This window comes from Argopecten irradians, chromosome 6 (assembly GCF_041381155.1).
Source record: "Argopecten irradians isolate NY chromosome 6, Ai_NY, whole genome shotgun sequence".
NCBI classification, from domain to species: Eukaryota; Metazoa; Mollusca; class Bivalvia; order Pectinida; family Pectinidae; genus Argopecten; species Argopecten irradians.
The window spans coordinates 21,058,559-21,202,737 of NC_091139.1; the positions used below are offsets into that span (position 1 = coordinate 21,058,559).

Genomic DNA, 144,179 nt, shown 5'->3' on the forward strand with positions numbered 1-144,179 from the left:
ATTCAAATTAGACAAATGGAACTTGAACATGAAATGAAACTAAGACAAATGGAAATAGAGAAGGAAATGAAAGAGATGGAGTTAAGAGAAAAAGAAAAAGACAAAGAAAGAGAATTAAAAGAAAAAGAGATCGAGAGAGATCATATGTTAGAACTAGAGAAGCAGAAAATTCAAGCTGAAACAGAACTTAGAATGAAAGAATTAGAGCTAGCTTCTCAAGACAGTTCAAGTAATCTAACTTTTAGGGGTTTACAAGGAAACAGAGGTTTTGATGTCAGTAGAAACATTAGGTTAGTTCCTCCTTTTCAAGAGAAAGAAGTTGACAAGTATTTTCTGCATTTTGAGAAAATAGCTGATAGTATGAAATGGCCTGAAGATAAGCTTACAATGCTTCTTCAGAGTGTCTTGATTGGTAAAGCTAGAGACATTTATTCTTCTTTATCTGTAGATGAGATTTCAAATTACCAAGTAGTCAAGAAAGCTATTTTGAAAGCTTATGAGTTAGTTCCTGAGGCTTACCGCCAGAAATTTCGAAACTCGAGAAAGAGAGATGAACAAACTCATGTAGAATTTGCCAGAGAAAAAGAACAATTATTTAATAGGTGGTGTGATTCTAAAGAAATTGATGCCGATTTCGGTAAATTGAGGCAATTATTGTTGATAGAGGAGTTTAAACGTTGTGTCCACACAAACAAAAAAACTCATTTAGATGAGAGAAAAGTTGAAACACTTAGTGAAGCAGCTACAATGGCTGATGATTACGCTCTCACCCACAAAGGCTCATTTGTTAAAAACAGTTCTCAAGACAAAAACAGTACCACAGGTACTAGTAAATTTGGTCAGCCTAGGAACCCAACCTTTAGTGGCCCTTCCAACGACAAACCTAAATTAGGTGATAAAACTAAGTCTGCTTCTAAAACAGATGATAGGGTAGGTGTGGGGTCTCCTTCTGGTCCTGTTTGTAATTACTGCAAGAAAGTAGGGCATATTATGTCTGAATGTTATTCTCTCCAGCGTAAGGAGCAAAGGCGTAAACAGTCAGTTCCTTCTGTGTTAGCTATGTCAAAGCCTAGTCAGAAACTTAGTGATATTGTGGAAGATTCTAAAGTGTCTGTTGAAATTAAGAGCTCAGAGTCTGATAGTATCTTGAAGAAGTACTCTCCCTTCATTTCTGAAGGTTTTGTTTCACTTACTAGTGATATTACCAACTTGAAACCTGTGAAGATTTTGCGAGATACTGGGGCTTCTCATTCTTTGATATTAGATGGCGTAGTGCCTTTGTCTGAGGAGACCTCATGTGGTAGTAGTGTGTTTTGCTTCAAGGTGTAGAGTTAGGTTTTGTTAATGTGCCTCTCCATTGTGTGTATTTAAAGTCAGACTTGGTTACTGGGCCTGTCACCATTGGTGTTAGACCGGAACTTCCCATAGAGGGCGTGTCGCTCATTTTAGGCAATGACTTGGCTGGAGAGAAAGTTAGGGTAGATCCCTTAGTGTCCAGTATTCCAGATAAAACAGGTGATGCTGAGACTATTCAACAGGAATTTCCTGGTATTTTCCCTTCTTGTGCTGTAACTCGATCAATGGGTAAGAAGGTTTCTGATGTTGCAGTAGTTGAGGATCATTATAGTCCAGGGTTAGGTGACACTTTCTTGGCTCATGATATAGAGGATGTCGGGAGCAAGTGTGATCTTTTGAGCAATCCTGTAGACTTTGATAGTGATAGAGTTGTTCCTAACAAGGGTACTTCTTTGTCTGACATGATGAGTAAATCGTCTTTGTCTAGAGAGGAGCTTATAGTAGAACAGGAGAAAGATCCTGAAATCTCCTTATTGTGTAATCGGGCTTTGAGTGAGGAAGAGGCTGAGAAAGTCCCGGTTTGTTACTTCCGTCAGTCAGGTGTGTTGATGCGCAAGTGGCGCCCCCCTGATGTGTCTCCCGAGGAAGACTGGAAGGTTGTCAATCAAATAGTTGTCCCACCGAGGTATAGGCAAGATATTCTAAGTTTGTCTCATGATGTACCTATGGCAGGGCATTTAGGTGTGACCAAGACTTATAACAGGATCTTAGATCACTTCTTTTGGCCCAAGTTGAAACGGGATGTGGCTGATTTTTGTAGGTCTTGTCATACTTGTCAGGTGGTAGGGAAACCTAATCAGAAAATCCCTGTTGCACCTTTGCACCCCATTCCAGCATTTGAGGAACCATTTAGTAGAGTCATTATAGACTGTGTAGGTCCTCTACCCAAAACTAAGTCTGGGAATGAGTATCTTTTAACTATTATGTGTGCTTCCACACGCTTTCCTGAAGCCATTCCACTCAGGAATATTAAAGCCCCTAACATAGTCAAGGCTTTGGTTAAATTCTTTACATTGGTTGGTCTTCCCAAAAGCTGTCCAATCGGACCAAGGTTCGAATTTCATGTCTGGTATTTTTCAACAAGTCATCTACCAGCTCCAGATCAAGCAGTATAAGTCTAGTGCTTATCATCCAGAGTCTCAGGGTGCTTTAGAACGTTTTCATCAGACATTGAAGAATATGATGAGATCTTATTGTTTTGAAAACAAAAGAGATTGGGACGAAGGTATACACATGTTGTTGTTTGGCGTTAGAGAATCTGTACAAGAATCTCTTGGCTTTAGTCCCTTTGAACTTGTGTTTGGACATACTGTACGTGGTCCTTTAAAAATTTTGAAAGACAAAATTTTGGACGAAGATTCTAAAGTGAATCTCTTAGAGTATGTGTAACTTTAAGCAAAGGTTGACAAGGGCATGTGAATTGGCAAAAGAAAATTTGGCCCTTACTCAAACCAAAATGAAAACATGGTATGATAAAGATGCCCGAGCAAGACGTTTTGATCCAGGTGACAAAATTTTGGCTTTATTACCAATACCGAGTCAGCCTTTGCAAGCTAGATATTTTGGACCTTATGTTGTTGAGAAAAAGGTCGATGATGTTAACTACATTGTTCAAACTCCAGGGAGGCGCAAGAAAACTCAATTATGTCATGTTAATATGCTTAAGAAATATGTAGATAGAGAAGAGAGCAAGACCTCTCAACCTATTGCTACTTTGGCCTCTGTACCATCACAAAGTGAAAGTACAGCTGATAATTTGTAAATTAGACTTAGATGGTGGTGTACAAGATGTAGGTTTAGACTGTGGTCTTAAGTTACGGAACTCAGATGTGCTCGCGAACTTGGACAAGAAACTATGTCATCTATCGAAAAGGAACGCAATGAATTTAAAGATTTGATACTTGAGTATAAACATTTGTTTTCCCGGATACACCAGGCAAAACAGATGCTATCTATCACGACGTGGATGTAGGCGATGCGCCACCTGTCAAGCAACATCCTTACCGTGTCAATCCTTTGAAAGAAAAACACTTAAAGAAAGAAATTCAATACATGTTTGGACAATGATATTATTGAACCAAGCAAAAGTGAATGGAGCTCTCCATGTGTTCTGGTACCAAAGCCAGACAAGACATACCGGTTCTGTACTGACTTCAGAAAAGTAAACTCTGTCAGTAAAACAGACTCTTATCCAATTCCAAGGATTGACTCGTAGTATTGACAAAGTTGGCAAAGCCAAGTACGTAAGCAAGTTTGACCTGTTGAAAGGATATTGGCAGGTGCCATTAACAGAAAGAGCTAAAGAAGTGTCGGCATTTGTAACCTCGCAAGGTTTGTCAGTACATGCCATTGGTATGAAGAATGCCCCGACAACATTTCAACGTCTTCTTAACAGAGTGATATCAGACCTGGAAGGCTGCGATGGATACAATGATGACGTCATCAACTATCACGACACGTGGGAAGACCATCTACGCGGATTCGCGAATTCTTTCGAGAGACTCACTAGCCATGAAATTGACTGTAAACTTATTGAAATGTGAATTTTGTCATGCAACTGTTGAATTTTTTAGGCCATGTTTGTAGGACAAGGGCAGGTTAAACCTGTTCAGGCCAAAGTAGAATCAATTATAGATTTTTCCAGCTCCAGGAGGCAAGAGAGAGGCTGATGAGATTTCTTGGGTATGGCTGGATACTACAGAAAATTTTTGTCAAAATTTCTCTGTTATAGCAGCTCCACTTACTGCTTTGTTAAAGAAAAAATGTCAAATTTGTTTGGTCAGACGAATTTAAGTCTGCATTTGAGAAATTGAAAAGCCATACTATCAAACTCACCAGTTCTGACTGCTCCAGATTTTAATAAACAGTTTAAAAAAAAAAACTGGTTTGTTGACGCCAGTGATGTAGGTGTTGGGTGCTGTTTGGATGCAAGAAGGTACTGAACAAATTGACCATTCCAATTTGTTATTTCTCGAAAAAGTTTGACAAACACCAGAGAAATTATTCCACCATTGAGAAAGAATTTTTAGCGTTTTGATTTTGGCCTTGAACCAATTTGATGTGTATCTCTGCACTACAGTTGTGCCTGTGTTGGTCTTCACCGACCACAACCCCTTTGACATTCATTGGGAAAATGAAAAACAAAAACCAAAGAATTCTCAGGTGAGTTTTGACTTTGCAAGAATACAATCTTGACATCAAACATATCAAAGGGAAAGACAATAGTCTAGCTGATGCTTTATCAAGGATTTAAATATTACTTGATATGTCAAGAAAGTTTCCTTTTCAAGAAAACTTTCTTTTCTTTAAGGAGGGGTGTGTTATGTATGACACTAAATACATGTAGTTATGAGATAAGGGAGATAACTCCTATAGCTTTTTTTATCAATACATCCTATAAAGGTCATATCATTAGTCTAGGTTATAGAACTTTCTAGAATATAATCATGTATAAACAAATGTGTTTGTAAACATGTTGATTTTAAGTAGAGATCTAGAATGATCTATTTCCAGAAAGTTATGTGTGTTTATTTGTTTACTGCTTTTAGTTAGATATTTCTAGAAGTAGAAGGTTCTCCAATATTCTTGAATTAGGGTTAAGCTATATATACTCCAGCTGCCCAAGGCTAATCAGAACTGTAATGAGACCTGTAATGAGACATATCAAGAATCGTGCAGTGCCATATAAGATTCTATTGGGAGAGCTATTGTGACTTTATCTGTGGATTATTACAACACTTTGTGTGGATTTTTTCATATTGCCTGGAACTTTACAAATCATCTGTGGACATTCATTTTCCTCGTGGATTTTTGATTATTGTTAATTTGAAACCTGGAAGGATCAAGGATTATACCAGGACATTCTCATACAGATAAGTAACACTTTAAATCATCGTACTACTCTTGTACCACCACCAATTACTTTAGACATTGTAAACCATCTCTGTATAATATTGTATATATAATTAAATTGTGTTTTGAATTTAGCTGCTGGTTTCTCCTTTCTGTTATTCGTTAATGTAACACCAGGCACGAAAATTTTTAAACTAAGAGTCTACATATATATACATTATAGTATCAAGTGTATTAACTCGAGAAAAACGGACCTATTTTTTTAAACCGCGATTATTTTAATAAATAGGTTCTATACAACATTGACGGATATCTTACCTTAAAGAAAAATAATTTTTCTTTCCATTGAGTGCTTGATGAACAAAATTGGCCAAGTATTGATGAAGTTATGGCTTGATGAATAGGGAAATTTACGAAAAATATGCTAGGTACACAGCGAAGCGTTCCGAAGAACAACTGAACATGGAGGTGACGGTTAAAGTGAGCTACACGATGTTTAAATGGAGTTTCTACAAAGTACGGGTCATGACACTTCCAAAGGAGGTTGTTGATGAACACAGTTATGGATACTGTTTACCACCACAAGCGTAGATTTTGTGATATTGGCTTGGTTTTTGAGGTGCCCATTAGAGCCGACATGACATTGCGACCGGACAGGGAAATGTCTACCTAGCATATTTTTCGTAAATTTCCCGCTTCATCAAGCCATTACTTCGTCAATACTTGGCCAATTTTTTGTTCATCAAGCACTCAATGGAAAGATAAATTATTCCTCTTTAAGGTAAGATATCCGTCAATGTTGTATAGAACCTATTTTAATTAATCACGGTTTAAAAAAAATAGGTCCGTTTTTCTTGACCGCCGAGTTAATACCCTTGATACTATAATATATATAATGTATACTCTTAGTTTAAACAATTTTCGTGACAGGTCCCTGTGGTACCATATATGGAATGACCTACAAAGTTCCACTACGAAAGAAATATAATGTTACAAAGTTTTTAACATGAACTTTAAAAAGTTCTTTTTTGCTTAATTCTAAATAATACATACATTTGTTCAGTTTCTCCATGTTTATTCTTAGTTTGTTGGCTTTTTAAAAAATTAAGGTTCATGTAAAGGCTTTAAACAGTGATATTTTGCAAGCCTAAAACTCATTACTGTGCTGCAATTGAACAGAACTAATTTCATTAATTGTATGTATATACCCTGGCTAACTGTCAGTCTTACTGTTGATATGTAATTTGTGAAGCTGCTTGTAAAATTCAGTAAAATATGAGAAAAATGTATATTTCTGGAGAAGAAATAGAACCCGTGTGAATTGCATTGATGGAATCAAATAATCATGCCATCGTGTTCAGTTGTGAATATGCCAGGTACTCCAACGGTTTGTTTGGCAAAATCGGACCAGCAAATAGCGCAGGAGCCTATTGTAGTAAATGCAAACCCTTAGCTCTTTTTCACAGTTTTATTCTGAACAGTGGTTTTTACAGTGTTTTTCCAGTTATCACAGTTAGGTCAGATAACTGCCATTGTGGCTCTATGTAGTTAAAATCCAGTTATTTCCCAGTTACCATTCAATATACATTACTTTCACAGTTGTTTAGCAGTTATTTGCTTTATTATGCAAATGAGATTTTCCAGTTTTGTGACCTCACAGAAAACTGGTTAAAAACCGGTTTTGGAATGGCAGAAATTATCAGTACCAGTAGACCAGTTTATGATGTCATAAATAACTGTAAATAAACTGGTCTAGGAAGGAAGCATTGATGATATGAATAACTGGAAAATAACTGCTATACAAGAGACCCAGAGGGCCTGTATCGCTCACCTGGTTTTTTGTTAGTAATTATCACAAGAATCTGACAATTAGAAAAATAAGCAAAATTGACTCCCAAAGTTTAATTGTGAATCACAACCATACAATGATGCTATTGATACCATACAAATATGCTATCCAATACATAGGTTCAGAGACAAAGTAATTTATATGAAAATAGTAGCCTAATTGACCTTTTTGACCTCACATCTATTGCCGTTTAAGGCCCCGGGGGTCAGCCCTATCATTTGTACAATTTCAAATCCCAACCCTATAAGGATGCTACCATTGCATTATAAGTGCTCTTCCATTCTTAGTTGCAGAGAAGAAGTCGTTTATATGGAAATAGCTAAATTGACCCCTTTTGACCCCACCCTTCAGGCTCCCAGGGGGGTCAGCCCCATCATTTGCAAAATTTTGAATCCAAACCCTATAAGGATGTAACCATTGAATTATGAGCGCAATCCCATGTTAAGTTGCAGAGAAAAAGTCATTTATATGGAAATTGACCACTTTTGACCCCGCCCCTCAGGCCCCCGGGGGTCAGCCCTATCATTTGCACAATTTGGAATCCCCAGCCTATAAGGATGCTACCATTGCATTATGGGTGCTATACCATGCTTAGTTGCAGAGAAGAAGTCGTTTATATGGAAATAGCCAAATTGGCCCCTTTTGACCCCGCCCCTCAGGCCCCCGGGGGGTCAGCCCCATTATTTGTACAATTTTGAATCCCCACCCTATAAGGATGATATCATTGCATTATGGGTGCTATCCCATGCTTGGTTTCAGAGAAGAAGTCGTTTATATGGAAATAGCCAAATTGACCCCTTTTGACCCAGCCCCTCAGCCCCCCCCCCCGGGAGTCAGCCCCATCATTTGCACAATTTTGAATCTTCACCCTATAACGAAACTACAATTGCATTATGAGTGCTATCTCATGCTTAGTTTCAGAGAAGAAGTCGTTTATATGGAAATAGCCAAATTGACCCCATTTGACCCCGCCCCTCAGGCCCCCGGGGGGTCCAGCCCCTCAGGCCCCCGGGGGTCAGCCCCATCATTTGTACAATTTTGAATCCCCACCCTATAAGGATGCTACCATTGCATTATGGGTGCTATCCCATGCTTTGTTTCAGAGAAGTCGTTTATGTGGAAATTGCCAAATTGACCCCTTTTGACCCCGCCCCTCAGGCCCCCGGGGGGTTAGCCCTATCATTTGCACAATTTTGAATCCCCATCCTATAAGGATGCTACCATTGCATTATTGGTGCTATACCATACTTAGTTTCAGAGAAGAAGTTGTTTCTATGGAAATAGCCAAATTGGCCCCTTTTGACCTCGCCCCTCAAGCCCCCGGGGGGTCAGCCCCATTATTTGTACAATTTTGAATCCCCACCCTATAACGATACTACACTTGCATTATGAGTGCTATCTCATGCTTAGTTTCAGAGAAGAAGTCGTTCATATGGAAATAGCCAAATTGACCCCATTTGACCCCGCCCCTCAGGCCCCCGGGGGGGTCAGCCCCATCATTTGTACAATTTTGAATCCCCACCCTAAAATGATGCTACCATTGCATTATGGGTGCAATCCCATGCTCGGTTTCAGAGAAGAAGTCGTTTATATGGAAATAGCAAAATTGACCCCTTTTGACCCCGCCCCCCGGGGGGTCAGCCCCATCATTTGTACAATTTTCAGTTAGTAGCCCATAAGGATGCTACCAGTCAAATTTTGTTGAAATCCGACCAGCGGTTATGGAGAAGAAGTCGATTGTTGACGGACGCCGGACGACGGACGACGGACGACAGACGACGGACGCCGGACGCCGGACGCTGCGGTATCCCATAAGCTCACCTCGGTCCTTTGGACCAGGTGAGCTAAAAACCGGTGATTATAACCCAGGTGGTGAGAAGGGGGAGGGGAAGGAGGTTGGGGGAGGGAAAAAGAATGTGAGAAGTAACTGTAAACTATGCAGACCAACTTTGAGGTCCCAGGATTTAGTAAAATAGCTAGAGGGCATGGTGAACTAAAGAGATGCCTAACAACATTATATTTAAAAATTCAAATTAAAATTATTCCTTTAATAAGATACACAAAGCTATATATTGTATATCAATTTATAGCCTATAACTTTTTCTCATGTTATATACATTACTTTCTTATACAAATTTAAGATATGTTAGGGTCACATATTCAACCATGCATACCATATCATACAAACCCAGAAACAGTTTTAACAGAATCCATTGAAGTAAATCCCAGAGTGAAGGCTCCATCACCAAATATGTTACACATATACACTTTCAGTTGTTTCAAAATAAGCTAATTGCATTCCACATACTTATATTGAACAATTCATCCATAGAAATTCACTTCAAAATATCACAAAACAATAGATACAAATGTAGAACACTTTCATCATTTCCTGAAAACTTCAACAGTTGCAGTCAATTCCATTTTCTTTTCTTAATCAAATCAGCTTTTCTTGAACAATTTATGGATCTGTGCTCAGAAGAATATGTTGCAGATGAAGGCTGTCCCATATATCATGTACATGCAGCCACAGCAAACTAACATTCAAAATGAGAGGAAGTTGCTTTCCATTGGACAATGTATTCAGATTGAGGCTCAAATTTGCCCCCACTCCACCCCCTCCCATATCCCCCACTCCTTTCAATTTCTTCCTTTGGGCTTGACCCATGTCCTACTGTGGCTATGTACACAAGTACTGTTGATGGTAGCATTTGATAACTGGTAACAGAGAAGATATATCAGAAACGGTTATTTACAAGAACTGTTTCAGAATAAAACTGGTAAATAACTGGTATTTTGATACAGTGAAATTCCAGTTATCTAAAAACTGCATTTTGAATGGAAATTTTTCAGCAGTTAAAACAAGGTTTTCAGAAAACTGTCTTTTAACTGTACACACAAAACTGGTATGAAAAAATGTGAGGAAAGAAAACCGGAAAATGAATGGTAAATGAATGGAAACTGTATTTTAACTGGGATTTAACCGGCATATCACTGGTAAATTCACAGTTATTTTTGCTAAGGGAATGGCTGCTATAAATGGCGGATCACAAATATCGCATATAAGAAGCCATCTCAATTGATACAAATGTTCTTATAGACACCATAAGGTACTCTGAACATGACAAGAAGACTCTTCACGAAAAAAATAGTTCAACAGATCTGTTTGGGGCGAAAAATGCAAATTTCCGGAAAAAGCCTCAAAGTCCACATTTTAACTATTTTTTTCGTAGTCTTTTTGTCATGTTCAGGGTACCTTATAGTTTATATAAGAGCACTTGTATCAATTAAAATGTCTTCTTATATGCTATATTTGTGATCCGCCATTTGCATTTACAACAATAGGCTCCTGCGCTATTCGCTGGTCCGATTTTGCCAAACAAACTATTGGAGTACCTGGCATCGTGACTACTGAACACGATAGCATGCTTATTTGGTGCCATCAATGCAATTTACACGAGTTCTATTTCTTCTCCAGAAATATACATTTTTCTTTTATTTTACTGAAATTTACAAGCAGCTTCACCAATTACATATCCACAGTAAGACTGACAGTTAGCCAGGGTACATACCAACAATTAATGAAGTTAGTTTTGTTCAATTGCAGCACTGTAATGAGTTGTAGGCTTGCAAAATATCACTGGTTAAAGCCTATACATGAACCATAAACATATTTTACCTGTTGAGCGTTTCATTTCGTCACGATTTCCGGTAAATCAAACATGGTGGCGTATTTGTGCCTTGGATTTTACCACTAATAGTTGATGAAACATAATCGAAAGGTTTGTGAATTGAATATTGATCATAATTGTCAGAACAAGTTACATAAGGATATTACCCGAAAAATATAATATTTTTATCAGTCTCAAAGTGCCCGATGTGGATCACATTCGGGCTTGCAACGGGGTGGAATTCCTACCCTGCCGGCAACAGAGTGGAGGCAGGGTATGATTATTCGTTCTACAAGCTGGCATATTGGATTTTGACAGTTGAAGTTTGTAACCGCTATTTTTCATAAAGCACTTAAGATATGTCTCAAATTTCATATCCAGGTTCCCCTAGTTATGCATATTGCATTTTGTGACAGAACGGTGACCAAGATGGCCGTCAGGCCACCATCTTGTATTTTGATGTTTAAAGTTTGTTATCGCTATTTCTCAGAAAGTATTGAAGCGATGCCTCAAATTTTATTATATGTATTATGTTTGAAAAGCAGAAAGATCCATCTTTCCATTGTCAGACATAGATCATTCTTTGGTGGGCGCAAAGATACCTGTTCCATGTTAGTATAAAACCATCAACAAAGAAACCACTTTAACTTCAAGAGATACAATTTTTTGCGTAACTTTGGAAACAGAAAATCAAACTTTACACAAATAATTGTCAAAACGTATACATATAAATACAGAATTACCAATTAAAGTCCTTGATCACTAATTCATGTATACACCAAATAAATATAATGAAAATAACAATAAGAAGTGAAATATTGTATGTGTGAAAATAAAAGTGGTTTACAGTAGTGCATGACGTCATGGCTGTATACAATATCAACCACATTCAGAGTTAAAAGAGCACACCAACAAGTATCAAATTTTCAACAATTTAATAGGTTCCTTAGAGGAATCGTCATGTTACTTAAGAAATGTCATTGTCTTTTCAGTGTTCACATTATAGTGCTGTGCAATACACCACTGAAGGAGCACCATGCGTTTGTAGTTACTGACAGAACTACAGGCAATTGAATAGCCACTAGTACTGGTACTGGAACTGCCTAGTCGACATGTCCTGTCAAGTTTCATCAGCTACCAGCTCAGACCAGATGAGTCCTCTGGTTAGGTGACCCGATCTGTAGATTGGGTTCCTGTGGTTGGACGTTGATGGCTTCCAAGCCAGGGAACATTTGTTATCTGTAAATAACAAAATATAATGAAGGAATCCAGCAAAATCTACATATTGTGGTAACTTCAATGTCATTTATACACTCAATTTTATTAAAAATTAATAAATTTAATTTCATGAAACTTTCAATAATATATCAAGTCTATAAAATATATTGATTATTAAAGATAAATATTACAAACTAAAAGCATTAAGCAACTCATTGTCATTTTTGGGAGGTTATTTCATAGCATTCAATGTATGACACTATTTATGTTTTCAAAAAATTAAGCATGTGAAGTGAACAGGGAGGAGTTATAACTGATCTGTTTTCTGTATACTTAATCATTACCTACTACGTTACCTGTGGATGATCTCCCTTTTAAGAAAGCTTCCTGTAGCTTGTTTATTCCTGTTTTATGAAAGCTTCCTGGTTGTTATAGCTTGTTTAGGGGACCAGCTATTTTATCTGCTGCTCTTCATTGAAGCTTATTTCTTGATGTTTTTACATGTCTTGTAGGATTCAAACTTCCATTCATTTATTTTGTGGTATCATATTTCACAACAGTATTAACACATATTTTGGATGAAATTTACTTGCTATTCCTGATAAGAATCATGAAAGTATAGATAACCTACATCAGAAATTTTAAATTGTTAGGGTGTAAATCACTTTGTATTTTTGTTGTATATATTTTGGCCATTTTAAAGTCATCTTTCAGAGATTTTATTGTTATTTTAACATAAATAGTAATATCGAAGAATAACAATAAATTTTCATCCTGAACATTATGCAGACTAATTTATGCTGCTGTGAGCTTTATCAAAAACAACTTTTGGTGTAACATGGTTATTTGTAAAACCAATATATTTAAAGTATTTGAAACATAATTGATATGAATATGAATGTTTCGTCTTAACAGAAGTATTAAATATTTACTCAAATTTTCCTCTAATCATATGCAAATAAAGCTCAAGATTCTTTTTGCACTTTTTAACATTCATACCACCTTTCCTTTAAGTAGTGATCTTCATGTTTCATCAAACAAATACTTAATTCTCAGCTGGAAGTGACAGCAATCAGATATATAGAATATTATTTGTAGAACATGCAAAAATATTTATTATAACAAACATTTCAGTCGACCAAAGGTCTGATCAAAACTTACAACCAAATTTTGAAATCCAATGCCTCGGGTAACTTTCTGCGCTATATAAAGATTAGTATATAGTTTATGCTTGTCCTTAAGTCTTGCTCTATCTTTAGCTACCAGATCGCCGATGTTCAGGACAGTTAGTTCAGTGCTGGGGTAGAGACCAGATTTATTTACTTTAGGATCAATAAATTAGGATCTACATTTGCGTCCCGAGACATTGGATTTTTCATAAATGTTAATTGAAGTATAAATATTATTAAATATATAAATTAGACAAATTGAATTCAGTGTTCATTATTTTTCACTTTTTATTGTATTTTTAAATGTTCTTGTTTGGATGCAAAAAGACAACAATGATGTTTTTTCAACATAGACACGACAACAAGATTACATAGTGTTTTAATGATTTAACAGTGATTAAAATGCTACCATTAAAAGGTTTACCTACACAGCATACCCATGGTTCACAACATTCAACTTTTTAATTGAAAAGTTTATGTATTTAATCTGCATCGGACTTTAACCACAATGAAGGAACCTACAGTTTAAACTGTTGTTGGATTCTTAGATTTAAACACATTTACAGAACCTACTCTCTGGAAGGCCCGTTTATATGTCTTATATTTTATGTTACTACATGTAACAAATGTCCACGATAAGAGGTTTATGTCCAATGTATGGGGAATGATGGTACTGGCAGTACATGTACCTCAAGATGAGATGAAGGATGTCCTATGTACAAATGTCCACTACGAATAGATGATACAACCAAGGTCAACTGGCTTTGACCTTAGTAACCCCCTCCTCCACGGCCACCTCCATACGGATGCTGTCTGAATGCCCCTCGACTGCCTCTTGTGGATGGAGCTTTCATTTGAGTATTGGTTGATCCCCAGCCACCACCAGTCTCTCCTGTTAATAAAAATGACATTTTTGAGAAAACGCTTAAAAAATATAGAACTGGGAGGTATTATAATCCAAAATACGACTTGCCTAATGAAATTGGGTTTTTCCCCAAAAGACAATTTTAAAGCAGGCAGAAGATTGTCTGCTCTCTATCTAAACCCATTAAAAGAACAAATGTAATTTCATGAGAATTAATATCTAAATGATAGTTGTTTCAAAGACTGGAGACTGACAAAGACACCAAATGTCATGGTCAGCACTATGGTCTTGAGTTGATCTAGCCCACTCCGTCGGATGTGAACAAAGCCGGTCACTAGTATAACACTAGATCTAGGCAGAGTCAGACAGACATCCACGTCCACACATCTTTCAGACAGGCAAATAGAAAATTTGCAAGATAGGACAGTGCACACAAGTTTTGTTTTTCTTTTTTAATGTAGTCATTTCAAATAGATTCCAATGATTTGTCTTAGAAAGTGTCTTTATATGAATTGTGACTATCAAATACTTATGCTTTTACATTTTTTTTTCACATTTCAGAAATTTCAGTTGTCGAAGGTGCAAAAACTTCTGTAGCCTGGTAAAATAAACCACTATACAATTCTGTATAAACCGCACAAGTTGAAACTAATAAAGATTTTAAAGCAATTTGCACAATTCATATAAGCAGTAACGACTTCTAGTTTATACTTTACCAGGTCTTCGGAAATGTAAGGGCAAGTGGTAATTAGAGCATATTTACTCAAATGTAGTGTTGTGCTGTGTATCCAGCAATATGGTTATTGTTTTAAAGTTTTAGTATGTGTTATAGTGCATTTCATTGATCCCCAACCAAACCAATCAAACCAGAAATATCACTACATACCATATCCAGCTTGGTCATATTCTCCCTCTGCAAACGAGGAGAAGGAAATATTCAAGTCAAAAATAACACAGACACCAACCAAATGGAAAGGATCATTAGCCAATGAAGTCAGTGCTAAAGGTGCCTCAAATCTGTATCCAGTTGTCAAACAGATATTGAACATCTACTGAAGAGAGATGCTACCCAACCTAATTTTTATATGCTGTAAGCCATTTACCACTACACAAGGCTACTATCACAAGAGTCAGGGGTTTCATTATCAGACGCTATCCAGTACTTTTTGTCTGTTGAACCTGGCTGTGGCACCACCTGATTTGGGCTAAATTATGTTTGATAGCATAGAAAAGTATGCCCTGAAATTGCAATTGCATCGCCTCTCCTGAAAGATAATGAAACCCCTGAAGAGGTGTAAACAAGCTAAAGCACAACATTGAGTAAATCTGTAATTCACTCAATCCCAAGTTGTATTGATGATTGTGAAGCTTGCAAGAGATTGTAGAAAGCTGTATTATTGTAGGATAGAAATTTAGAGGTTTACCAAATTTGGTGAAAATTTTGTTTCTGTGATATTTATAAAATCAGAACTAATACCAGCCATCTAACTTGGATTCAAAACATAACCATATTGAATTGAGAAGACTCAGTAAAAAACAAGTAACAGATAAATAGGAGCTTAATGCCTGCTTCAGTTGAATGCCATCAAGCTAGAATGTTTCGCATACTTGAAAACCACATAACATACCCATAATTGACATTGATTTTAAAGTTTTTAAGTTAACTGTTGCAAATTTTACAATTTTATGTACACATGATGCCCCGGTCATTTTTCTGCTAATACAAGTGTACTAGTCTTAGATAAATACTTGTTATCATGCTCCATGTCTTGTTGGTCAAAATCTACCAGAGCATCTTATAAACCATTACTCTGCAATTCCAAATAATCAACATGTTTCATAATCATTGGCTAAATTCTTTAGATGCTAAACTCCATAATTACCAACCCAAGATATCTTTTAGAAACAAAACACCATTTGTTGACCGAAACATATTCGACCCAATAAGTGCATCATCCCTATAAGCACCCATTCCCTCTTTTCGGGCTTTAATTTCACATAATCAAATTAAATGTAGATTTCAAATATGAAAACTGTATTGGTGTTCTTAATATTTCTTTTGCAAATTGAGGTTAGTCCAAATTTATTTCTATGAAGCGCAATTTGATTTCCTTCAATTTTTAAAACATCCTGGGAGCTTATCGAGTCGAATACACTATATACATTGTGTCAGTCATAGACAACCAGTTTGGTAAAGTAAAGAAATAGAAAATTGTTCCTTTATTTTTTAAGGGAAACCAGAAAAGCTAAATTGTGCCAGTACCAAAGACAAAACAGAAATGCTGGCATCATTGGCCTATTACATACCATATCCAGCTTCTTCATATCCGCCTGCTGCACTTGATCCATGGCCATAGTCAAAATACTGAGTATCCCTACAAAATTACACAACAGTTTCAAATTAAAAGCTGATGTTTAAATGAATTCAAATTCAGAATCTTAGGTAAAAATAAATGTAATAATATATAATACTGCTTTAAAGATGCTCCACCGCTGACAGAGCATAAATAATATCCATCATTTGAACAAAAATTGGTGTTTAATCATGTATATATATGTCTAATTAACACAAAAAATTATATGAAATAATTCGATTTGCCTTTGGTGCATGTGCAATCAGTACTTCATTCTTTATAAGATATAGTGCCAAGGAATTTTTTCGGGAAGCAATTAATTATTTTTTTATATTTTTAACTCTAAGTAAAATTAGTAGCTCAAATTTTTCAACGGTGGTAATGATGTAAAGCAAGTAACTTTTGTAACTGAAGAAAAATACTAAATCGTCTGCTGATTTTGATAGAGAAAAAATAATATTTGTCAGCGGTGGAGCATTTTTAAGCATTATTGATTAAGTAAAAAGGCAAATAAAGGCAGGTCCTTGTATTTTTCAGAAAGGCAAAATTTTTGATACATACCCGCCTCCAAAGTTCTGATCGTATGTTTCTCTAGCATATGGATCTGAGTATTCTTCATAGCCCTAAAAATAATCAACACATAAATGTATAGTTATCAGTAAAAATAAAATTGAATCTTAGAAGTCTCATAATTTGATTTTTTTTTTTATCAAATTGACACATTGTATTTTCAAACTTAGATTAATACTAGGTCAATAGACATAACTTACCTGGTTTGAGTAATCGTTGTAATTTGTGTTTTGTGCTGGAGGAGGAGCTGGTCGTCCTCTCCCTGACGGGGCACCACGCGGGGTTCCTCTGGCAGCACCAATTGTTGAACCACCCCTTGGAGCACCCCTAAAGGTTTATAAATTGTGGTATAAAACACAAAAATTTGGTATACAAGCTAGCCATTCAAGACTGATTCTACTATCATTTTAAGGCCGCTGAACAGCCCCATTCCCCTTCTAGCAGCCCCATTTTTAAATTTAAATTGTCTGATTGTTCTTAAAATTCTCAACAGCTTGCCTGTGAGCTGTGACTTTCAACATAAAAAAGTCGTAAGATTATCCAGAAATTTCGGTTCTGTATTTTAGTCATGCCATTTCAAGCGTTTAGATGATGTGTAGCGCTTGAATGCAAACATCTATGTGATCAAAATATCAAACACGATGAGATGAAATAATTCGCATTGAAAACATAAAACAAGAAGCCCAAGGGCCTAAACGGTCAACTGACTACCTGACATTAGCCATATAGGAAATTAATTAGATCAAGTGTCATTCATTGAAATTAGGTCAAGGTCATTCATTTTCACAACTTTGGTAGCCCTTCATCCCAGCAGGCTACAGGCCAAATTGGAGTACTCTGAGCATTAGTTATAGAGAAGTCTCGTTCAAAGGTCCATTTGACCCCTGTGACCTTGAAAGTAGGACAAGGTCATTCATTTTCACAACAATGGTAGCTCCTCATCCCAGCATACTACAGGCCAAATATGAGTATTTAGGCCTTACGGTTATTGAGAAGAAGATGTTTGAATGAAAAGTTTACGCATGACACAACGACAGACGGTGCATGATGACTATAGGTCATCCTGACCCTTCGGATCAGATGACCTGAAAAGGCAAGTGGGATTTGTAAAAAATGATTTCATAAATTGATTTACAATGACGTTAACATAAATGAACTAGTTTACAACATAGACACATTCTTTTTTCCTAGAAACAACTGAACTTTCATCTGGCAGTCTGCGCATAGGTGGCAGTCTAAAGTCATATCAGTCACTTCGTTTATCACTTATTTTTGGCCATTTATTTGAAATAGTAAGTAAATAAAACAGTAATGACTTTGAGTCATGTAAATGATGATATTACTTAAAAAAAAATGCAAAATTTTCCCACAACTTTGCACTGAGCAATATGAACAGTTCGCCGGTTGTCGGCGTTCAAAGTGAAACTGAAGTCTGAATATCAAATAATATGACGATTTTCTTGGATACGCTAATGGATAAATAACTGATCCCAGACATGATACAGTCGTGTCTAAAATGATTATCAAAGTTAACAAATCAGTATTTCATTCAATTGCATGTTCTTAAAAGGTGAAAGCGATATTTCCCTGAATAGGAAAGCTGCTTACACTAGAAAAAAACAAAATACTTTTATGCCAATTTGTGATGGACAGAACACTTAGTAATTATTTTATGCTTCAGAAAAATGTAAGTTTCAATGTAAAAGTAATTTACCTGTGGGACACTGCTCTACCTGGAGGTGCAGCACGTCCTCCAGCCCCACCAGTGGGCCCACCACCGAGGATACCACCTCTTCCTGCCCCTCGAGGTCCTCCACGTCCCCTTCCACGAACGGGGCCACCACCAACACCACCACCTGGTGTTGGCTTCTCACCATTAAGGAACATCATCTCCTCCATCTGTTGTTGCGAGATTTCATCATTGTAATCCTGAAAGATAAGTGGTCAAATAATATTTCAATGTATCAAAATATGTATATTTTTTTTTCTCACCTACATATGATATCACCAGGTCATTATACAACAGATCCAATGCATTTTTTTCATTTTATGGTTTATTTTCTCAACAAAGATCAATTAGTTGTCATCGACTTGCTTTTATATATATGGCACTTCAATATTTAAAACCAATATTTTTTTCAGTTACAACTCACTTACTACTATGATGCAGAAGGATCTGTATTTTTTGGTGAAAATAAACTACAATTCATACTTACTGGTGTTAAGAATTTTTGCACCTCTGAAACTGCATGCGACAGTCTGGCATAACAATCAGACACCTCACTGTATACTTCTATGAGGAGATGTAGATCCTCATTCAAATGCGCGTATTTTCCACCTTCTTTCTTCATCTCTTCTTCCTACCAAAACAAGTGCCATAAGATATAGATATTATAACAGTACTATAGTCTTAACTGATCCAGAATATATTTACAAAGCTATTCAACACAAACAATTCGATGATGTATCAAAACTTATGTCAATACCAAAACATTCACATGATTTAAATTCAAACTGCAAAGAAATACTTCTAAAATTCAAGATATTAAAATATTGTTTTCTTCTTGAATCATCAAATCAAGTGATCATGATCATATGAGGCCTAGGTGACCCAAGTGGTTAAGATGTCCCGACATAGTACCACAAGTTATCCACCTCAAGATTCGAGAGTTTGAATCCAATGTGGGCAGCTGCCACGTATTGATCAATGGTCTGTGTTTCTCCAATTTCCCCCCACCTCTTTAACATGGCATGTCCTTAAATAACCCTGGCTGTTAATAGGACATTAAACTAGTCAAAGCCAATCAAAGTGACAAAAGATTTAGGCAAGTTGATACCTTGTTCTTGTCCCTCATGGAGCCTTTTCCTAAAATTGACATCTTTGTTCCAGTCTCTTCCTGCAACCGCTTCAGTGACATCCCTTTGGGTCCAAGAAGCTTCCCCACAAAGTTGAACTAAAATAGATTTGAACTTCATGTATATACTTTAAAAAAATAATTGAAATAACAATTAATGCTCATACCATGCGAGTATGTATTCCATCACATTTACGTTATCAATTTTTCTTATGACAGATTCACTGATCAAAGAATTTTTAGATATTTGTGTAGTCGGATGGAACAAAACAGTTACTTACCTTTGGAAAATCTTTCACAGGAATCTTCACCTTCAATGCTACACCTTGTGGTTTTGAATGGTGTGCCTCAACAGTTGGAACCTGTTTCTTGGCATTGCCTTGTTCAACCCTTTTGATCTCTAGAACAGAAGGAAACATCTCGTAGACAAAAACTGGTAATTCAATTATATTACTTAACATTTTAAATTTAAAAAATATCATCAATTATGTACTTTTGACATTAAAAAACAAACTTGTATTCCAATTTCCGTAAAATCTGGGCCTTCTTTTCATAAAAACAATACCAGTACTGCATGCATTAACCCCCCACCCAAACCAACCATTGTGTCAAAAAATATCAGGATTGGTAGATTTTTATCGTTAGGAAATGTTATCAGTTTCCGTTCCAACATTTGTGTAACATTTTGCATTGCGAATAAATCCATTTGCTATCATAGATTCGTAATTTTTCCTAACCTGCTCAATAACTTTGCATATTGCAGTGGCGCCGCTTTGAGGACACCAGGGAAAGGGGGGGGGGGGGGGGGGGCAACCGGCACGACGAAAATCACGATTGTTATCAGACAGTTCAAACATTTATGATAAAACACAATGGAGTGTTTCTTTATTCCTAATAAGATATTAATAAACAACACAAATATCAAATAGCATGAGCGCAACTGCGTTTATTTTCAGCTCACGAATTTTTCGCCGGCATGCATGCTTTCCGTAATGGCGTCCGCGAACAAAAGAAAGATTCTCGATGTTTAACTTACCATCGTTTAATAGTCTTGCTGCATGAGAGAGTGCACTTGCATCAACTTGTGATACTTCGGTTTTAAGTTCTTCTAAATATTTAGTACTTGCTGGTCCTAAACTTGCGGGTTGCTGTGCTTGCTGCATGGCCATTTGATTCATGCGTGGTTCCCTTTTGAATTCCATGTTGAAGGTGGTTTGTTGTACTCAAGTACCTGTTAATACACCTCCGCGAAGAAAAATAGTGCACCGTCTACTGAAATAGTATGCATAGTGTGTGGATTCATACAATTAATTGGTATTTTAATGAATAATATTATATAATTTTGAAATGTTTATCACTCTTCAAACTTAGATAGGAACATTATTTATAAAAAACGCGGAAGAATAAATTATGTAAATCAACCGGATTACAACAGCCTACTGAAAGACCATGTGCGACGGGCAGATAACTCTTGTCAGTCATGACGGATATGAGTCATTATCATAAAAAAATATCATAATAAGCTCTGAAATAGCAGTTATAATAAATAACGGGTTTTGAGTTTCAAGAAATTTTAAAAACTTTACTTTCAAGAGCCCCATGCATACTCAGTATGGTCATTGGTCATTGTGAGTATATAATATGGGGCCTACGGTATCTACTTAAATATGATGTCACAATTTAATATTACCACATTTACCACGGAAGAAAAGATATGCCTAGATATTTTTCAGGGATGTCACGGTTCATGTTTTTGCAGCTCAGTTCGGTTTCAATTTTTTATTGGTTTTCGATTTTTCGCTTTTTTTTGGTTTTCGATTTTTCGCTTTGCTTTAGAATTAAAGATGGTATATCACTTCAACACATGTTTTTTTTTCTATATCAAAATGTTACTTCTAAGTAAAAGCATAAGAGATGCTCCAACGCCGACAGAGCATAAATATGGCATACATCATTTGAACCGCCGACAGAGCATAAATGACATTCATCATTTGAACTATAATTGGTGTTTAATCGTAAATATATATGTCTATTTAACACCAAAACTATAATAAAATAATTTATTTTGCCTTTGGTGCAATGCGAAATCGGTATTTCATTGCATATAGGGTATAGTGACACGGATTTTTTTTCGGGATGCAATTAATTATTTCTTTATATTTTAACTTAGAAGCTCAAACTTTTCAATGGTGGCAATGGTGTAAAATAATTAAGTAAGTAACTTTTGTAACCGAAGAAAAATACTAAATCGTTTGGTCATGTTTTTGATGGTGAAAAAAATGCCATTTGTCAGCGGTGTAGCATCTTTTTAATATAATCAATTGCGTCCTGAAAAATAATCCACGTCTCTATATCCTATATAGATTGAAGTGCTAAAAGAATAATTATTTTATATCATTTTGTGTGTTAATTAGACATATAACACGATTAAACACCAATTTTTGTTCAAATATTGAGTATCATTTATGATCTGTCAGCAGTGGAACATCTTAAAAAAACATAATTGAACATTTACTTATCTTTTTAGCTCTTTCAGTACTATATTGACACATTAATCAATCACAGAGAGATATATGTCCTCGTATCCTTTATGATACATTATTTCGCCACTAAGACTTTTCCCGTATCCTTCATGACGCATTATCATGTGATGATTGACATGTGAAAATCGTAAGTTTTACCGCATATCAATACATCGGTATTATCTCAGAAAAGTGTTTCAAAGAAGTAATATGCCTTGGAATTATAATAAAGATAAACATTGTTACGTACCAGGTGCATGTTCAATAGTAAAATGGTTTAATTCACGGAATATTGGCCGACATCCTCGATACTCCAGGGGTTCCGATCACTTACGATCTCTACACACCTGGACTATCTCATAATGAAATTGAAGGCAGTTCAGCGGAAAACACCAATCACAGACCAGCAAAGATTTCCTTTGAAGACTACAGAGAGAGCGACGTCCAACTTCAAAGCCACACAGTCAACCACAGTGTACCGTTATACGGCTCTACCAGTTCTGTTCTGTTGCCTCCAGTTTTACTATGAGATAGTCAAGGGTTGTAGAGATCGTAAGTGATCGGAACCCCTGGAGTATCGAGGACACTCGGCAACACAATGGCGGTTTGATTTAGTTGTCGATATTCTGCGGGATTATTTCAAAAAAAAAAAAAAAAAAAAAAAAAAAAAAAGATACAATGAAATATCATCAACTATAAAATATCAAACAATAAGTGAAATATATCATTTAGATATTATGTATGTGCAAAAAATGTCCGCAGACAGCAAAAACGATCTTCTGAATGACTGAACTTGCAAACGTGTTACACATATATGTCGGTCAACAGGTGTATTTCTCGGGATTCTGACAAACAATTTCACCGTATTTTCAATGAAATAATCAGCAATACAGTTTAAACACCTAAATTACCTGTATTATAGGACAGCTATTTTTTATTGAACCGAACCGAACCGTACGGTTGAATTTTTCGGTTAACCGTGACACTCCTAATATTTTTATATTAAACCAGAAACTTATATACATGTTTCTGATTAAACAATAAATTGAAGTTGATTTTCTATCTAAATATAGATCTATCTAATAGCAGGGGAGACATTCTAGAAATGGCGCGCAACTACATATTAATTTACATCATCAAGAATGATTATAAAGCCGAATAAATTCATAATTGCTTTTATTTAGATGTAGATTTTCAAAGTTTTTTTTTTAGTTTGCCTAACTCCAGACCACAAATCGCCAACATTCATTGAACATTGACGGCTTGCTGGACCAAAAAGAAGAGCTTAAAATGTAGCTAGGAGTTAGTTTATCAAAAAGGCCTACATATATAGGTACAATTAAGGTTGTGGAAGACTAACATCCTAACGTGTATACTAGGAGGAAGACTACAATGACGGTATAAATCCACCAGTGTCCAGTTAATATTACTAATGATATCATATATTGTATTTGCCTTCCTCGATACTCCAGGGGTAGTGGCTTACTACTTGCCTTGATTAACGACCGCGGGGATCTGAGAATTAGTTACAGTTTATATCAATATGGACCCTCAAGAGTGTCCATAGACCATGTTCAGACGTTATGGTATAAATAAAAAATAATGATAAAATTCATATTCCACATAGTATTATATACACACACGATAGTGCAATGAAGATATACGTATTTTACCGACTTTTGATCTACCACTAAAACGTCCAAAAATAGTCAATGGACACTGTGGTGGGTTCATATTGATATATTTACATTTTCACTCAGTCCCACCACAGGTGTTCGTTTCTAATATAAATATAATACTAGGTCAAGCTTGACCCAGTATTGTACTTATACTTATATTAGCAACGAACACCTGTGGTCCCACCATGTAACCTTACCGAGCGCTGTTGGCAGTCATAAAGACTATGAGCTGAAATCGCTTATTATGACGTCAATAATCATTGTTACGTCACAATTCTCGTGCCAGCGATCACGGAAAACGGATGTTTAATTAAATGTCTGTTCCATCCTTGACGATAGCGAATGATTAATTCATTATGGTATGTCAACATAAAATTGTAACCACATGTAAATTTAAGCATTGAACCGTCTTTCAGTTGGCATTCATAGCCAAAATGAATGCCAACTGGACAGAGGCAAACTGTAAACTGTAACTAATTAACTCATATCCTTGGAATATCGAGGATGACCCGCAAGTTGCAAACAAATAATATAGTTATCTCAGTTTCTCATTAGTCCAACATCATTGGGAAGCCACAAAAGGCTTGTAAAGATGTATAGTGATATTTACAATAATGGTAAAGTATTTAAAGTGATTGCTTAAAATCCTTAATAGTATGTCCTAGGTTTATGTATAATATAATGTCTTTCCTAGGTTGATGGTGAAAATTTCGTGGCGTGGTTTTTCCAGTGCTTGTTTAGCCTATTTTTGAAAATTTTTAAACAACCACCTTAATTTATATGTTCCTGATCAATATCAGTAGGAGGGGTCACAGGGATCTGATAATTAGTTAGATTATTTAATCATGGACCCACCAGAGTGCCCTAAGACCATCCTTAGACGTTTGAGAGGTCTAAACGTCTAAAAATGGTCTTAGGGCACTCTGGTGGGCTCATGATTATATAACCTGTACATGTAACTACATGTAATTCTCAGATCTCTGTGGTAGGCCGGGTGCGTACTCGAATGCATTTATGTAAATGATATAGTCCAAATGTACATTTGTCGCTATAACTCCAGGATGGGGCTTATGAGCAAATGATCGACCCATATGCTAATGTTGCCGAGGTCCTTTAAATTGTCACCTATTTCTCAGGAATTTGTAATATTTCCCCCAAATGACGAGAATGTGACATGTCCTTCGGATTTTACGGTTGATTTTGCTGGATTGAATTTCATCCTTGCCAGGTCGTATTTTTCCTCCAGGACAGAACGTGTCTATATAGCTATCTCACCTGAACAAGGCACTGGCAGTTCTTTCTATTTACTGTAAAGGTTCTACGTTCTCATCGCAATTTGATCTTATTTCGTCCGTTGTCAGTATAAAATGAGCGGATGGAGTGTGCTGTCCAATGTCTATGGTGGTATGATTCAGTGATATAGCACTATAAAATGGACAAGAGTTTCCATTATTACAAAGACACATGAAACATTCACACACACAACATATTGCATACAGGAGAGGCAGTCTTTAATTTTTTTTGGTAAAATAGGTTTATACAACTTGTCAAGACAAAGGGCAATATTTTAATAAAGTTGTAAGCTTTGCGATTAAATTCCGAGACATCTGGAAACAGAATTTGTCCCTACGGTGATACCAATGTCAATTATTAGGAATGAATATTCCATTTCCCATTTTTGATTTTTGAAAGAAAATTATATGTATACTAATATGTGATTAAGTTAAGTTAAAGTTAAATGTTAGTGTTATTTCGGACTGAAGAAGGCCCTATAGTGGCTGAATATATATTCCATAGAAATGATTTTGATTTTACTTTGAATTTATTTTGGCCTTTTATGTCGGATTATTAATATACTAGCTTTATACCGTTTTTCCTCATTAAGTTAAAGTACTATCACAGATAACAAATATTGTTTAATTTTCACAGCTAATGAACTCTACCAATATGAAAACATTAATAACAAATTTATGTGAATTTATCAAATTTCTGTTTAAAAAGTTACATAATTTGTCCTTCTATTTTGCATTTATTAATGTTTCTCTATACAATGTAATTCTAAAAAGTCTGAATAAAGTTTGTATCGTCCTGACCTGGAGTAATTTCTAGTTTACATGACCTAGTTTGGATCATTAGCTAATAATTAGCAGCTGGAATGTTTTGCTGGGGGGATAGTCTGCAAAAATTTCATCAGCAAAATAACAAGTGATGTTTGATCTATATATTGACCCACAATGAAAACTGCCAACGGTGTTTTCAAGACCAAATTCAATTCCGATGTTGAGACACAATGATTACTCTTGCTGAAAACAAGAATCAAGTAAAAAAATTGCAGCACTTTTGAAATAAGTTTTACAAGGAATCGGGCTTGGAGCAACACATGATTACAAATTTTTCTGAGATCGATTATAAATTGTCAAATAAATAAAGACAAAGCCAATAGAAAAGATTTGCCTTTTTTATTCTCTTCTAGCATGTATGCAACAAACAGAATATTCAAAGATGCAAATTTAACTTTTTTGAGATAAGAAGAAAAAAACATGAAAAAAATGGGGGCCAGTTGATGGTTTTGGCAGGTGTTTCCCTCATTTGTACAGCTCAGCTACTATCATAGATATACACACAGGAGGCTTGTTATAGGGCTAGAAATGTCCGTCACAAGCTTTCATAGTGACCTCTGGGTCACCGACAGGTTCCAGGTGATTTACAGTGACCAATTTGAATTGAATTATTTTTAATATATCTCCAATTACTTGTCAGTGAGAAAATACAACATGACTTAAAATTAAAAGTCTAAACTTGGTCATGAGATGGACGTTTTCCAATGATTTAAGAGATATTTATCATTCCTACCATTGGTCGTGCTAAACATATGTATATTTCAAATAAGTTCACAGATAATATATAGATGTGTAAATTTAAATAAATGTCATTTTATCAATCAATGTAGAGTTGAAAAAAGTACAAAAGTAATGCCACATAAAATCCTTGTAACATAACTTCATGAATTATAATGTGATGAACTTTCTCCAACCTTCATTTAATGTATTATACCACTGTACTTGAAACATACCGATAGTTATTAAAACAATTGATAAACAGCATTTATATGATCAAATTCACATGTATACATATACAGCACCTTGGTTTTAACTGTGATGAAGTACAGCTACAATGTTAATGACATGTCCCTGAAGTGTTAAGTCATTAGTACTCAGTGGTGATGTGGTCCCTGTTACTCTTGACAGTTATCAGCCAATCACTTGGTCACACAATCAAAACAGCAGTAGAAAAGTCATATAATTTGGTTACAAAATACTCTGAATATGTTATACACTAAATGTGCTGACTAGTAAGTACATGACATTTTTCATAACTCCAGACACCACTCAAAAAGGATCCTAACTTGTCTCGGGGTACAACGAAAGTCATGTTGTATTTTATCAGTCTAAAATAGTGTCAGTCAAAACTTATTTTTTGTTCGAATTATTTTCTCTCACCTTATAATTCGACCATAAAAATAAAGTCTGACTAGCTCTCCTATCATATCTGTGTATATCTGATTCCGAAAATTTGCCAAAAGCTTTTAAAAGTACAATAGCCAACTATGGTACAGCAACACTACAAAAAGTATGGTGAATAGTTGTTATCTTGTGATTAAACAACACACAAGCTCATATAAGAAAAGCGATTCCAAACATCTGGACCAAAGTCATCATAGAACACTTCACAACAGCGATTGTAGCATGCTAGTATGCTACTCAGCTGTGCTTGGACCATGATAGTACTAGATGTCCAGGTCCCCGACAACAAAACCTTCAGCAGGGGAAGTTCCCAGAAGATTGGCAGTCTCGCGCATCTGGTGCCCTGCCTTCATCTGCGGTACAGACTTTATGGGCAGACTCTTGGCTTCTTTTGCCTCAGGATAAATGGCTCTCCTGTGAATAGGCGATACAAAAAAGGTTAGGCATAGTAGAGACAGAAATATTTCAATGAACTTCAGAATCCACTACTGAACTAAAAGTTACCTGATTATAGAAAGTTACAGGAATCCAAAGCAAAGAAAGTTAAAATTCAGAAGATTACAACAGCAATACTTCAGTAACAATACTATTAACCAGCTATTTTTAGCTGCTTCCTTATTTTGTGATTTCTATTTGAAAACAAGTTCACCGAAATTATTTTTCCAGTAATGAAAATGAAGTAGAACTTCCTTTCTTTTCAATTTAAGAAAAAGAATGATATGTAATTCGCTGAGAGACAAACTTTTGCAAATTTTCTTTTACTGTAGAGAAAGTAAATTGCATACAAAAGTTGGTTTACATTAATAAGATAGTATTGACACTCTTTTGTTAAATATTCCTTCATCAAATTTCTCTCAAGTTATCTTATGATTTAGTAAGATATTATCATGATTGAAAAACTTCAATGACACATTACTCACCACTTTTCACCAGAGCAGACGTAGAAGCGCTGTGGGGCAGGCATGCCATTGAATCCCGAGGCAGCTGCTAGGGTGTAAGCTCCCATATCGGGGAAGTAAAGCCAATTGCTGACCTGAAGCTCTGGTAGCTTCACCTCCTCCAGAATGCAGTCTAGACCGTCACAGGTGGGTCCCCATACACTGCTAGTGTAGGTGATGTCACAGTCAGTGTCCTGGTAATTAACAATTATAAAAGTTCTTACTGAAAGCTGAATCATATTTCTATATTATCTTCCCTAGTTTGAAACCAGAACCAGACATGTCATATAGTCAAAAGTTTTGATATTTCAGAGACAAGTGTATTTTTTTATCTGAAATCCTAAATTACACTTATTTATAACAAGAAATGCCAATTCATGCTATTTGGGTTTGGGCTTGATTAGTCTAACGTCCAATTAACTGCCAGAGTCATGTAAGGATGTTCCAGGTTTGTTGGTGGAGAAAACCACTGACCAGCAGTCGGTACCTGGCAACTGCCCGACATATGATTCGAACTTGTGACCCAGAGATGGAGAGTTTATGGTAATATGACAAGACATACTCGGCCACCATGGCCCCTCATGCCATCTGTTCAAATCTATTAAATATATAATGATTTATTTAGCTTCACAATGCCTGTCCCATCATATGAAATATGCTCACATCTCACTTTGTCTATGTTTGATCCCTGGAAATTCGTTCACATGTCATTTTGTCCGATAAAAGTACAAGAACAGATATATGCAATATGGCAATGTTCAAAAACAGAAATTGTAATGTTTGCATTAGGTACAGAATGTAGCTATAAATGCAATAGTGTATGCTGGTGGTGATAGAATGTGAATGAAGACGTTTATGTTAGAATACATACATTTGGTACACAGGCGGTGACAGTGGCATGGTCGTACAACAAACAGTTGAAGGAGCCATAAACACCATCATTGACATAGTACATGATAGACGGCTCCTCGTCAGCTGTTGGGTAGTCCATTGGCTCTGCATCTGTAACAATGTTTAGTTAACACATCTTAATAAGCACTACGGGGGGTGGAGGCGCAACGTCCTGGGTTATGGAAAATGTAGAAATTCTTGATGGAACCAGCCGTGGATTCAAAAGAATACAGAGGCCTCACTTGTAATCCAGGTAAATGTATAAAAGAGCGAGTCCAACACGGTAGTTCCTTCCAGTAAGCTGATTTTTTAATCAGATAGTTGTTGACATGTTTCGACTCAGAACTGAGGACAACTCGCTTAGAGTCGAAACATGTCAACAACTATCTGATTAAATAACCAGTTTACTGGAAGGAACTACCATGTTGGACTCGCTCTTTTATACATTTACCTCTTAATAAGATGAAAAGATTATTCTTATCAAGTTTGAAATATTATTTCTTTGATTTGATAATTATAAAATAGTTTTCCTTATTAAATTGCATCAATTCTCACGGGCAGTTAATTTTTCAATGTCTACTTGTATGTTGGTTTTTCTCATACACATAGTTTTCCCTTCATTATCCCAGTTTCTTTTCAAAATTTTTTTCTTCATCCTTCTCCCATTCATATTTCTAAATCATTATTAGGATGATCATTAATTTGTACCCGTTTTTATCTCCATAACATGTACTCACTATCTCCATGCTGGTCGCGGGCCACCACCCTCTTGGCAATGATATTGACAGACAGACTGAAAGCAGAGGCGACAAAGAAGCGACCTGGCTCTGCGATGATGTCCACTCCCTCCTCCTCTGGGAAGTACCTGTCCAGAGCTACATTAAGAATATCTGTGATCTGAAAACAAGACAGTGATTGTGAGGAATCTCTCTTTGGAACAACAGAAAACAAGACAGTGATCGTGAGAAATCTCTTTTTGGAACAACAAAAAACAAGACAGTGATTGTGAGAAATCTCTCTTTGGAACAATAGTTACGATCTTACATTGTATATATGGTAAATAATCTTGCTGAAATAATATTTGTATTTCTAAATAGTGAGATAGTATCTCATCATATAGACAATTATTATTTCAGACCTAAAAAGATTTGACATTAAAGGCCGTCCCTCAAACATCAAAGCTGGACAGGATGTACAACAGGACAGGATAGAAAGTAATGTGACAACCTAGATAGTATTTTTATTATGCCCCTATTTCATGCCAGAGACATAAAATGGAGTAGAAACCGTCAGCAAACAACTGATCTCTAACTCAACTAGTGTGTTTCAAACATGATATAAACCATACTAAATGTAGGTTAGGGTTCAAGATGTAGGAAATGGGCACCTTGACAGCAAATTAAGGAGATATAAATCCAAATATGTGAAATTGCTTTAGCAGACCTCACTCAAATATTATCAGGATCTTAACCTTAGGAATATTCTAAACTGTAACAAGTGCAACTTATTGTAGGGACATGGTTTACAAATTAACATTACAAATCCTTTTAGACAAAATATGTTCTAACATTGACTTTTGCATTTTGCTTAACTTGTCGATGCATATCGTGCAACTATAACTCAATCTACCTCCTCAAAGCTGATGGTAGCACTTTCTTGTCCTGGAAAACCTCCACCAATATCTAGCATCTTCATGTCAAAACCAAGGTCAAGGCCGTGGTCAAATACAGTACGAGCCTGCTCTACAGCTACTGCGAAGGCGTTAGCCTCCTCGCATCCACTTCCCACATGGAAGCTGCAATATATATGTTAATGTAAGCAACAGTCAGTATTGCTACTGTACAATAAAATCAAACACATTTTGTAGGATTTTCAGAAATTTCATGTACAAGTCTTTACTATGTCAGAAAATTACTGTACTGATAACATTTAATATAATTTACAGGGCTTATGCCTCTAAAATGTAGCCTGGGAGAAAACCACAAAACTTTATAACCACAAAAATATAAAAATATGTGAATTTACAGAAAAACAACTAATTAGTGGATTCAAACAAAAGATGGAAAAAATTAACAAATTCTTAAATATTGCTACCTTGTGGTGGACAAAATAAGAATATGATAATACTGTGAATCAATGTGTCAATAGAGAGTTTTCAGTGTTGTAACTAATGTATTGGGATCTGTTTAGAGACAATTGTTCTTAAGATCATAGGTTTAGGTTTGCTATTCGAATTTGCCCACACTTACCTAACTCCCATCACATTCAGGTTGTAGCCCTTGGCAGCCTCAAGGAGATGACGAGCCTTGTTGGGGTGACAACCAAACTTCATTCCCAGCTCACACTGGACCTTAAAGTTGGTTGGAGGCAAAATCCTTAACACCAGTCTGTAATATACATACAATTAACAATTAATGATGACTCAAATCTTCTGCACCAGTCTGTAAAATTACATAGAATTAAGAATTGAAATGACAAATCTGTCAAGAAACTGATTTCATATTCCAACCCTAAATAAAAAGGTAGGCAATTAAAATTGAGAAATTTTCAAAAGCAACGCAAAATTCTATTGGTTTTCTCCTCTAATCCACATTTCAAGCACATAGTTAGGATTTGCAAGAACACACCATACTCATCTGAAATACACAAGATGATGATGCTGAGTATATAGTATTACTTACTCTGCATCTGGATAGAGGGCCTTGATTTTAATCAATTCATCCTCATTGTCGAAGGTCATCAGGGACACTTGATTCTTGGCTGCATGTCTAATGAAAGACATCTGCTTGCAAGGGTTGGCATAAATGATGCGAGAGGGATGCACCCCTAGGTCCAGGACTTTCTGGATCTCAGCCTACAAGGTTTATAAAGGGTATTAAACAGCTATACAACTATACTTGAAATACCTAGGATCCGATGTTTTTGAAACTAATAGAAAAAGTATTTTTACGATTTAACATAAGCACATGATAAATGCAATGGAAAATTGACTTCAATAAAAATATTCAAATGAATAATATGCAAAAAAGATGAGTTGATGTTAAAGGTGTTACTTATTCACTTTAAGTAACAATGTTATCAATGATGCATTACTTTAATATTGATAGCTGAAATTTCTCTACTTCATATCCTGGGTCCCTGTGTATGTAATTTTAAGGGGATCTGTCTTCATATCCTGGGTCCCTGTGTATGTAATTTTAACCTTACCTTGCTAGCACAGTCAAAAGACAAGCCCAGGTCCACCATGAGCTTCAGAACAGCATGGTCATCGTTACACTTGACCGCTATTAACAAAAAATGCCATCACTATTATATATGGATACTTTTTACTAAGGTTCCACATATTGTCTAGTTTCTTATCTAAATATCCTTCAGAGGAATTAAAGAAATGATAAGGCTTCAAAATTTATTTGAACAAGGAACTTTAATATTAAGCCCAAGGGCAATAACTCTAACTTGAAACTGACATCCATCATATAGTATCTGTACAGTTAAAAGGCTCTCACCAAAATGTCAAAAGAGGGAGTTCTAGTCAAGGCTGAATAAAAATATCTAAGGAATGATAAGGTTTAAGTAAGACCTGTTAAGTGATATCCTATTAGTCTGTAGTAGGGCCTACTTACCATAGAAGGGGCGGACCCTAGGCAGCTGCCTGTTCCACTTGTTGTATTTGTCATAGATGTCGCCCAAGTCAGCCACAAAAAAGGCATCATCCTTCTTCTGTAAATGGTGGTTACAATTAAATAATCAGCAGAACACAACACCAGCTGATATCATTACTTTTTGCCATTACAATGTAGAGATGTAATAATGGGTTTTTTTAATATCCAATATATGTAAACATCAAATAAGAAATACAGATCAGAGCTCAGTTTTTCTACAAGTTTATCTCTGTGATGACAATAAACACAACAAAACACACATACATTTTGTAAATGAATATTTACACAAGTATATTATATGGTGGTTTTCATTTGCAGCAGGGGTATCATAAAACTAATTTAACTGATTAAGTAATTTCAATTTTTAAGCATTCATGCAATTCATCACCTCATTTATATATATAGAGTACTACAGTGCCTGCTGGTGATCATGATATTAAGTGCAGTCTCAGAAAGTCTATAAACAAATGTATATACCGGTACAAAGGAAGATTTTTTGTTTTGATAATCTACAAACTTAAACGTCTACAATTACAATCTGTATGACGTCACATTTACATAGACAGTATACTGTTAATCACATGGATTATATCAGCTGTTCATGATAACACCAGAAATACTAAGCCCTGTTTCACATCCATATATAGATATGGTACTTCATGACATTATGGACACATTATTTTATAATTTCGTTAACATTTATGATCATTTTTAAAATACTCAATTTGCATTTTTCGTGGGATGTTATGATTTTATTCCCTTGTCAATTAAATTTTCAATAATAGCCTGTAAAAACTAACAATTCTTAATACAGTTGACAAATTTTCTGCGGATTTAATTCTTATCTGTTATTTGATCTAGTGGACATGAGGCTAACCAACCAGAGCAAACAGTATTTTGTTGGGAGTTTAAATTTAGCCTTGTTGACCTGACCTTTATCGTGTATTGTTTATATTCCTTGTGTAATATACCAGTGTTAACCAGAATTAAGTAGGCCAGACTGATAGCAGATACAATGTGGCTTTGGCGACTAACCTTTGACAATTATAGATTACCAGCAGATGGATAAATAGTCCCATCGCTGGCATCACATCATAAAAGTTACACAGACCTACAGTTGTTGTGCCAACTGATGAATACAATTCTGTCTGAAATAATACTTCTTTGATTGCAGACAGATCACTATTATATTAAATCTATTTTTGTTCAATGTAATGGTTCTTCCATGGCTACATATAATAACATAACATTAAATGTCAAGGGTTTTGTTGTATTTTTTTTTTCTTTTTTTATTTCAAATCTTGATTTTGGAAGATAAATCCAGTTCTATATAGGTAAATTTTACGATAGAGTTTGAAGGGCATGGAATCAAAATTTGGAACTAAAGGAGTGACTATGCAACAACAACCCTGCCATTTAATTCTGTAAAATAACATTTAATTTTTTTGCCCAGTTATGAAGTCATGCTATAGTATACAACTTATAGTAAGTGATTAAACTTCATCAACATTAAAAGTTCTATATGAATATAATTTTGAAAGAAACCATAGTTTTTGAAAAAATATACAAGAATACAAAGGGATCAATTGCTTTTTGAAAAAAAGGGGACATAATCATTACATCCCATCAACATCAAGGTATTAAAAAGGAATACAGCAGAGAAAGTTACTCTCCTTGACAAATCATATTATACCCTTAAGTTTGGTTAATACCATAGGTTTTACTAACCTCATGCTGCTGAACAAGAATCTTCTCTTCTATAAGACTCTGTGTTGACCTCTCACAGGTCAACATCTCTACCATACAATTTTTTCCGATGTATTGTTTCATGTTGGACAACTATAGTAGACTAATGAATTAGATAAGATAGTAGTTAAGCTGTACAAACAATCTGAAACAAAAAAGGAAATACTTCCATCAGTTATGTTTGGGTACACATTTGGTTTATTTGCAAGTAAAATTTCTCGGTAATTAATAAGTACATTAATATTCTGAGTTTGACTATAACTAAGTATACTTGAATTTTCTTTCCGCTGTTTTAAACATGAAAGTTTGAGTTAATAGGGATAACAAACATGTAACCTATAAAGAAATGTTTTCTATGAAAGAACTGAGATATATAATCATAACATTAGCATCTAACTACAATGATGTATACACTACCTGGCCTACGGAAACACCTGCACTTAGCCGATACTAGCTGGGATCCCACGGTGGTTCTGCGTTGAAGTTAAACTTCTTCTTTAAACGACACAGGCCCTCAAAGCTTTCTATGTAGAACACCTCTGAGAAACCTCCCTGGAAAAACAAGACAAAAATATTTCACGAAAATGTTCATTTCCAGCTTTTCAGAAAATACTAATCATTTATTTATGATTTTCCGCAAATTACTGGGTATGTAGAAAACAAATTAAAATTGTAACAAATTGTTAGACAAGGAAAGTAATCACACAACTATGTGATATTGGAGTCCATCAAGAAGACTAAATCTACTGATTGTGTTTGCACTAAATTACATACACTTCATGTACATAGCCGAGTGAGGCCAATATATATATATATAATGTAAATTCAGTGGTATGGTATAATGAATAATTCATTACATGATTTAAATCTTTTTTCACAGAAACATCTGGGGTTGATGGTGTTGAAAGATAAACAAATTAAAAACACAGATTGTTTGGTGAATATGTTATGTCCATTACTTCCAAATTTATTTTTGAATTTGTGCAAGGTCTTCATTTCAGGTTGACTCAAAAGAATAAGTCGTACAGCTGTAGGAGTACTACATTTCCATTGGTCAAAGTTATTGTATGGTATAACAAAACATAAGGGATTAAAATTTATCGTGGGCTGAATTAAAGGTTTGGAATAGTGTTAATATTATCTGACCAAAACAATAAAACCAAAATGAAAACTAAATGCATTTGGTTGCAGATCCTGGTATTACCAGGTAGTTTTATTTGTTTATTGTCCTGTGAAACAACCAGAGTTTTATTTACAGGCAAGTCAGAACAGATGTCCCTTGTTACTTCCTCACTACCCAAGTCCAGACATAGTGTTTCTTACAGCCCCGATTAGCATGGTGCCCACCGCGTCGTTCCCTTTTTATCTGACGCCATACCGCTATCCCTTGATGCCCTGCCTATTCTGTCCCTACATAAACTAGGCAGTAGGGCATTGACTCGATAATACTCCAACCAACATCCCTGCAGGATTCATCATTGACTGTTCATCTGTTGTGTAACTCGGTACTGGCTAGCTATTTTTCAGAGGATTCTGTTATACAAATATGGTCGGTGATCATGAATTTATATTACTGATTATACTAGCTATATACAGATAGAACACTTGCCAGGTATATTATATATCAGTGTATATATGCAGTTGTTAATAAGTTCCTTGTTTTTTCATATTTCTATACTAACTTCTGTTTTAATTTCCTATAATTTAAGTTATTTCATGTATTTAGCTATAGGTTAATTAAAGGGACAATTCAGTCTAGATCTAAGAGAACATTAAAATTTGTATATATATATCAGAAAAAACCCAGTTCTAATGGAAATTACATCAGTTGGTTTTACTGTGATATGCCTGAAACGCCTATGGTGGTGACACGTGTGTGAAATATTCAAACTTGCTCGCTGTCCGCCATTACACGCTGTGGTCGAACTTCTTGTATGCCGAACCCTGTCCCTTGCTCGTAAAGTAATGCAACTTTTGGCTAGAACTGCTCAAATCGCTCTGACAGTAGTGTGTTTACCTTATTAGGTGAATTGTCTTGCCTAAAAATCATTTTATCACCTTCTCAGTGGTTATGTAGTTCATTTGTTTAACGTGCGTGACTTTGGCTCGGGTATGGGTACAGAGTTAATATTGTACCTGCTTAATCGTATTGATCAACGATTTGATATTTCAACGATATTAATTAAAATACTTAACAATGTTGTAGAATTTGTCAATGTTTTACGTTATATGTTTCAAAAGAAATGTAGAACAATACATTTATGCTATAGTTTGCTTATTGGTTATGTAAAAGAATTTGCCTGAGTGAATTGTCTCTTTAAACACACAAGACTGAACCAGTTGGTTACTGAGGGAAGTTCAGCACTACATATATCTGATGGGCTAAATGACTGTGATAATGTATTTTTCCAATTAATGGGGATTTTAAACACCATGACTTCAAGTACTGAAGCAGAAAAATTGAGCTGAAACATTTCAAAATCAACATTTTAACAACATGTCAGGAAGTAGGTCAATATTTAAAGTCCTTGAATTTTGGATTTTGTCTCTTTTAACACATGATGAAACTGGGCATCATAAGAGATTCTTTATCGCCGACGTCACATGTGGTATCAGCCGATATAGTGCACTGAGTGTAAAAGATTAAAATAGCCATTGACGCAACATGCAAAATCTGCCTACCACTTCCCTAACTTTTTATGGTGATCACTTTTAGTGGCATTGTAAGATTCAATCTCTTATTTTCATACGTAAATTCATATATTCGATAGTTGATATATGTCAAGGAAAACATGAAAATAAATTTTAGGCTTAGTAACTAACAAAGCAGTACCGTAGGTCTACTGTGACCCAACCGGGTTATATTAACATGTGCTCAGGGCATGTCAAGTTTTGTTTCACTGAACGACCCAAAATTGGTAATGAAATATTGTGATAACGTACCTGTACAGAACCTTCGGAACCGTGGGGTCTCGTTTCCTTTTCGGGAGGAATTTTGTCTGGTTATATTAGTTTCCTTACAGAAATAACTAAAATCCCCATATATGTTGACATGGACCCCGAGTTTATCCGTCTACGCTGTCGACCATGAACACGGATTATAACGGAAGAGAGTGCGTCGTCTGGAATATATCAATACACACCGCGGAATGATACAAGCGGCACTACTTGTATTTACACACGGGTTGTAATGTGTAACACGGAATTTTCTTCGGGTGCGGAAAAAACGTCTATGCGATTAAAGATGCTCCACCGCTGACAAAAGGTATTTTTTCATTATCAAAAACAGCAGCAGACGATTTAGTATTTTCATTCAGATGCAAAAGTTACTTACTTTACACCATTACCGCCATTGAAAAGTTTGAGCTTCTAATTTTACTTCAAGTTAAAAATATAAGAAATAATTAATAATTTGTATTTTTTGAAAGCTATCATGATATAAGGGGAATTTAGAGGTAGCTTCATGATAGGTAAAGGACTTGATTTTTTACAGTATGTTTTTACAGTTCACAATAAAAAATTATATATACAGTATACCAAAAAAAAAAAAAAAAAAAAAAAAAAATGACGAATATTCATTTTTTTCTTTGAGAGAGACCTATTATTCCATAGCATATTTGCCAATCCTCCCTATTTTGGAAAGAGATTCCCAATTTTGAACCCCGATTCTAGGCCATTTTATAGGGGGTTACTAAGTAGACTTTCTTGAGGTTAAAGATGCTCCATCGCCGACAGAGCATAAATGATATTCATCATTTGAACAATAATTGGTGTTTAATTGTGTGTATATATGCCTAATTAACACAAAAAATAACAGAACATGATTTATTTTACTTTTGGTGCATGCGCAATCATTACTTCATTCCATATAAGGTACAGTGCCACGGATTTTTTCGGGATGCAATTAATCATTTTTCATATATTTAACTTGAAGTAAAATTAGAAGCTCAAACTTTTCAATGGTGGAAATTGTGTAAGGTAAGTAACTTTTGTAACTGAAGAAAAATACTAAATCGTGTTCTCCTATTTTTCGACAGTGAAAAATTCCTATTTGTCAGCGGTGGAGCATCTTTAAAAGTTTAAATACGTAAAATCCTCAGTGGAATTTCACCTATTTACGCTCTCGCTTTTTTTTTTTTTTTTTTTTTTTTTTAATTTTTTTTACGTTGATTGACGTTTCCGAAACTTCAGCAAACTTTGAATCAGGGGCTAGGAATTAATGTTTTACAACATTAGACTTGGTATTTGGCAAGGTGATCCCTCATGTCAACATATTTTTTATTCATGCTTATACAAGAGGCTTTATTCTTTATTTCATATTCATTTATCATGATATCACATAGATTAGTTTGATCATTATTAAATTTCAAGAAAAAACTTAATTGTTGAAAGCATGAAAATTAACTAATGTTCTTCATTCAAGGTCGTACAAATAAAATGTACATATATTTTCAAAATTTTCAGTTAGGATCTTTTGACAACCGTACGACATTGTAACCGTTCAGACCAAATGTCGCTCAAAGTCTACAATTCCCCTCGAAACTCAGGGCATGACTGATCGAGCTGGACTTTGAAAAAAAAAATAAAAAAAATAAAAATAAATTGCTATATCCTAACCTAATTATTGTAGGTCAATTCTTATCATTTTCTGGGACATGTGAGCAGACCAAATGTAATTCTTGATAAAAAAACCCAAATAATGACTGCTTGTCACGATACTTGTTTGCTGGATGTTCGTAACCAAACTAATCAATAACATCTGTTACATCATCTACATTATCACGTTATTCATGTTGTTAAATACACTGTACTTCCTTTAAGTAAATATTATACAGAATATTTCATTACAGTAACTACTACTAGCTCTATATAGAATGTATTCCTAATTAGTATAACTACTACTAGCTCTATATAGAATGTATTCCTAATTGGCATTATTATATTAGTGTATATCCTCTCAAATTTTATTTTTCTATAAATATTAGATAGGATACATGCATTTACACTTAAGTGTTTTAAATCCTTATTAGAAATACCTATGTCCAATACATGTATTTATTATTTATCTCTGAAATAGGTAAATGTCATTTGTTGAACAAACTTGGTAGCCCTTCATCCATAAATGGTTGAAATCCATTCAAGGATTAATATAAGGAGGAGTCAGATTTTAAAGCCAAATTTCAGCAAAGCTCCCATTTTGGACCTCCGCCGTACTATCCCCATGGGTCTTACCTCTGTCCTTTAATATGATTGTCCTCACCTAAAGTTCCCCCTTCTGAATCAATTAAAACCCCTATAGACCAATTTTCATTGAGATCGGAGACTGAAACCTGAAAACAGGAAGTGGGCCAGCGGCCATCTTGGAATACCAAAATCTTTACGAAAATGTTTGTATGTTGTTCGGCATCAATTAAAACCACTATAGACCAATTTTCATTGAGATCGGAGACTGAAACCTGAAAACAGAAAGTGGACCAGCGGCCATATTAGAATACCAAAATCTTTACGAAAATGTTTGCATCAATTAAAACCCATATAGACCAGTTTTCATTGAGAATGGAGACCGAAACCTGAAAACAGGAAGTGGGCCAGCTAAAATTAAGAAAATTTGCCCTTTTGGGGCCCCACCACTCAGCCTCTAGGAGTCGGACCAGACTCATTTATATAAAATATGATTGTCCTTCCTCAATGGTGTTCCACACCAAATATGGACGAAATTCATCCCAGGATAAAGGAGGAGTAGGATTTTAAAGCTAGAATTAAGAAAATTTCCCCATTTGGGGCCCACCCTCAGCCCCTAGGGGTCGACCAGGCTCATTTATATAAAATATGATTGTCCTTCCCCAATGATGTCTCACACCTAATATGGATGAAATCCTTCCAAGGATGAAGGAGGAGTAGGATTTTAAAGCAAAAATTAAGATAATTTGCCCTTTTTGGGCCCATCCCTTAGCCCCTAGTGGTCGGACCAGGCTCATTTATATAAAATATGATTGTCCTTCCCCAATGATGTTTCACACCAAATATGGATGAAATCCATCTAAGGATGAAGGAGGAGTAGGATTTTAATGCTAAAATTAAGAAAATTTTCCCATTTGAGGCCCCACCCCTCAGCCCCTATGGGTCGGAACAGGCTCATTTATATAAAATATGATTGCCCTTCTCCAATGATGTTTTACACCAAATAAAGATGAAATCCATATAAGGATGAAGGAGGAGTAGGATTTTAAAGCTAGGATTAAGAAAATTTGCCCTTAAGGGGCCCCATCCCTCAGCCCCTAGGGGTTGGACCAGACTCATTTATGTAAAATATAATTGTCCTTCCCAAATGATGTTTCACACCAAATAAGGATGTCCATCCAAGGATGAAGGAGGAGTAGGATTTTAATGCTAAAATTCAGAAAATTTGCCCTTTTTGGGCCCCACCTCTCAGCCCCTAGTGGTCGGACAAGGCTCATTTACATAAAATATGATTGTCCTTCCCCAATGATGTTTCACACCAAATATGGATGAAATCCATCCAAGGATGAAGGAGGAGTAGGATTTAAAAGCTTAAATAAAGAAAATTTCCCCTTTTTGGGCCCCGCCTCTCGGCCCCTAGGGATCGGACCTATCTTATTTATATAATATATAATTGTCTTTTCCCAAGGATGTTTCACACCAAATATGGATGTAATTCACTCAAGTGTTTAGGAGGAGTAGGCTTTTGTACAAAGTTTTACGCACGACGGACGGCGGACGGTGCACGGCGCACGACGACGGACGAAACACGATGACAATAGGTCATCCTGACCTTCGGTCAGATGACCTAAAAATAGCACTTGTGAAACATCAAAGTCGTAAGTCGTAATTCCGTAAGTTTCCTACTAATGAGAAAACGTATAGGCCAATCTAAATACAGCAAAAACACTAGTCATTAAATGATATGTGTATTACATTGCGCACTATCACATTACATTGCGCACTATCACGATTCACGACAAAACTGAAAGCATTTTTCATTTACTTACAACAACCCTGAACGCCAAACCATTTTTTATTATATTACTTTTGGTTTTGCTGTATTTTAACTGGCCAATACATTGCTCAGAAGTGTTCATCAAATACGATATAAACACAAAAAATGGCGGCGAAAAGCACTAACTCAGTCCAGATACCTCTCGCGAGTCTAGTAACCTGTGTCAAAAAATTTATCGAACTCCCTTTAGATGTAACGTCATAATCACTTTTGACGTCGAGACGTAAAAATATATAAGGTAACGAGAGTTTCTTAATTCAATGACGTCGATATAATCTATTGTAATTTCATTATTATAGTCGGCAATATATATATGGCGGAAGACAGCAAGTTTGATACTGCGATCAACGGTGATTAACTGCACACTTCAGTTTATGGAGAACGCCCAAGAATGCCAGACAGGTAGTTGATGCAGCGATATTTACTATATACTACATGTAATGGATAAACTACTTTTGGAAAAAGAACATTTGCAAATATCATCCTGTTTATTGTAGTAAAGTCTTATTGAAGAGTTTCTGGCCTTGGGTAATATCACTTATTCGGGTGATAACTCACCGTATTCACCTGGAAATAGGTCGATAATTGAAAAAAAGCTCCAATAACATTAGGATATTCCAGATACAAGAATACCGTAAGTCAGGGACTACCAGTAAAGTTTAAATGTCTGCTTTGTCTAACGTGAGCACTTGCGTTGTATCAATTAATCTTATTGAAAGTATAGTGGTACTGGAATGAACCACCAGCAAGTTCTTGTGGAGATGACCAAGAGTACCAAAATGAGCCTACAACCCAACATGACCGCCCGACCCGAAATTATTAATAAGAATGTCGTTCCAGAGAGACAAAATCATCAAACCTTTTAGTGATGTTTTCTAGATACTGGTAGCCAGTCTACCACTAACGGTGAAGAAGACAAGATAGATGATGGTGGTGAAGGATAGGGTGGAAGTGGTATGCTATCAGTGCAGTATAGTAAGAATAGGTCCACATAGGACACAAAGACATTGTTTATACAACACGCACTAAGGTTTTTGTTAAAGCCATTTGCAACGATGAATGACTGTAAGTAAAGCCGTCAAGTGGAAAAAGATGCATTATGACACAATAGACGGAGAATGTTAGAAAGTCAAAACTGCTGGTATGTGAGCTCAGGGAGTAAAGACAACATCATATATACAAAGTTTCGAACTTTCTTCAAACGATTTTGACTGAAAAGTCGCCCCACTATAAACTGTCTAATGCTATACCTATCTTGAACTTGATATAAAAAACATTTACTAGGGATATTATATTGACAAACCACGAAATCGACTTTAATCTGGAAATAACGTGAAGATGAAGGAAATCTTGAGGGATTCAGATATAGTAAGTAGTAATATATCATAACACTTCAGAGTGAATGCGAATGTAGCATGTTTGAAATTTTACCAAAATATATTCATTTGCATGATCTTTATCAATGCATATTTTGTTCTTCAGTTTAATTATCGGTAATTTACATTTTTCTCTCCTTATGCCATCTTATATTTACTCATTTAAGGCCAGATTTCTGCTTTTCAAAAATACACTAAAATAAATCGGCCCATATCAGGAATTTTGTATGCCTAAATTTAGATGTATTCTACTTTTGCAAAAAAAAAAAAAAAAAAAAAAACACACACTCTGGAAAATAATTCAGTTGCTGTAAGTCAGAACTGTGGAACTGTCAGAAGGAGTGGAAATTTACCGCTAAGTTATTATATTCACATCCATTGCTAGTTATTTACATCAAGGATATTGTTATTGTTAATTAAATTATATATATTATATGATTTGGACATAGAGGCTTGCATCCTACGTCCATTATTTATCGTATTAAATCGTATTAAATAAATAGCCTTGTAATATTCAAAATATGGAACCTGCCATGTTTGTTTGGTCATAGAAACAAATGAAAATATTCAGATCCTTTGGGAAGCGTATTACCGAGATTCTATTGTGTTACTTGTAATATCACGATGAATACATTTCAGATGTTTTCAAACCACACACATTATAACATTCCTTTTTTAATTTGATTATGATTATTATTTATTATCACGTAAAGTTTGTAATATTTTTTTTAGTTTGGTTGTCAAACAGAACAGTAGCACACACCAATTTACATTTATCTATTGATAACGTTTGGTTCAAAAGGAAACAGATCTTTCGTTTAAATTGCTGTAAATCGGTAATATTAAAATCGAAGCGATTTATTCAAAGTTTGAGAAATGTTCCATATAGCATAGGTTGGTGTCCGAATAATTATATTCCTTGCATTCGGGTTAAAAACCCTATACATGATTTGTGTTGCTAATGAACGTTTGTGAAGAATCAAATCATTCATAAAAATGGATTATTATAGGTACATCCTGTCCCGAACTGAACTCTTCAATTATTTAAGAGTATTCCCGAATGTTAATAGTCATTTTACATGTTGTCCTCATTAATCCGTAATTTTCGACAAAAATAAACAAAATGACAATGAATAGGTGTGATTTTGTACACACACTAACAGTGACTATTCATAGATATTACTAAAGCAGGAGTAAATATAGTGAATTACCTGTGATATATGTATGTTGCTAATCATACGTCCGCTCCATCGAACACATACACACCAACTGATGAGAGAGTTTCGTCAGTGCTTTAAACAACTATTTTAGGCTGAGTTGACACTTTTCCACCTTTTTGGGGATTCCCCTGTATGTTATTTTTATAGAAAGACTTCACGTAGCCGAAATTAAAGAATGAAAGTAAACGTGTTTGTGAGGACATTAACTTTACGATAAGAAACCGTTCTCCTTACTGTATTCGAAAAGGCTAGCTAACTTGTTGAAATGATTTCCCTGATACAAGTAGTTGTAAATTTAAGATAAGGAAGCAGTTATTCTCTCGATTAAAAGACATGGTTAAAAATTGAAATAATATCACCTACCTATCAATCTAGTCCAACATATACGATTTGCTTTAGGCAGCTCTATACTTTTGGGAAAACCTCATGTCATTTTTTCTAAGAAGTCTTATTTCCTTGCATTTTTCATTCAGATTTCAAATATGTAAAGAAAACTTTTTTTCTTGAACTACTTTTTGAGATATTTAAGCTTGAAATATACCATCTGTGCTTTGCCGGCCGAAAATAGAAATATTGACAAAATTATGTTTTCAGAAATATTAGTCTCAGTCCTGTTGTTTTATTGCCCTAAATTTCTAACGATAGAACAAAATAGAAAACAATGGTGTTTTTACAAACGCTAACTTATTTTCTTTATTTCCCAGGAGCATTTTTATACGTAATAATTACATTTTGGCATATATTCGCCCCTAAAATCAACTAATAGGGAAAAAAAGGAAATGAAACATCATGTCACAATATTTGCATACAGGATATACCCAAGGTAGTGTATTTTTCAAATATCATATAAAAACATGTGGTCCTCGAACATGTTGAAATTAAACGAAAGGTGCGAAATATAACCTAACTTTTACACACTTAAAACAGGAAACGGGTTTCACGTGACAACGATGTTGTTTTATAATACTACCAAGTACCATCAAGGTATTGATAAGTAAAAATAAAACTTATCGGCGATAGTCTGGGGCCTAAACTGGGTCCTACTTTAATTTTCTAGTTCTTAAATGTACGTACAACTAGGTATACGTCCACTCCCTTCCACACATGCTGTTTTGTCAATGCTTAAACAATTACTTGTTATTTAAGAGCTATTTTTAACTTTTGGGGAACCCCTTTCATGTTTTAAAGTACGGACTTCAACATATTGAATCCAAACTCTTTGAATAATAATGATATAAAATAATAAACACCATTTAACACCTTGTGATATTGTCGGAACTTGCTATTATATATGAGATGACTTTTGTAAGCTGTTACCTTTGCGTTGACCAGGTGTTATTTCAAAACGAAGATGCAAAAAGGATACTGCATTTGAGCTCAAAGTCCTAGAAGATTTCTATAGCAGTACCTTTTCTCACTGGTGAAATCGGGTAGCACTCATATCCACACTAAAGTTTTCCAAGGATACATTTACAGCTCATGGTAATAGTGGACTTAGTTGATGATAAATTAAACATTTATCTTACATCATTCTGTTTGATGGCGTAACATATGCTATGACAGTCAGCGAGATATCTTATGACTATGTAACGACCAATTTGAAAGATATCTTATGACTATGTAACGACAAATTTGAAACAATTAATGCGGAGGCATGTTAACATAAGCAAAGTTAAAATATGCTGAATATATGTTTGTATTAGAAAAACATAACGGAGAAAGTCCGTGGCATATCCAAGCGAGAGAGAGAGAGAGAGAGAGAGAGAGAGAGAGAGAGAGAGAGAGAGAGAGAGAGAGAGAGAGAGAGAGATAATATGATATTGCTGCTTCATCATGTATCAAAACAGTAAAATAAGTAACAGTAGTTTTAGTATACATGTACTGTACTTCTCATTGTGTGAATTTCGATATAAATACATGTATTACATATTTAATGCTATATAAAATCTAGCATACATGCCTATTCTGTTCATGTTACACTTAATGTGTAAACTAACTGGCATAGATACAGTATGAATTAAAATACTATTAAAACAGTATGCGTACAAATGTGCTAAATGAAAGGATATATTAACATCATATTTGAGGTTTTTCCAATATGCCAATTCAAAATCAGTCGCGTAGCTTCATTACTCTTCTCGTAAGGTACTTTATTGTCTCGAAATAGAATATACTTGGTTTTTGGAAGGGCGTCATGGAAAGATGATCGAATGAATACATGTATATATATAAAACAGAGAGAATTTGCTTTCATAATTAGATGAACTTATTTTTACCAAAAAACGAACGATTCTAAAGACATATATCATTGTGAAACTGCAAATGCTAACGAAAGATTAAATTCTATCAATTTATATGTTGCTTAAAATATTTTGATGGTATATTAACTACAAAAAGCCAATTGCGAGTCAATTAATGACATGTATTTGTCAAAGTAGGATTTATACATACGGGGGATATGATAAATACAGACAAGTTACACGTCTTTAATAGGTAGAGCAACTGGCGTTTTTAAACGTCTTACTAACATTTTTGAGTTTATCGACATCACGATACAATTAATGTATGTAAGACTTTATAGTAATTACTACTTTGATGTCTTTTTTGAAAATGTGCCTTTCTTGTAATGTGCCTTTCTTGTAGGGATAAACAAAAATCATCATTTTTTTGCTTCAAAATATTCATTTAAATCACCAATGCGGCATATTTTTAACTATATCATATTTAGTTTTGTTGTTACTTGTTACTATATTTTTGCTAAAGAAAACAATGGTTTTGGAAATTATTTACAAAAAGTCATACTTATCACCAATTGGGAAGATAACAATGGTTTTGGAAATTATTTACAAAAAGTCATACTTATCACCAATTGGAAAGATATTGTTTTATCTTGTCGTGCATATTGTCAAAACGAGAAATATCGGCAGTGTCAAATAACTACGTATGATTCACAATTGCTCAAACTCAAGCACATATGCTTTTTATTTCACTTTCAACTTTATTTTACTCTTATCTCCAAAACTCTGCACTAGGAAAAAGTCAGTCATAGGAAAATTTTAACAGTGAAGATGCTTATTGTAGTGATTCCATTTCATAAACGTGTAATACAGAGTGCATAAAACAATGGACGGATTATATCACCCTTTTCTCAAGTAATTACTGGAAAATTCCATAAACAGTTAACTGTACAGGTGTCATCACAGATCCGGCTTCGGGTCACTGACGCTGCTTTCCTGGTTTCCGATGTTTGCCGGAACCATCTGGGGTTATGTTTGTTTGCCGAGAGGAAATCATACCACCACGGTAACCAACAGTACGTATCTAATTACAAGTCTTTAGAGAGAATCACTCGATTTTGTTATTCCATACAGTTGCCATATTTCATATTCATGATTTGATCATCTTATTCTTGTAGTTTTCATATGTGTCTACCATTTTGTCAAACATACATTTTGACCGGTATTACACTGTAATATATTTGATATTCAGTTTGTTATGTTCTTTGATTTGCGCCCTATTAACAGCCAGTGTGAGCATAATCGAAAGAGGTATATTTGATGATAAACTGATGAATCTATGGAAATGAAATAGTTATTTTGATGTTCACTAAAATGTCGATGAAAATGTAAAGGGTACTTCAAGGGACTAAGATAGTATAAAACCAATGTATTTCATTCCCTGAGAATCATGATTCATTTTACAATTCATATGTATAAAAATATCTATATTTAAAGCATGAGTCGGTCCACATGTAGTTCATCAAAATGATATGCTGAAATAACCCATAAGCCAAAAATAAATCCACACAAACAGTCCTTAACATAAAATGTGATTCAACAAGCGTCATAGGGGTTTGCTGACGATTGTAACACAAAGTTGATGACGTCACTTATCAAACAATACACACATTGTCTTGAACTCTATCGAATGTGGACATAAGAGATAACTATCGGTATCTCGGTATATCGGTATATTTGAACGTCAGATTCTGATATAGAGCGACACGTTTTACTTAAGTCTTGGTAACAACCAGCCGTATTTATTATGTGTAAATTAGCAGAAAAATGTGGGGACGTACCGACTCAGTACGTATTTTGGAGCATGCAGACATGACGTAGTATTTTAAAGTTATATGTGCCGTATTTTCCATAGTCACGAATCAAGAAGAGCTTTTAATATGTTATTCAACTCCAAAAGTTACCAACATTTTGAGAAATACAATACTTTCAATGTATAGGATTTAATTTTACAAGTACAAAAAGGACTGAAAATGATTTTGGCAGTTCTGCCAAAAATCATTATATTAACATCTTCAGTGTAATGAAATGAGTACAAACGGTCAGACCATGAAACCATCTTGTTGTCCACAATTTCATTGCACATTTTTACAGTATTATTAGTAATTGTAAAGTGATTTCTGAAGGTATATTTCCATCTAAACATATATAAAGCATAAAAACAAGAATTTCACAGTGCATAACCAATGTGTTCTAACTAACGTTTATAAGGCATTACATATGTGTGTCTGTCCATTTGAATGATTTTCACAGCTTTATTCATTAAAACTTATAGTTTTAAATAGATAATTGGAGAAAAATTAACATGTCCAAATTTTCGGCCAGTTACGGCACATATAACTTTAAGTGTATACAGATATTTCGTTTCTTTGGGGCTACGGGCAGACAATGGACTTGGATTCGCGTGCACTATACGACCAACGCGCGTGAACCGTACTACCTTCGTGAGTCTCTAGCTCTGTTGTGCTACTGACTTCCAACGCGCACAAGGAATACGTACGAGGAAAGTAATGCACGTACTGCTTCTCGAGAACATACATGGAATCTTCTAGCATCACAATTCTTAATCTTTGCGGTGAAATAGTTGGCATTTGGAGACAATGAAAGGTTTTAGTATTATTTTCGGCATAAATAAGTTGCACGCACTATACAACTTGCATGTATGTGGAAGCACAGTCTGATAACTTGACAAACGTTGACATACTCCCTCCATCATCTCGCCACTTCTCTTACCAACACTTTACCTACTATCTTACTTTGTTCATTTTAAGGTTTTAGACCTTGTTAAACTAGTGATATTTTGTATGCCTAAGATATATCACTTATTAGGTTCACTTGAACATTATATATATTATGTTGATTAAAAGTGTTTATGCATCAGGCTTAACACTGGGTATTACTGTTGAGTCGTAGAGTGTTGTGTTGTATGAACATTTTGGCATATATATAAAGAGAATTAAGAATTGGTTAGAATGAACGTCTTCTTATGTTTGACAACACGGTGTTTACTTATTTCCTGGACGTACGTTTATCATCTGGTCATTATTGACTAGATAGCTGAGAAGAAGCGTAAGAACATGGATATGTCTGTAAAACAATCTAATAAAAGAAATTAAATTAACAATGTATCATTAATGTCTATTTTTATGATAATTTCAAAGAACATTCTGTTTATGATAATGTCCAGGTTCACCAAGAACATGTTACATGGGAACGTGAGGTCAATTAATTACAATTCAGGAAATTGAAAAGGCTACGAGAGGCTTGAAAAGGGAAAATCAACGGGTCAGGATGACATTCTTAACGAAAACCGTATTGAATGCAGCATATATTTGAAAAATATTTAAAGAGTATTTTCAGTAACGTTTAATTCAATTTGCTTTTGATCAATTTACATATATGGGAGTTGATTTTAGTTATGCGTTATAAAAGGTTGTCTGAACAAGTGCGAAAGGTTGTTTTTGCCCTGTTTTCAAACTGTTAATCTATGCAAATAAATTGTTACTCGTTTGGATTTCTTTGATAAATGTGTTAAGTGTACTTAAGCTATGTATCTTGGGTAGTTACAAAGCTCCAGATAATGAAAAAAAAATACTTAAGAAATATCCATGAGCAATGTAAGCATTCATTGGGTCGTTTTCCCCTTTTTATACCAGAAACATCGTAAAACAAAATACATTTATGTTTGAAAAATTACAAATTCTAATAACTGTTACAGTATTAAGAAAGCCGCATACATATATAATTTTATTTTATTTAAAGAATTAATGATATAACACGTCAAGAGTTTTCTACTGTAATAATAACACTTCTAGGTGTCATTTATATCAACACTTGGTGAATTTTTTATTTTATTTTTTTATTTTTAGACAAAGTATTTTCCAATCAAAAGTCGTATTGTATTGATAAAGATATAGTTATCGGTGCATAACTCGTGTATTGTTGACACCAATATAGATAGAAGTGGGCGCATTTGTAAATTTTGGGGTCCTTATCGTGACAATGAAGATGGATTCCATTTTATTCATGTAATTACAATTAATCGTGAAATTAGAAAGAAATTTATAAAGAGATACCATTGTAGAAAAAGACGTTTAAGTTCTACAAAATAAAACCTGCTGAGTAAATTTGTGCATTATGCAACAACAAAATGTAGTCTGAAAAATGTAACTAATGTAACTGATGTTGTTCATTCTCCTGAATGTATGCCAATTATATTTGCATAATATTGAAATATTTGTGTAAATTGAATGTAAAAACATAGTGCAATAAAATAATATTTGATTTTTGATTTAATCACTTACTACCTTACCACTTAACTCTACTGGCCTCAATAGCAATGAAAGGTAACACCAGCGATTCAGATCGTATACTACCTAAATCTCAGGTAACACCTACATTATTATAAAGCGTTATTTCCTCAACATTATTCCTTATCATTTAAGCATTGAAGTCACTATTTTTTAAATTTCATCGGGGTATGAAAGAAATGTTGTTTGCTGACTGTGTGAATCCGCGTAGCGGATTCTCTCAAAAGTTTGCAAACAAAATTTATTTCATAACCCGATGAAATTTAAAAAATAGTGACCTCAATGTTTATAATTAATTTCCCAGGCTACTTTATGAAATGAAATACGTTTACTCGTACGATCCCATTGATTTTTTGCAAGGGATTATTTTTTTCCAAATCAATACCAACGTCAATATTTCTATTGTGACGTCACGATAACGTCGGGTTTCCGCGCCATTTTCGGATTTTTTTTTTCATTGTGGAATGAAAAAATGAATAGGCCAATCAGAAAGCCAGAGCCAAAGACAAAATTAATTATTAAAAGCTAATACCGTAACTGTAGTAAGACACCCAAACCACGACTAGATAGGATTTGTGTTTCCATATACTTAGTAGAAGTGTTTGTTTGTTTGTTTGTTTTGAAGTATATTTTCAAATTTGGGTTTTCTTACTAGATTTGAACAGTATTAAATTGAACAGAGAATAGAATTACATGTGTCAATAGAGCCTACTATTAAATTTCATCCACTGGTATGTGAACTATGGGTTATTAATCATATTTTATATGCTATAGATATCGAGATAATCTTTTGTCAACATCATGAAATGATGAAGACTCAAGTGTAAAATCCTTCATATTGAATTTCGCTGGCCTATTCTGGAATTTATGAAATAAAACTTACAGATTTAGTCGTCAAATATGTGGTTTTGGATTTTGAAAACCAAACTGGGCGATACAATTAGTACACCAGTGTATGAATAAGATATTTCAGCTCTTTTAATCTAAATAATACACTAACATCAATGACCCCCCCCCCCCCCCCCAAAAACAAAAAAAATAGCTAAACTAAGCATGCTGTGATTTGAAGGTTTAATGGTTGTAGAGTTGAACAGTTATATAAACTTTCAACGTCACCATAATTGTTATACAATGTATATTTGTATGGATACAAGGGAGACAACTCTTAAAGTCCTGGAGGTAAAATGTTACCATGCTGTGGTTCGTGAACTAGCAAGATACAAAGTAGGTGTGTTGGCGAAGAAGGCATGCCATTTACTTCTCAACTTTCTTTATTCCGTAAGGAAAAAGTTTCTATCTAATAAAAAAAACCACAGGAATTAATTTTTTAGTATGTCTTTATCTATGACCAGAGGATATGGGAAAATAGAAGTCACACACTAAATATTAAATTATGATTCTATTTTTATCATTAAATCACATCGTAATAAAAATTAATCAATTTTCACATAGTCAAGTGGTTTTTTCTTCAACTTCTAGACTACAATGAATTGTCACCCTTTATAATAGTACCCTTGGTTAAATTCCGAAGTTATGACATCGGCCTATATCAGCTGATGTTTGATATGATCTCAGTCACTTCCGGCTGATGTTTATCACGCAACGCCTCTTCAGTAACCTACATACTGACAAAAAAGGCATCTGATACCCTACAAGGTTTCCTACAACTAGTCGATAACACTTTCCTTGGCTTCGTTAATCCGTGGAAAACACGCTTATAGTCCCCACGTTATAGTCTAGACTGTTTGAAAACTATATGATACATTAAAAAAAACAATTTCAGCTTTATGCATTTGATGACCCATTGGACCCGACATTTACTAAAAGTGACTTATGAATGCCTTAAAAATGTAGAATAGGGACTAGGTAAAGGCCATGTGATCAATGTAGACAAAATGACATTATTCCGTATACATTTAAAATAATGCTATGCAATATAATAATTTTATCATTTTAGTGCTGTATATATTAATAAATTAAAGTGTTTGTCATATAAATGTCTTAAAATGTTTAAAATGCATATGATATGTTATGATCGACTGTTAAGTTTATAGATACGTGATACTACAATAAAATATTTATTGATTGAGTGTATGAATATTATTATATCGTAACTGAAACATGTTTGTCTATACAATCTAAGTATACTATATTGTTGTGAATTTCGCGGGTGTAAGGGTTCGCGATTTACTGTTCGGTACTTGTTTGCGGGGGTTATTTTCGCGAATCACCGTGAAGCCCGTGTTTCGCGAGGTATTAAAGGCCCTCTACCTTTCTGAAACGGTTTTTATAGAGAGTTTTGCAAACGAGACCTAAAATAGGGAATGTAATATATAAAAAGCGAGAACGATGATAATGTAGTTACGGTAGTTAATGAAGACTCTACAAAATTATCGACTTGTTTACATTCCATAAATTAAAACATTTTTGTAGAGTCGCAGAAAATATGAACTGACCGTTAATACTATACTCATCATCATCTTCTGAAAAAATTAATCTAAATAAATAAAATGTTAATAACGTGGGTCGTCTAGCGCGTTAGTTGAATATCACTGCGCCAGACGGCAAAACAGAGAAATACATATCCACTGTTATGTATCCACATTTTACACAGGAAATCTTGCATATGTTTGGTGTTGTTACCTCATCTTAGGCAATCGGTATGTATTTTTTTATGTTATTAATGTTTTTTTAAAGAAACCTTTAAATTTTGCTCCGCAAAGGTAGTGGACCTTTAATTTTCGCGAATATGATCGAATCCGTGAATTTAGCGAAATTAAAATTCCACGAATATTAGTAACTATACAGTAATATTCGACCCCATATGGGAAACCTTATTTCCGAATTTCAACTGTAAGGTCCCTCTATTTACACAGTAAAAATGTGATTGGAGTCGCTCATGACTGTTCATGTCCTTCAAACCTAAACCAGTGACCTCTTCGAGTTCGCTGACCTGCTCTATGTATGTTGTTTACCACTGCTGACTACCCTTGTCACTATTGGAGGACATAACCGACTGGAAACCATATATTTTCTTATGAATTTCCCTTCATAAATTCTATTGCTATCTACATTATAAAATATGTCTGACACTTCAATTTTTTTAGAGTAGAACATCCGGAGGTTCTAGTGACACATCGAAACCCTAATTGATTATAATATAATATCTGTATGAAACAACACAGTGAAAATGAAATTTCCATATCATAGTATTGGTTATTTATGGTGATTGGTATAATAGCATCATCTTTTGATATTTCATCTAAATATATTTATATTTGTGTTCACATATTATCAATAAATTGCATTTTAGCATATAAACATTCTATACTTTTTATAATTATATCTGTCTAGAAAATATGTAGCCTTCCATTTCGGTTTTTTTCTTCAAATCCCCAATTTCCCAAATACTCACATGAAAAAAAAAATTCCTAACTTCTTTACTTTGTACGTACATTGTATTCTTTTATCTTATTTTAGAAAATTTCATCAAATCGTTTATAAAATAGCAATAAATAGATTATCTCATTATTTAAGTAAGGAAACATATGCATGTTTCACATTTCAAATTTATTAAACTAAATAGCCAAATATTCCAACAGACTATCGATACATGTATTCACATTTCACAGTACAACCTTTACCTTTATGAACCTGTTTTAGTTTAAGCAATACTACACCCATCCTCGATGCCCCAGGGGTTCCGTTCACTTACTATCTCCACCCCAGGGGTTCCGATCACTTACGATCTCCACCCCAGGGGTTCCGATCACTTACGATCTCTACACCCCTGGACTATCTCATAGTGAAATTGAAGGCAGCTCAGTGGAAAACATTTGACCAATTACAGGCCAGCAAAGATTTCCTTTGAAGACTACAGAGAGAGCGAAGCCTAACATCAGAGCCTCACAGTCAACCACAGTGTACCGTTATACGGCTCTTTTGATGTACATCAAACGACTAAATTACCTATTCTGTTCTGTTGCCTCCAGTTTTACTATGAGATAGTCCGGGGGTGTAGAAATCGTAAGTGATCGGAACCCCTGGAATATCGAGGATGTACTATACCTTACAAAGTCATTTAGACATATTGACGACTGGCTTCATTTTCTATTTGAAGTCTATCTCGACCTCTATCGATATCGACGACATCATTTAAGCGTATTTATTTGAATTTTTATTTATTTATTTGAATATAATCTGTATATTATTTCCTATCTTCTTCTATCGTTGTGATTATCTCCGTGGCAGGTGCCAATTCCTGATGAATAGGAGTAAAAGTGATGCATGCCAAGCTGTATGTGGATTGGAACTAGCTGATGGCGCAGATGTCGTTCTGTTTGTCGCATGTGAAAGGCGATAGTCCTGTTCTGTGATGTTAATACCGCTGTCAGTCTCGTATCGCCTATTACAGTTTCATTTGGCTTCAAGGTTGTCTATGCATTCATGACCACAGGTGCTCGTTTCTAATATAAGTATAAGTATAATACTATATTATACTTATGTTTATATTAGAAACGAACACCTGTGTTCATGACCAATGACTCGACGACCACCAGTATACTCAGTCGTACATAATAGTGGTACAATATACTAGAAGTCTGCTATAGGACCGATCCTTTTCTGTTGTCTGCTTGCTGTATTATTGCATCTGCGGCACTGCTAAAAATATTTTTTTTAATACATTGACCTCTAAACAAAAGTTTCATTCTACCATGTCAGTAGTTTGTCAGACTTTTGGGTCGAGAATCTATTAGGGTTAAATAGCTTCTTCTCGAAAATAGTATATACATTTAACTTTGAAGACTATAAGGGAAGAAAGGCTATCATGTTTATTTGTATTAATGACATTGACCTCTAGTTTAAACAAAAATGTGAATTGCTCTGAAATACTCAGACGACTTCTTGAAAATAATGTCCAGCTAGATATCTGATATCAAGTCACCAACCTGTGAGTCGTGAACTTTGACTTACATTTAAAGTCGGAGAGATAAAATGTACAAGTATAGACACCTGTGTCCGTTAACAAGTGGGTTACTGGAGTAGCGGATTGATAATATAAACGTGATATAATGCGGATCGTTTCTAATGTCATATTCAATCGAGTCAGTTAACTAGGTATGGTATAATCCAGAGCATGAAATTATCATTGTACACTTATTTTTAACAAAATTTTAAAAAGCAGTCTTTGGCAAATATAGCTTTAGTATTACTGAATGCGTTGTTAAATTATTATAAACAATGACGGCTACACTATTAAAGTGCCATATTGCATCTAGTGTCTAATCAATTGTCAGACTTAAACACTTAAAAGTAACTAAATAAACGATTGGAGTAAGTTCTATGACTTTTATTTATGTTGGACCATTTGGAGGAAAACATATCTGTACATGAAAGTGTGACTCGGCGTCCAATGCGTCATACAGTGCAGTACGTGATACAGTTCATGTAGTCCGCCAGTATTTTCATTGCACCCGTCATTTCTGTATTTGTGATATGTGGACTATCCTTTCAGGCGAAGGCGAAAATGATTTGGTAATACGTGTATGTTAAAAAACGTTTGGTTTTGGTGTGTAAAAAAATATTTGATTCCACAAAACTATATTATTTAAAGTTGACCTTTTAAAGTATATCTTTAACTTGTATGTCCCAAGTGAGGACATTCCTTTCCCAGAGCAGATGAGAGTTTGATATGAGGACGATGATATTTTGGTATGAGGACGATAATATTTTGGTAAAATGACGATGCTAGTTTGTTCTGAGTACGATCGATGATTGTTTGGTTTGAAGTCGATGAGAGTTTGATATGAGGATGATCGATGGTAGTTTGGTGTGAGGTCGATGATAGTTTGGCATGAGGACGATGATATTTTGGCATGAGGACGATGATATTTTGGTATGAGGGCGATGATAGTTTGGTATGAGGTCGATGATAATTTGATATGAGGTCGATGATATTTTTTATATGGGGGCGATGATAGTTTGGTATGAGGTCGATGAAAGTTTGGTATGAGGTCGATGATAGTTTGGTATGAGGATGATGATAGTTTTATATGAGGTCGATGATAGTTTGGTTTTAGGGCGATGATAGTTTGGTATGAGGATGATGATAGTTTTATATGAGGTCGATGATAGTTTGGTTTTAGGGCGATGATAGTTTGGTTTTAGGGCGATGATAGTTTGGTATGAGGTCGATGATAGTTTTCTATGAGGGCGATGATAATTTGGTGTGAGGTCAGTGATAATTTGGTATGAAGTCGATGATAGTTTGGTATGAGGGCGATGATAGTTTGATTATTATCTAAAGGCGATGATAGTTTGATTATTATCTAAAGATGACGTCGTATAAAGACGACGACAGTTTTAAATGATGATGATGATGATGATGATGATGATGATGATGATGATGATGTCGTCGACGATGACGACGACTAACGTATGGTGACATTTTGAAATAACAACGTCGACGATATGATGATGGTGGTTACAACGACGATGCATGTCCTTGATTTACTATAAAGTAAGAAGACGAAATAACCCCTTTTCACGTTTTTTTATACAAATATCGGTTATTCACAGTGCTATCCAACTTGTACGACGTATTTATAATGTATTATATTTAGATCCATCAACAGGTGACACTCACTGTAAAACAATGATGGAATTCCCTTCAGGTGATATACAGCTAGGTGTGTAGGTGTGTTCAAATTCCGATTGTCAAAGAAGTTCAACAGCATACTGACTGCATTATACTTTTTGTGTATAATAACTACATGAACATGCGTTTGTTGATAAAGCTACACTTTGTGTGAAAGTTGAGGCCGCTGTGCATGCGCATGCCATGCACATATCCATACCACTGAAATTTTGAACAAAAAACTTAATATGGTAAGTACATTGTACATATATACATGTTGTACATGTATATATGAATGCATGTCTTTTTCATGGCAGTCAAGCGTGCTCTGAGAGTTTCATTGATTTTATCAGATACATTTGTTTCTCGAGATGTACAAAGAAATAGATGTGTTAAACATAGATACCTAAACTGTTACGTAGTGTATATATTTATAGACCCTATATAGCTAGTGGATGGAATTTCATCCGCCAAACATCTATATAGATAATGAGTACTGTACATTTGTCAGTTGTGTTGACACAGCTTAATAAAGATCTAACCCTTATCAGTGACATCGGGACTCTGGTAACATTTTATATAAAATTGAACAGTGTCGTACGTGTTTCGCTAACATGTACATACCACCGACCATACACCTCTAGATCTGATTGCGATGCTAGGATTTTCACCTGCCGATCATGCCGCCTAAGGCTGATGGTTCACATGCTCGCTAGATGTTATGAACATCTTATAGCTAGGGTCATACACTTTGCGATCTTGCAGTGCTACTATAGTGGCATATACATGTACAGTACATCGGAACTTGCATGTGTAATTACAAGAACTGGATTTCTGATCGGGCGATTGAATTCAAATATTGCATCTAAAAGTTATAGATGTAGGCCTAGATATCGGAATAAATTTCAGCATGGTAAGTAAAAAATGGTTAAATACTATACATTATGTAAACTTTTTGTTCTTGAAGAATCTTTATGGAAGAAGACTTAATCTTATTTTGTATAGAGAAAATACAGAGAAAATATAAAATTATATTTATAAATATTTCATGTTTGTTTGATTAAATATCAAATTAATACTTCAGAGATAACCCTTAAACGATTGGCTTTTCGAAATATTTTAAAACGGAAAAAGAAAAACTTCAAAAAAATGTATTCGGTGGAGAAACGTACTCTCTTTAGAACATTATTTAATAGATCTATTTAGAAACCTAACCATTGTACTTCAGTTATCTTGTTTCCTTTCCTTCCTAAAATTGATATTATATCCAAAGTATACACGGTATGGTTCCATGATTTCTTATTATATATTCGACCTTTAGTCAGTTATATAAAATTCCTTTTAAATATTGCATCAGTTGTCTGGTCTTTGAGTAAGGTCTATCCAACTCGTAGTACACATCGAAAGCACGTGGACATGGTTTGTATATCAGCCACCGATCACATGATAACTCTTGTTTGATTGGTTGATTTTCACCGTGCCCCCGTTTTTCATTGGTCGATACATCCCCGCCCTCGTATGGATGAGCTCAGCTCTGATCGCACTAAATTTTGTGACTAGAGTCGTGATGTATATGTTGTACACACTTTGTTCGATGATGGTTTGTGAGCTATTTCAAAGGAACTGGGTATAAAATTTATTCAAGATTATTGCAGAAAATTTATAAAGTAAGTATTGGTTATTTTGAATTTTATCTAACGCCGTAAGCCCGACATCTCGATTTTGACAGATCGACACTGTTCACAATATTTACTGTTATCTGTAATTTGTTATTTCCATGGGGGTTCGTTGTTTTGTGGTGAAATTATATCATGAGTTGATGTATTTCGATTAGGTTAGGATATGAGTATTTTCTTTAGGACCTAAATGATTTCAAACACTAAAGGAACCCATTCTTATGAAACCATATGATGTAAACAAAGAATGATTGTCTCCCCTTCGGAATAGTAGCACGCGCTGATATAGTGAACATACACAAAGTGTCCCAATTTCGAGCTTTCTTAATAATATTTATAGATCGCATGCACTTATAGTTGATGTTTGCAATGTATCATAGGGTATCTAGTGATATATGCACTTGGTTAAGTGGACCAGTTTGACTTCGTTAATTGAGAGGGGTGTGTCGTTGACCGACTTACCCGTCTTAATGAGATGCATGACTGTTCAAAGTCCTAGGTCGCGGCCAGTGTTGTGTTCATGCTGGCGTAGCTAAGCTATGCCTAACTTTATGCATATATTGGTATATTTATTAATTTATTTAATTACTCGAGGTTTCACGCTGGATTGTAATTTTGCGAAAATAAAACCCATCAACACTTGCATTTGGTGAACACGTGAACAGGAAATGACCTCGAAGTATGTTTATAAATACACTTCTGTTATTTTTAGAATACAGCACATGGTCTTTTGCATAAAGGGAAAGAATCCCATCTAATTATAGCTTTAGCGATCAGCTGTAACAATGTAGTTCCTGTATGAACGCCTAACGAGACACTTTATCAGTAAATATTTTTTTCTAACGTTGATTGAAATTTTGAACTAGATTCTTGATCTAGATTTCTACACTGATAATAAAATGAAAGTTTTAATGATAACTTTAATTTACTTTATTGTACTGTAACTAAGTTGAATTCAACAAAGACTTTTTTATCCTTATATTACATATAAGTAATGTTTTGTCAGAAACATATATAGTATATATATACATATATATGTTTCTTGTTTTGTGTATTAAATGTTCAATTAAATATATAAAATAGTTTATGTACAAAAAAATATTGATTATTTTCAGGCAAATATGGTGATCAAAAAAGGACAGGATCACATCACTAGTTGCAGTGATCCAGTTGAGCGTGATGCTGTGGAAACCCTGCTATCGATGGGCAGTATACAGATGGTTCAGGAAGGAAAAACTGACAGTGTATCAGATAGTCCTACCTATACCCCCTCAGCTAGCCCCGAGGGATCTATGTGCTCCTCGCCCCCTCCGTCTCCACTCAGTATCGGGTCCCTGTCAAGTGAGGACAGCAATGGGAGCTTCTACCATGATATGCGTCGTGATTCAAAGTTAGCTCAGGTAAGCCATCTTTTTGGGTACAGTACACACATGTATAAGGTAGCAGGATCTATTTACGATATTCAATAATTGAATTTGCAGTTGCATGGCTTATGATTCAAAGCATGTTATATGATTACTATTGTATTACATTCATATTAGTTAATATGGAATTTGATAATGGTTTCTTGAAAAAATTCAAGTTTCTTTTACTTTCAACTGTACAATGGACATTGTGTACATGAATGCTAGCTATAGGATTCCCAGTTCAATTTGCTTTAATTTCTAATTTACAGTTACTCCGAGAACCGAAGCCTGTTGAAGAATCTGTTGTTATGAAAGGCCGCCCTGTCTCAGTGATTGTACCTAACCACACCAGCCGGTTGACCAACAGTCCCACCTTCACTCATCCAGAACAGATTGTCTCCCTTTCTAATGGCAATTTACCTGTAAAAGATAACTTAATTGTGAACAATATGTCTCAGTCAGATGTGATAGGTTTAAAGCCTCTGGACGGTACTTCAAACAATGGCTTATCTCGACTTGTTGCTCCCATCAATCTTAATCAATCACAACAGATTCCAGTGAATCTTAATGGACTGGGTTCACAGCAGCCCATTATTCAAGTAATAGTTGTGAATAACTCCCAGCAGATGGCAGCACCACCTGCCTACCGAGCATGGGTCGATAGACTGTGTCCAATCGCGCCAGCGCCACCACCTAGTGACAGAAATGGGAACCACATTGAGCAGGACCAGCTGGATAGGAGTCGACGGCGGACTCATGCATGTACATACCCGAACTGTGTCAAAACTTACTTTAAAAATTCTCATCTGAAAGCCCACCTCCGAACTCACACAGGTAAGTAGCACTTGGTGATGTAGGTGATAGAATTTGAAGTGTTCTGTGGTTTTCAATCTAATGTTGACATCAGTTAATGAACAGCAGTCAAGAATTTTGACAGTAACATATTATCAGCAGTGAACAAAAATTACTTCATTTATACCTTATAATATCAAACTTTTAATGAATATATTTACTGAACTCTCCCACTGCACATTGTGAACTTTTGACAGTCAGTAGTTTTAGTTCTGCAGTTCACTGATCCCTCCTTAATAAAAGCATTATACATAGAGCAACTCAACTAATGCTAATATACATGTTCATGTAACATTTTATGATGGTTGTCTTTTGTAGGTGAAAAGCCATTTGTGTGTGACTGGGATGGATGTGGTAGAAAGTTTGCTAGATCTGATGAACGTTCTCGACACCTTCGAACACATACTGGAGAGAAGAACTTTACATGTGAAATCTGTACGAGACGCTTTATGCGAAGTGACCATCTCCGTAAACATGCTCGTCGACATCTCTCTGGTAAAAAATGCAAATCTCCAAACTACTCATCAGACATTTCACAGAGTTCTGAAGAGTCTCAGGATAGTCAGCATTCTATGGAGTCTGAAGATTCAAATCAACAAAACTGCCACTCCTCTGATCAGCTGATGGACACCAATCCTTAGCGAAATAAATTAAAATAATATTGATAACATCAAATTTTTTTTTAATTCAAAAGGTTGTAGTTGAGTACAAGAAAATGTTGTGTAAAAGTCTCAGTAAAAATGGCCTAATACAGACATGGGAAGTGAGGAAGAGTGTAAATGTAATGTCTAAGATGTGATTGGAAATATGAGATGAAAGAACTGTGAAAGGTGGTATATAAAGGTGGATAATGTGAAAAATGAATGAGAGCTAATCATGATTTTGAGTAAAGAGCAGATTTTTTGTGTTCTATGAGTGGCAGAATATTGAACAATGGACAGGTATTAAGTTTTATATTGGAGATAGAAAAACAACTGAAACAAAACGTTTTGTTAAGATGAAAATCTGCTTGTTTTATATGGGCAATGGTAATGTCAGGCACTGCACATGTTCAGATGCATGGAGGTCAATGAACAGTCAGAAGGATGTATTAAGTCACTCTTATTGACTGATGGTTTCTATTTTTTTGGCTAGTAATTTTGATCAATGAACTGACAGACAATTGCAAGGATATTCAGGTATTAAAATGGCAAAAAGAGCTTACTTGTACTTTGGATAAATATTCATCTTGAAAAAATATACTGCCTTTCATCATTGATGTCATTTTATTTCTCTATTTTAGAATAGTGATATCAAATACATAATTGTTAATATGAAAATATTGTGTCAGAACAATCTGCTCATATTTTGTCATAGCAAACATGTACATTCAATCAAGGCGATGATAATTTATGCCTTTTGTACAATTAGTTCATGCAAACAATTCTAGTTGCCATATAAACCTTTCAAGTTTTATTAAATGTAACAGCAAATGCCTTCAACATGTAACAAACTGTGTATTGCTTTTCTTAAAATGTTTTTAATCATTCTGCATATTTACATATAATGACCGTTTTGATAAACCACTTGATATTATACATGAACAGAAAATTACATTGTCCATATCACAAGCAAGACAGTATATTTCATGTACTGGAAATGTTATGAGCTTTTGAAAATAAGCAAAATGGCTTCAAATTAAACTATATCTAAGGTATAGTACTAGTAAGCATTTTGTATTTTCTATATCATTTAATTACATAGAATGTTGTACATGTAGGTGTTTTAAGAAGGCAAAACAAATTTGCATCGGTTTTTGATCGTGTGTCTATTTTTGGCACGTTTTTTCTGAAAATATTTGTCAAGAATGTGCAATATTGATATTTATTGGCTGTTGATAGTATGTATGTTTCTTGACACAGTTAATAATGAATCCTAGTCCCGTTTATATATTGTGAAAGGTGTTTGTATATATATATGATTTATACATTAATGAATACCGGTACATGTGTCGGAAAACAGAGTAAAAAGTTAGTCCTTGGAAATATTTATGTAAAGATAAAGATTTAGGTGTTAAAATTCAGTTCTTGTTTGATGTTTGTTAACTGTTAAAGCATTATATAAATTATATATATGCTTTCTATGTTTGGCCTCCTCATTTTAAATAACTGCTAGCCTCTTAATACTTTTGGGCACTGTCAATTTCATGATGGCAAAAAATCTTTTGTTACTTAGGGACTTGGCACAGTTCACGAAGTCCATTAAAACATCAGTTGACACCGACGGAATTGGATAAGTTACTTTAATTTATATTCATTTATGAGATATTAAAGAGTGGTTGGCGAAAATTTCATCTTAAAGAAATCAAATTGTTTACTTTTAAGTATTCTACTTTGAAATTATCAACATGTTTCAAATTTCCATACTCCAAAGACATGGATACATATCCAACTGCATGCAAAAATTCAAGATGACAAACATGAGGAAAGATCATAAACATTTTCATGTCTTGTGGTTGTTTTCAGGTGCTTTACTAACAAGTGTTAGGAAGAGTATGTTCACAATATAATATAGATACTAGAAATATACAGTATATACTTGCACTAAATTATAAGAAAATAATAATGTATGGTCAAAGGGTTTTTATCTGTGCCAAATCCCTGTGACTTCATTAAGCTACTTGTTTATGTGTAAACCTCAGGTTTTGATTTAATTTTCCTTTCCCGAGAATGGCGTACAGGGACCAGTTGATATTGTATTGTGATAACAAGTAATGGCAAATATCATTAACAATTTCCTTTATACTTGGACTGCCTTTTAACTTGTGAATTCTCAAATCTTAACAAAATAGACCTAACTTATAATGACCTAGTAATTCTCTGTTCATAATTAATTTAACATGTCTTTTTTGGAAATCTTTTTAAAGCAAACACTGCATGTTTATATATGATACCCTTGTATTGATATATTTAAATTTTTTAATGGAACACTTAAGTTTGATGTATTTTCTTAGATTCCAAATGGCGATTTCATAAGAAATCTGAAAACTTGAATTATTTTCTTCCTACATAGCTTTTGAATTTGTATTAAGTACTCTTACAACTTACTTTAGGATTTTCAAGATATTAAGACTTCAATCAGTAGATTTTTTTTCAAGGAAAGTGTTTTATAGATCATGTTTCTTCATCAAGACATGATGAACTATTACAGATAAGGAATTTTATTGGTATTTTGATAGAATTTACTAGTCTTTATTTCTTCAAACAAATTTGATTTCTCAAAATTAAGTGTCTTTTTTTAATTGTCAATACATGGACTGTATGTATGAAATTTAAGGGTATACATATTTATCATGTATGATATATTTGCCACTTGTAAATGTAGTGCTTTCATATAGTTTAATAATCATTGTGTTTGTTTAAATTTCATTTCGTTTAGTTTTGTTCCATTTGTAATTTTTGTAATTTATTTATTTACATTGCAATCTCCAATGCAGTATTTTTATATTTCAATAAATATGACACATGGAAAATAAATTATCTCTTTGTTTGTTATACCGAATTTAAATTTGCAAATTTGAAGAAGCGAAATGTTTTGTGACATTGATGCAGGGGAGGTTATCTTGATCATGGCGCGAACCCAGAGTTGCCTCCTTGAAGTTGTGAAGTTTTTAGCCTGATTTGGAGAGTCGTCAGCGAAAAAGGAGGTGATGGGAAGTCAGAGTACTGGGACAAAAACCGCCGACCTCGGGGACAATATCTGGCAACTGCCCACATGGTTGAGGGCATGTGATAATATATCCAAACACCTTACAACTGACCAAAGATGCCCAATCTAAGTCTATGAGAATATTTATGTGAATGATAATGTAATTATGAATGATAAAATACAAACAAGAAAGGATTTTCAGATTAATTTGGATTTTCTTATCTTCACTAAGGATTTTGAACTTTCTAACTTTCATTCTAGATATCACTTTGTGTTAGCTCTTCTTTTAATTAACTAAGAGTTCAGTCCGCTTAAAAATCCTCAAAGTGCTCCTCTAGCTAGTATCTTAGGTATGTTATAAGAAGTAAATAAATATCATACAACATTTTTACTACATACTATTGAAAATCGTTTGGAACATTCACTAAAAACAACACTTGATACTAAGTCTATCGTTTATGAAAAACGTGCGCATCGATAGAAGTCAAACTTGGCTTGGGATTAAACTTATTGTGATGGGGTTGTGAACAGGTTAGTGTTGATATATGTGAAGAATAACATCTTATTGTATTATCGGTGCGGTGACACATGCAGACAATCCTTAGAACAAATTTTACAGAACTTTTACCGAAGGTGGTGAAAATTTTGGCCAGCGATGCATTTCATTCCTGGTGTTTTTATATAGTATATAGGGGTATTTTTTAATATATGTATACTATATATTATTGACAGAAGTCAAACTCCTGTGCTTTAACCGTCACCGCCATGTTCATTTGTTTTTCGGAACGCTTATCGAGTTTACCCACAAGCACACCACTACATAATTTGCATAATGTAGTCACGATATGTACATGTAGAGTCGTGGAGCGTTCCGAAAAAAAAAAATGAACATGGCGGTGACGGTTAAAGTAAGTGAGCTACACGATGTTTAAATGGAGTTTTTACAAAGTACGGGTCATGACACCTCCAAAGGAGATTGTGGATGAACACAGTTATGGGTACTGTTTACCACAACAAGCGTAGATTTTGTGATTTTGGCTTGGTTTTTGAGGTACCCATTAGAGCCGAGACGACATTTCAACCGGACAGGGAAATGTCTACCTAGCATATTTGACGTAAATTTTCCGACTCATCAAGCCATAATTTCGTCAATACTTGGCCAATTTTGTTCATCAAGCACTCAGTGGAAAGATAAATTATTTCTCTTTAATGTAAGATATCCGTCAATGTTTTATAGAACCAATTTATTAAAATAATCACAGTTTTAAAAAAATAGGTCCTTTTTTTTTCGACCGGCGAGTTCATACCCTTGATACTATAATAATATAGACTATTGGACAAACCTGTGTTTGGTATATTTCATATATATTATTATTGTTGTCAGGTCATTAGTCCTCCATTTTTCACACTCAGTAAACAAAAATCTCAGCTCAATCTGATCTTCTGGTACAACTTGTTCTATCATGCCAAAAAGGGATGTAAGGTTGAGATGATAACTGTACGTGGACGCCAATGAAAACTCTAATTGTTGGATACTGCTTTTGCATTTTATTTGCGCAATGAGAGATTTCTCAATCGAAGGTTGTGTTCAAGATGAAGCCTACTAATTCTGACTTAATGTCCTCATATTTGATGGCCATTGTACAAGGTGCATCAGAAAACATTTCCCGACTTTTAACTGTTATAACGTCTTCATGAAAAATCATCATTGCACGAATTAAGATATTAAGGAAAGCAATTGATACCATTTTTTATACAATAATTTACAGCTAACATAGTGTTTCATTATAAAACATCGTGATGTAATTGATGGCATCACTAAAATTATGGTATACTAGTTTTGACCAAGGTTTATTCAGTCCCAAAGATTTACATTATTGTGGTAAAATGATTGTTTCAACGAGAAAAACTACTTTACAGGTGACGGAAAGGTATATGTACCTAAATATTCAACAAAAATGAGGAGATTGTTTTTCCTTCATCACTATTACTGTCATGTTATCATGTCTATTTCTTAAGTAATTTGTCAGTGAAAGTTTTAGCAGTTATCTCCCTTTGAACTATGGGCTGAAATTTGTGTATTTGGTATATTTTTGTTTTGTTTTTAAGTACAAAAGACCGTCATCTGACATGCTGATGTTTACAAGTTAAGGGTATGCTGTTTCAGCAACAACTTTTATATGTTAACAAGCGCATGGTGTAAGTGTATATTGTTACAAATATGATTATCTTTAATGTATATTTCATCAGCCGCTCATGTGTACTATGTTTATAGAGATATTTTGGAATTATTAGTTGAATGTTCGGTAAAAAAGTATCGTTAGCTTGCCGCATGTTTTTGACTAGTTTTAATGATAATATATCTTGGTAAGCGCTATGCAAAATAATACAGTATTACTTATTGAACATTTATAGTATACATGTAAAGGAAAACAAACACTCTATACGTTGTATGTACTTTAATGCAAGTTATGGGTATGTCAGTTTAGTAAGATTGTTCTTTCTATTGTATTGTAGTTTTTTACCAAATCTACTCAAGAACCTATATATGTACAAGACGCATCAAGGCGGCACTGTTATGATTGACACTGTCCTAATAAAACGGTGAAATATTCAACGGTGTAAGGTTATCTGTTGGGAGCCCTCAGCCTCTGAGAATGCCCTAGAACAATTACAGTTTGAGCCTTTTGCAATAAATATTTGCAGAATAAATGAGACATTCCTGCAAATGGTTGACTAATGATAAGATGATAAGAATATACCATTTTTGCATTCAATGACAAGGGAGATATAATAAAAGTGTTCTGTTATGTGCCAATTTGTAACAACGTTATTTATGTTATAAAAGGGAGTACTGGGGCTGATTATTGCTATTTGAACGATTTTATTGCATTCCACATACATTTCGTGATTTCTGTAGAAAGTAAGCGAGTATTCATTTTTATTAGTCATTTCAGGGCTGTGTCGTCGAACCAAATTCAGATGTCTGAAATCCACAAGTTCTAGACCAGGTCCCAGTAAATCAACAATCCTTAACTGAAACTTTTCCATAGTAACAGAAGTTCAGGAAAATGTTGAATTAGGAGATTAATAAATGTTGATGAAACTGGACCCAGGGAGAAGGTAGGTGGTTTGTCTTTAGTATTATCATCACTTTTACTATATAACCAAACTTCAACGGCCGTGTCTGATAAAACAGGACGTAAAAGCCAAACAAATCAAATGAAACATTCTTATCCACGAAGTTAATTTGCCAAACCTTTCTTAATCTTAATTTGTTTTTAGAATATCTATATGGGTTGTCCTTTAAAAAGTCCGACTAAAGAGACAAGAGATTATCGTTGTTTCTTAATCTGCATATTGAAGTGTTCACACTTTAATGGTAAGCACATTTAAAATATTCATCTTTTAAGCAGGGATAATTACATTTTGCAACAGCGATTCCCATTACTCTAATGATAACCGTGATCTGCATTATGAGCCAATAAATGCAGGCTAGACTTGGAGTAGTAATATTTATATAAATGGATGTGATTACTGACACCATGTTGGTCTGCACAGGAAAATTGACATTGTAGTTGAATGAATCATTTCGGTTTCTATTGAAAAACATAAAAATTTTGTTGTCTTTTAAATTTTTATAGGGACTATTTTTTTCACATTGAACTTGGCTGTTGAGGTTAAATGGCGGCTGAAGCTGGAAATTCAAATGTTCACTCGCATCTAAATTATGTTTTACTTGAAATAAAAAGTAAAATGTAAATATAACAATTAAAAGATTGTAAGATTGCATTTATTGGAGATATACATTAAGGGCGCTATGAATATTGTTCTGCCACCCAGATTGCAATTATATCTCCAATAAATGCAATCTAACAATCCTTTAAATTGTTAAATAAACACACACAATACAGAACACGTTTTATGTAAAGGTAAGCTCACATTTATTCGAGTTTTACATATATGTTCTTTAACAAAGTTCCCAAATGTATAAATGTTTTAAACTTATTTAATAAAATAACCAATAAATATTCGTATGGACGGATTAAGACACACATGCCTCTTGTTTTTGGTCCTGGGGCTGTACGTGACCCTCAATTCGTTGAAGATTATAAATTATATTTACTCTTGTGTAATAAACTCCATACTGCAATCGACATTTTAAGAAATAAGTCAATAAGACAATACGTTCCGATATATAGTACATCATAATGATTTATGCATGCACATAAATAACAAAATTGTGCGCAATGTTACACAGGTGACATGTCAAATACATATACATAGACATTGAGTGACTATTCCTGACGTACAGCAAACATTGAAACGGGATATACATTTCAGCTTTTACGAAATAAGTAGCTACTGAGAACACATTTCAACTATTATTTATAAGTTATGTTGCTGTAAAATATGATGACTCAACTAGAAATCTAGGGACTGATAAGAGATCTTGCGTCGTGGGGTATTTATTCAAGATTTTCTTAGATTTGATAAATTTCAATGAATCACTACCATGGTAGTTATAGAAAATACTACATAACTCTACTGAAATTAAAAATACAAAAACTACAAATGTTCCCAGGATTTATTGCAATGGCAATTTATTATACCATCTATAGTAATACTAAATCAACAAGTAACAAAGGAATGTCCTTTTTGTATTGGAATTTGGTTCGATGTAATACATCCAAAAATAAGAATTGAAAATACAAATGTAATTGATATTGTACTGTATACATTGTATGGCTATTCTGCTGTCTAAGTGCTTACAGCATGAACATCAATGTCTAATACACCGTATTAGTTTTATTACTATCTTAAATGTTTTCTTTTAAGAATCTATTTCTAGCGTCAATTTTTACTGAACGAAACTTATGCAAATGGCTATATAAGTATATTGGATTAAAAACTTTTCATTTGCTCATTGCTGAGATATAAATTGAAACAAGAAACATAATTCGGATAATAAATGTAAATAATCTGTCACCAAACAGTCTACATTTGTATAACACACGTTGTATTCAACTATCAAAGAATCATCCTTGGGTCCTTTGCTTCACAATCATTGTCAGAGTAAATGTTAGTGTGCATTCCTTTTGTATATTGTCCTGACCACTGTCCATGTTTATAAGTACACAACACTATCCATTGTAATATAACAACGTAGAGTTTTAGTGTCTCCACAAGTTGTTGATATAATGTTTCTATCTTAACGTCTCCTTTTAACACTACGGTCAGCACTGTAGGGCTCTTGGCAATATCACTAGAATATCCATCAATTGTATGCATTAGTGAATTGTGAATAGGATACTTAAACTCTCATAGGCTTAATTCCCATAATTTAAATCGCGACAGTTTTAAAACACAAATAATTTAATTTAACTTTTCCTTAAAGTATATAAAATCCATCGAATATCCTTGAAGCTAGATATCATCATCTGAATATTCATGAAGTTGCATGTTTCGTTCCCGTCGTGCTCTAGTATTCTTCCTTGTTTCTCGTCCGTTACTTGTTTTCTTGGCCTTGCCACTTCCATTTTTTGACCTACTACTGCGACTTTGACCTCGGTCACTTTCATCATCCGTTCGATGTTGTCCACCGTTCGGAACACCGTTCAGACTGTTCCGACTGGACATATCACCTCTAGAGCTGTTGAGATATTTTTCTATGGCGTCTGGTCCCATCCGACATATTTCTATCGGGGGACTGACTAGAGGATTGCCGTCTAATGTGGACGAAGTGCATCTAATGCCCCAGTCCAAATACTTGAGATTGCCGAAGGCTCGTGGCAGCTGCTTAATCAGGTTGTTACCGATCCAAAGACAATGTAAATTAGTCATATCACAAATTGTGTCTGGTAAAGCCTCAAGTCTGTTCACAAACAGCAAAAGAGTGTGTAGTTCTGTGAGGCGACTAATTTCTGCAGGGAGCACCTGTAATTTGTTATCACAAAGGTCGAGGAATTCCAGTCCTTCTATATCACAAAGTTGCATAGGGAAACCTTCAAATTCGTTGTTCGCTAGATGTAAGCTCCTCAACTTTGTGAGTTTATTGAAACCTTCCGGTAACCCACTTAAATGGTTGTTGCTTAGAGCTAGCCTTTCTATGTTCACTAGTTTCGTAATTTCAATAGGTAGTTCATCTAGTTCATTGGTGTCTAATACCAACACCTTCAAGTTGATAAGTTTGCTGACTGCGCGTGGCACGAAAGTAAGTTTGAATGTGAGACACGACTCCCTCTCCGGACTTAGGTCAAGGACTTCTAATTCACTGATGTGGAATAATGCTGGAGGGATGTTAGATAAATCTCGTCCTCTCATTTTCAACTTTTTTAATCCATAAAACAACGGATCTTCTGTTTCTATGCGCATGCGTAGTTCCCTTATATCCGAAAGTGATCGAGGTGTGTAGATGTGTGCCATGTTTAGATATATGTGTCGACTGTCAGTTGATATAGACAATTGCCTTGTAACCGTTTACCTTTACAGAGAAAAGCTAAGATCCAAACGCGTCAGTACACAGACTTAATCAAGTCTGTAACGATACCGAGAGTCATATTTCATAAGACAAGTCGAGATGCCTGTTGAAATGATTCGATTTTGATATTGATATATTACAGATAACCAGGGGCTAAATATAGCACAGACATAAAGTTTAATTGACGTTCGAGCACTCAGACTTGTTCTTCACTTATGTCGCTTATGTCCTCAATTTCCTGTGCAGACAATATCCTAAATAGATCGATGATTCTCCAAGTCGTCATTCATGGTGGAACATAGACGCTTGTTTCAAATTGAAAGTCTTGGTTCTGTGATTGTATTGTCAAGCCACACAAGTTTACGTCAGTGGTGTATGGTGTCACCGGGAGCGAGTTATGTTCTGAAAAGAGAAAAAAAATAACAAGGTCAAACGTTTGATGTAATATTTTGTCTACTTTGTAACATTGATGAACGCACTTGATAAAATAGCGTCACGTAATTAAAACATTCAAGAAATCTTAACATTGAGAATTTAATTTTCATTAATCATTCCATAAAGGGTTCAAATTAAATCTTATTTCAAAACATGTACCTTAGTCCAGTGAATGTTTTCGATTGGTCTGAATATGAGCAGTCACAGACCTTTGTATGGACATGAACTCGGTGCTATACATTTTGTTATAGTCGGTGCATTGGGTTGATTTGGGGCTGGGCCGCCGGTATATTGATTACCAAAAAAGCTGTTCACATTGTGGCGTTGTCGAGGAATGACGTAACAACTAATAAATACATAAGCTTTTTGAAATTGGATTTAGCTGTCAAGTGTATTTATCCTGCCAGTGACATTCTGGCTCGAAGTTTACGACACTCACAGTACTGTTCAGGCCTAATCGGTATTCGGTAATCCAAGGTCGGAAACCTCGCCAAACGTCGTTTGTGTCAAGTAGCTAGATAAATCTATCGCTATTGATCAATGCAATTCGTTTATAATGAAAGTTATTGTATCCATTGTGTGTTGGTAATAAAATATCAAAAAAACATTGAGAGACAGTAATGAAACAAACCTAACATTCACTCCTGTATTCCGGGTATGCTCAAATATGCCTGGCATATATTGTATTGTCTTGTCGAAGACTTGTTTGAATTAAACTAATTTTATGTCGTTGTAGTGATCAAAGAGAATGTTGCCAAATCCATTGTTTCATTTTATATAAATAAAGTGAACTGAATAATCGCTTAAGTAAATATTGCCCTTACGCGTTCAATTACTGTGTGAATTGTAAAGCTGTCAAAGCCGTTGACGTGCACACAAGGGAAATGTGACATAAAGAGAAATAGCAAGGAGATTAATAGGACAGGTAGATAATTGTATATCAAATATGGGCGGTTTGGCACGACAGTCGCTCTTCTGTTACAGCATATTATTGTGTATATTTATCTATATGTGTTTATTTTACCTAATGAACCTATAGTTCATTTATTAGCTTTCACTTTAGCTTCGAATTTCCGGTTCGTGGAATGCTGCATAGTCGCTGATTTTTCGCGGAGTTAATTTATTTAATATTGCACTTTCACTCGAAACTTTACAAAACGTAAAATAAAATGTTTTTACTAAATGTACATTTGAAGTTAAGAAGTAGTGATATTTGCATGGTATTATTACTTATATTTAAACGATGTTTTTTTTCTTTAATAAACAGTATCGTTGGCGGTAATTAATCGTTGATCTGAGTTACAAAATGTATTCAAACTGTCATTAGTGTACTTAAATAAATGTTTTCGATGCAAAGATATTTTCTTGATAGATTTAGAGCCTACTGATTTAGAGTTTTGGCAAATTTTGTCAAGATAATTTGATATACCAAAACATGAACTATTTTTGTTTCAGGATATTGATATTGTTAAACTGACATAAAACTACACAAAACTAAACCAGTATTTACACATACCGTTAAAATATATCTTTTGCAATGGTGAGTTTTTGCTTCAATAAACAATAAATTTCAATAAATATCCAAACAAATTTCATTTATACAATAAATTTTATTTAAGATTCACGTGTTTTATCCTTTTCTTTTACACGTACATTTCTAGAGTTATTTTCGGCTATTGTTTTAGGTTTCTAATATACATATGGATTTAATTGGAAATTATAAATGTGCAAATGAAATAACAAATATGTCTTTGGTGTTATTTGTCTTACTTGCCAATTAAAGAGAAACAGGAATTATTTATTCATATCACTTCGGCACCAAATCAATACGAAACTATGGATACGTCAATCTAATTAAAATGTTGTTCCACCAAAGGGAAATGCAACTCCATTATTTGTCCTACTTAATTGCTAATTAAAGCGAGGCCCACAACAATTCCATTAACCATTACCATTCCCACTTATATACGAAACTACGGCTATGCCAATTCTCATTAAATTTAGACATGTTATTTCCGCTCTGCCATGATATTTCCACCATACAGACAAATAACATGAATTGTATTGAAGGGACGAACAATATCCACACAGGATATTAGCCCATGTAGACCTAATACTGCACTTCATGTTTTATTTAGCATCCTACAGGTATGATAGAGAGGCAGATTTCTGATATAATAACGGTGATGTCAACTACATCTTTCATTTTTTAATGAAGACCAATATCCAATAACATTGAGATGAAAGGGAGATTCCATATTGATGTTGTTTATCAACAAATATAAAGTGAAAAACGACCTGTCAACAGTGTTAGCATATTTATAGTTGTGTATTCACTATTGATAACGGTTTGACGGCTCCGTCTCGTTGCTAGGGAGATTGGCAATGCGGCAAATGTAAATGAAATACGATGTATATTGTACTTTAAACTTTGGAAACACCCTATTTAAACAAAATCACTATACAATACAGTGCATTGAGCATAGTGATATAGGGAAATAATGTGAATCATTGCCATATCAATTTATTACGAGGACCATAAAGAACACACATGGGAACCCACGCAGTGTCTATAAATACCATTGTAATAAAATAGTTTCATTTCCTATGAAGGATTTAACGCATTAATGAATTCAGTATTTTGACTATGACGCTTCCAAAACGTTGAAAGCTTCATTCTGATTGGTCAAAAGTTCCGCAACGTAGTGTAGGCCGGTTACGTGGGAAACAGACGATGCATAGAGAAAATCTAAGATGAAATGGTAAAAATTAGAAACCAATAATATAAGTGACGTCATATAGGGCAATGACGTCATAACATGAGTCGACTATGCATGGCGGATAAAAATCATTGGTTTCCTAAAATTATTAAATTATAGAAAGTAGAGGCCCGAAGACGTCATCGGGGATTCGACTACCACCCAACAGAGGCTTCATGGATGATCTGACAGTGACTACAACAACACATGTCAAGGCCCGGTGGATACTAACTGCACTGGAGGAGACTGTGGAATGGGCAAAATGAAATTCAAACCCAGGGAGTCACGGAGCATGATCATCAAGAGAGGCAGGGTCACGGAGAAATTCACGATGCTTAATAAGGGCGAAGAGATTCCCTCAATCGTCAACAACACAATCAAGTGTCTGGGAAAGTGGTTCGATGCTGGCTTAAATGACCCTAACAACATCAGGAGGCTGCAAGGACAGGTGAAAGAAGAAGGACTAAGAACGATCGACAGGCCAGGACTTCCAGGGAAATTCAAGGCGTGGGTCTTCCAGTACGGACTTCTACCTCGTCTGACGTGGCCGCTCACATTGTATGAGGTTACCATAACGACAGTAGAGGCACTGGAAAGAACCATCAGCAAGTTCCTGCGCAGATGGCTAGGAGTACCACCAAGCTTCACGAGCGTTGGCCTGTACAGCTCATCAGCCAAACTACAGCTCCCAATTTCATCACTGGTTGATGAGTTCAAGGTGGCTAAGGCAAGACAGGTGATGACTGTGAGGGTCTCAGAATACGATAAGATCAGACATAGAGACGAGAACGGGGAGGAAATGGTCTGCAAGCACCACAGTAGAAGCAGCTGAGAGCCGCCTGATACATCAAGACATCGGTGGTACAACGTGCGTAGGACGCCAGGGACTGGGTTAACGTCATGTGCAGCGCTGGGGGACATCAGATAAAGCCGGCAAGAGGAAGATGGTACAGAACAACATCAGGAAAATGGAAGAGGAAATCAGGAAGGCCATAGTGGTGGAGATGGGAGCTCAGGGAGCATGGACGAGGTGGGGAACTACAGACAGAAGACTGTCTTGGTCGGACATCTGGCGTATGGAACCCTACCGAATCCAGTTCCTGCTGAGGTCAGTTTAGGACGCCTGCTGAGGTCAGTTTCCCTCGCCTACTAACCTCCATAGATGGGACTTGACTGAGACTCCAGACTGTCCATTGTGCAACCGACCAGGGAACCTTGCGCATGTACTATCAGGATGCAATGTCGCCCTTACGGAAGGACGCTATAGATGGCGCCATGAAAAGGTGCTAAAGGAACTGGCTGACATCCTGGAGAGGGAGAGGATTAAGAAGCGGAAGCTTGCTAAGGGTTGTACATTCAACAACTTTGTACGAGGCGGGGAGGGAGGACACACTTCTTCAACTGTTCACCAGGGGGTATCCTTGACGGCGCACAGAACTGGGAGATGAGGGTCGATTTAGACACGAGACTGGTATTCCCCGACATCATCCAGAAAAAACTGCGTCCAGATATCCTCATATGGTCAACGCAGGGAAAGAAGATGGTCCTGATGGAATTGACAGTTCCATGGGAAGAAAGATGTGAGGAGGCATTTGAGCGAAGAAGGGGAAGTATGAAGAATTTAGAGGAGACATCAGGGCCCTAGGGTTGAGTGTTTTCCTAGTGGAGATCGGATGCAGAGGATTTCCTACACATTCAACATGGAGAATGTTTGCAGTACTGGGTGTGAAGGGCAGAGACAGGAAAGCAGCAGTGGACCGACTGTCAAGAATAGCAGAGAAGTCATCCAGCTGGTTGTGGTGGAGACGACAAGACATGAGCTGGAAGCTATCAACAGACGGGCAGTGATTGGGCCAATCACTGTCGATTCGCCATCTTGAAGACGTTTCAGATTAGGAGTCGAAACGTTTAGGGAGAGATGGACCTGGCTGATGACGTCTGTGGAGCTGAAATCCAGGGATTGTATTTAGGTAATATTATGTTAGTTGACATTTGTTCTTCAAATTAATTTATGTTCCTTTTATATGAGTTTATTTTCGAGATTAGTTTTAACCATACAAAAAAATTATGTTCTACCATTAGCGCAGATTTATTGACTACAGGTGTTCGTAGTTTGATATAAGAAGCCGGATTTGCTGTATTGCTTCTAATACCCTAGACCACTGGGGGTATTATTAACGACGTCATGCCAAGGCCGATGTATTAATGATCCAACCGCGTTGGAGCAGATACAGGAAACCAAAGCGACAATAAAGGAGAATAGATAATGTCTGTAGTCAACAGAAAGCACAGGGGTTGGTTTAAAAACGATTTATCATAGCTTTTCCGTGTTTATTATATGTTGGGTTGTAATTGGCACCAACGTATTATAATCTACACTACACGCACCTGCGACAGAATATACAGATACGTTCGTTGACAGAGTGGCAACACTCTTTACCTACTTCGGGTGAGGAGACATGTATCTTCAATGCACACATGTAACCTTTGAGAAGGACTTAAAAGCATGACGAAAATCAATTTTGAAGTATTTCTAAATTTCATTTGAAATTATCGTTTATATTTTGATACCACATCATTACAACCCAGTGCTATGAGATGATAATAAAGGCAACATGATAGGTTACTACAAAGTGTATATATTTATAGATTATACAACACTACTACGAAATGTCACTGTTCAAAGCCTGGGTTTGATTGATGTTGTAATCAGTCGGGTGCTACCAGTATGTCCCTGGGGTTTGTAATGCAGGGTTTTACTGGCTTACCGACTAATGTCAGACTAGACTGGCATTTACATATGGATTTATCGATTTACGCAGCCTTTATAAAATTCAACAACGAACAATACGTTTGTCAGAACACAATAACATAGGAAACAACTGTAAGGATCACATTCGATATTATGAGAATCCTTATGAAAGCTCCAGAAAGAATCCAAAACTAAATCAAATCTTTTCTTCTACCATACTGATCTACTAAGAATAATATGTCATATACATGTATTACTTTGCCTTTATATTTCCCTTGTATTTACCAATAGTCTAGCCTAAACACGCAAAGACAACGTTTCTTCTAATTAAAAAACAACACTAAATTGTACGAATAATTGTTTTTTTCCGGAATAAAATCAAAGGCACATTAACAAGTTATTAGTATAATTGGAATCTTCAGTTTGCAGAAGATAATTTCTTCACTTTTTCAAGTTTTACATGTTTGTTTTGAAATATGACAACAAAGTGTTTTTGTATTACTATCTTTATCTGTGGCTCTATAGCAAGCACACGTTTTATGCAATCCATACATGTATGTAATACATGAGGACTTTATAATAAGGTTACCAAATAACCTTTTTTGATTTTGACGTGTCGGTACAAAATCTGTCAATACCATGTCAGAAGGACTCACCAATCTGAACACAATTGAATGACTATAGACCTGCAAGTTTATGGTTTATAATAATGTGGTAATACTGTGGTGTATGTCTCATTACAGAATATGAAACGTTCGTTGTGTAGAACCTTTCTTTGTTTTCGTAGTTGCTATGTAAAAATGAAAATAAAATCGAAATTTGTTTTATACATTATTGTAATTATTTTTTACGAATAATAGCCATGACTATAGTTACTCATGAAATAATCTGAACGTTCAAAACCACGAATGAATGAAAGAATACATTGACACTTGTTGTCATGCAGTAAGCTTGAGAGCACCGAGACACGATGACATCATATCGTCTGTAATACATGTACCAATAATAACATTTTATGGTGGATAGCATGGAGATGTTAGAATATCGTCTGTAATACAAATTATTTTACGAAGGATGAGATAAATATACTAGAGCATCGTATGCAATACAAATTATTTTACGGAGGACATGAGTTGGCCATGAAATAAACAAGTACAGTATGTGACTTAGTTGAAACGTTACTCGTTGATTACTTGAAACAAACGAGAATTTGCGGGAGGAATAATAGGAAATGGATAAAATGTTAATAAGTTTTAGTTCAAACACAGTAATAAGGACATTCGTGTTATTTGAGCAGAAAATAACGGATGTAATTGTTTACTCGATAGCTCACAAATTGGACTTTCGTGTACCACCAATGCGTGTAAGCTTTATGGCATTTGTTCAAACTAGGTAATATAGTCTCATTTGTGCCAAATCATCGATAAAATTTTTACCGTTTGTAATGCAGGTAAAAGTGACATAGGAGTCACCTGGTGGACACCGTATTGTCAAAATAATTAATATTAACTTACAAATAATCTACTGTAACTTAAGGTATTTTGTGGTGACTTAAGTGGGTATTTTTATGCCATACAGTTGTAATTCTTTATAACTCGTACTTTGTTGCGGCGATTTATTTTCACTATTTCAACTCCGAGTCACGGGAAGTTTAATGGGACGACAAACGAGTCGATTGACAGGTTTTGGCTTATTGTGTTTTAATGTTTGGGGAACACTACAATGAGAGATTTATATAGATTCTGTAAATGTTTCACTCCGCATTGGTCTCGTCGAGATACGGGGTAATATATTACTGATGTGGTTAAGTAGTAATATAGGGTGTTTATTGAAAGTATTGACCCCACATTTACAGGTCTTATTGGTCTAATAGGTCTGATTACAGGAATGTTTAACTTTAAATTATAAATTCAATTTCATATTTATTTGTAAACACTAATTAACGGCTAATTAATCCAACTTTAAAAATAACGAATATGTATTTTTAGCATGGTCCAGTTCTTGGGTTGTTGACAATATGATAATCGATGTATGTGTTCATAATTTAAGACACGGTGGAAGTATTGCATACATAATTACACATTTCTTACAGTACAATATAATATCATTTCCCCACAATCCTGAAACAAGCAGACATTTAGACAATTTTTCAATATATTTTCATGCACCAGATAATCATGATAAATTTGCTTCTAACAATTTTTATATCCATAATCATAGACAATAGAAAATAGAGGATTTATTATTTTAACTCTGAACATACTGTACTTATATTCAAGGTCATGTGCACAAGTGAGTTTCATACATTAAGACAATTTTATCTTAGGTTCTCTCTAGAATGATATGTTGCGTCCACTTCGTAAATCATAACTATATATGGTTATGATATACCTCTCATTTAGAGCGTAAGTATTGTATCGAGGTCCAGAGTTCGATCCCTTACGGGAACAGTGATTAAATTAAAGTAAAGTATGTGTTTCGCTATATAAATGATTTTATAAGGCGAGTTTCATTTCACACAGAACATCATTACCGTAATTCGCTGAGGCGTTCATAACCATAACCATGAATAACTGCTATAGGAAACTCATAACCTATAAACGATGTCACTGAGTAATTCCAAAGATCACTTTGAACATATTCACTTGGAATTGTCTAACTCTAACAATAGATAAGAATTTTCAGTAGAAATTTCCTAAAACATCATTTAGAAACCTCTTTATAATGATTTTGATAGGAGTGACGTAACATCAATATGAACAAGTTTACATTATGTGTTCTAATCTTACAATCTATTACGATTTCTTACTGTACACACATTATAGACACAATTTTGCTAACACGACAACCATGGTGAAGAAGAAAAAAAATTAAGAAAAAGAAGAAGTGGCTTGTCAAAGTCTGTCCTATCGATAACTTACCGAAGTGGGAGATCCATATAGTACACTATCCATGTGTTATCACTACCGCACCTGAGATAGCTGTCCAAGTACCTACTACTATATGTCTACCATATAGATAGTTGTCGGGTGTTGCTACACAATGAATATTTAATAAAACTGTCGTTTTAGCAGATCTATTCCAGACGAGATATAGTAGTTTGCGTGTGTTGACACTGACAGGGAGAAGTGTTCCTCTGTGATACACCGTACGGCTACTGTCCCGGATCTGGTGGCCTATCTCGGATCCAGGTATTATAATTAATCCAATAACTTTGGGAACAATCCCACATACACTATGTAAACAGCCGTACGGTTGGTTGTGTGTGTCCGTCACATCACTCGCTGTCACGGCTGGTCCTATATACCAATAATGCTTCGTTATAACTTATCGAGCGTGTTGAAAGTTGATTGACAGTGAAATTTGATTTCAATAGCGAACTTGTCAAATCCAATAGCGTTAGTCAACGAACCATGAAATTGACTCGTCTATAAGTAACATATGTAAAACCGAAGGCGGCTTAATCACTGTCGTCTGCCATTAAATGTCTGTCAATACTTGCTTTCACGGCAGAGTGAAACATTGATTGATATTCTACCCTAAACTTCACTGCATAAACGGTATGCCAATACACAGCAATGACATGTGAATGGAATAGGTAGTCCGCTTATCTGACAGAATCTTGTTGTTTTTAATATTTAGTGTCCCTTTCACACATTTAGGTATAATATTGAAGTATTTGGATCATATGAGGGACATAGGGGAACAACACCCCATTGCTTAGGCTTTGAGCTGTTGTTAATTGAAGTAGATATATATTTTTAAACACCAAAGTTAGTGATTCGGAAACTTCCCAGTTTGTAAGATATTCACGATGATATTTTCACAGTTATGATGGAAATTAATTTGCTCGTAACAATAAGCCATGCAATGATGAAGATGAATGAATTTGATATGAAGCCTATTTTTTTTTAAATTTTGCCCAATAAAATAGGCGGCCATGGGACACATTTTCAAAGTTAAATAAATTTAATTCACCCTACAGATGTCAGTAGAATCTAATGTAAAGACGACATACCTCATCAGTTCGTCTGAAGAACGGTAAAGGTAATCAGAGACTTAGATATAATATTATATTATATCTAAGTCTCTGAGATAATCAAACATTTTTTCTGGACTACTAAATTTCGCGATTTCAGTTTCAAAACAAGTTTGCTGAGATTAATGTTAGAGATTAAGACACTAAAATAAGATATTTTACCCAGTGAAAGTCAGCCCGATTTTCACTCCGGGACTTAACTTACGGATTTACCTTGAAGGTCAGTTGGTTTTCGGTAATAACGAAGGCTAAATGACGATAATATCGATGATAAGATGTGAACCAAACAAAACACTAAGCTGTCTATCTAATATCGCGTTTTACATGTTACCTTACATGACTGTAGGAGATAAGTGACCATTTTAATGGAAATCATACAAAAACATCAAAGCTAATTTACGTTGATTTTAATGCTATTTGATTAATGCCTATATGACAATTCGTTTTTCTTGTCAAATTATCAAGGTATCAGAACTCATTTTGTGTTTGGTGTTTCGACAAAAAAAACCCATTGAAGTGATAATTGGATATCATCTGCTATATTAACCTCTGATTCATGTTTTAACACATCTACCAACGTTAATTAAAACATTAATTATTATCTATATGGGAGTTAGTTTTAAAGCATACTTTACAATTATGCTTTAGACATTCTTTACTGTATGTCGGGTGCCCAATGTTATTCCTATACATTGACACCTTCCGTTAATGTCCAAAGTAAACCTGTTAAACTCCGCCAGGTACTCAGCTGTGGTGATTTAAACGACAGGGATTGTTTGATGAGATGGACTGTGTACAATCAACCTTTTAGGGACATTTAGATAAAGTAGGACAGGTTTGATTTGTAATCGATCTATTATCGCACATTTATATATAGTAGCCCGAGTTTACCTAATGTATTTATACCGTTGACTTTATGACCCCCTAAGGTCAAGAACAAATATTTTTTGTGATTCCGAAAGTTAATTACTAATAATGGTAAACAACCAGCGAAGTAATAGTAGATGACGGTAAACAAAATCGCAAATTCAAGTACAAACAGATAAATCCAAGGAAATACATCTCAGGTTGTAGTTTTGCATGAACAAATTCGAAAATAAAAAGGTCAAAGTGTCTTAAAGATGTTCTACCAACTACAGAGCACTAGCAATATTTATCATTTAGATAATAATTGATGCTTCATCGCATACACATATATATATATGTGTCTAATTAACACAAAATACATATAAAATAGGTTGTTTTGCTTTATTTGTTCCAGCGCAATCAGTACCTCTTCCGTATAGGACAAAGAGTTATAGATACTTTTATTCTGATGTAAAATAAGAAGCTCAATCGCTTCAATGATGTTAATAGTGTAAAAGATACAAATACGTCTGTTCCTTACCATATGACGGTGGTGAAACGCTTTAAATATGAGCCAAGGTTGTGCAAGTCACATTGTGAATTAACTGAAACTGTAGCTAGTTAAATCATGTTTCTGGTTGATATATGTATAGAGTATTGAATTAGATAATATCAACGTTGATGCTAGAAGAAATGGATTTACGTTTGACATGATGTGATCAGAGGGACACATACATTTCTAAACTAACATGCACACGCAATATAGTCATGATAAATTACATTTTATAATTCATTCAAGTTACAGATAAGAAATATATATACCATACATAGGTAAAATGAAACTAGGAACAGCGATCATCTGTGTGGTAGTGCGATATATATATAAGAAAACTTACCCGAAAGAGTAAAAAAGCCATCTTGAAAAGTATCCTTGTGGTAGATTCATTTGATTACCGCAAACATTAATCTTCAATCCTTGAACGAGCTGTACAAAGTGAAGTAATGTGATATAATAAATAGGTGTCGGCTCCCGTGAGGAACACACAGGTTTGCGATAATAATGTTATTTACTCTACACTTCATAGGGATTATAAGCTTATGTGAAGTCACACATACCTACGTCTTTGACCATCCCGCCCTCTGTATGTTTTAATCGTCCATGAGCCGTAGTGCACGTTGTTGACGTTGTTTACAGCTTATTTATGACCGAGACATGTGTAAGGTGGCGTAATATTGGGATATAGAACTATAACGTGTGTATGTGTGTTAAAAATAATAAAAAAACAGAAGGATTTCGTATTAGTAATATCCGAATAGATCTAGCACACGAAACAGTAAGCTACATTTTATAGCGTATAAAATGTTTTTTTTTTTTTTTTTTTTTTATCATCTTAAATACCACATTACACAATTATATCTTGTATCTTAAAGTGTTACCGGCTTCAATTACCTTTTTGAATATTTTTGCAACCAGACTTACTTTTGCTTGATTTCCTGGCCGCAGTAGATCGGGAACGTAGATTTGGCAGCGTGGAATTATTAATTAAAATTATCTTTCGTTTGATATTAATTTTCCGAGTTAGAACCAACACACATATATCCAATTAGCACAAAGCTATCCACCAACAGGACCTCCTCGTATATAGTTATCATTTTTAATTTGAAGTGAACTTTTCCATTTCGATCTTTCGATTTCCGATTTAATGTTTTCGACTTTTGAAGATTTTCGAGGTTGAGATATAACGTTTTACTTCTTATCTCACATTTTCATCTTACATTCAATGAGGGACATTCTTTAAGAAGGAAGCTCGGATGTAATTAGTTATTTGTCAATAGTATCTGTCATGTACCATTGATTCCGTGTACTGATGAACAGCTGACAGAGCTGTACTAATTGGCCGTTTAGACATTTCTACACGTTCTCTATTTACACACAAAATTACGTACCATGGTATATACTAAAGCAAACATGAGTTTGCTTACTGTTTGCTTACTATTTGAATATCCTATATTATAATATTTGAACATCAGTTAAATCGGTTTAATTATGCTCATGACAAATTTACAGTGAAGATCGATTCTCCTATTTTGAAGAATTTTGATGTCCTATGCAAACATTGCGTATACCAGGCTGCAAAACAGGTCATAGTTACTATTTGCAATGCATACTAAAGTACATTAATTTCTTATTAAACTGTATTAGAATGAAATTTACAAGTTATATATTCTTGAGATTCTTTATCGTTTTATTCTTAAATAGCATGCATCTTATAAAAATAAGGAGAGATTCCAGGTATCTAACACTTTTGTACCACGATATTTATGTTGTACTTGTTAATTATAAAGAGCAACTAAATAAAGACATCGACGTTAGTGTAGATCTAGAAGACCACATTCTCCTATCACATTACACTGACTACAGGCAAGCAGTCGTCTAGACATTTCACAAACGATGAGCGTTATTGATGTCAATAAACATTGTAATATTGCATATTTAGAGATTGCAAATCTAATCCCTATGTATCACGGCCTGTACTGGCATTGATATTATGATGATTACATGCGATGATAATCATTTAACTTTAACATAGAGAACTGTCCTTAACATCTATGGAACTGCCCTTAACTTCAAAGTTCTACTTTCAAGTTAATAAATTTCTTTAAAATTCAGGAATGTTGATGTAACTGGGGACAGACTTTGATTTATGCAACAGAGTAAAAGTAAGAGTGCACAAAAACTGCAATTATAAGGGAACAATCTTTAAATTCATAATATTCGCAGCACACATCTAGTTTTTCTTGTGCATACAATATTTGTTCTCCTCAAACTAATCGTAATTAAAAATTTCACTCTGTTGCGTAAAAAGACTTTTTGTATACCTGCGTTGTAAAGTAACAACAAATTAACTAGTTTAGTTTATTGTAAAGAAATAATTCTAAGAGATAAGCTTTATATATATATCTTTCATATCCTTGATCAAAATGGTATTAACGCATATTTTATAGTTTACTCAAGGTTTAACTTCAATACTTTTATGTTATGGATTTACTCAAGGTTTAACTTCAATACTTTTATGTTATGGAGATACATGTATACCACAAAAATCTTCTATAGTGTACTATGAATAAACCGTGAAGCGGTTTATGATGAGAGCATTGCCAGATTTAAACCAATGAAATTGTTCATTAAAAGCAAAATTTGATTTTACTATCAAGAAGAAAAAACGAAATAATTTTTCTAAGAATAAAAATTGAGAATGTAAATACATGTATACGGGAATCAATCTTTAAGTATGAATGTATGGAAACCATTCCATCTAAATATATCGCCACTAAAACGTATTTTATATTTTGGCCATTGCACATTTAATTGAAATCCATTAACCACTAAATGTGTTTACTTAAAATCAAAATGTTAATTGTAGTATATAAAACCTTTAACTGTCACTGATTGAGGGGGCTTTCATCAGAGTACAGAACCACTCTGATTAAAATGTCAAACCTCACATTAAAGCAGGTACTCATTCTAACGTATCATGGACTTAATTCCAAAGGTAAATCCAGTTAGATGTTTAAATCATTCGGGACGGCAGTATTAGACTAATATTTATATTGGTAACCCGCTATTTCGTTAGACGCGAGGGCGGAGTAAATTATAGCATACCTTATATCGCCAGCTGTGTGAACTAAGTCTTTTAAACAAGCTCCTGAATGACGTATTAATAGTTTTAAATGGTGTGCAGACTTTGATCTTAATCAGTTTGCTGAACATATAATCATTTTAATGTTATTTGATTAGAAAATTGAATCTCTTATGTAAACTAACGCTACAGAATGTATAAGGTTGACAGACTGTTTATGTATAAGCATGCCTGTTTAGATAACATAAAGTGCACTGTGTTCAATATTTTGACTATTACAATTGGTTCATTTGATCACATGACTTGAAATTGTTACCTTTGCTTTGTTAACTTTGTCTCGACACCATGGTTAGTTATTCGCTAATTGCAGCGCGTTTTGAAACTACTGAATTGGATATATAGGTAGAACGTAGTACACAATAGTTTCAATGTAATAAGTTAAGCTATCAAACATATCTTGGTTAAAAAAATTATCAATCGAAGTTACAATCTATTATTTCCTATCTAAATATTTTAGCTATGTCTAATAATTTGTATGATTTATTTGTTAAAATTGAACTTAATTCACTTGTTTGACACTTTCATAATATGTGTGGTGAATCGGTACTTTTCCCTTGACCTGAATGTTTGACAAGAAAAACGTAGAAGCTAATATTGAAGAGATCTATATCTTTCTTCAATGGACGTTCATTCTTCATGAGTCCTGAATCTGTACAAATTTTAGATATATAAAATCTATATTGTCCAGTTTAAAGTTTTCTTCAATAGAAGTTCTCTCTTCCTGAGAGCGTGAATCTGTACTAGTAAATTTTCCATTTTAAAATTTTCTTCAATGGACGTTCATTCTTCATGAGTGCCTGGATCTGTACTAATAAAATCTATATTGTCCAGTTTAAAATTTTCTTCAATGGACGTTCATCCTTATGAGTGCTTGGATGTGTACTAGTTTAAGACACATAAAATCTATATTGTCGTATTTAAGATACCACTTTTGAGTATTGATATCACTTCACTGAATATGTCAATAAATTGTTCAAGGTGCTTGACCTATTATTGGCTTCCTATCTGGCCCGGGTTGTTAAAGTATTTTACTGGGAGTTCTCTACAAACAGCACTGGAGATGAAACGCGTAATTATTGCATACTTAAAAAATATTCCTCATTTTATCTTATTCTCAGAAAAAGAGATTTAGTTTAACATAATCCCGAAGTCATGTGTTTAGAAAATTGATTTGTCAAGAAACTCATTTTCACAAAAACGATTTTGATCGGAATGTAAAGTGCTTATTTCCGTAAATAACCTCAACAGACTGTCCTTTTTGTTTTGAGCTTTTTTTTTTGTTTTTTAAATTTTGATTTGAGCTTTTAATTTTGAAAGATTACGTTCCACCTAAATTTCTAGTTGTCTCCCTTAGTCTGATAGATGACATTTTATTCATGAATTTATACTAAATCTAAATTTCTAGTTGTGTCCCATAGTCCGATAGATGACATTTTATTTATGAAATTACACATTTGTATTTCGCAGTGTATTACCCATGAAAGTTTATAATGCAATTTAACAACTTGTTTTAATAATGTAAAACTTTCCTTTTATTCTGTATGATAAAGCTTAATTTTGTGTTATTATGACTGGATCCAGGTGGTTAGGGTGGCGTATTCCTAAGCCGGCAAGAGTGGTGTCCCTTATTAGTTTGCGGCTGTAAGGTATAATTTGATATATATACGTAATATATAATTAGCAATGTAAGGGGTCTTTTTCCCAGCCTATTTTAATGTCAAAAACATTGTCCCATTTGAAGTTTTAAAAAATATATTTTGATCACTTTACCTCCTTTTGTAGCGGTGGAGTATTTCAAAATTTGTCAAGTGATATTGTGTACTATCCATATTAAAATGGGAATACAAATTTCATCCCATGATGTTTTTGCTAGCGGTTTTAAACTGTGACCAGAAATGGCAAGCGGTTCTCTCTAGTCCTATTTTCAAATCTTGGAAAAAGGCAAAGCATGTTCTTCCAAGTAAATAGATTAATGTAAAGCCTCGTGAAAATATTCTGAATTATTTTTGTCTTGGAAACCAAAGGAGCCAAAATTTTGTGCAATGTCTATAAAAGCGTAATGTTTTCCGAATCACTGTAGTCTTGTTCAGATTTCAAGATGGAGATCCATTACCTATATCCGGTTTATTCTATGTAGATTTTGGCAAGTATTTCTTTCCCCCCAATGTTTCTTTCTTGTTGCTTGTTGAAAATTTCTGATGATGACTTTAAACATAAAGTTTTTTTTTTATCTTAATATCTTAATTCTTAATTGGGGAATTGCTGAAAAGCACAACATCGAATCTACATTATCCTAAGTTCATTCCAGAACACAGTTGACAATTTAAAATGGCGAAACTTTATGCTGCAGTTCAATTGTATATAAAAGAAAAACAAGAGCAGGGATTATTCAATAAATTATCATTTTTATTTCTTTTTCACATGATTTTAGTTTTATTATACACATTCTTCATTCCCAATACTGTATGTTTATATAAATCATATCACAGCTACATGTTTAAACATAACATCTAGGGACACAGAAAACCCTGAATTAATTAACAAATAACAGCAGCCCCCTCCACTCCCCATATAATGCTTTACTTTCTATAAAGTGATACTAGTAATTACCTATCTAATCACATGTCATCAAAATCAAAAGTGATAGTAATTGACTGGAGACGTCTAAAAACCACATTAAGAATAATAATCATATAGATTATTTTATCTACGCACAATGTATATGTGTACAACTGATATAAGCAATTAACAAAAATAGCTGATTGTGACAAATTTTAAAGTAAACTAAATTGAAAATTAAAAATCGTATGATAATCATGATAATATGTGATGAGTTTGTGCAATACAAATATTAAGTTAAATTAATTTTACTAATAAGATTTTCCCTTTTTCATTATTCAAAGGTTGCATGCGCTTCTTTTAATCAAGCTTTTTTCATTTTTGTTTCTAATTGAACTTAAAAGCTGAAGATTTTACAAAATATGAGTAACATTTATGAAATGCTGAATAATAACATCGTCTTTATCAAAGATATCTTTATTTTATAAGGGTTATATTAAAATTTAATATAATGTTTTATGCTTTTTATTTAAAAACATTATTCAAGAATTTGACATTACAAATTAAGAAATCTAAGTCACACATCTAAAAGTTATATATTTATATAAAAGTATTATACATGTATAATGATTCTGTACAGCTTTTAGTAAACTGAGGTTTTGCCTAATTATGTGAAACATATACAACAGTGTCAATTTTAAAAGCGTTATCATAAATAGATTGTATGCATATAAAAAATAAATAGCGCGTCATTATATGTATCAATGATCAAAATTGCGTAGAAACTGGACGGAACTGTAATGTTATGGTTTCTCCTCCTCCTCCTTTCCTCCTCCTCCTCCTCCCTCCTCTTCCTCCTCCTTCTTTTCCTCTTCTTTCATCTCCTCCCTTTGTACATCGTCGTCGGTTTAAGATGAATTCTATATGTGTGGCAGCTGTAAATGAAAATATTATCTACACTATAGTATATTTATGGTGAGGTATTCTCATATTCGTATACATGTATAGAAGTATGTGATGCTTCATTGTAATAAAACATCAATAATAAGTAACATATATCGCTAAACTGTGTCGTAAGAATTATTAAGCTCGCAAAAAATGTTCTTTTTATTGTACTTGTTGAAACTTAATTATAACCTTGTGATATTTTGATATTTTGATTTCCGTCATACTCGAGAGGATTTCTTACAATAGCAATTATCATGTTAATGTTCAATTTTAGCTTATTGTATATATACATACGCAGTTTTTATACGAAATACATATAAACCTATCTAAATATAAAGTGAAATGATACAAGAGCTGTATGTTAAAGCTGCACGTCATTTAGCTACTGATCAAAGTTCGAGACCAGTCTATTTGATAACATGTATTTAACAAGGATTATGAAGATCAATAAATACAAATATAGCATCAGAATTGTTTTCCATTGATTAAAATGCGTTCATTCTCCAGTCAGTATTAATACCAGACTTTGCGGATCATGATCACCTTACACCAACGCTATACATGTATCTACGTCAGATAATTCTATTTTTACATTCCCTGAAGGAACATCCCTGTCAGTGCCCGAGTTATTGTTATATAAATGAACATCTAAAGACAGCATATATAGAGAACTAATACAAACGTCTACTTTAATGTTTTGATGATGTGCTAGGATTTATTTAAAGTCTTTTTATGTGTACCGTATAGTGTACCCGTCATCAAATGAAATCCCAATATATTTTTGCATAGTTACTAGTGTAATATTGTCTAAAACGTTTTGTATTGGCTATGTCCACTTAGATATTCATTGTTAGGCCAGAATATGGAGGATGACGAGAGATTGTGGATTGACGTTGGAGCAACAGAATTGTTAGCCTGGTTTCAGTATTTTTCACGGCTATTGACCTCAAATCGGTCAAGTATCAGAGTATTAGAGCTAAGCATGTAATCTATTGACACGGAATGTTGTATAACCTATTTGTATTTTTGCTTGAACAATTTCTTAATGTTTTGTCCAATTTAAATTCCAGCACCTGAGATACCATAATACATTGTTTTCCAACTACTGGAGACAGCGTAACTATTTATCGAAAACTAGATGTTCAGTTGTATGACTAAATAACACAACATAAAATTAAGAACTACGACTAGAACGTAATTTTGTATCGAAAACTAGATGTTCAGTTGTATGACTAAATAACAAAACATAAAATTAAGAACTAGGAATAGAACATCCCCACCCAATCGCTTACCAATTAAACAATCACATGTTGCGTACCTCACTCTGATTCAGACACTCGCTCTACACCCTACGCTTGTTGTTGCTCCGTTTGCTCTGGCTGTTCCTCTTGTGTCTGTGCGGGAGTTTCTTCCTTCTGTGTATCTGTCGTAGTTTCTTCCTTTTGTGTATCTGTCGTATTTTCCTGCTGTTCTGCCACTTCATCAGCCTTCTGTTCCTCTAAAAAAGCAAAATTAACGTAATGGTTAACAAGCCTGATTGCCAAACTGAAATCATTAAGTTTCCAAATTCAAATAAATACATTACAGATGATTTGTATTATTGGTGGATTGGGATAAAATCAGAGTTTTTGAAAAAAAAAACTTGATGTCATACGAAACTGCAAATTGAAATCTTGCGAGGTGATTTATGTCATTCCGGGACACCAGGCGCATATTTACATTTCATGCGTACTTCTTAATCTATCTTTTCAAATGTTCCTTTGCTTTATCATTTGAACAATTGAATTGCATACTTCATACTCGAACGTTGATAAACGAAAATGGATTTTTTAAATGATGCGCTTTTACCTAAATCAAATGATTAAACAATGTTTTATTGTTTTTAACAATTATATTTACACCGTGAAGAGTACATTTATTTCTTCTTTGACAATTACCCTGAACCGTCATATGAGTATCGAATTTTATGTTGCAATACGACACCAGCATTACCCAGTGGAGTAATGATGTGGTGATTAAACATCTTTATTGACGAATTAATTTGTTGTTATCCCTTAATAAACATATTGACAAAACCCGAGAGTAGGCAGGGAAAGATTTTCTCAACTAATGATGTCCTCTGCAATGTTGTTTATGAGATTCAATATTTTTCTAATTTTATTGAAAATTATTTGAAAATTAATCCAATTTTCGTGAACTAATTTTGATGAATCATGCGATATTAGAAAAAGAAAACGTGAACTGTACAGATACATGTATGTACTATCAGTAAAAGGATCCTAGCTGAGCTAAGACAATAACCAGTAAGATACAAAAGAATTGATCAGATTGATTTAATTCTTAAAAAACCCCAGTTCATTCGAATTTTAGAAATACAAAAATGTATCACAATAAAGACGTTATAGGTGGGATATTGTAATAATTCTCAGAACGATGAAGGAGAGCAATAGCCCTGAGCCTTGGCTTTATCACTTTGTTATTTTCCTTTCGTTTCGATGATAACGTCGATGATAATGAGTGTTTTAGAAGCTCGCCATTATTTAGAAGCTCACCATTATTTAGACACGGAGACAAGTTTACAGCCAATATATCAATACTACGTTGTTTATTGTTTACCGGACAGGGAGGACTACGGTTTGATTAAAAATCTATTAGAAATCTGAAGTTGATCGCACACAATAAATATCTTTATATCCCCCGGAAACAAACATATATTGACCACGACATCTGATGCGTCAGTGAGAACAATGCTTGGTATACCGGCTTCACGATACGACTTCTGACCTGTCGGTGTGTGTTTGTCCAGCACGAAGTCTGACTTTTTGGAACGTGTGTTTGTCTGTCTGTCAGTTTGGGGTACCTTTAGCACTGACCCACACCTGGTGTTGGCGCGAATATATCCCTTTCCATCCCTCTCCTCTCTCACCCTAGGTAACACAGTACTCTGTCACTGTACCATTTATGGTTTTTTTGCCTCATCATGCGATTCATTGTTCTAGCATGTGGGTTGGAAGTTTGTTTCTGATTTATGTTTGAACTCTTTTGACACTTTCAGATTCCTTAGTGGATGACGAGTTTTTCTTCCCAACTGCCTTTGAGACCCTTGAAGGCAGTTGGTAAAAATATTCTTCATTCTCTATTCACACCAGTAAACCATTACAGAAATATTTAAATTATCTTAATTTATCAATTTTAAAGGCCGGAGTTAATTATTCGTTCGATAAGTTCACGGTCAATAATAATTGAGATTCCTTATCTTGGTAAAGAATACCAAAGAAGTGTATGAACTGTTTTTCAAAGGCAACAGTAACATTTCAGTGATTTTGTACCATAACTTGTTCGATTTGTGTCAGATGGACTTGTGTTAGCATGGGCTGAACGAAGTAACATATGCAGTCTTGATATTCAGCAAACATCAATACAAAAGGTATCTGTTTCAATGTTCAAAATAATAAATTTTCTGGCAACCTCTTCCGGAACCCGTGGTCTAGTTATTCTTGTTATTTTGTTTCGACGTTTAAAACTAGGTCATGTTTACTGATAACAAACTTTTAGCAAGCTTAGTATAAAATTAAATCATAACTTGGGCTTGTATATTTTGATTTTGCTGTAGAATGTGGTCGGGTAAAGATAAAAACAAAGTATATGTAATTGAAGGTTTAAGATATCTAAGGCACACTGCACTTTCTGCACTTTCATGTGTCGTGTATTTCCCCATGAAATTGGTATCGATTACATACCTATTCGGAGATGTAACATGACCATCATATCTACAGCTCACACGCGTATTACAATGCTAATCGATTTATATTAATAATTTATCAGTTTGCGTGGGGGATACATAGAAAGGCCACACGAACGATATAATTTATATAATATTTAAAAAGTTGTACAAGCAACGGGTAAACTTCACTTTTTAACATCGATCCACGATGTTTGATTGCTAGGGCCAGTAAAGGAAGTGTTTGAATGCCTGTTTTGAGATACTGTAGTATATTCGTGCAGTGTCTGTCCTTGTGATAGAGGGGGTCTTGCCCTTTTATAGTGCTATATTACTGAAGCATGCCATCCTAAACACCACACAGCACATCCCACCCAGTCATATTATACTGACAAGTGGCAAACCAGTCGTTTCGCTTTGCTGAGCGGTTAAAGACTATAGTGTGTTTCGACAAGGGGAGATAACCCAGAGTCTTCCTAACGTAGCGACCGTTTAACGTAGGGCCTAAGGTGATGCTGTAATAAACAACGACATAGATATACACGATAGTCTATGTCAATGAGTGCAGAGACATTTCAACACGCATGATTTGTCCTACGTTCTGGCGTCATCGGGAATTTGATTATAATTATCGTGTATCTCTTCAAGCCTCGGCTAATACATGCAAAAACTACATACAGGTGTATAACGGAATCGTCTCATGAATACTTTAGAGTTGTAGTATGAAAGCGGCACTGAGATACAGGAAACAGCTCGATGTAATCAGTTGTTAGTCTTTAAGACTCGATAGTGATACCAAATACATTAATTTGTCTTCCTTCATTACAGACGAACCAAAGAACATGTCAAGTTAGTATAAATGGATGTTGAGTTAGGAAAAGGGAACATTCTAGATTATAACAACCTGAAAGCCTTTTCATCCCCTGTCATTGATTAACTTTTCAGTAGGTCGTACCATGACACCAGAACTTCCCATATTAATGAAGGGTGTAGTGTTTTCTGGCATGTTTGCTATAGGATATTTAAAAAATTACGACACATGTACACAGTACGATACGTTTATATAGATGTAAATGATTGCAGGCTGGTTTGATTGTTTGTTTCGTATGTTTACTTTGTACTAATTTAGTATGCATCGGTTCAGTCGTTATATTCATCGTCGTTTAAAAGTTATCCTAAACAGGGCACGTGTACATACTAACGTGTTTAGTATTGACACGTTCGTTCAGTCCGTTAAGGTTTTACCGTACAAGACTTCATTGTTTTGAATGTCTTAATCTTCTATGAATTGGCTGTGCCCCACTGGCAGCTATTAAACACATTTATTGACATGTAATTGGTATAGGGGAATCATCCGGACATTATACCTGGTAGGGGCCTCGAAATCGTGACCAGGTAGCAATATAGAACGCCATATACTTTAGCATTTTATGATTTACATTATTTAAAAGTTTGCTTACAAAAACTACCCTAGCGACAACGGGTGTTTGTTTTTGTTTAATGATCATGCAGGTCAGATGACTGAAATTCTCGGAAACTTTAGTTGAAATTATGTAAATTCAAATGAATTTAAAAGTGGGCTGGTCTGTTTCCTGAAAAGAAAAACGATTAATATTCTTGGAAGCTTTGATTAGAATTAAATAAAATTTCAAATGAATTTAAATCTAGGCTAGTTTCCTGATCAGAATATTGACCCGACGCTATTTAGATCAGCCATTCACACTTTTGTCTCATCTATCTCTTACATACACCTTCCAATTGACGAGCCACATAATGTTGACACTACCATTTTAGGGTAACACTCTGTAATTGATTTAAAAGAGAGAAACACATCCCATTAAAGTATTGGCGATAATATTGTTCCTTGAACGGGGTCAATCTAATCAAATGTATCAAGCATTAATAAGATTATTGTGTACGCGGTCAAATGGTTAATGTTGCATCGGTCATATTGTTTGTTCTGTTTTTCGTTTGCGAAAAAAATACATGCATTTAAGTCGCGTTATGAGGTTATTTTGAAGCTGGTGTTGGGAATGAGAACACTTCTATACAGCACTATCTCAACTCAGATGTAGCACGACAAGAGTTACTTCTAATTCCTCTCCAAACAGGTTAGTAAGACGTATACGAAATGCGCTAATGATTTCTTGTGAGTATATTTGCAGACAATGTCGTGAATCAATCGACATTTGATATTTCATTTACGAGGTTTGATGTTTTAATGCCTATCACCGTTTTTAGCGCGATGCTTTGTAATCACGTGATATTCCACCCTATTTTTCATTTTAGGACAGTAATAATTTCATGTTTCTCTACTGTAATTACAATTGATTGACATGAATACAATCTGGCATCACATTTCCTGGTGTGAACCAGAATGTAAATTCTGGCCATTTTGAAGCATTCGAGACCGATTTTGCCGATTAGTGGTCATGTAGCACTTCCTTTGCTTTAGATCTTTGAAATCAATAATTCAGATATCTACTTAGATTCATACATATGTAAAACCAGTCCTGCATTGTGAACATTGACCGATCTCCTCTATCTTATCAACTATTCACAACCACATAATTAAAACTGTCGGTCATATTTTAGTTTGCCTCTTGTTACTGCAGTTCATGCAGAATCGAGAATCTTGCTCAAATAGGCATACTCTTATTAACATTAGTTTAAGTGTTGGATATTTATGAATGAAGCGTTTGGTTGAATGAGAATCGTCACACCACTTGGCCATTTTAAAGCTATGTTAGAAACAGAACAACGACCGTTATTTTGACGATTTTGATAGCAGGAAATCATCCCTGTGAAATTGCGTTCTTCTTGAAAAACATTAAAACATCATTCGAGAAAAATCAGACATTTATAATGCATTTATTTGCGCTAGTTATTCCAAAGGGAAAAATATGTGTTATGGGCTCGATAAGTTTGATTATATGTACAATGTACATGTATAATATCTGTGGTATCACCCAATAGTAACTGATATGTATAATATATGTGGTATCACCCAATAGTAGAACTGATATGAACAATATCTGTGAAAATACAATAAAATAAAATAATAATACCATTAAACTCGTTTTTACAATGCCATAACTATAATAATATAGCTGGAGGCAAGGTCTTAAAGGGCGCAGCCAGATGTTTCAATAACCATTAATTATGCAATGTTAAAAAGTGCAATTTATTGAAATAACGTAGCCGAATTTTCGGACATTTCCCAACAACAACGTTGTTAAATTCGTTGGGCTACAAAAAAATAAACAACAGCGTTGCCATTGTTGGTTGACGTTGCAGATGACGTCAACTTCCGGTCACGTGCGGAGCTTCCAAGGGGTTATTTCCCTGGGGTTATTTCCCTCGGGGGTTATTTCCCTGGGGTTATTTCCCTCGGGGGTTATTTCCCTGGGGTTATTTCCCTCGCCTTCCAATTCCGGGGAAACATCTAACTTATTCAATGTCATGTGATCAAGTTTAATCCAATCAGAACATTCTAAATAAAAGTGAGGTATAATAATATATGTGGTATCACCCAATAGTAGAACTGATATGAACAATATCTGTGAAAATACAATAAAATAAAATAATAATACCATTAAACTCGTTTTTACAATGCCATAACTATAATAATATAGCTGGAGGCAAGGTCTTAAAGGGCGCAGCCAGATGTTTCAATAACCATTAATTATGCAATGTTAAAAAGTGCAATTTATTGAAATAACGTAGCCGAATTTTCTGTTCATTTTTTATTCATATAATTTCACGCTCTATCCTTGTCTTTCAAAAAACTCATTTTAGAAGAAAACTCCATTGGAGAAGGAAAATAGTTATTTCTCCCATACTTCACAAGGATATCTCGTGGTTGCTAGGGAAAAGTTATCTATATCTTACACAGGGGGGTGTAAGACAGCTCACACGCGCTAGACAATAACGTGACGTCATCAATACATGCGGCGTAATTGCGGCGCGCATTGTAGATTACGTCATCAATTTTGACGCATAACAACGTTCCTGCGATAATGGCGCGATGAAAAAGCTGGAGACATACTGGAATTTCATCATTTTTTCTACTAAGTATGGGAGAAAAAGAATCTTACATGGGTCTGTGAAGTGGACAGGGATATCTCAACCCTCGTGAAAGATTTTGGCCGTCAACCCTCGGCAAGCCTCGGGTTGACCGGCCAAAATCTTTCACTTGGGTAGAGATTATATGACTCTTTCATATGTACATATGTAGGATAGAACTATTCCACCCGAGGGTACAGAATTTTGGGTCAGAACCGAGGCTTGCCGAGGTTTCTGACCCAAAATTCTGTACCCGAGGGTGGAATAGTTCTATCCTACATAATTTACATATGAAAGAGTTATTTTCTCACATTGCTTGTCGAATTACTTGCACGAAAGGTGAGGCAGCCATTTTGTAATAAAATCTTAACTTCTTAAATAATCGATCGATTTTAAAAATAACAACGCCATTCGAAAGAGCTCATCAAAGTTTGGTGAATATTGAAATATAAACAAGAAATCTTAGGTAAAACGGTTTGAAATGCAAATTAAACAAATGAAATGGTAAATAAATCCGACAAATCAATCAAAATAGAAGAAAAATGACGTCAACTTTGGCTGACATGACGTCATCTCATTGTTATTTCAATTGTGACGTCACAGCTATGTAAGATAGATTTATCTTACATAGCTGTCTTTCATGGGACAACTCTATCTTACATGGCTAGCTATGTGAGAAATCCCTATCTACTTCACAGACCCATGTAAGATTCTGTTATTTTGTAACAGATATTCCGTTTCTGGTCAGCTGATTATGTCGGAAAGTGGTCTAAATCACTTTCAAGAACGCTTGCTAAAAAAACAGCAATAGCTCTGAGCTTCTGCCGGATGAAGATGACGTTTGTCAGGTCATATGAGCGTTTGAACCTCTCGATTATATAATGAGCGTACTTCAAAACATCATATCCATGGATTTTGTATTTACGGTTGTATTTTCATGCATGTGTTACATTAAAAGTGCTTCGCACTTCTAGCCCTTTACGAAGGGCTGCGCCCTTTTAATAAATCTTCTTTACATTTTTTGTTTTAAAAACATATCCATCCGTGATCTTTAGAAGATCTAGGATTACTGTGTCTCATTTGTAGTTCATGTATCGATGACGTCATCAGTTTTGATAAACACAAACGTGTTTTAGAAGTCTTTTATCATTGATATATAGAGTACTTGATTTAGTTTAAAAAATATATCATTGATTTTTGAATAAAAAGGTCTGTAAAGATCATCTAGCTGTCCACGTTCAGTGGCACTTTCATACAGATTAAGTAGTAGACAATAACCGTCTCCAACAAAAGGTCTAACAGTGATACCTGGTATATCATCTCATCGCATTGTCGTGTGACGTCAGTGTAAAAGAATAACCCATTGTTCTATTCCAGTTAGATACAGGACCATCAAGGCATTGATTTTCATATTAGGACGCTGTATCACAATTCCTCGGAATAAAACAGCCAAATTACATATTGATTGGGTAAACTGCAGTCTTCTGATGCAGGTTTTAAGTAAGGACCAGAATCTATACGAGAATGATAAATCAGCTCAATACGTGGAATAATTATTTGTACGGGATGAATTTGTAATCTGGCTGGGTTATAATTGATTCGGTTAAACCATATTTCGTATTGTTTAAAAAAAACCTTCATGAATCCGTTCATGACAGATTTGATCGGGACTGTACTTGCAAACACACATATACAGGTAAAATAATTATAATGTGTTGTAATACTGTGAGGTATTCGGTATCTTAATTACTATATTAAATTCAATATTACGAATGGAAAGATATTATAATTAACAATGTCCAACTATCTACTTTGGGATATTTTCACAATATACATATATCGTTATGTATCCGTTAGACTGGATTGTCCCTTTAAATGAAACACAAGGTTGCGATCAAAAAGTTTTTACTGTCAAGGCTATCGCTAAATTAGGTATAATTTGAACTATTCATGTATAAACATATGATACCAAAGCATAATAATAATATGGACATTAAAATCCAAAAGGACTACTCAAGGAATTTTAATGCGAGACAAAAATAAAAAGAATGCTGCAATTCTAATCATTACACAAGCGACAAAAAGATAAACTTACATTAATCGTTTGATTCAGAACGCGCACGATTTTGATTGAACCTTTGATAAAGAATAGATCTATCAGAGTTACTTCCCTTCATTTCACTCTGTCAGTAACAAATGGTAGACCAGAATGCTTATATAAAACCAGGACTACTATGAATGGGACTATATTGGTTTGTATCCTCATCTTTATATACGAATGCAGATGGCCTTGGCATCGCACTACATAATTCCTATCTTTAGTGAAAGTGTTGAGTTTTTCGTTGTTTCAGTATGCTAACACTAGCTGTATTCTGTATACTACAGTTATCCAGTATATGTGCCATGGCGTGTATAAACGCTGACATCAGCATTATAAAACTCTGCCTTCCTAACAATGATATTTGTTCTGATGACTCGGTGTCATATATACATACTTACAAACAATAAACAAATATTGATACATATTCCGGGTTACAATAACGACACCTCATAAAACTACTAGAACGTGGCCGTTTATGTCTCATCTCTATGAATATTATGTACATAATATAGATAAAAACGCGATTTATATCTACAGGGGGACGGGCAAGGAAACACTTTATGTAATTTTAACTGTTTATTCAATAATCCTACTTAGAACGAAATAATAAAAACATGTTCTTCTCAGTTCATTTTTTTAATACACCTGTTTATCTGAGGTTAAAAATGAACCTATTGTCAGAATATGTACTAGAGTTCAGACCCTGGGATCAGCTTCCTGGTTGTTGAATTTCATTTTGGGAGAGAAAATGTTATCCAGAGATAGCCACATAGTATCAATGTACATGTTCTACTTCCGTCAGGGATTCTATTTTATTATCGAGTGTTTTAACTCCTACTCAGTATAAAACACAATGTTTCCTTGTAGATTAACAACAATCGATTAAAATGACATCACACTGACTGTTTATGTATTAATTACAATTAAGGAATTTTTTTGCGAGCAAACTAAATTTTCAATACCAAGGGATTTGACTTAAAGATATGCCTATAACGTATGATTAGGGCATTATCAAAGTTCTTTACAAATTAAACAATTAGTTTGTTTCAATTTAACTGTACTTGACTCCCCGTCATATCGTCGACATGTTATTAATCGTACTTTATATCGTTTACATATATATGTTCAGTCTTGTTTTCAGTCGAGATAGGAAACCGTTGACGCTCCGTTTGAGTGTGTTCAGCATGGTCAGTTTGGCCGGAGTGAGTGACCCCTGTCATATGAGCACTTTCAGGTCAAACTACGTGTATAAGACCAGCTAATTACCAATATTTCAATGAACTATTAACTTTTTAATTTTCATTAATCATGTCTTTCATAGTTTGTGTCTTTGTGCTTAATTGAATTGTAATCACCCTTATTTTGCCTCGTTATAGCTAATGGCGATGGCCATTGTTGTTCGTTAAGGGATATTTGATTAGAAGTAAATCGCCCATGTACAGTGTATCAACTCGGTAATCTCCACTGACATTTTATCACGATAGCATGCGACAGTGGTGGCATTTTTGTCTCATAATGAAAAAAATCATTAGATTATACATTGTATGTTATCTTTTTACTTATCAATTACCAACCATAATCAACAAAGTTAAATTTTCTCGAATACAAACTAACCATGCCATTTACTTTGTATCGTTAGCGGGTCATATACTTTTAATCATATTTACATTGTTTCAAGGGGTCAGCCGATTAAATATTCATAGAAAACTGTCAAGTGCCTTACAAGGCGAGTGATGTCAAGTTGTCAACCAGGTATACACCTTTCATTGTTCAGTACAAAGCTTAGCAACAGGAAGATTTGTTACACGTTGTAAACTTGTGGCGAAAAAATGAAGGTTTTGTAACTCAATGTGATAAAATTTACTACCTTAAATTCCAATCATATATATTATGAAAGTTAGCTTGGATGATATTTTCTGTCTGAATGTTGGAGTAATGCAAAACTGTTCTGTGACAACTTTGAAAGCTCACTTCTTCGACCTTCTAAGAATACTAAGTTAAGTTAGTAAAATATCATAATAACACACACAAGTCTGGGTACGTGGAAAGTGCTTGGCAACGTACTGAGTATATATATATACAGAATAATAAAATGATGTCATTACAATTTCTAGTTTTGCAGTGGCGGAACCAAATTTCGAACGGGGTGCCTCGATAAAATGCACGACTTTCAAGAGAAATTCTCAGAATTTTGGGAGGGGATGGGTTTACTGAAGCCCTAGAAATCACCATTGATCCGACACTGTTTTGAGTATTGTGATGAATGGAATATCAAGCTTGCCTTGGCATATATTATTTGTTATTTATAGCCCCGTGTTGAACAGCGCAGGCCTATCTGTAAACTAGCCAATCTAATTACCTACTGTGTAACTAACTCCATTGAAATCGGTTAGCACAGATGAATGAATATTTTATATGGAACCTGCGGTCATATTGTGACTAATAAATATTTACTAGTCGTGTATATAATATACTTCATGTAAATTTTGCATTTAAATAATGCAATTGTGCATTTAAAACATGATTCAGTTTACTGCATCCAAAACTGCAGTGATTTAAATGGTACATGCTTATTAGCATTATGAAGCGTTTCGAATGTCAGTGTATTAGACAACTGTTTATACATAGCCGTAGTTAGAATTACTCGACCGTGTACTAAACCTATATACAACTGGCCATTATCATTTATCGTGATCAAGATATACGTTTTGTCGATTTTAAATCAGAGTTCTTTTAAATTTTTCAATGCTTTGTATTAACGCTTATTTTGTATCTAAATTTAGCGTTTTATATATGTATGTTTATATATGTATGTCTCTTCTTACCGTTGTACACGAAACCAACAGGGATATATATGTATATGATGGAAATCACAAACGACACAGTATTTGTATCGATCAAGAGTTGGACAATTGGACAATTTAGAAAAAATTATGATTATGTGAAATTCCTATAACTTGTTTTCAAAGTTGAAGTTACAAGCAACGATATTTTGGAACAGGAACATAATCTATGTAACGTGTGGTTACATTTAACAACGTTTCAAACAGATAAAATACTAGCATTATCTTTATACAGTATTATAATGAACAAATTTTACCTTTGGCCGGACCGTTATCTGTCGCCTGCTGCTGTTGTGTGTCGTCTGCAGGTTTTCCCGCGCTTTCTTCCTGTTGCTGCGCTTGTTGTGGCTTTTGGGGTTCCTCCGATTTATTTACACCATTTTCATGAGCCTGTCCTTGACTATTTGATGCCGGTGCACTGTTCGGATCACCTCCGGCGGTACTGTTGCTGCACCCCATATTGCACAGTTTACTATTTGATCCTTGTTAATTTGTAGACAATTCTTTATATATTTTTTCTTGTGGTCTCTTTCAGATTACAATTCGGCCACAATCTTATAAAACCTAATGAACCTACAACAACTATACACTTTATCTATACACGACGATCGCCTTGTATTGAGACCTGCACTTCACTACGACCAGAATTAGTAACTGTCTCGTTAACTGCTAGTATACATGTGCATGGCTCCGGGCATGAGAACGGCTTCTAGATAAACATGGATGTTTATTTCCCTTTGTTTTCTTGTCGTTATGGCGACCCGTGTTTCTGCCTTTCAATTGGGCTATCGCCACTCCAGACTGCGAACAATAATACATTTGCATCCAGGCATTTTATAATACAGGTAAATTAAATACTATTGCTAAAAACCTGTGTCATATCTTTCCAGATTCTTTCCACGTTTAAGATCACACGCGCGTGCTTGTTCTATAGTTTTATACACTCCATTCCTATGTCGAGCCAATGGCGCTCCTAATCAAGTTGTCATATGTATCTATACATTGACCTATCTGCCGGGTTACTTTATGACAATCCGTGTGGGATTGTCTCGCGGGAGAAGAATTGTAAACAGCTTATACCTATATATCCATATGGTATTCAAATAACACTACGAATAGGCTTACCCGGATTTTTGAAACACGGTGTGATGGGCGGTATATCTGTCCGAACAATAAGGACTCCTTCCATTCATTTAAACTATATCTACATAGTCACGGACTGAATTGGTTTTTATACATTATTTGTCATGTGTGAATTTAAACTTGAATGATTTGAAACTCTCTCACAATGTCAGGTTGATAATAGAATGGATGAATTATTAATATGAAGTTTTCTAGTTTATCACTATCCAGATATAGAAACACAATTGATCGTGGATACAGCGTTGTATTTTACCTAGATACGAGAGCAGGTCTAGGAACGTAGTTAATTAGAAAGGCCTACACTTTACTGCTATAGTCTGGCTAAACCCCATCAATGTCAAGCTTAGAAATCTTGGTATCGAACAGGACCTTCTCTTTCTAAGTCGTAAAATTCTCTAGTTTTTCTGTCCTGGCGTTGTATCCGATTTGTTGCACAGGGACTTGAGAATCAATCCCGAGCAAATGGAAATATAATACGACATGACCATATGTACATTTAATTTTAGCGAATAATTTGTGTTCATAACGAAGCTGTTCTTGCGTCTGTTCATCTCATTTTCGTAGTCATTAGAAAGTTAAATGTATTTGGACGTTTCCAATAAAAAACCCTCTTAAGGCAATTATTCCTTGTTTAACTGCACTTATACATTATAGTTAACTTTAGGTATTGCTACATTGACTCGTTAATTATTGGGTAACTTGTTAATTTAAACATAAGACATATGCGAAAATGTACATTTCAGAAAAAAGTTGTTTGCTTGACCGAATCTGACTTAACAAAAACATACACATCTAGTCCATGTTTTTCACCTTGGACACCCTTCTGTTCCGAAATACTAATAGTCCAAAGGCCCGTTAGTCCAAAGACCAAATAGTCCGAAAGTCTAATAGTTCGAATGTTTGATAGATACAATGAGTCAAATAAAAAAAATGTTTTTCTGCACTAGGGCATAAGGGGTCTCCTTGCCATATGTTAGAAAACATCATTTCAGACCCTTTACGCCGTTGAAAAAACCACTGTACAGATAAAAAAAAAATAGTAGTAAAGCTCAGAGAAATCGTAGTGTGCTTGGATTTTGCTTATTTGTGTATTCTTATGTTATTAATCTTTACTTTGTAAATCTTCACATTGGAGGAAATAAAGATATAATATTATACATATGTACATATGTAACATGAATGGTCGTCTTTATAAGTCCACAATATAATGTGGTACAATAGAAGTACCAAATTTACTAACAAATTATCTTTGGTCCGATACGTCAGCATGTAACCGATGTCTATCTCAAATTCCTAGGTAGCTTACAATCGGAGCTGCCATTTCGCCACTTATTTGTCTATAGCTAACTCGCGATTTCTTAACTACATACAGTATATCCAATTACGTCATTTTGAAGCCTGATCGAGGGGATTAGCTACTATCTAAAAAAACCACTCTATTTATATATAGAAATGCAGAACAAAGCCATTGAAGAGTGGTCCACCATTATCTATACAATACTATTACGATAAGACTACATACAAGTATCAGATGATGATTCTCAAGCCCCTGTGAACTATATAGTGAAGAACAAGGCTACCCCACGCGTAGGAAAGTTCATGTCCTAAGCAATTACCTATAGGCAACTATTTGTATCTCATTTATCGATTTATTGATGAAATATAAACGAAAAGAACGGTAAAGATTTATTCTGATCAAATTGAGAAACATTGTATTATACATTCAATACAAGAAAACTGACGAGAGAGATCAGATATGGCTCTGTAATTGTAAGTTTGCTACATGCATGGTTCAATATCTGACCGATTTCGAGAGGAAAAATGTATCGCATTGGTCACATTCACTCTCTAACCATTGACAATTGTGAAATATATACTTCAATGTTACAAACCTAACAGTTTCTAGTTATAAACTACATAACTTCTAGTTATTTCATGATTTAAACTTAGTGCCTAATGACGTTTTATAAGTTCTAGTTATTCAATCATGGTATTAAGTCGTCTGTTATAAATACAATTAACATGCGTGTGTCATGTGCAATAACAATTCCAATTGTAACATCTGACGTCAACTTCACCGTAGATTGTTAAACTTTATTGTAAGTAATGTCAAACTCGTTAAAATTAGTATATGGAAATGATTTTTTTCACAACAATATTAAGAACAATTAAACGACGTCATCATACACGCCAACCTATAGAGCTACGATAACACCATTGTTTCCCACACATGTTGTCGTACATTGTAGTAACACTTTGTTTATATATTCATAAATTCTTATTGTTTCGGAACACAGATCGATATCATGTTTGTTTCCTAAGGAGATATTTTACACCTTAACAGCTAATTGCGTTTTATCTTGTAACACTTATTTGTGCTGTCGATTTTCTGTCAAGCAAATAAATATAGCATGTGATAAATGTGATATGTACATTTTACAGTAATATAATCCTCCAAAATACCGGATCAAATTTCTACATGTAATATAATTCTCCAAAATACCGCATAAAAATAAAATTCTACATGTAATGTAATTCTTTAAAATACCGCATCAAAAATGTACATGTAAAATATCGCATCAAAATTGGTTCACGAATGATAAACAGTTTAGTTTGTATTTGGCATGTAGCTATAGCGCTGCGAAGATGATATCATTTAAACAAAGGGAAGGGAATCATTACAACAATAATAGGACATCGTCGGAAACCAGTGACTATAGTACAGAAAATTCATCATCAATTATGCTACAACGTCTGGCCTGAAAGACGAGAGTAATCGATGATTAATTTGATATCGATCTATGCTAATAACGTACTCAATACAGCCTAATTGTCCAGTTTGTTGTGCCTTCATACATCTCTTATGCCAAACACAAAACGCATAATTGATGATATCCCAACCAGGTGTGGTCAACAATCGTCGTGTCAGGAAACGCAGGCCCTTGTGAACTGGAAAAAGGACACACGATATTAATGTCCCATGGCGAGTATTTACATGATTATTTATTTATTTATTATACATAAAATATTAAATGCATCGTGTGAACAGCAAACTGGCAACATGTTTTTGGTCACAGTTTATGTTATGTAGAGTGAATTTAAACTGTACATTACAGTTATTATAATGTAATAATCATAAAACAGAAACATTACAGTTATTATAATGTAATAATCATAAAACAGAAACATTACAGTTATTATATGATGTAATTATCATAAAATGTCGCACATGCAAAACGTACCAATTTAAGTTTATAAATGTGATTAATAAATGTTAAAAACATATAACATTTTACTCGACAGTATAGTGAAAGTCAAAGTAAACATATATAACAATTTTCGTGTAATTAAAGTCAATATGAAAATGAAATAGAAATTTGACGCCAATAAGTTATTCTGAATGTTGCTAATTCAAAGAAATCATAACACTAGAATTTTTATAAATTAGCAAAGATACCTAATAACTACAAACATTATTATGTATATATTATATCTAATGAGATTTAGTTGACCGACATACATTACAATATTAAAAAGCATCTGTTGGTATTTATCTTGTATACATATACTGATTCCATACAGGAACTAAGGAGCGATTATATGGTTTGACAACACTTGTATTACTGGTTAAATACCAATGGCCATGTCTCTGAAGTGCCTGCGTTGAACTGTTCGTTTGAATACTGGTTGAGAAAGAAGATGTGATTTGATTGTCTGATATTATTGTCTCAAAATGGGGAGGTACACCAACTTCCTGGTCGATACAGTACTATCCTTATACACTATTGTCAGTTAACAACAGTTTATATTCTTTTCGGTGTATTGTACTCATTAGACAAGGTTTAAAGTACAAGGAGTATTACTAGTCATATACATTTTAATCTCTTTGTCAAGTCTGATCAAAACACAGTCAGATCCCTGCTAAGACACATCCCATTCTAATGGTCTTTATGCTCCTTCTACTTCATTTCCAATTGGGTTGTATCACATGAAAACCACGTTTCGTCACACATTTATATTCAAGCTAATTACCGTTGTTCAAAACGGACAATGTACAGTAAAAGGTGTGTGCATGCTCTAAATACGATTACGTCGCTTACGAGTTCTTTAGATTCCGGAGGCAGTAACTTTGAAGTGCTCTTTCCGAGAGGCAAGGATAATATTGCCTTGGAATCACTTGTTTGCACCGCAAGTCAATATAGTGACAAATTGATTTGTCTTTGGCAATGGAGTCAACCGAGACGTAAGAATCAACAGATGAAAATACACGAGAAAAGGGGAGAAAAAAATGAACTGTTTTGTAAAAAGTTACTAAATATTTCTGAATATTGAAAGAAATGACAATAGCTGTAGACACGGGAGGTCTCTAGTTCATTGTTCCGTTGTCATCGTTTATCGATCTAGTATAATCTTCAGCCTCGTGTTACTTAGTACGGAGCTATAAACTTGTGTCGACATCAATACTATAAATATATATATAAGTACTGTCTGTGTGTGTGGTATACGTAACACGGGTGTGACAACGCGATCCGTGTATAAAATAATGATGAAGTCAACGCCATATGACACAATAAAGTTTTTTTTTCGATAGTTGACACTTTGATCATCCAAACTAGCGAATATATTGATCTAAACTTTGAGATGATGATATATGGTTAAGCTTTTTAGTGTGGCTTAATATCTCTACTTGGCTACCTCTATGTAGGATATACATTACACACATTCTTCTTTTTACACTAATAGCCATTGATTGAATAGATGAAATGAAATGTTAATGGATTTGTCATTAACCTATCATAACTTTTTCTTCGTGATGACTTTGAGAACTAATGTTTAGTAGCTACAAAGGTTATTTAGTACATATTATAGTTGTGTGTCAAGTCTTTACTGTATCGTCTTTGTTTTACGGACAAAAAGACAAGTCTACAACCATTGAAATTAATAACATATTCTTGATTTTCGACCATTTAAGAACAAGTCATAGAAACTAAAAACCTTTTTTTTGAGTTTTGTAACACCAGGACAGAGATGCTAGAAGAGCCAAAATAAAATTAACCATTACTAACACATTATAAGTTAATATGAAGACGAACTAGCTAACGTTATCATGGTAAATCAGGATATCTATCGAGCGATAAATTATTTAAACTCATCCGCTATTCCCATGTTGTTTATTGGACTCGTCAGCTTATTTCGTCAACGATTCTGATCTTAACCACCATTAACGAAACATTAGTGCTGGTGATCCTTGGATAGTATGTTGTACTCTAAATTGATTTTCCTGATATTGTCTATGTGTGTCTTATGTCACCGTAAAGGTGGCTATTTTTCTTGGTTACAACATTTTCCGATTTTGACTTGAAATTAGAAAATTAAATACAAGTCCAAATTGTGCGACTAAAAGAGTATATCATACACTACAACCTACACGTATTTCCCGCGGTGTCGTGAACATATCAACGAAACGTTTTTATGAAGTACGTTTTTTTAAAATGACATCTACGTGTTAGTCTTAACATACCATTATAAAAACAAAATATCATTTAGTTCTGTGTCCTAAAACAAAGACATGGAGAGTAAACAATCAAATAACGTGTCGTAAAACATTATGAATTTTTGTCAAAAATCTAGTTCTTTGGTACAGACCTTACATGTAATAAATAAATAAAGCATGGTATTATTAATACTATTTTTATTTAAATTACTCAAATGATATCATTTTTTTTAATTTCGTTAAAAAAATATGTGATAGAAGAACAATATCTGTTCATTCTGAGTGATATGGAGCAGCCCATACCGCTAGGTATGTGATGAAATCACTATCAACTGCGTTAAAAGCATCACTATCACACGCTTTAATATTGTCCCATAATGTCTTATGGTATCCCTGACAATTAAAATGATCTTTGTGTGGTAAATGTTCATGAACTGAATTAAAAAATGACAAAATTAACTTATTGATGCAATAGATACAATATATGTTTCAACACGAACACGTGTTTATCTTGCTTTATGGCCGTTTCATTAATGCATCATATATATATATGAAATAATCATGAACCATAAATGCACAGACTGTGAAATGTATGACGTATTGTAAATTTTAATGTAGGGATACATCTTATTATGTTTACTTTGTCCCTATGGTGATATCACAACATCGACTAAATTGGAAGGATTTGTGATCATAAATCACTAATTAATATTTTAGTGGATAAGATACTTATCTATCATTTCTATAATTATATGCTTAGCGTATATCGTACACTGACACAACATGCCGATGTAATAATCATATTGATCAGTTTTGTTACTATTAGAATTGAACCATGGCTATGTAGCTAAATCAATTCCATGGACATTAGGATTTTATGATTATTAAACTTTTTGTATTGGCTTCAAAGGCTGAACTGCATATTTAACAATTCATTTTGTCTGACTTCCTTCTTTGGAAGATATTCTGGCTGCAATTTCATCTAAAGATAAGCCTCTTCGACTATTTAAATACGCAAAAAGACGAATGTATAAAAATAACCGTACATGTGAACAACGCATCATTCTCAATATCATCGATATCTGGTATTGAAGTACGTTGAAGGTTCTCGATTTCCTATCATAATGTAGCTTAATTACATAATCAGTCTAGATTTTTGCAAAGCATTTTGACAATTATTTGAAATGAGGGTTGTTGTTATAAAACTATTGTGACGGTTGTCACTTGTAAATATAAAGTGTAAAGTAAGCTATTTTGTTATACTTGTGGTTGTAAGTATCTTTCAATTTGTAATTATAGTGCTTTGGTTTTACAATTGTGATGTTTATGTATGTGTATGTGTTGATATGCTGTGGCTGGACGGGTCGGGCTAGACTTAATTTCGGTCAAGCACGAGGGGCCCGACCGGGGTAACCGTCGTCATATAAACATGCATGTGCAGTATGACGCACTTATAAATTCTTGACGTGCATAAAATCGGTGATTTTTTATTGAGATTTTAGTTTTGAAGAGTGTAACAGCAAGATAAAAGAGCTTCAAATATCCAAAGAAAATATCTAGGATTGGTGAGTGTAACTCATTTAACTTCAATCTATATATATCTATCTACATATGTCATGTGATCAAAACAAACTAACGTACACTGTCTATCTCATTGCCCACCGTACATGTAATAAACCATTATTGAACATAAATACGAGCTGTGTTTCTTATAGAACCTTGTGAGAAAACAGAAACGAGAAGAAATTCCCGTTACACTATCTTATGGAGGCTTGCAAAATGAAATTTTCTAAGACTAGATTACAAAAAAAATCATATGAAATGAACACTTATTTACTACTATATAATATATACATTTAATATACCTCTACTTTATTTATACTATATAAAAGTTACTTGGTTAAATTGACTGGCTTCCTACTTTTTTTCCAAAACCATCGCTCAGCTTCGTGTTAGTCTTTCGAACTAACACACCCCTAGAAGCTAGCACCGCCCGGAATCGGCTATTTCCGTTTAACCAATCAGATTCAAGGTGGGCGGGACTTGTTTCCGATCAGCCATTAGTTGCCAGGCGACGTGACAATTTGGCGGAGCTAGTTTCCGATCATGCCAGCATCTTTGACGTAATCAAACGACGTTAGACCTAACTACTATCGATCGGAAACTGTTACCGAACACGTCGTCATGTATATCTTGTAAGTATGAGGTTGATGAAAATTTTTATATTTTTATATATACTTTTATATTTACATGTACGTATGGTTGTTATATACATTTTTACGCTACCTGTAAGTAGTTAATTTCAACAATACATGTATAAAAATTTAGTATTATGCCAGGTACAGTATAAAATGTTGAAAATTGCCAGGTAGTATAAAATGTTCAAATTATAGCCTGCGATTTAAATAGAAGCAAAACAATACGGACATGGACTCACAATTATCATCTCGGAACAGTTTAAATGCTTGAAGCTAAGATTATGACAATGTAAAATTCTCTCAATCTCTAATGAACATGGCCGTACGCGACAGGAATATACCGTATGATAAAAATACATTTTTATTCTAATCATAGCTTTTGTATGTATCGGTATATTAAAACATTTAAAGTATGGAGTTGAGTGATATACCAAGTTTATGGTTTCCCTCGAACTTGCCTATTTCCCTCGGCTCCGCCTCAGGAAACCAGAAACTTGCTATATCCCTCAACCCCATATTTTAACTGTATAATATAACATCTCACAGAGGCAAGAAAATCGACCTGGTAATTTAAATTCCAAACGGTTTACCTTCTTGATATACAAAGAACTATGACAAACCATTGAGATTGAAACATATGTATTAATATAAAGATTTGCTTTAGTTGTTGTTTTACAAAATCGAGACATGTCTACTTAAACCCGGATATGATTAATTAATGAAAAACCATTGACCTCCATGTAACTTAATCAATATACATAATGAAAGTGAGAATGTTACTATTTATAAACATACACTGTTTAAAGCTGTGAAAGTGAAAACTTGATGCAATGGATTCTGATTATGATAATTTGACAATAATGATATGCAACAAGAGCTGTTGGAGAGCAGCAAAGCCCGCCTATTCAAAAGAAGTTGATGTTCAAGTATTTACTATTTATTCATGACAAATATGACAAATTAACAGACTCAAAAACCCCCTAAAGTGTCCCAAATTGGTTGTATTATCACGTTCAGCATCCTTACACATTAGGAAAATAAAATCATAAACATTTATGATGACTTAAGCTTAAACAATAGACAAAATAGAAACTTGCTCAAAAACTTCAACATGGAAATATGACAAATAAACAGACTCAAAATACCCCTAAAGGGCCCCAAATTGGTTGTATTATCACGTTCAGCATCCATACACATTAGGAAAATATTATCATAAACATTTATGATGACTTAAGCTTAAACAATTGACGAAACAGAAACTTGCTCAAAAACTTTGACGTGAAATGGAACGCCAACGCTGACGCTGACGCGACGCCGACCGACGCCGACGCCGCGGGGTGACAACATTAGCTCCCCCTATTCTTCGAATAGGCGAGCTAAAATGGTGACCTTAAATATTAAAACTTGCGAATCTTTCTTTTTTGTATTTTAACTAGGCGTACATTTTCTTTTGATAATTTTACATGTATGTCTTTTTTATATGAACATAATTTTAATTTCATCGCATGTTTATCTAATATGTAAAAAAAAAAAAAAAAAAAAACTGAAATAAAACAAACTCATTTGTTCCCATTACTATTCCCACAAATCAATGAAAGGTTAACCGAGTATCTGACATAGCTTAACTACAAAGCCAATGTTTATGTTAGTTATACACATCAGAAAGATATAAAACCATAAAACGATATAAGGCGGATCAACATGTGATGTCGAGACAGGTTAAACAAAGGGGGTGTATGTACACAACACGTACCTGTTTCTGGAGCTAATGATGGCCACTATAAAGCACATATTTGTTTTATGTCATAAAGCCAATGCAAGCGTGTACACGATTTATAAAACATAGCACAGTCCAAACTTTCTGTTAGTAACTTTATGTTTACCAACCACAAATAGAGACAGACTCTGCCAGTACAATAATTATACATAACATTAAAGTTTTGACAACGGTTCATGGAATTTAAGTGGGGTAATTGTTACTGTGCTAATTTTAGCTTTGGATTTTAATTCCTACAGACAGCCAGGGTCATTTAAGGACACGTTAGACGTTTGAGTAAAAGATGAAATCCTAAGATTACTAACTTAAAGGGTACATATACTGCATAACCGGTAATTTTCATTGGTATGCTATCTTAGTTATTTCATGGGAACTTGTGATGGTCGCGAAAAACCATTAACGCGAAATATGAACTAATAACATACATGTATATACATATATATTTTGATATCGTGAACTTTTATACGTTAGATTATCATTTTTGTAGCAAGTATAAATCGTATAAATCTAAACTCAGAGAAGTATCGACTGATAGACATTATACAATCGTGGATCTCCAATACACTTTAAGGAAAGAATTGAAAGATTGACAATCGATGTTTGATTTGGTATTCTTATTCTTTTTTTCTGTATCTCGGTTAACATGGTACAACTTTTTCTCGGCAACATCATTCTGTTGTGAAGCAGTTACGGAATGACTGTACATGTATCATAGCATAATGCTTGTAATGGAATTCATTCTATTACCATTTCGTATCAAATATCATAATCCACAAGGATTACCTACATGTATATTTCATTTGTGTTCGAAAATATTTAAGTGACAACTAATAGTTTTCTAGTGTTTTGCTGTTCTTGCAAAATCTTGAAATATGGATCATATGCATTTTCCCACATATTTTGTTTTACTTTTTTAATTAAGTTCAAGTGTTTGTCTTCTTTTACATTTAGCAATTTTCACTGCATACAGACTTATCCCGAATTACACTATTTTTCGATATGATCCACCCTTATGTGATAACAACACAAAAAAGATGTTTACACTACATCAGTTGGAGTCCCGGAACGAAACTGAATAATGACATATTGTTATCATTTAAAGTTTTTACAAGGAAATGAATTTTGTTAGGTAAACATCGTAAATGTTTGTATAAATCCATGGATCCACTTCTATTTCAGCCCTTTTCTATACTTCCTCCTTCAAACATTCTGCGAGAATGGACAAGGCCTGTAAATAAATGATACATTGAAATTTCTGCTAACAAACATATTTCAGTCGCCATTTATATATTCGTTTCATATTCATGTTATTACGCTCTCTATTTCCTAAAATAGAAATAATCAAATTATGTATTTTATAAATTAAAATTTAAACTGAGATCCAATATTTAATGTACTAATTTATTCGCATGGAAACAATGCTTACTTTATTTATTTCCTTACATGTCGCGAGAATATACGATAGCCTGATGAAAGGAGAGGGGGCGCTACTGTCGATGTGGAAGACACTTCCGGTGATGAAGACGACACCCTTTTGATACACCTTAGCTACCACGTCAGACGAGTCTTTTATACCGAGGATCTTGATCCAGATAAACATACCACCTGTTGGCTTTGTCCATTCTGCAAGTCCTATGGGACAAAATAAAAAGAAAACTTGTCATATTCATAAGCGGTAATACATGTATTGTGTAATGATAAGTCACATACACTTCAAAGTCCTTACTGTTGAATTCTCCAATCATTTACTTCGCGCAATTCTTACCTGTAAGATGTTTGTCTAAATACACCAAGCATTGCTGGCACTTGTCCTCGTAGAGCCTACGCAACTCACTAGAACGAGCTATAAAACCATCGTGACCCCACTGCTTCAGTACCGAAGTAACAAAAATCTGGAAATTAATTCAGTTTAAAACTGGTAAATAGCTTTCAGGAACATACCATAACATACACTATACTATAGTTATAGTATCTTGCAATGCTCTTCCGATGACTTCATCAAACATAAAGAGCTGCTAATAAAATATATAATATGATTCCATGTTTTGAAATCCATACGAATACAACCAAGCCAATTTAATTGCTATTCAATGTTTTATTCAAGTTAAGTCATTGATATGAAAATAGCAAAATTGACCCATTTCGGCCACGTCCCTAAGGCCCCCAGACTTTAGCGGACTCATTTGTAAAGTTTAGAATCCCCACCCCTTAGGGATGTTACCAATACAATGTAAGTGCTATTCAAAGCGTGGTTTCAGAGAAGTCGTTTAAATAGAAATAATGCAATTGACGGATGGACACACAACGGACGTTGAACGCTGCAGTATTGTATATGCTCACCTTGGTTCTTCGTACAAAATGAGCTAATTATAAAATGATGTTCAGTTATCACACCGAAAAGCAAATAAATGTGAGTTACTGAACAGACGGATGGACTTATTAATGATATTGTCTGTCAACTTCGCTAGCCGGTGTTCAGTACAATATTCTTGAATGTATCTGAGTATACTCTATAAATACCTTTGGCTAGCGAAGTTGTTTGACTGAAAGAAAACATATTACCTCTTCTAGTGTACATCTTTTAACATCACCAGATTACATATAAAAACAGACTGAATAAATATTTTGGATCAAGGGGATGACCTTAAACGTTGACAGGTCAGCTGAGCGATGACATTGAATTTGGACGGGTTAACTTGGATGTTTGTTACCTATATCTACTCCGTAGAATTATTTATACTCACAAAAATATGTTCCAAAATGCATTTGCTTAAAACCACAGATACATTTTACAGGTAAGATCGAACATTGATAACGTTTACCAAATAAGGACGTAGCAGTAAGAACGTGACCATGATGACAGACTGGAACAATATAAAAAAAATCAAAATTTGCATATGTTACCTGGGAGATGCCACTTGGGTGTGAAGTTGATTGCATTACTTTGTACAATATTTTCTGTACCATAGGACATGGCCCTGTCAGGAACCCAAGCCTTAGCCTGAAAATTAAAACTTACAAATAAGTGTAATATTAAATAAATATGACGATTTTTATAAAAGAAATTAAATCTGATTTCTCTTCGGATTTTCGCCAGGGTGTAGTTCATTATTTTATAAGATACTCAATCATTTTATACAGTTACGCCATAAATCTGTGATGTAATATGAACATTTGATGTAACTTATTCTTGTACCCTGTACCCTGTTCCCACTACCCTGTACCCTCTACCCACCTACCCTGTACCATGTACTCCCTACCCTCTACATGTTAAGTGATTAAAGTCGGATGTTCGCTACATCAAAAGCACAACCATGCGCTCTTGAAAGATCATATTAATTCAGCGCTTACCTTATGTGCCAGTTTATCTTGCTGCTATATGTTAACCTACTGTAGCGCAATGTGATAATCAACCATGGCGCTATACAGCCATTCCAGAAAATTGTCCCACTTTTTTTCATTTTTTTTAGCAGCTGTCGCTTGCGGATTTCACAATTATGTTGTCAGTGTAAGACGATGGTCTTAGGCTACATAAAAAAATAGGAATGGGGTTATTTCCGCCACCCATCTCTTGTCTCTGTTGCTTAGAATAAGCTTGAAAATCGCCTTTTTCGATGTCGCTTTGCTTATAGGACAGTAAAGAGCTAGTACATTTCAATATTCTCTTTGGTAAAATATTTATTTTTGGTGGTGGCAAGACTTTGACATATGTATAGAATCTGATACTTTTTGTTTAAAAATACATCGTCAGATACACTTTTTTTGTATTGCATATTTCAAAATGTCGCCAAATTCCTCATAACATCCGTAACTAAAATTAAGGATAACAAAATACAAAATATAATTGCAAAACATTATGGTAATGTAGTTTTTTCTTTAACTAGTAGTTAAATAATATGACCCAATCCCAAATTTAGAGTCAGAATGACTATTTCAAAAATATCTGTCCAAATCGTCTCCAAGGTTGAGTGTCGTATTTAAGACGCTAACATCCGTAACATGTTTTTTGATTAAATTAAAACGGGTATGTATCAGTTGCTCACATTTTCGAATTATGTTATGGTAAAGGAACAAAATCATAACAAAAACATGACTGTTGATAAGAAATATCTCGAATGATTCTCAAAGAAGCATGTGTTTTCTAACCTCCATTACGTCTTACATCCGTAACGAAGTATTATTGGCAAAGATGAACAACCTATAGAATCGTTTTTCCTGTCCAATCATTGGTTTTGAACATCACCAATAGATTTAGTAGATGATTTTTGTAAGAATGAAGTAGCGTTTAGTAAAATATGATGGATGGAAAGAAAAAACTATGTGTTTTAGGTATTGACATATAATTCTAGATTTGACTATGTGAATTTACACAAATGCTTTGCTGCATATCAATATTTGTGAACAAATATACGTATACAGTCCATAAATACGAATTGAAACATCATTGACTTTGAATAACAGAGCTCAGAGGAAGTATACATGTTAGAAATAGTCGGACCAAATGTTACGGATGTTAGTATATTCTATAACGACTTATTTTTGCTTCAATATGATTGCAAACACTTTTTGTACGCATAATGTCTCTTCAAAATTAAAAAGTACTTGTAATTATTGCATCCATAATAAAATAATTTTACTGTAATTTATAATACCTCTTACTATCAGCTTGCGTTAAGGATGTTAGAGAGAAATGATTTGGCGTACTAGTAAGTATTTTTAAATAATACTTCACAACGATCAAAATTTAGACAAGCCATCACTAAATTGTATTTTTATTGAATAATACGACGAGTATGTTATAGTTACACCATCAATCTCTATACAATATAACGTAGTTTGCTTATTTTAGTCATTATGTAGGTTATTTATGAATATTGCTACGGATGTTTGAAACATTGAAATTGCGGAAAAATAGCTTGAATGAGTTTTCATCAGAAATTCTTTCTATAAACATTTTCTGGCAAGGGTTTGGAGTGTATATCTTCGTCTACTGATCATTGATTTCAAATTTCCAACGTTTTAAATAGGATCACACGTCGTTCAATTCATTGTTCCCATCGATCTTTCTATAACTAGAATTATATGCCATTATATGCCATCTCTTCGTTTGTCAAAATATTCTAAATGCAAAATATGAATAAATCCCGCGACAATGATGTTATTTTCTCTAAATTTTGAATGGGGAATTGGTGATTTATAAAAAAAATATGACTTCCGTAATAAAGCATAAGCTGGTTTGAAAGATGCATCAAATCCAAACTTAAAGGGACAATTCAGTCTAAGAGTAAAATATTTCGGAAACAAAACTGTAAACATCAATTAATAGGATAACACATTTAAAGGTGATAAAAACAGAACGGACATGGAAAATGAGATAATACGCTAGAAACATTTGTAATGCCTATCTAAACATATACCAGTTTGATATATACTTATATTTTGTCTCTAAATAGTAAAATTAATGAAAGCAATCTTCACATCTTTTCGACGACATATTTTTTTCTATGACTTACCTCCCTTGAGTTCCGATGAGTTGTGACGTCATCTGAGACAATCAACTACCGGAAGCCGGTGTGCCGATCGCGGAACTGTCAACATGCATGTGCATTTTAGCCACATGTCTTAGTACTTACGGAAATACACACGGAGAAAAATATGTTATATTTCGACTTATTGGGTAGCGAGATTTATCCCCTACATAATGACACATTATTGACGTCATAACCTATGAAATGACGTCACTACATGTAAATAATGATGTCATTAATATCGCGGGTACATATGTCATGTGGCTTATGGTGTGCCAGGGGTTAAACCACGAATGAATAAGTAGTTCTTTCCTATTCAGTCCACCCTGGAGTAATACGACTGTGCATGTATGTAATTTATAGTTTACACATAAAATTAACCGAGGAGTTTTGATATACATAGAATCTACTGGTAATTTTATGAGCGAAATAAGATCGTAGCGAAAATGGACAATTATTGGGGCCCACCTCTTTAGACCTACGTTTTAATAGAAAATCATCTGTTACAAACATACGGAGACATGAAAAATACATGCAGATTAAAAGAAAAAAAATCAATAATTTATAAGTTGTGTCCTTTTGCCCCCCATTTTCCTCGACTGAAATGTTCTCAAAATGCGCATTAAAAATAAAAGAGGTCCTTCTGCACATTTTTCATACTTCATTTTAGGGATTTTCATATTTATTTTGGGTTACACAACAATGTGCCGGTGGTGTGAAACAGGTATGTTCAGATCTAGTCCGCTAAACCTGCTCATATCATTAGGCTTTTTTTTAATTATTTTTTTTTGCCTAATATATAGGGGGAAAAAAAAGCCTAATAATATAGGCAGGTTTAGCGGACTAGTTCAGATCGAGCAGGGTTGCATAATGATATGACGACATTCACAGTTATCATTATTTAATCGCAGGAATTTAAATTCGAAAAATTACCATGTTAAGAACGCTCTAAAGTCATCAAAATACATCGTAAAACTCATCTCAGCAATCATAAATACATTTAGTAACATTTTTCCTTCTCGGGGGAGACCTTAGGACCCCCAAAAAAAAAAATATCTCGCCTTAAGCCCCTCGCAAAATCATCAAAATACATCGTGAAACTCATATCTCAGTCATTCTAAATTGTAATATCTTTATCAGGGTCTCCCCCGAACCCCCAAAACACCACAATGCTCGCAAATTTGGCCAATTTTAGTACTCATTAATTTCCTGTTATATTCTACATAGTACACTTGCGTATATATATGTAGAATGCGAATTTTACCGATTTTTTTATTTAGACCCCTAGATCGTCTCATAATGGTCAATAGGCTATCTAGTGTGCTGTGGTCTGTGCGTATACTTTTAAAATTTACTAAGGTCGACAGGTTTCTTATTTCCAAAACTCCGCACGGTTAGAAAATATAATGAAGCGGTCTTGTAAATGATTTGTGTTTTATAAGAAATATATGTTGTTTCATGGTCCTGTGTTAGTTGAACTATTACATGTGTATCTTGTCCACGAGTACATGTCATCCATATTAGGTCATTGTATCTAGTTTCTGTGTTTTGTGTCCCGTCTTTTTTATCGGCCGTGCGTGTATTGTTACTACTGTACATGTTATTCTATTTCGTACACATCCGTAAAACTCATTATAGAACTTTAAGAAAATAAATAAGTCTAGCCCTTTCTGTGCGGTGTTCTGAAAGATTAAGCTTCAAATAGGAAATATAGAGGTGTGCTGCAGTACGTACATAAGGCGGGATAGGGGCACGTTTATCGCGGTATGATAGGGTTTTGGATAGGGTATGAGGGATGGCGGTTTTTTTTTTTATAAATATGCATTATATGTACATGTATGTGCATGTAGCATGTAGTCTCATTGTAATTTGGGTCCATTTTCTTGTAAAGTTATATTTCTTCTTGTTGGTTTAACTTTAAAGTCTATGTTTTGAGTTTTAAGTTACAGACAAAAGTCAAGCGCAACCCCCTTGAACCTGAGTCAGTGGCACACACGTACACGGTGTCAAATGGCTTTTAAAGATGCTCCACCGCCGACAGAGAATAAATGATATTCACCTTTTGAACAATAATTGGTGTTTAATCGTGTATATATAGGTCTAATTAACACAAACAATAATATAGAATAATTTATTTCGCCTTTGGTGCATGCGCAATCAGTACTTCATTCCATATAGGATATAGTAACACGGATTTTTTTCGGGATGCAATTAATTATATTTCATGTTTTTAACTTGAAGTAAAATTAGAAGCTCACAAACTGTTCAATGGTGGTAATGGTGTAAAGTAAGTAACTTTTGTAACTGAAGAAAAATACTAAATCGTCTGCTCCTGTTTTTGATAGTTAAAATTTACCATTTGTCAGCGGCGGAGCATCTTTAACATACTGAACATAACAATTTTATAGCCCAGAATATGACGATAAGAATGAGTAAGCTATCGTTTTTATTATATCATTGTATGTTATAGATTATATATTATATACGGATTCATTTCCACTATTCAATATAGCAACTACACGTAGCGCGACTGTTTTAAATATCTATAATCGCCAATACCGCAACACTGCCCCATTGAGTTTCCCGGCTCTTGTCACAGCTGTTGGTCTCAGATGACGTCACGAATCTACGGCCACCTGGTGATATCAGGGGCGATAAGCGATGCGATCGTTCTAGACAAGGGTCGTTGTGGACTTCGTTTCAAGCACATTTTATGGAAATTACGTCAAATACAACCTGTATTTTTTGTTGGAAATCATAAAGTGCACCACAATAAACAAATATCAACACAAAAATAGCATATTTAAAATCTGTTTTTATCACCTTTAAGTGGTTTTACTGTGTTATGCAGGAAAACCCCATTGTAGTGAAATGTATGTGAAATGTTAAAACTCGAATTTTGTCCGCCATTACACCTAATGGTCGGATGTCTTGTATGCCGAACCCTGGCCCTTGCCAGTGTAATAAAGAATTTTTGTTTAGAACTACTCAAATCGCTCTTACAGTAGTAAGTTTACCTTTTTAGATGCATGATCTTTTCTAAAAATAATTTCATCAACAACTCAGTGGTTATGTATTGCATTTGTTTAACATGCGTGGCTTTGGCTCTGGTATGGGTATAGCGCACATGTTGTACATGCTTAATCGTATTGATCAACGGTTTGAAATTTCAATCTTAACAATGTCGTGAAATTGGTCAATATTTTTTTGTTATATGTTTCATAAGGAATTCAGAACAATACATTTCTGTCATATTTTGCTTCATGGTTATGTAACAGATTTAGTCTCACTGAATTGTCCCTTTAATCATCACATCGATTGAAAGTTTGAATATACTTTAGATATACTTTAGATATAGTCGAGGCTAATTTTCAATTCAAATTGATATGTTGGATAGGGTTTTGTTGCCGTTGTTTTGCTTGATACTTGTAAAGTATGACAAATTTGTAATATCACATAATATATAACACTTGTAGCTGCTACCAAAGTGAAATTCCAGTTGTTATCAAATAACCCAATGCATCATCAGATGAGTAGACCTCCATAACATGTATAAAAAAAGCTAATATGGAATTTTACGTAAAAGGATTTTCCTAACATCCGTAAAGAAAATAAGAGATACCAAAGTTTCACATGTCGTTATTCGAATTCTGATAGTGATGTATGTGTGAAAATTTCAGAGTGGTAAAAAAAGTGGTACCATTTTTTGGAATTGCTGATATAGGATAATCATCCATGGCGTTATGTGATAATCAACCAAGACGTTTATATGTGATAATCAACCATGGCGCTATAGAATAATCAGCCATGAACGTTATGTGATAATCAACCATGGCACTATGTGAAAAATCAACCATGACGTGAAGTGATAATCAACCATGGATCAATGTGATAATCAACCATGACGTGAAGTGATAATATTTACAGTTTGCACTGACATGGACTCAATAACCATGCTTTCTTGTATTATCAATATCAATATAACACGTGCGGCGATTCTGTTGTAAAGACAATCGATCAAGGGGAGAGAATTCAATAAAAAAAATCGAAAATCGGTTCGCGAAACATAAAGAAATGTTGCTAAAGACATTTAAGCATTGTTAAAACATTTAAATGATTTTGGCAATTATATATTTTATTAAAAATGAATGTTTTCCCGACATGATGACCATTAAATTATTAGAAACGGGGAACTATCTTATTTTGTTGTCAATGCCGTAAACTGGCCACAGGTCTCTAAATATTGAAAAAAAAATCACGAAAATGTGGCTTGATTATTTTTGTCTTCACTAAGTTTAAAACTAGGGGCATATAATCTAGTAAAGAACTACTGAGAAAGTCTTATCAACAACTTAGGGTCTGTATGGTGGCCAGTCTATCAATGCCGCAATGCGGCTGGAAACATGGGGTCATGACCCCACTTTTGGTGGGAACATATGAATGACTAATTACAATCAGCTCCTCAATCGATGACAATGGAGCCCGTGTAAATTTTATGTAACCCGGCTTACACGTGCTCAATCATTATACCCTCATAATCTCAACAAAAAAAAAATATATGCCTTAAATCAACCACAGCGCTATGTGATAATCAACTTTGGCGGTGTGTGATAACCAACCATGGTGTTTTGTGATAATCAACCATTTAGGTGTGTGATGATCAACCATGGTCGTATGTGGTATTCAATAATGGCGCTTTGTGATAATCAACCATGGCGGTACGGCGTGTGATAATAAACCATGGTGGTGTGTAATTATCAACCAAGACGATTTGTCATAATCAACTATTACGGTGTGTGAAAGTCAACCACGGTGGTGTGTGATTATCAACCACGGCGGTGTGTGATAATAAACCATGTTGTTTTGTGAAAATCAACAATGGCGCATTGGGATAATCAACCATGGTGCTTTGTTGTAATCAATCTCGTCGTTGTGCGATAATCAACCGTGGCGATATATGATAATCAACCATGGCGATTTGTGATAATCAAACATGGAGCTACGTGATAATTAACCATGGAACTATGTTAAAATCAACCATTGCGCTTGGTGTTAATCAACTATGGCGGTGTGTAATAATCAACCATGACAGTGTGTTCATCAACCATGGTTCTGTGAAAACCAACCATGACGATGTATGATGATCAACTACGGCGGTGTGTGATGACCAACCATGAAGCTTTGAGATAAGCAACCATTACGGTGTGTGATAATCAACCATGGTGGTGTGTGATTATCAACCAAGACTATTTGTGATAATCAACTATTACGGTGTGTGAAAGTCAACCATGGTGGTGTGTGATTATCAACCACGGCGGTGTATGATAATTAACCACGGGTGTGTGTGTGATAATAAACCATGGTGTTTTGTGAAAATCAACAATGGCGCATTGGGAAAATCAACCATGGTGCTTTGTTGTAATCAATCACGTCGTTGTGTGATAATCAACCGTGGCGATATGTGATAATCAACCATGGCGATTTGTGATAATCAAACATGGAGCTATGTGATAATTAACCATGGAACTATGTTAATCAACCATGGTTCTGTGAAAACCAACCATGGAGATGTATGATGATCAACTACGGCGGTGTTTGATAACCAACCACGGCGGTGTGTGATAATCAACCACGGCGGTGTGTGATAATCAACCATAGCGGTGTGTGAAAATAAGTCTTACCCTGGTGCTATGACTTTCGAAAAAGAGTCTAATCTCATAACTCTTCCGTCTACGTCCAGCGACAGAAAGCTAGGAACTAAAGGCTAAAAAAGAAAAATTTGGTTTACATTTTCTTCTCTTCTTCACGAATTTGTCAAAATCTGGGTAAAATCATTGTTTTTACTTTTTTTGTGTATTGATATGGATATGTCATTGATAAATGCATATTCATGGTTTATTTGACTGAATACACGTATTTGTTTCCGTGTTTGCGAATCAATACTGTATACCGTTACATTTCAAAAGAGCATTTATCATGTAGTTTTATCTCTGTGAGCTATATGTAAGATAAAGATTTTAAGGTTTCCTGTAATATTTTACCTCTGTGAACTTTATGTAAGATTAAGATTTTAAGGTTTCCTGTAAAATTTTACCTTTGTGAACTGTATGAAAGATTAAGATTTGAAGGTTTCCTGTAATATTTTACCTCTGTGAGCTATATGTAAGATAAAGATTTGAAGGTTTCCTGTAAAATTTTACCTTTGTGAACTTTATGTAAGATTAAGATTTGAAGGTTTCCTGTAAAATTTTACCTCTGTGAGCTATATGTAAGATAAAGATTTGAAGGTTTCCTGTAATATTTTACCTTTGTGAACTTATGTAAGATTAAGATTTGAAGGTTTCCTGTAAAATTTTACCTCTGTGACTTCTGTAAGATTAAGATTTGAAGGTTTCCTGTAATATTTTACCTCTGTGAGCTATATGTAAGATAAAGATTTGAAGGTTTCCTGTAATATTTTCCTTATTGTGAATAATGTAAATAATAAAATTTTAAGGTTTAAAGTAATATTTACCTCTGTGAACTATTTGTAAGATTAAGATTTAAAGGTTTCCTGTAATATTTTACCTCTGTGAACTGTATGTAAGATTATGATTTTAAGGATACCAGTTGTATTTTACCTCTGTGAACTGTATGCAAGATTCTGATTTTAAGGATACCTGTTATATTTTATCTCTGTAAACTGTATGTAAGATTCTGATTTTAAGGATACCTGTTGTATTTTACCTCTTTGAACTTTATGGAAGATTCTGATTTTAAGGTTATCTGTAGTATTTTACCTCTGTGAACTGCAAGTAATAGTATGGATCATCCTCTAGTATCATTAGGTCGTACTCCTGGGCCAGTTTGTAAATTTCTTGTTTCCGCGTCAGGGTCAAACAGGATCCAGTTGGGTTCCCACAAGTGGGGACACAATACAGTAACTTAGGGATATCACTAGTGGGATTCTTGGCATCTTCAGGGCTCCACCGGGACAGGGCGCGACGTAGATTTTCCGGATTCATACCATCCGCATCCGCATTGACTGGTATCATATTGCAGTCAAGTGGTCTTAACTGATGGTTAGATATGCAACTTGTAAGACACAAAACTTAACTGATTCGGTTTACTCTAAATCATACTGTCAGAATTGTTAAGAGAAGCTAAAATTCAGTTCTTAAGTTTTGTTATAAATGTAGTTCAATTGTCTGGGAAAACCCTTTGGAGCACATTTCAAGAAAACTAATATACACATAAAGATTTGTCATTTTTTATATAACTTCAAATACACTTTCTGAAAAAAAAAACAATATTTACCCTATTAAAATACATGTAGTTTCTATATAAACTCTATTGAAAAGATGACAATAAAGGAACTGTTCCGTCGAGCGGTCCAAAGAACTGTTAAAATCGACCGTTAAAATATGCGGTTGGGCCGGAGTAACGTAGCACATACAATTCGTGACGTCAATGCATTGTTTTGAGCCAATGGGTATATCAAAACAGTTATCGACTGGGATTTCGAACAACAGATGATTTTGTTGGACCCTCAGCAACAGTTTGTCTGCAGGTCCAGCAAATCAAAAAATCTGTTGCCCTCAACCTAAGTCAACAACTGTATATTGGAAACAATGCATTTACTAGTAGTACAAGAACGTAACATTAAAACATTAAAAAAATGGACTGAATTTGATTTTAAGTACTGTAAGATCAAATGATGATAATATGTTGTTTACATTTCAAAGGCACAAGATTTAGTCTTAATTTTTGCTGTTATCATTAGCAGTGACATTTCATTATGTTTACCAGCCTGTGTTTTGCTAATTCCTACTATATCTCTATCAGTATTACTTACAACCTTAAATGGGCCAGGGAATGTTGGGTTCTCTATCAGTACGTTATCTCCTGGTGAGAGAACAGACTCCAACACCTGTAAAACAAACTTAATGTCAACTACTTATGGCAATTATTCAATAAGTTGATACAATGTATTTATATTCATTGTACATTCATTCACATTGAATAAATTTCATTTATATTGTATGAATTTAATTTACATGGCATGAATTTCATTTATATTGTATGAATTTCATTTATAGTGTAAAAATATCATTTATATTGTATAAATAAAATTTGTGTTGTATGGATTTCATTTATATTGAATGATTCTAAATTAACATTAACATTTAGACTTTGCAGTGTTTTGACGTACATATATTTAAAAAAAATCATTTGCTTCTATGGAATTGAATTCATGAACTAAATTCTTTTCTATTCGCTATTTGTTCTTGTTTATGTTTAAAGCGTTAGACATTAAATTGGAGTGATTTACAGATGACATCTCAAGAGTAACGATAACAATACTCCTACAATTGATATGTGGTGATAGACATATCTATGTTAAGAGAAGCACTGACGTCTGATTTCAAAAGAATTAAAACAAATAAAACTCTAACATGAAATTAATTCAAACAAAATCTAAATGATGAAAAAAACATTGACTCATTTCATTCATCTGACATGAAGTAAAACTATCACTACCTTACATAAAGCATCTGCGCTACCACTGGTGATGATAATGTCTTTGTTCGCAGGGTGTGTCGGGTCCCCCATGGCAGGTGGGTTATGTACCCTTCTCTGTAACTCCACAACCCATTGACGAAGAGCTGTCAGGCTGTTCATCCAAAGCGATAATTAATAATAATGCATTCAGTTTAAGTTCGTGGAAAAAAAATCGATGCGCATGTTGCTAATAATTTGAATATCGTCAAGTTTTAATGAGAAATGCTCTTTTAAAGTGTAACGGTATACAGTATTGATTTGCAAACACTGAAACAAATACGCATATTCAGTCAAATAAACCATGAATATGTATTTATCAGTGACATATCCATATTAATAAACAAAAAAAGTAAAAACAATGATTTTACCCACAATTTGACAAATTCATAAAGGAGAGAAAAAAATGTAAACAAAACATATCTTACCAGTCCTAGATGTTTCGAAACAAAAAAATACCAATCCAAAACCTAGTAGCAAGTAAATTTGATATATACGTAAGTCAACTTTTGTTTCGAGATATCGGGACCTCAGATATACGTACAGCTTGTAATGTTTTTGTCAATAATTTCGTATATACACGGATAACAAGCATCTCACCCTTCAGATTGAGTATAACCCATACTTCTAGTCATGTCGTCCTCGTCGATAACCAACTTGGAACCATCCCTGTAACGTAGAAATGTTGTTTAACAGTCAATCACTTCGATAATAAAATTGTTACATATTCTTTTTTATCACATTACTTGATATCTAGTGTAATAATTTTGAATAATGTGATTCTTTGATATGACCCTAGTCGATTTTCAATATTTGGAAAAAGAACATTAAATATCGCTATAACACTCTAAGACTCATGAATTCTCACGAAATAAACACGGATTTAAGTATTAAAGAAACACCGAAAACTGTAGATTAGTCAAGATAATGGTCAAATCGAGGCTTGTAGGACCGCAAATTGTTCATAATCTTGACTAATCTACAGTTTGAAGTGTTTCCCTTACTTAAACCATCCTGATGTAAAATGCAAAAATGACTATTGTGTTACTAATCAACAGCGAATGGTAAGGCCTAAGATCACCTTTAACAATAAAAAAACTAGATAAAATACAATTGTAACCTGCCTACCCTGGTCATACATTGCATGAGATTTTCATGAAATTCTATACTATACTCTTACCAGATACCTTACTGTAAGATTGGATTCTCATTCTGAGTGGAGCAGTACAACAAGCAACATGGCACACAGTGAAGATAAGATCTTTATGAAGTCAAACAATCTAAACATAATTATCAAATTTCCAAAGTAAGTTATTTTGTGATATTTCAAGTTAACTGCTTTTTATGTTAGAAGCAGGCCATTCACTTGGATATAACTTGTCAGAAATTCACAAAATTGAAAAATTACCATGGAATCATATTGTCCTAATTAATTTTGAATAAACAACATTACGAAAATGGTCCTTTTTAAAACTGATATCAAGGTTTAGTGAATTCTGTAGGAAATTACAATGAAACCAACATAGTGATCTATAGAAACTTTCAGGAGATGTGGATTTATCTTCTTAGTTTCCAAATTTGTTCATTAATTAGGTTGATGTGATTCTTGGATAAGGATTAATAGTGTCCTTTGTTCAAAGAACAGAGAAAATAATCATGAAAATATTGGGACATGTAATTATACCGAAAGCATTTCAAAGAAAAAAGTGCATGTGTCTGTTTAAAATCATAACATCCTTTCAGGAGTGCTGGTGTTGTCGAAATACTAAGAAATTTGGATTTTCATCACAAGGAGTAATTTTAGCGTTGTAGTTGATGTAATTAAATATATGCTGATGTTTGTGAATTGATATAACACAGCAAATGTGTAATGATAAACATATAATAAATATGTTTTAAAAATGTTGTATGATTTTTGTTTCGTTTTAACTGCTTTTTGATTTAGTGATTATCATATCGTCAGGAATCTATTAATATTCTAAACCGTTTACACATAATACTTTATAAATGCAATAGAAACGTTAACGAATGAGATATCTTGAATAATATTTTAAAAATTTGGTCATATGATAATATTGGTCTCCATAGTTGTCAAACTACCGATATTTTAATATCGAGGTAAAGTTAGATATTTATTCGTTATTCTGAAAAACAAATAACGAATAACTATCTAAATTTACATTGCCTATGTTATTGACAGACAGAATAAAACGAATGGAAGGGAGGAAAGTAACTCTAATTATATTCTATGGTGAAATAGAGCTTACCTCAAGTTGATAGTTACATCTCGAAACGGAACCGTTTCTCGGCAAGGTGAACCTGTTGCTAGGTTTACAACATTTTGTTGGGAAGATATCAAGCCACCTAGAGAAATTATACAGTAAAATTTTGAAATAATAATTCCAATAATATCAGGAAAACAATTCAAAATAACAAGAATTGGTTATAGAGTTTAAGAACATATACCCTAAAATCTCGATAATAAGACTGGATCGAAAATAGGCATTTCTTGAAAGTAAGCCTGGGATTTCTTACAGTCAAATGTTTCCTTGCAAAAGATTTCGGTAGAAATACTGAAAGTTAGAAGATGTTCCGTTACGTCCGTTCGAGAAAGGAATCTGTTACGTCCGTATCGAGAGAGGAAATGGGGATGCTGCTGTGAATGAGATATTTTCTGAAAATCCTGAAGCCAAAAATTTCTAGACCACCTTTAAGACCGCATCCCAACAGAGATGCTGAAAGGGAGATAATTTCGTTGAAATGATTATGCCCGCATCACCAGAGACACACAAATCAAGGAGGATGCATATAGGAATGAAACATTTTTGGGAACTCCATAAGTGATTTTTTCCTGAGAATCCTTAAATCCGCATCTGCCAACAGAAACAGAGACGCTGAAAATGAGATGATTTCGTTCAACTGTTGAAGTCCGAATAGACATAAGAATTAGGGAGGCTAAAACTGAGATAATTGCATTAAACTAATTGAATCTGCATCGCCAACGGAAACAACGATATTGTGAATGAGATATCTCCTGGAACTCCTAAATAACGCATTAACAGCAGAAACAGAGATGCTGAGAGTTAGATGATTTCGTTGAATTAAATATGCCCATATCGCCAGCAGAAACACAGATGATGAAAGTAAGACATTTCTGGGAAACTCCATTTTACCGATATTTTCTAAACTGCATTAAATCCGCATCGCCAACAGAAACAGAGATGCTGAAAATGAGACGATTTCGTTAAATCTGGTTTAGGTCCGATGATACAGGAGAAACGGACATGTCATAGATGATGATTAAGACAATTTCTTTGGAACGCGTGAAGAAGCAGATATTTTCTGGAACTCCATTAAGGACCACATTGCCAAAAGAAACAGAGATGTTGAGAAGAGAAGATTATGACCGCTTTCGTTATGAGAACTGATTAAGCCGATATTTTCTAAACCGCACATGGCAGAAAACATAGATGTAAATGAAACAGATTTTCTGAGTGAGTGAGGCATTTTCTGGAACTCCTTGACTTACCGATATTTCTAAACTGCAACTGTGATCTAAGACCGCATGGCATACAGGAAACGGTGATGTTGTAAATGACGATATTTTCTGTAAACATTCCAAATGATCAGGTCACGAGGCTACTTTTCCGCACTGTTTATAACTCCTTAAGTACATCGGGTAATGCTACATCAGGAGACAACCTAGCGAAGTATTTATTATAAAAATCACAGACAAGAAGTTGATCGTCTGTGAAAAAGGTCACATTTTAACAAGTATTCTTCACCAAAGCAGATATTGTTTAAACCCACTAGGAGAACACATATAGAAATGGAAAATTAGATGATATTCATCAAATCGTTTGAGACTTGAAACCGCGGTTGAAATTGATGATTTTGAACAAAAAACCGCATCGACAAAAATTTCCGATGTGATTGACCATTTCCAAAATTAGCATTTCTGAAACGGCTGAAACTGTTAAACCCATGAGTTGACAGAAAATTTGGTGATTGATGAAAAATACCGAAAATCCAAAATGCCATAGAAATTCAAGGAGCTTAATGGCCATAAACATCCAACTTGATGATGAGGGAAATTTTCGTTGAAAAATCCGTGCGTCAGCAGCAAATACATTTGATGGTATGAAACATGCTTGAGACACATGTAATGGAGAATGCAAGGAGAAATTTTTGAAGATAGCTTAAACGATTGCATCATGTCAAACAGAGATGCAAATGAAATGATTTATTGAACTCATTTAAAGTCAGAATCGACATAAGAATGAGGACAGATGATTAAAACTGAGATGATTTCATAGAAACTCCTCAAACCTGCATCGTCAGAGAAAACATGATATTATGAAATGAGATATTTCTGGAACTCCTTAAACCGTAATCTCCAGCAGAAAACAGGAGATGATGAAATTGAGATGATTTCGTTAAAAGTTATGCCGCACGAGCCATAAGAATACACAATAATGAGTGAGATTTTAAACATTTTCTGAAAATCCATAAACCGATATTTTCTGAAACTCCTAAATCCGCAGGCAATTGCCAAAAAAACAGAGATACTGAAAATGAGATGATTTTGTTGAATTTGTTAAGGAGCATTCACAGCAGAAAACAGAGTAGCTGAAAAGATATTTCGTTGGATTTCATCATTTTTGGATCTTTAACTCCATTAAGCATCGCCAACAAAAACAGAGATGCTGAAATGAGATGATTTTTTGAAATTGCATCATGTTGCATCACCAAGCATCGAGCAGAAACAGAAAATGATGATGATGAGATGAGATTAAATTCAGCGATATTTCTGAAAACTCATAAAGACACATTGCCAGCAGAAAAGAAATTGTATAGATAATTTTAAGGAAAACAGATATTTTGAAAACACAGTTGAAGAATATTCATCAAATTGTGACCATTTGAATTGAATGTTTTTCTGAACATTTTCAACTTTACTGACCATAAGGAAATGAGTGTGACCACCCAAAAGTAGCAGAGGCGATTTAACTACTTCTAAACCATGAACTTTGTGGATATATAAAAGACCGCATCCAGATTCATAGCAAGGAGCTTATGGCCTTAAACATTCCAAATGATCAGGTCACGAGGCTACTAGGTTGCAGCATCCGCACATGTTTATAACCTCCTTCGACACGTACAGTCGGGTAATGCTACCATCAGGAGACAACCTAGCGAAGTATTATAAGAAATCACAGACAAGAAAGTTGATCGTCTTCAAAAGGTCACATTTTAACAAGTATTCTTCACCAAGCATGCATATTTTAACCCACTAGGAGAAACACAGATAGGAACTGAAATTAGATGATTCATGAAATGATTTCCGAAGAAAAAAAAACTGATGATTTTTAAAAGACCGCATCGACAGAGAAACAGAGATAATTTGAGAATTTTAATGATTTTTCTGAAAATCTGAAACCCGCATCCAAGCCAAAAACAGAGAAGATCAAAATGATGAGAGATTTCGATTTGATGAGAATGCCCAAATCGAAATGTTAAACAGATGAAATTTCTTGAAATTAGCATAATTTCATTAAGACATTTCTGAAAACAGAATGCTGAAAACATTGAATGATTTCGAAGAATTTCCTTAAATCCGCATTCAACAGAAACAGAAACGATGCTGAAAATGATGATGAACTCATTAAATCGAAAACATAAGAAACTGGTTTGAATAAAATTATCCCAGGAATAAACATCAAAGATGCATTGACCATGAAGTACATTTTTGAAAAGATATTTTCTGGAACATCTTTTAACAAACATTCCAACAGAAACAGAGATGTTGAAGAGAGAATGATTTCGTTGAATTATGTTATGCCCACAACCGCCAGCAGAAACACAGATGATGTTGAGAAATCTGAAAATCCGAGCCGATATTTTCTGAATCTTTTTAAAATCAATCGCCAACAGAAAAAAGAGATGCTGAAAAAGATGATTTCGTTGAAACTGTTAAAGATGACATTTGATAGAAAAATGTTGAAAAATGAGAATTTCGTTGTAACTTGATCAAAAAATATTTTTTCTGGAACTCCTTCAATCCGCATCGCCAACAGAAACAGAGATGGATGATTTCGTTAAAAATCATGCATCGGCAACCAAAACAGAGATGATGTGAATGATAATTTTTCTTGAAACTCCTTAAATATTGGAACGCATTAACACCGCTTCGCCAACAAAAATGAGAATTTGTATAGATAATTTAAGGAGACAGATAATGTTTTGAAACAAGTTGAAGAAATTCATCAAATTGTGACCATTTAAATTGATGATTTTTTTTCTGAACATTTCCAACTTTACTGACCATAAGGAATGAGTGGGACCGCCCAAAAGTAGCAGAGGCGGCTTAACTACTTCTAAACCATGAACTTTGTGGATATAAAAGACCGCATCCAGTTCATAGCAAGGAGCTTATGGCCTTAAACATTCCAAATGATCAGGTCACGAGGCTACTAGGTTGCAGCATCCGCACATGTTTATAACCTCCTTCGACACGTACAGTCGGGTAATGCTACCATCAGGAGACAACCTAGCGAAGTATTATAAGAAATCACAGAAGAAGTTTGATCGTCTGTCAAATGGTCACATTTTAACAAGTATTCTTCACCAAAGCATATTGTTTTTTTAACCCACAGGAGAAACACAACGAGAGGCAAAATTAGATGAAACGTTTAGATGAGTCCAAGTGAAATCGTTGAGGAGGAATGATCCGGTTGAGAAAGAGATATTTTTTGCTGGAAAGCAACATCGCATATCGGGAACAGGAAAAGATTTCGTTAGAGATGCTGAAAGAAAGAAATTTGAAATGATTTTTTGAATCTGTTACGTCCGAATATCGAAAAATACATGATGGGATGTTTTGAAGAGAAATTTTGAATAATTGAACTGCAGAACGATTAATTTCAAATTTCCTTAAAGCAATCGATAACAACAGAAACAGAGATGCTGAGATGGAGATAATTTCGATTGAAACTCATCATTAAGATTTCAAAACAAGAAGAAACAGAAACTCCATGAGATGAAACATTTTTGTGAATTTAAGTTGAATTTGTTTATTTTAAACGCATGCCAACAGAAAACAGAGATGCTGAAATTGATGATTTTTTTGAACCACTTTCAAGATATGAATCGCATGAGAAGACAGGAGAAACACAATTTGAGATGATTTCAATTTCCTGAAACATCCAAATTGATATTTACTGATTTTTTCATTAAACGCACATCACCAACAGAAACAGAGATATTGAAAATGAGAGAGATCATTTCGTTGAAATGGTTATGCCCATTACGCAGCAGAAACAGAAGAAACATAAATGATTTTGGAATGAAGATATTTTTGAAACTCTTTAACCGAGGAAATTCAAATGAAAAAATTGTTTTTGAAAAGATACTTCCTTGAACTCATTTGGATTTCCGCATTCACCGCAAAGAAAAATTTTTGAAATGATGAAATGATCAATATTTTCTGAAACTCCATTAACAGCACATCACCAACAGAAACAGATATTTGTATAGATAATTTAAGGAAACAGATCATGTTGGAAACACAGTTGAAAATATTCATCAAATTGTGACCATTGAATTGGTGTTTGTTTTTCAACATTTTCAATTTTACTGACCATAAGGAATGAGTGTGACCCGCCCCAAAAGTAGCAGAGGCGGTTTAACTACTTCTAAACCGATGAACTTCGTGGATATAAAGGACCGCATCCACTTCATAGCAAGGAGCTTATGGCCCTAAACATTCCAAATGATCAGGTCACGAGGCTACTAGGTTGCAGCATCCGCACATGTTTATAACCTCCTTCGACATGTACAGTCGGGTAATGCTACCATCAGGAGACAACCTAGCGAAGTATTATAAGAAATCACAGACAAGAAGTTGATCGTCTGATAAAAAGGTCACATTTTAACAAGTATTCTTCACAAAATAATATATTGTTTAACCCGCCAGGAGAAACACAATAGAGCTGATTTAATTAGATGATTTCATAGAAATCGTTGAGCCCACATCGCATCAAGGAGAAACAAAATGCATCGCATGAAAAGGATTTTTGTGAATGAGATGATTTTTTTGATTTTCAAAATTCGTCAACAGAAAAACAGAAAAAAGAAGATTTCGTTGAATCTGATTGACAACCAAAAGAGAAAACGGGGAGATTTCGTGAAAGATTGATTTCTTTTAAAAATTTTCTGAACACCTTAAGACCGCATCGAAACAGCAACAGAATGATGAAGGAGATAATTTTTTCGTTGAACTCGTTAAATGCCCGCATCATTGAAAACAGAGATTGATGATGAAAAGACGAGATAAATGAGAATTTTTGAAACTCTTTAATTTGAATCAGAGTGATAAAACTGCATCGCCAACAGAAACAGAGATTGCTGAAATGAGATGATTTTCGTTGAACTCGTCAAAAGTGCAGAATCGACATAAGCAAAACAGGGAGTTTAAAATGAGATGATTTTGAACTAATTACCACTGCATCGCCAGCCGATATATTTCAGGAGAATTTCCTGGAACTCCTTTAAATAACGCATCACCCAGCAGAAACAGAGACAACAGAAATGATTGATGTTGAAAAGAGAGATGATTTCGTTGAATAGTTATGCCCTGATATCGCCAGCAGAAACAGAGATTGAAAAAGATTTTCTGAAAAATCCATTTCCGATATTTTATAAACTCCTTAAACATGCATCGCCAACAGAAAACAGATGATGTTGTGAAAATGAGATGATTTCCGAAAATTTTAAATCACGCATCACCAAGAAGAAAAGAGATGATAAAATTTTCGTTGATTGTTTGAGAAAAAATTGAACGATTGAAATGATTTCTTTTGTTGAACGAATTTTCTGAACAATATCCATTTAGATCTAAGCATCCACACGCCAAGAAACAGAGATGCTTAAATGAGATGATTTCTCGTTGTTTGAAAATGTTATGATCGCATCGCCATGGAAAAAAGAGTGAAATGAGAAAGAAACTCCTTCATCAATATTTTCTGAAATCTTTAACACCGCACATCGCCAACAGAAACAGATATTTGTATAGATGATTTAAGGAAACAGAAATGTTTTGAAAACAGTTGAAGAATATTCATCAAAATGTGACCATTGAATTGGATTTTTTTTTGAACATATTCAACTTTACTGACCATAAGGAATGAGTGTGACCGCCCAAAAGTAGCAGAGGCGGTTTAACTACTTCTTAACAATGAACTTCGTGGATATAAAAGACCGCATCCAGTTCATAGCAAGGAGCTTATGGCCTTAAACATTCCAAATGATCAGGTCACGAGGCTACTAGGTTGCAGCATCCGCACATGTTTATAACCTCCTTCGACACGTACAGTCGGGTAATGCTACCATCAGGAGACAACCTAGCGAAGTATTATAAGAAATCACAGACAAGAAGTTGATCGTCTGTCAAAAGGTCACATTTTAACAAAGTATTCTTCACCATAATATATTGTTAAACCCGCCAGGAGAGACACATATAGAGAACTGGCAATTAGATGATTTCGTGAAATGTTGAAAACATCGCCAGGGAAACAAAGTTGCATCGCAGGGAAACGAGAAGAAAGGGATTGCTAGTGAATGAGATGATTTTTGAATTGAATTTAATCCTTCAAAATACCTCGACCAACACCAACGAAATGCAAAAAAATGAAGATGAACAGAAATTAGATGATTTCTGAGGATTGATTTCTTTGTCAAAAGCATATGTTTGAATCCTTTAAAACACATTGCCAGCATGAAACAGATGCCAAATTTGCTGAAAGAGATGATGATTTTTTGAAACTCCGTTATGCTTTGAAGCAGAACAGAGATGCTGAAAATGAGATGAGCTTCGTTGATTTTCTGGGAATCTTTTAAAAATGTTTTTTTCTGAAATTTCCTGGAAATTAAATCATTAGCCAAGAAAAAAGAGATGCTGAAAGTTGAGATGATTTTTTGAACTCAAATGCACGCATCGCCATAGAAACATTAGAGAAACTGAGACTGAGATGATTCAATTTCATATGAAACTCCATCAGCAAACAGAAAAGAGATTTGAAAATGAGATGATTTTCTGAACTCTTTATGACCGCACATCACCAGCAGAAAAGAGACATAGAAAAAAGATGATTTCGCTGAAATAGTTTTGTTTGCCCATTATCGCCAGCAGAAAAAACAGATGCTTAGAATGAAAGGAATTTTTGAAATTTGTTGAACATTTTTAAATGATCCAAACAATCAGCACGCCAAAAAAACAATGATGTTGAAAATGAGATATTTTTGTTGAACTCATTTAAGACCGCATCACCAGCAGAAAAAAGAGATGTTGTAAGTGAGATGATTTCGTTTGAATCGTGAATGATCCATATTTTTTAAATCCTTCAAAGCCGCATCGCCAACAGAAACAGAGATGCTGAAAATGATGATGATTTCGTTTAAATCATGTTTGCATCACGCATCAAAACAATGAGAACTGAGAAATGAATGCGATTTTCCTGAAACTCCTTATCAATTCACTTCAAAAACAGATTTCGCCAACAGAAAAGAAATATATTTGTATAGATAATTTAAACAGATAATGTTTTGAAACACAGTTGAAGAATATTCATCAAAATGTGACCATTGAATTGTTTTTTTTTTTTCAAAACATTTTCAACTTTACTGACCATAAGGAATGAGTGTGACCACCCAAAAGTAGCAGTGCGGCTTAACTACTTCTAAACCATGAAACTTTGTGGATATAAAAGACCGCATCCAGTTCATAGCAAGGAGCTTATGGCCTTAAACATTCCAAATGATCAGGTCACGAGGCTACTAGGTTGCAGCATCCGCACATGTTTATAACCTCCTTCGACATGTACAGTCGGGTAATGCTACCATCAGGAGACAACCTAGTGAAGTATTATAAGAAATCACAGACAAGAAGTTGAATCGTCTGATCAAAAGGTCACATTTTAACAAGTATTCTTCACCATAAGATATTGTTTAACCCCTCGCCAGGAGAAACACAATAGAGCCTGGCAATTAGATGATTTCATATGAACATGTTGAGCCCACATCGAAATTTGGAATAGGAAAACAAAAGCGCATCGCAGGAAACATAAATTTTGAAGAGATATTTCCTGAAATGATGATTTCCTGATGAATTCGTTCAAAATACATAACTCTTATCGAGAAGAAAAGATGTTGATGACATGATTGATGCTGAAAAAGATGATTTTCTTTGAAAAATTTACCATAGATCACATTCAAGTGAAAAGATCAGCTGAAACTCCATGAGCCGATAATTTTCGTTGAACTCGTTAAGATTTCGCATCTCCAACAGAAACAGAGATGATGAGAATGAGAAATTTTTGGAATGCTTCGTTGAATTTTTTCTGTTTAAATCCGCATTGCCAACAGAAACAGAGATGCTGAGAGTTGAGATGATTTTTTGAACTGTTAAAAGAATCGCCAGTAGAGAGAAACAAATGTGAGATGATTGCTGTTGAAACTCATTTCCTGCCATCGCCAATGTGAAACTCGATCAGTGAAATTTACTGATTCTTGAACTACTCTTATAACCGCATCACCAACAGAAAACAGAGATGCATTAAAAGTTGAGATGATTTCGTTTGAATTTGTTTATTTGCATATCGCCAGCAGAAACAGATGATGATGAGAATGAAAGATGATTATTTTTGAACTCATAAAATATCGCCGATATTTTCTGAAACTCATCCTTAAATCCAGCAAAAAAAAAACAATGATGTTGTGAAATAAGATGACTTTTTTGAACTCATTTTAACCGACGCATCACCAGCAGAAAAGAGAAAAAAAGATTTTTTGAAATGAGGCCATTTCGTTGAACTCTTATCCGCATCGCAACAAGAAAATAGATGCTTGAAAATGATTTTGATTTCGTTGAAATCATGAATCATGCATCACGCATCCAAAAACAATCATGCTGAATGAATGAGATTTTCTTAGAACTTGTTCAATATTTTCCTGAAACTCCAGAAAAAACAGCCAACAGAAAACAGCAATTTGATAGATAATTTAAGGAAACAGATAATGTTTTGAAAACACAGTTGAAGAATATTCATCAAAATTGTGACCATTGAATTGGTTTTGATTTTTTGAACATTTTCAACTTTACTGACCATAAGGAATGAGTGTGACCACCCAAAAGTAGCAGTGGCGGCTTAACTACTTCTAAACCATGAACTTTGTGGATATAAAAGACCGCATCCAGTTCATAGCAAGGAGCTTATGGCCTTAAACATTCCAAATGATCAGGTCACGAGGCTACTAGGTTGCAGCATCCGCACATGTTTATAACCTCCTTCGACACGTACAGTCGGGTAATGCTACCATCAGAGAGACAACCTAGCGAAGTATTATAAGAAATCACAGACAGAAGTTGATCGTCGTCTGATAAAAAAGGTCACATTTTAACAAGTATTCTTCGTCCAATATATATTGTTTAACCGCAGGAGAGAAAACATAGAGCCTGGCAATTAGATGATGATTTTCATTAGAAATGTTGAGCCGAAAGAGAAAAACAGCGGTTGAGAAAAGAAGGAAATCTCAATAAGCCGCATCGACAGGGAAAAGGAATTGATGTGAAATGAGATGATTTTTCCAAAAATGAATCGATTCAAAAAAAGATGATTTTTGGATTCTTTACCCGCATCGAAACAGACCCGGGATGAATGTTGAGAAAGATAGATGAGAAAGAGAATGATTCATTTTTGAAAAATCATAAAGCAACGCATCTCCAGTGAAAGAGACATTCATGAATGATCGATAAAATCGAATGAATATTTGCTGAAACTTAAGATGATCGTCTGAACTGAAAACATTTCAAGAACAGAAGAATTTTGAAAATGATTGTTTAAATGAATATTCGTTGAATTTTAAAACCTGTTTCGCCAACAGAAAAGAGAGATGCTGAAGTTGAGATGATTTCTTTGAACTTTCAATATCACGAATCGCCATAGAAACACATAACATGAGATGAAATAAATTTTGAAACTCTGCATGCCCAACAAAACTCCATCATGCCGATATTTCCTGGAACTCCTTAAGACCGCATCACCAACAGAAACAGAGATCCATTGAAAATGAGATGATTTCGTTTAAAATTGTTTGCATTACCACCAGCAGAAACAATGATGATGATGAAGAGAGGAGATTTTTTCGTTGTTGAATCATAAACTTAAAAATTTTCATGAATTTCCCAAAAAACGCAATGATGTTTGAGAAAAAGAGACTTCCTTGAACTCATTTGAATTTCTGCATCGCACAGCAGAAAAAGATGATGTGAAAGTGAAATGATTTCGTTGAATCGATTTGATTTTAAAATCCTTTAAATCCACATCGCCAAGAAACAGAGATGCTGAAAAGTGATGAGATTTGATTTTCGTTGAAATCATGAATCATCAGCCGCAAATCCATGATGTGAAAGAAACAGAGACTTTCCTGAAAGCGATGATATGTAGATCTTGTTAACCAACATTGCGACAGAAACAGAAAAAATGAGAAAGAATAGAAAATTTAAGGAAATGATAATAATTTGAAACACAGTTGAAGAAATTCATCAAAATGTGACCATTGAATTGGTTTTGTTTTTTTTTTGAACATTTTCAACTTTACTGACCATAAGGAATGAGTGTGACCACCCAAAAGTAGCAGAGGCGGCTTAACTACTTCTAAACCATGAACTTTGTGGATATAAAGGACCGCATCCAGTTCATAGCAAGGAGCTTATGGCCTTAAACATTCCAAATGATCAGGTCACGAGGCTACTAGGTTGCAGCATCCGCACATGTTTATAACCTCCTTCGACACGTACAGTCGGGTAATGCTACCATCAGGAGACAACCTAGCGAAGTATTATAAAAAATCACAGACACAGAAGTTGATCGTCTGTGTTAAAAATGGTCATCACATTTTAACAAGTATTCTTCACCATAATATATTGTTTAACCCGCCAGGAGAAAACAATAGAGCCTGGAAATTAGATGATTTCATAGAGATGAATGTTGAGCCCTTTAAACGAAATCAAGCCAGAAAACAAAAATGAGCAGTGAAATTTAATTTTGCTATCGATTGAAAATGAGATGATTTAATGAGATGATTTGATCTGTGGAATTCCAGAAAATCAAAAAATCCACTTCAAATGACATTTTCGAAATTAAGATGTTTTAAAACCACATGACAGACAGAAAGAGAGATTGATTTCTTTGAAAAAGAATTCAACAAGCAATCTGCCATTGAAAACATGAAAAAATGATGATAACAGTCCATGAAAGAACATTTGCTGAATGCTGAACCAGAGATTTTTGAAAATGAGAATGAATGCATCCAATGAAACAGAGATGAGAATGCTGAAATTGAAAAGATTTCGTTGAATATTTTCGTTTGAATTAAAGAACGCATTGCCAACAGAGAACAGAGAGTTGATGAAATGTGATGATTTCTTTGAACTAAATGCAACGAAATTTTGATAGAAAAGAAAAAAATCCATAAAACAGATTTTTCAAACAAAAAATTTCCTGAAAACCGAAGAGTTGAATGAATATTTTCCTGAAACTTTAACCACACGCGCATCAGAAACAGAAACAGAGATCCATGAAAAAAATGATTTCGCTGAAATAGTTATATTTTGCAGATATCAGCAGAAACACAACAGAATGCAAAATGCTAATGCAAGAATGAAAGGATATCGTTTGGAATCTCATTTAACCAAATCATCGCCAGGAAAAACAAGATGTTGAAAAGATGATGATTTGAACTCATTTTTTAACCGCATCATCAGAAAAAAAATGAAAAATGAAAAATGTTTGAAATCATGATTTTTTTTGTTGAACTCAACAAGAATTAGATGCAAATGCATTTACAAGAAATGATTTTAGATTGATGCATTGAAATGAAACATCGCTTGATAAATCATGAATCACGATGATGTTGAATAGAAATTTTTCTGAAACTTATTAAGAAAACTGATTTTATGTACATTGCCAACAAAAACAGAATATTTGTATAGATAAAAAAACAGATAATGTTTTTTAAACACAGTTGAAGAATATTCATCAAATTGTGACCATTGAATTGGTTTTTTTTTCTGAAACATTTTCAACTTTACTGACCATAAGGAATGAGTGTGACCACCCAAAAGTAGCAGTGAGGCGGCTTAACTACTTCTAAACCATGAACTTTGTGGATAAAAAGACCGCATCCAGTTCATAGCAAGGAGCTTATGGCCTAAAACATTCCAAATGATCAGGTCACGAGGCTACTAGGTTGCAGCATCCGCACATGTTTATAACCTCCTTCAACACGTACAGTCGGGTAATGCTACCATCAGGAGACAACCTAGCGAAGTATTATAAGAAATCACAGACAAGAAGTTGATCGTCTGTCAAAAGGTCACATTTTAACAAGTATTCTTTTCAATAGCATATATTGTTTTAACTCGCTCCAGAAAAACACAATAGAGCCTGGCAATTAGATGATTTAGAATGAGAATGTTGATCCAACATCGCAGGGAAAAAAAGAAAAGATTTTGAGAAATGATATCGCATCGCAGAAAAACAGAAGATGCTAGTAAAGATGATTTCCTGGAACTCGTTGATTTCAAAAAATATCGCAAAGAATTAAAGTTCATGTTCAAATGTGACAGAGACATGAAAATGATGCTGAAAAGATGAGATGATTTCTTTTGAAATAATTTAACAAGCATCATCCAACAGAGATCATGAACTCATGAGATGAATTTGCTGAAATTTTCTTGAAGCCGTTAAGATTTCGCATCATCCCAACTGAAACAGATGATGCTGAAAAATGAACTTCATTGATTTATTTTTTGTTTGAACTCGTAATACGCATTTGAGAGAAACAGAGATTGAAAATGATGATTTTTTGAACTAAAAATATGCCGAATCGCATCAGAAAACACAAGGGATGAGATAAAATGAGATGATTTCATTCAAAACTAAAAACTCATCATACAGCCGAAGATATTTGAATGAGATTCTGGAACTCCATAAAACCGCATCACCAGCAGAAACAGAGAGAGAGATGATGAAAAGAGATGATTTCGTTGAAATAGTTATTATGCCCGCATCGCCAGCAGAAACAAAGATGCTGAGAATGATGATATTTTTGAAAACTCATTTAAACCGATATTTTTTCAACTCCATTAAACCCATTGCCAACAGAAAAACAGATGCTGTTGTGAATGAGATGATTTCCTTGAAAACTTTTGGACCGCATCACCAGCAGAAAAAGAGATGTTGAAAGTGAAATGATGATTTCGTTGAACGCATATTGTTAAACATTTTTCTTTCCAACGCAAAAGAAGCTATATCTGCCAACAAAACAGAGAGTTGAAATGCTAAAGATTGATTTCGTTGAAATGCGTTATGAAATCATGAATCAGAGAAATCACCAAAGAAACAAGAATGAGATGATTTCGTGAACTGTTGAAAAGCGATGATATGAAATCTTCTGAAATAAGAGACCGCATCGCCAACAGAAAATCAGATTAAAAGATATTTAAGAAGGAAACAGATTGTGTTTTGAAACAGAGTTGAAGAATATTCATTAAATTGTGACCATTGAACTGATGTTGTTTTTTTGAACATTTTCAACTTTACTGACCATAAGGAATGAGTGTGACCACCCAAAAGTAGCAGAGGCGGCTTAACTACTTCTAAACCATGAACTTCGTGGATATAAAAGACCGCATCCAGTTCATAGCAAGGAGCTTATGGCCTTAAACATTCCAAATGATCAGGTCACGAGGCTACTAGGTTGCAGCATCCGCACATGTTTATAACCTCCTTCAACACGTACAGTCGGGTAATGCTACCATCAGGAGACAACCTAGCGAAGTATTATCAGACAAAATCACAGACAAGAAGTTTGATCTTCTGATAAAAAGGTCACATTTTAAACAAGTATTCTTCACCATAGCATATATTGTTTATCCCGCCAGAGAGAAACACATAGAAAGAGCGAAATTAGATGATTTCATAGAGAATGTT

The 144,179-nt window shown here is 34.5% G+C and overlaps 6 protein-coding genes across 10 annotated transcripts; 1 reads left to right on the plus strand and 5 right to left on the minus strand.

Moving 5' to 3' along the window:
* Window positions 1–11,648: 11,648 nt before the first annotated feature.
* LOC138325299 (KH domain-containing, RNA-binding, signal transduction-associated protein 2-like) lies at window positions 11,649–20,988 on the minus strand. Of its 3 annotated transcripts, XR_011208764.1 has the most exons (11): window positions 20,796–20,988; window positions 20,041–20,159; window positions 19,742–19,858; window positions 19,121–19,264; window positions 18,619–18,833; window positions 17,105–17,231; window positions 16,896–16,957; window positions 16,288–16,355; window positions 14,867–14,893; window positions 13,805–14,007; window positions 11,649–11,967 (listed from the first exon to the last, which is right to left on the minus strand). XR_011208764.1 is itself a non-coding variant. In XM_069270855.1 (10 exons), the coding sequence occupies exons 1-10, from the start codon at window positions 20,959–20,961 to the stop codon at window positions 13,886–13,888; spliced, it is 1,167 nt and encodes a 388-aa protein (XP_069126956.1). In that variant the 5' UTR covers window positions 20,962–20,988; the 3' UTR covers window positions 13,386–13,885. The 3 variants fall into 3 exon arrangements, 2 of the variants coding, with proteins under 2 accessions (XP_069126956.1, XP_069126958.1); XM_069270855.1 differs by lacking the exon at window positions 11,649–11,967 and having other exon boundaries at window positions 13,386–14,007; XM_069270857.1 differs by lacking the exons at window positions 11,649–11,967; window positions 14,867–14,893 and having other exon boundaries at window positions 13,386–14,007.
* A 5,414-nt stretch (window positions 20,989–26,402) lies between these two features.
* LOC138325303 (ornithine decarboxylase-like) lies at window positions 26,403–37,833 on the minus strand. Its single transcript, XM_069270860.1, has 12 exons — window positions 37,665–37,833; window positions 35,139–35,273; window positions 34,704–34,866; window positions 32,937–33,033; window positions 32,521–32,597; window positions 31,995–32,167; window positions 31,563–31,700; window positions 30,943–31,108; window positions 30,051–30,210; window positions 29,294–29,424; window positions 28,405–28,616; window positions 26,403–27,898 (listed from the first exon to the last, which is right to left on the minus strand). The coding sequence occupies exons 3-12, from the start codon at window positions 34,803–34,805 to the stop codon at window positions 27,748–27,750; spliced, it is 1,407 nt and encodes a 468-aa protein (XP_069126961.1). The 5' UTR covers window positions 34,806–34,866; window positions 35,139–35,273; window positions 37,665–37,833; the 3' UTR covers window positions 26,403–27,747.
* A 20,260-nt stretch (window positions 37,834–58,093) lies between these two features.
* On the plus strand, window positions 58,094–65,028 carry LOC138325304 (Krueppel-like factor 10). Of its 2 annotated transcripts, none has more exons than XM_069270861.1 (4): window positions 58,094–58,492; window positions 60,371–60,655; window positions 60,931–61,495; window positions 61,832–65,028. In XM_069270861.1, the coding sequence occupies exons 1-4, from the start codon at window positions 58,490–58,492 to the stop codon at window positions 62,152–62,154; spliced, it is 1,176 nt and encodes a 391-aa protein (XP_069126962.1). In that variant the 5' UTR covers window positions 58,094–58,489; the 3' UTR covers window positions 62,155–65,028. The 2 variants fall into 2 exon arrangements, with proteins under 2 accessions (XP_069126962.1, XP_069126963.1); XM_069270862.1 differs by lacking the exon at window positions 58,094–58,492 and adding an exon at window positions 59,091–59,246.
* A 4,361-nt stretch (window positions 65,029–69,389) lies between these two features.
* LOC138325305 (malignant fibrous histiocytoma-amplified sequence 1 homolog) lies at window positions 69,390–83,566 on the minus strand. 2 transcript variants are annotated; one of them, XM_069270863.1, is made up of 2 exons: window positions 83,409–83,566; window positions 69,390–72,083 (listed from the first exon to the last, which is right to left on the minus strand). In XM_069270863.1, the coding sequence occupies exon 2, from the start codon at window positions 71,624–71,626 to the stop codon at window positions 70,628–70,630; it is 999 nt and encodes a 332-aa protein (XP_069126964.1). In that variant the 5' UTR covers window positions 71,627–72,083; window positions 83,409–83,566; the 3' UTR covers window positions 69,390–70,627. The 2 variants fall into 2 exon arrangements, with proteins under 2 accessions (XP_069126964.1, XP_069126965.1); XM_069270864.1 differs by lacking the exon at window positions 83,409–83,566 and adding an exon at window positions 80,549–81,050.
* Window positions 83,567–88,598: 5,032 nt separating this feature from the next.
* LOC138325307 (110 kDa antigen-like) lies at window positions 88,599–103,501 on the minus strand. The gene is made up of 3 exons (XM_069270865.1): window positions 102,708–103,501; window positions 91,039–91,218; window positions 88,599–89,707 (listed from the first exon to the last, which is right to left on the minus strand). The coding sequence occupies exons 1-2, from the start codon at window positions 102,907–102,909 to the stop codon at window positions 91,070–91,072; spliced, it is 351 nt and encodes a 116-aa protein (XP_069126966.1). The 5' UTR covers window positions 102,910–103,501; the 3' UTR covers window positions 88,599–89,707; window positions 91,039–91,069.
* Window positions 103,502–112,613: 9,112 nt separating this feature from the next.
* Window positions 112,614–129,486, minus strand: LOC138325309 (kynurenine/alpha-aminoadipate aminotransferase, mitochondrial-like). The gene is made up of 10 exons (XM_069270868.1): window positions 129,396–129,486; window positions 127,729–127,797; window positions 127,111–127,243; window positions 126,425–126,499; window positions 125,370–125,645; window positions 124,272–124,354; window positions 115,967–116,063; window positions 114,828–114,954; window positions 114,489–114,694; window positions 112,614–114,290 (listed from the first exon to the last, which is right to left on the minus strand). Exons 2-10 carry the CDS (start codon window positions 127,761–127,763, stop codon window positions 114,249–114,251), a joined length of 1,074 nt encoding a protein of 357 aa, XP_069126969.1. The 5' UTR covers window positions 127,764–127,797; window positions 129,396–129,486; the 3' UTR covers window positions 112,614–114,248.
* Window positions 129,487–144,179: the final 14,693 nt, after the last annotated feature.

Excerpts from the sequence above, each read along its gene's own strand:
- LOC138325299 (XM_069270855.1), bottom strand. The coding sequence starts at position 20,961 with ATGGAATTCAAAAGGGAACCACGCATGAATCAAATGGCCATGCAGCAA. Across the intron at positions 19,265-19,741 it reads CCATGAGGGACAAGAACAAG|GAAGAAGAGATGAAGAAAGA; the intron begins GTATCAACTTGC and ends TTGTTTTGGTAG. Across the intron at positions 16,356-16,895 it reads GATCAGAACTTTGGAGGCGG|GGATACTCAGTATTTTGACT; the intron begins GTATGTATCAAA and ends GTAATTTTGTAG.
- LOC138325303 (XM_069270860.1), bottom strand. The coding sequence starts at position 34,805 with ATGAAACAATACATCGGAAAAAATTGTATGGTAGAGATGTTGACCTGT. Across the intron at positions 31,701-31,994 it reads GCCCTCTATCCAGATGCAGA|ACTGGTGTTAAGGATTTTGC; the intron begins GTAAGTAATACT and ends TGTATATTACAG. Across the intron at positions 27,899-28,404 it reads GTCTGCTCTGGTGAAAAGTG|GAGAGCCATTTATCCTGAGG; the intron begins GTGAGTAATGTG and ends GCCTATTCACAG.
- LOC138325304 (XM_069270861.1), top strand. Across the intron at positions 60,656-60,930 it reads GTGATTCAAAGTTAGCTCAG|TTACTCCGAGAACCGAAGCC; the intron begins GTAAGCCATCTT and ends TCTAATTTACAG. Across the intron at positions 61,496-61,831 it reads CCACCTCCGAACTCACACAG|GTGAAAAGCCATTTGTGTGT; the intron begins GTAAGTAGCACT and ends TGTCTTTTGTAG.
- LOC138325305 (XM_069270863.1), bottom strand. The coding sequence starts at position 71,626 with ATGGCACACATCTACACACCTCGATCACTTTCGGATATAAGGGAACTA.
- LOC138325307 (XM_069270865.1), bottom strand. The coding sequence starts at position 102,909 with ATGGGGTGCAGCAACAGTACCGCCGGAGGTGATCCGAACAGTGCACCG. Across the intron at positions 91,219-102,707 it reads AGATAACGGTCCGGCCAAAG|AGGAACAGAAGGCTGATGAA; the intron begins GTAAAATTTGTT and ends TTGCTTTTTTAG.
- LOC138325309 (XM_069270868.1), bottom strand. The coding sequence starts at position 127,763 with ATGACTAGAAGTATGGGTTATACTCAATCTGAAGG. Across the intron at positions 116,064-124,271 it reads TCGAAAGTCATAGCACCAGG|GCTAAGGCTTGGGTTCCTGA; the intron begins GTAAGACTTATT and ends TTTAATTTTCAG. Across the intron at positions 114,955-115,966 it reads ACCCAAGTGGCATCTCCCAG|ATTTTTGTTACTTCGGTACT; the intron begins GTAACATATGCA and ends ATTAATTTCCAG.